At 48.5% G+C, this 144,179-nt stretch overlaps 1 protein-coding gene across 1 annotated transcript; it reads left to right on the top strand.

Annotated features, from left to right (window-relative positions):
* The first annotated feature begins 1,676 nt into the window (after positions 1-1,676).
* Positions 1,677-76,680, top strand: LOC146829350 (uncharacterized). Its single transcript, XM_085606477.1, has 4 exons — positions 1,677-2,287; positions 27,189-27,864; positions 74,131-74,784; positions 75,907-76,680. Exons 1-4 carry the CDS (start codon positions 1,677-1,679, stop codon positions 76,678-76,680), a joined length of 2,715 nt encoding a protein of 904 aa, XP_085462603.1.
* The last annotated feature ends 67,499 nt before the right edge of the window (positions 76,681-144,179 follow it).

Genomic DNA, 144,179 nt, shown 5'->3' on the forward strand with positions numbered 1-144,179 from the left:
CGCCCTGTGCACCGCCCCTGTGCTCCAGGCCCCCGATTACAGTCGGGAATTCGTGGTACAGACCGACGCCTCCGACCACGGCATCGGAGCCGTCCTTTCTCAGTTAAACCCCGAAGGTCATGACCAGCCGGTGGCCTTCATCAGTCGACGTCTCCTGGCCCGAGAACAGCGCTGGAGCACCATCGAGAGGGAGGCCTTCGCAGTGGTGTGGGCCCTCAAAAAGCTCCGGCCCTATCTCTTCGGTACCCATTTCCGGGTACAAACCGACCATCGACCCCTGCAGTGGCTGATGCAGATGCGGGGGGAGAACCCAAAACTCTTGCGCTGGTCCATTTCCCTGCAGGGAATGGACTTCACTGTGGAGCACCGACCAGGCCAAGACCACGCCAACGCGGATGGCCTGTCCCGCTTTTTCCGCCTCGACGAAGAGAGTCCCCAAGGAGATGGGTGACTCTCCCCGCCTTCAGCTGGGGGGGACGCATGTTGGACAGGCCACACGAAGGGCTTGCTCCCTCCCCGCACGACAGGGCCCGAGCTCCGGCCCACCAGGCATAACCCACGAAAAGCACCTGTACCCCGTCTCACGACGGATCTTCTGCCCTCGGACCTCTACTCATCACGGGGCCCAGCCCCACCGGCTCCCCCGGCCGGTTCAAGCCGCCATCTTGGGCCCTGCACCACGAGGCCGCGTGGCCTAGCCCCGACCCTAACCCCGGGCCTGGCCGGCCCCGACATCCCGGCACCACCATCCACCCGGGAGGTGAGCGGACCACTTGGCAGGTCAATGGGAGGACGAAGTGGCAAGAGCTCTTCCCCCGCCAGGTGCCGATCGCCTCCAGCTCCCCCAGGCGCTGGCTCCACCCCCTGCTGGGTGTCTGGACACCTTCATCCCGGGCCCTCCGACCTCCAAGTGCGAGGGTCCGGACATCAAAGGGCGGCTGCCCTATAACTGGGGCAACTCCGGAGCAGGAAGGCAGTTGTATCCTGGAGTCGAGAGACACCGAGAGAACTCAGCCTTGACGGACTACTGGCGCTGCCGTAGCCCGCTCTTGTGAACCATCGTCCTGCCTGCTGGCGCTGCCGCGGCCTTCTACAACATCCATCCTCGTCGGGACCTGCTGGCGCTGCCGCGGCCCGTTGTAACGACCATCCTCACCGGGACCTGCTGGCGCTGCCGCGGACCGTACCTCGACCATCTCCACTGGGACCTGCTGGTGCTGCCGCGGACCGTACCTCGACCATCTCCACTGGGACCTGCTGGCGCTGCCGCGGACCGTGTACCGACCATCTCCACCGGGACCTGCTGGCGCTGCCGCGGCCCGTACCAACTAAGCTCGAGGATTGTGAGCTAATCATCATCTCATCCAAACTACCTGACTGGTAGACAGACTGTCCCGCTACCCCTTTCCCTGCTTTGAGAGACTTGAATCGAGGGGACCCCTGAGTCCAGACCTCCTTGTACCATTCAACCGTACCCTAAGAAGTGCTTATAAAGAACCCTGAACCTTATCCATGTGTGGTATCTGTCTGTGGGGGGGAAGTTACTTGTCTGTACGATCGCTGGAGACGGCTCTCCCTGGAGACCTCTCCTCCTGACCCCGGCCGACCCTCCCGGTCCGTCTACCCTTTCTAACACTCCCCTAGACCAGGCCCTTTTAAAACTAACAAAGGCAAAGATGGATGCTGAAGAGGTTATTGCAAATAAGGCAGCTAAGATATATCTTACTAATAGAGAAAGGGCCCACGAATTTAGCGAAGCAGTTGGGAGAACATTAGCTATTCGCACAAGACAAAGGATCGCTTCAGGTGAGGTTAGAGAAATTATAGATTCAGAAGGTAATTTGTGCACGAGTCAAGATGAAATAAGAGAGGTATTTAGGAAATTCTATGCCTCCCTCTATGACGAGCAACATGGGTATGACCTGGATCAGATGGGGAAATATATGGAAGATATCCAAGTGGTGCGAATAGAAGAGGAAGTAGTAGAGGGGTTGGAAGATCCATTGGACCTACAAGAGATAAAAAACGCTATAGCGAATCTCCCTTCGGGTAAAGCATCAGGTCCTGATCAAATTCCAATCGAATTTTATAAGATATTCTGGGATGCTCTTTCACAAGACTTCGTTATAATGATACAATCTGGGGTCTCTGTACCAGAGTCATGGGGTGGTGCTGAAATAGTGGTAATTTTGAAGAAAGGAAAACCTCCCACCATGCCAACATCATATAGGCCAATCACGCTCATGAATACCAACGCAAAAATTTTCTCTAAAATATTAGCTACAAGGTTTGCACAAATAATTGATTCCCTTGTGAGTACTAATCAACATGGATTTATCCCAGGGAGGGGTACGACTCACCATACTCGTAAGGTTATTACACTTTTTGACGCCACGGAGGTTTCAGGAGACCCGATGGCCGTAATGTTATTAGATGCAGAAAAAGCATTTGATCGGGTCTCCTGGAATTATTTGTGGTATATCCTGAGAAGAGTAGGGCTCAAAGATGGTTATATTAAGGCAATTCAAGTGCTATACAGAGCCCCAAGTGCTGTGATCCGGATTAACTCAGGTTTAACTAAGTCTTTTCAAATTAAGAGAGGTACCAGGCAGGGCTGCCCTTGCTCTCCACTTTTATTTGCGATGTATATTGACCCCCTGGTCCGAAGACTAGAGAGCTGTGATATGATTCGCCCAGTATGCACGCCCATGGGATATAGTAAGGTCCTTGCATATGCGGATGACGTGGCAGTGATCACATCTAATCCCATAGAAGCTATAGCGCAGGTTGAAATTGAGGCCATCAGATTTGGACAAATATCGGGTTACAAAATGAATGCCAATAAGACTCAGATAATTAAGAACAAGTACGTAGACTGCCCTGATCATCGGGTGGTGCAGGATGCGGTGTATTTGGGGGTAACTATTTCTTCTGATTTAGATACATTGGTAGAGAAAAATACAACTCCAGTTTTTCTTAAGGCAAAAAGGGATCTAGATAGGTTTGAGAATCTTCATCTTTCCCTTGTGGGGCGCACTAATATTATAAAGATGTTGATTTTACCGAAGTTTTTATATCTTTTTAGGGCAATACCATTATTATTTGAAACAAAATGGTTTAAGGAATGTGAACATATGATCAATAGATTTATCTGGGCAAAGGGAAAAACAAGGAGAGCCCTTAGGTTTATGGCACTGCCTCGTGATAGGGGAGGTTGGTCTCTTCCGGATCTAAAACTATATTATTGGGCAGCGGCCCTACAAAATATGCTGGGTCTGATAGGAGGGGCAGAGGTCGAAGGACAAGATAAGGCGGGTACATTGGCAATTTATGGCTTAGTCATGGGGGTAGAAGCTGAGAATATATTTTTAAAACAAACCGATTTTTGTTACTTTAAAAGGACACGATTTAAGACGATTCTAGCAGCTTATAATATATGGAAAGCATTCTCAAAAAGTTTTGGCTTAGGCAAATATAATGCATACACTAGAATGAGTATGAACTCTACTTTCCCAGTAGATATTTTTTCAGGTTGGGTTTTTGGAGAATGGGGAAGAAAGGGGATAAGGATGCTGGGAGACATCAGGACCACACAAGGGGTCCTCCAATTTTCGGAGATACAGTCAAACTATGGAATTGAGACGAGACATTTTTTTAAGTTTCTGCAAATAAGAAGCTATGTTGAAACAAAGCGGGGGGGCCCAGCTGGGTTTTCTAGGATTCCAATTATGGATTTAGTACAAGCAGGGTCAGACTGCACGATTCGGAGGTTTTACTCAGAATTGATAAAGGCTAAACAAGACGATAAAGATAGAATGGCGCAGAAATGGGGGAGGAAGCTGGATATAATAGAAGAGTGTTTTCATGTGTCTTTAGAGTTGGGACAGAGTATTTTATGTTCGGCACCCCTACAGGCGCAACATTATAAAACTATTTATCATCTTTATTACACTCCGGCGAGAATTGCTCAGTGGGGAGGAATCTCGGGAATTAGATGCCCGAGATGTGGAAGCTTAGAGGCTGATTTGACTCACATGCTTGTAACATGTACCCATTTGCAATCCATCCAAAAGAATATCGAGGAATTTCTATCTAGAGTTTTAGCTGTAGAAATAATTTTATCTCCATCGATAATTCTCCTTGGGGTTAATCATAATGATATACACATGAAGGGGGGATACTTTTTATTTGTTGCAATGGCAGTATTAAGACTATGCATAACTTCAGCCTGGCTAGATCCTATATCCCATCGTATCATCAATGGTTTGCTCGATTATTGGCAATATAGAATCTAGAGAATGCTATATATGCTAGAAAAGGGAAAAGAGGGAGAATATTAGGAAGAAAAATTTGGGACTCATTAAAGAAATGGAAAGAGGATCCTACCTGACTCCCTACTGAAGTTTTCAAGTAGTGAGAGTATTTTATAAAGATATTATGTATTGCAATAATATTCTTTTCCTGTGTATTGTTTTGTTTTGTATATTATTTCATTTCAAATGTGTTGTGCCCTGTGTATAACTTCATAAAACTTATAAATAAAATTAAAAAAAAAAAAAAAAAAAAGACACTCAACATGCAGTGACCCAGTCAGGTTTTGCTGTGTTTAATGTTTGTGATTTGCAGCATGTGTCAAAAATGGAAATACATGGCTCATGTTCATCCATTTTTGCCACCAGTGTGTGGTCGAGATGCTATGTAGTTTGGTCTGTGTGTGCTGACATCTGTGTGGACATTCTTGCTTGCCATGAGGGTGTCTCCTCAGTGCAGGTGCTCCTTATTCAGACACATTGCAGGCCCATTAGCTAATGCATTGTCCTGTGTTTGGACATGTGTGCCACTCCACATGACAGGCAGTGGGTCAGATGTGTTGCCAACTGTGTCATCATGGTACGGATGGCCATGTGACAGGTGGCATGATTCAAGTGTTCAGTCAATAAGTATAGTACCTTGGCACTGACTACATTTGTCAGCATGTCTGCCTTTTTAATATGCTTCTTTTTGCTAGTTGGTTGTGAGGGACAATATTGTGCCTGCATGACAGATGTCTCCCAGGGAAGTGCAAAAGAAAGTACTTTTACACTTTCCGTGGACACACAGGCACATTTCACTGGAAGGCACAGTTTGATTACCAGTTGTCTTCTGAATATACATATCCATGTTCACACAGTGTGTTTGCATGTGTGTAAGTCCTTGGTTGTTGCTGATACGAACTTACGAGTGTCAAGTCATCCAGACCACCGTGGTGCCATGGATATGTACTTACTTCTACATCATTTATTATTTACAGTGGCTTTTTAGAAATCGGCAGCCAGCTCATACAATTACTGTGTAAAAGTATTTTTGTGTGCACATCATTGTGTGACTTCGGTCATGCAGGCAGATGTGTCTTCTGTTCACAAAGTGGCCCATTCACACATTCTAAACATGTACATTGTGTAAAGTGTTGTGAGTCCCAAGGGTTTGCAATGTTTTTGGCTATGGTTTCCTAAGTACTCGCAGGTCTCAGAGTGTGGGGACACCTTCAATATTGAGGTGTGTTATTTGGCCTTGGGTGCACAAATACTGTTTTGTTCACAGTGAACAAGAGGTGGCATGGATTAATATTCTTGCTGTGCTCAACTGTCCCCAGACACTAGCTTCTCAGTATAATTCGATATCAAGTTATTTGCTGTTGTGTCATGATCTCCATTGTTTCCAAGTGTCATGGTGGGTCAACCAACTGGGGAGTGCAGGGTTACATATGTGCGGACTATTATAGATGTTACTCATGATGCATTTCCTGATATGCACTGTGACATTTTAATTGTGACTCATGTGTCTGTTGTATACAGGTGACTGATTATGTTCTGTCTCTTCACCTTGCCCACAGCATCATTGGAGGACACCGAGGGAGACACCTGCACGGATGTGGAGGAGGGATCCAGCACCGCTGCCACCACTGCTGCGGAGTCTGTGGGAGCAAGTGGCATGGAGGGCGAGGGGAGTCAGGCGGAGGACCTGTCTAGTGACTACACTGACTACGACGCAGACGGGTCCGATGCTGAACTCCTCGAGGGGGCGGAGGCTGCTACAATACCTGGCAGCAGCACTACATCTGTCACCGCCCCCTCCATTCCCATCACCGCCCTCCCAGTTGCTCCGGTCCCTTCTGTCCGTGCTAGGCAACACCGTGTCTCCTTCGTGCCAGGCACCGCACCCCCTGCCCCTGTCCCCCCTACTGCCCTCACTGCAGAGTCTGTGGACATTCTGCGACAGTTGCAGGTTGGACAGACATTGCTGCTGAATGTCCTCCATGGCCAGAGCCGAATGATGACGCAGATGGTGTCGTACATGGAGGGCATGTCATCAGCGATGTCTGACCAACGGATGTTGCTGAGGTCCATGGACTCTTCACTGACGGCAGCAGTGAGTCTCCTGCAGCGCTTCCTCCTCCCCCTACCCCTGCACCATCCACACTTCCCACTCCCATACCTGTCCCAAGCACACACAGACATTCACAAGCACGCACCCCACCAGACACAGCCAGCACACCACCACGTAAGAGCAAGCACACTCCTCCTGGCACGCACACTCAGGGGGATGAGGGCACACCTACTGGGTCTGTGTCACGATTACTCACCGGACCTCTGCCCCCTTGACATCCCTCAAGGAAGACACAGCCCGTTGGGATCGGGCCGCGAACCAGTTCCGCGAGATGCGGGGCAAATGGGGGACTACCGAAATCGCCACGGAACTACAGCTCCCATCAGCCGGTGTGTCGGCGAATCGCGCGCACAGGAAGTGACGCGGCGCAAGAGCCGGGAAGCCATTTAGCCCGGAGAGCGAGGAGATACGCTCGCAGATTATCCTGGAGCCTGACCTTGACCTCGTCGCAGTGAAGAATCCTGTCGTGGTGTTTCCCGGGTGCGGTAAGGGTGTCAGTGACACCGCCAAGAGTCCTTTTGTGCACACGTTCTTGCATTCTTCAACCTGGTAACTGCTAATCCATCTGCTTATTCGTGAGACCAGTTTGGGAAATACGTATCCTCCCTGCTAGAGTGCGTGGAGCGCACGGAAACGATTGACATTACCAGGTGGTTTGACTATAATACCACACTGTGGATTTCATTGTCCAACCTTGTTCTGCCTTATCAGATGTCAAAGCTCAACGCCTACTGTTATACGTGATGCCTACCATGTACCGATGATATGTGTGTGTGTTTGTTTCGTCTTCTAGCTGGGTGTTTATAGAGTGGCCGCTAGGCTGCAGCATAAGACCTTCTTTCCCCAGTGATGCCTACCAGCACACCCTTTCTGGTTGGTACATGTGTTGCGTCCTATAAAAAGGTATATTCAACTGCTGTGTGAACTGGGGGGTTTATGTGTTGTTTGTTTATCAACAGTCATGCCATTTGAGTAGCGTATACAGAACTGAGGCATCCCTGAGCACCCTACATCTAGCTGGCCTTGAAGAGGCTTTGACAAACCTTACTCGCCCTTCTTCTGGCAAAGCTAGATTTGGTTCTTTTCCTTTACAGGTAGACCTAATCGTTTATGAGAGACAAGTGGGTGATATGATTGTTTAAGGTATATGCGATAGTGCTAACAAACCCTGTGTTTCATTTACAGATCTCCCTCCCCGCTGTTCCCTTCCTTTCCTTCCCCCCGATTAACCCCCTTAAGCTTCCGTGCCTTTACGGCAACTCGGAATTAAGGTTGTCAATAGGGGGGCCCCCATTGAGCAACAAACCGATCCTGAGAGGCCTTCGCGGGACCTGACAGTCTGGGGCACACAGGCATACACGCAGCCACAGTCCGAGGCCGCATGGCGCACTAACCAGTCCCTCCAAAGGCACTCCCCTCGGCTCCCCTACCACACCTCCAGAGAAAGAGGCCTACTTGGCTGTGCTGGGCCTCAGCCCCTCTGTCTCTCCAGCCCGCAAACGGGAACAGCACTCCACGGGTAGGGGAGTTGAGCCCCCCACCCTGTCCCCCCCCAGTAGCGCTGCACCCCATCACTCCGACCCACCCCTCCTTTGGGGCTGTGTTGTCTTCGGGTGAAGGGGAGACGCTTGACGACCTGGCAGCAGTGTGCAGCGCCGCGCTGACCTCAACCTTTGGTGCTGCCCCACCCCCTGTGGTGGAGGCGTCCGTCCCTGCACCCACCACACCTACCCTTCCACCTCCTGTCCCTGCGGTGCCTGGTCCTTCCCCACATGAAGCCCACCCCCAGTCGAGGAACCTGTGGGTTCTAATGTGCAGGCAAGGTAGGGGAGACGCGTGGCCATGTGTCCCCCCCAAGGACTTCATATCTGGAATGGCCATGTGCCTTTGTTAATAGTGTTGTTAACTACTTTTTATTTCATTGCTGAATAAAGCATTTTATTTTCCGTTTGAACACATTTGCCTTTCAGGTATTGATGTGGGTGCTGATGGTCCCGGAGTTGGGGTGGTGGTAATGTGTTATGTGTCAGGATAAAGTTGTCGTCTGATGCTAATGGGGTGGACCATGGTATCTGCCTGCCATCACAATGTCTCTGCAATATATATTTGGTCGTGTTTGCTATTTGTGTTTGGAGACATTGTCCCAAGGACTGTTCCTTCCTCTGTGGCACCTGACATCTACCCTGCAGGGAGTAGCACTTTTGTAGTGCTGACCTGTGTCTAAATTTCCTTTGTTGGTGACGGATCCCTTCAACTGTGGCCATGCCTGCTCAGCAATGTCTCCGGCTGCATCCTCTGTGCCATCCTTGCTAGTCACTGTACTTGTGTATTGAGTATGTTGTCATGCCTTAATGGTGACAATCAGCATTTTCAACACTATGCATGTGTGTTATCCCAGCCTAGCACACATTTGGTTCTTGTTCTGCAGGGTATTTGAGCACCTGCCTGACAATTGTAGGCATTGTATCTGTGGAAAGTCCACCCTATTCCTTCCATGAGAGGCAACATCTTGGTGGCTGTCCCAGCACCTGTACATTCCTATCAGTCCTGGGATGTGCGTGACAGTGTGTGTTCCCTTTGGCTCTCTTAGTGTAGTGGGCATTGACATGAGTATACAGTCTTGTGGCATGATCTCTGTGTGTGTATTGTGCTGCATCCGCCAGGGGTGGGTATGCATGTGTCATTTGTCCTCACACCCACATGTGTGGTGTCATGCAGTGGGGGATGGACATCCATCCTCATGGTAGTAGGACACTGCTGTCAGTGATGTGTTGTTATGAAACTATCAACATAGTTGAACATTGGGGATGCGTACATACACCCATGGAGTTGTGCTCATCTGATCATGATGTACACACACCCATGACTCTGTCCACTGCTGGGAGTGATATGCACCCACCCTTCATATGTCTGTCCACTGCTTGGAGTCGTCTGCATCCACTCCTCATATGTCTGTCCACTGCTGGGAGTCCCCTGCACCCACCTCTCATATATCTGGGCACTGCTGGGAGTCCTCTGCACCCAGCCCTCATGTCTCTGTCCACTGCTGGGAGTCCTCTGCACCCACCCCTCATATGTCTGTCCACTGCTGGGAGTCCCCTGCACCCACACTTCATATGTCTGTCCACTGCCGGGAGTCCTCTGCACCCACCCCTCATATGTCTGTCCACTGCTGGGAGTCCCCTGCACCCACCCCTCATATATCTGGGCACTGCTGGGAGTCCTCTGCACCCACCCCTCATGTCTCTGTCCACTGCTGGGAGTCCTCTGCATCCACCCCTCACATGTCTCTGTCCACTGCTGGGAGTGATATGCACCCACCCCTCATATGTCTGTCCACTGCTGGGAGTCCCCAGCACCAACACTTCATATGTCTGTCCACTGCTGGGAGTCCTCTTCACCCACCCCTCATATGTCTGTCCACTGCTGGGAGTCCCCTGCACCGACCCCTCATATATCTGGGCACTGCTGGGAGTCCTCTGCACCCACCCCTCATGTCTCTGTCCACTGCTGGGAGTCCACTGCACCCACCCCTCACATGTCTCTGTCCATTGCTGGGAGTGATATGCACCCACCCCTCATATGTCTGTCCACTGCTGGGAGTCCCCTGCACCCACACTTCATATGTCTGTCCACTGCTGGGAGTCCTCTGCACCCACCCCTCATATGTCTGTCCATTGCTGGGAGTCCCCTGCACCCATCTCTCATATATCTGGGCACTGCTGGGAGTCCTCTGCACCCACCCCTCATGTCTCTGTCCACTGCTGGGAGTCCCCTGCACCCACCCCTCATATATCTGTCCACTGCTGGGAGTCCTCTGCACCCACCCCTCACATGTCTCTGTCCACTGCTGGGAGTGATATGCACCCACCCCTCATATGTCTGTCCACTGCTGGTAGTGATATGCACCCACCCTTCATATGTCTGTCCACTGCTGGGAGTCCCCTGCACCTACCCCTCATATATCTGTCCACTGCTGGGAGTCCTCTGCACCCACCCCTCACATGTCTCTGTCCACTGCTGGGAGTGATATGCACCCACCCCTCATATGTCTGTCCACTGCTGGTAGTGATATGCACCTACCCTTCATATGTCTGTCCACTGCTGGGAGTCCTCTGCACCCACCCCTCATATGTCTGTCCACTGCTGGGAGTCCCCTGCACCCACCCCTCATATGTCTGTCCATTGCTGGGAGTCCCCTGCACCCACCTCTCATATATCTGGGCACTGCTGGGAGTCCTCTGCACCCACCCCTCATGTCTCTGTCCACTGCTGGGAGTCCCCTGCACCCACCCCTCATATATCTGTCCACTGCTGGGAGTCCTCTGCACCCACCCCTCGCATGTCTCTGTCCACTGCTGGGAGTGATATGCACCCACCCCTCATATGTCTGTCCACTGCTGGTAGTGATATGCACCCACCCTTCATATGTCTGTCCACTGCTGGGAGTCCTCTGCACCTACCCCTCATATGTCTGTCCACTGCTGGGAGTCCCCTGCACCCACCCCTCATATATCTGTCCACTGCTGGGAGTCCACTGCACCCACCCCTCACATGTCTCTGTCCACTGCTGGGAGTGATATGCATCCACCCCTCATATGTCTGTCCACTGCTGGTAGTGAAATGCACCCACACTTCATATGTCTGTCCACTGCTGGGAGTCCTCTGCACCCACCCCTCATATGTCTGTCCACTGCTGGGAGTCCTCTGCCCCCACCCCTCATGTCTCTGTCCACTGCTGGGAGTCCTCTGCACCCACCCCTCACATGTCTCTGTCCACTGCTCGGAGTGATATGCACCCACCCCTCACATGTCTATGTCTACTGCCGGGACTCCTTGGCAGACAGCCACCCACCCACCCGCACCCTTGGTGCTGTACACTGCTGTCCTGGTCATGTACACACCCCAATATGCTGGTTATATGCTGCACCAGGCCGTAAGCCAACATTTGTGGCGTGTGTACGCCTTGTATCACTAATGTACTGGTGCCCTAGAGGTACGGGTGATGCGGTCCGTACCCACGCCCTCAGAGCGTGGGTACGGCCCGTACCACCATTGGAGTGGTGATGTAGGGGTACGCGCCATACCCACGCCCTCAGAGCGTGGGTACGGCCCGTACCACCATTGGAGAGGTGAAGTAGGTGTACGCTTGGTACAGGCCGTACCCACGCCCTCAGAGCGTGGGTATGGGTCATGCCACCATTGTAGTGGTGATGTAGGGGGACGCGCCGTACCCATGCCCTCAGAGCGTGGGTACGGCCCGTACCACCATTGGAGTGGTGAAGTAGGTGTACGTGTGGTACAGGCCGTACCCACGCTCTGAGGGCGTGGGTACGGCGCGTCCCCCTACATCACCACTACAATGGTGGTACGACCCGTACCCATGCTCTGAGGGCGTGGGTACGGCCCGTACCAAGCGTACACCTACTTTACCTCTCCAATGGTGGTACGGGCCGTACCCACGCTCTGAGGGCATGGGTACGGCACGTACCCCTACATCACCACTACAATGGTGGTACGGGCCGTACCCACGCTCTGAGGGCGTGGGTACCGCGCGTACCACGCATACCCCTACATCGCCACTCCAATGGTGGTACGGGCCGTACCCATGCTCTGAGGGCGTGGGTACGGCACGTACCACGCGTACCCCTACATCACCACTCTAATGGTGGTCCGGGTCGTACCCACACTCTGAGGGCGTGGTTACGGGCCGTACCACCATTGTAGTGGTGATGGGTATGCAGGGATTGGTGGACACGCCCCCGAAGTGACCAGACCCTGGAGGTAATGTTAGGACAGTATATGGTATTTAAAAAATTTGGTGGAGGTTATGTTTCCTGCCCCTCGCCCCCCCTTTGCCCCCCTGGGTGTTGTGCTGACCTTCTGCGGCATCTGCGTCGGTTTCTGTGCACAAGGTCGTAGGCTAGGAGGGCCGGGATGACACGTAGAATGGGGTCCATGGCTGTCCGTCGCGTCCCGCAGCTCCTTCTTCGCTTCGTCCTCACTTTCCCGGGAGTTTTTAGCTGCCGTAAAAATGATCCGTGCGGAGTGACGTAGGCACGAATCGTACTTGCTGGTCCGTAGAACGCTGCCTGACTCCGTCCGGACGTCACGTACGCGATGTCCCGGATCGGAATTGTGGGTATTTTTTAGCCGGTCGGTGTTTTGTACGACTCGTACGGAAATGGTATTTCTGTATGAATCGTACTTGCGGGTTTGTAAGGTTGTTTTCCCGGGTACGAGTCGGACGGAGAATTCGCTCCCTACGACCATTCGTACCCGGGTTTTACAGGATCGGAATCGGCACCTTATTGTTCAATTGAACAAATATAAGGAATAAATGTAATTTAAAAAAAAATTAAACATAGATATATAAAATGTAATATATATATTTACTTTAAAAGATAATAAACTAATAATCTAAATGTATTTTAAAATGTTATAAATATATACAAAATTACAAAGAAATGTATATATATATATATATATATTCACTGAAAAAACCAAAGGTTTCAGGGGCGTTATAGTTAGGAATTGGCATTTAAAAAACCTTCGAAATTCACTGAAAAAACCTTAGGTTTCAGGGGTGTTATAGTTAGCTGGACATTTCCCTCGTACAAAACCCTAGAAATTCCCCTGTTAGAGTTAGTTTAGCTAACTATAACTTGCGCCCCCGCAATGCACTGCTGATGACGTCACATATTACATCACTGATGACATGGTCAGTGACATCACTGATGACAACTCAAATGACATCACTAATAACATCACTGATGACGTCATCCAGTGACTGTGTGTTTCTGTAAAGTTTAAATATGTTTTATATATTTATAGTGAAAGGCCTGTGGAAGAATGAGTGGGTGTACAAGTGTGTGAATGGATGATTTTCTAGGTGCGTAACTGACTCTATAAGTGAGTCATTAAATGTATCTTACTGCAAACTAGTGACTAAACTGTGTGAAGGTCTGTATGTGTGTGTCTGTTGGTGTATAAGTGGCTGCATGGTTTTGTGAATAGCTATATGAGTGTCTATATGGGTTATTGATTGGTTGTCTGAGTATCTGTATGGGTGCCTGAGTGTTTGTGTGGGTAGGGTGTGTGTGACTCTGTGCATAGATGTGTGACTGGGTGATTCTATGGGTGCCTGGTTTTAAGAGTGCATCTGTGATGAACTGTGTGATTGAGTGAGTGTATGTATGGGTGTGTTAGGGATTGAATGTATATCTCAGTTGTACATGTGTCAGTAAATACATATGTGAAAGGCAGTACATATGTGTGTAAGAGTATATAAGTGGGTATATGTGAGAGTATGTGATTGTGAGAGTGGCTGTATGGATGAGTGTGTGCTTGTATCAATGATTGTATAAGAGCGTAAGAATGTGGTACTATTTTTATGAGTAAGTGAACTTGAGTGTGTATAACTGCATAGGTGAGTAAATGGGAGTGTGATTAATTATTTGCATGACTGACTAGGTGTTAGAGTACCTCTATGGATAATTGGTGGTGTGTGAGTGTCTATGTAGGTGTATAAATGCATATGATAGTCTTGTACGGAGTGACTGTAAGTATGAGTGACTGTACAGGTGAGTGAGTGGAGGTGTATGTAGACCTAAGAGTTAATGAGTGGGTATGTAGTTATTGGTATTGGAGTATCTATGGTTTTCAGAATGGACGTCTGAAATTTTGAGTTGGTGTATCAACGGTTAAATTAGGGTGTGAGAAGATGCAGTAATTTATCACATGAATGATGTCATCAGTGATGTCATTTGAGATGTCATCAGTGATGTCATCAGTGATGTCACTGACCATGTCATGAGTGATGTAATATGTGACGTCATCAGCAGTGCATTGCGGGGGCGCAAGTTATAGTTAGCTGAACTAACTATAACAGGGGAATTTCTAGGGTTTTGTACGAGGGAAATGTCCAGCTAACTATAACACCCCTGAAACCTATGGTTTTTTCAGTGAATTTCTAAGGTTTTTTAAATGCCAATTCCTAACTATAACGTGCATGAAACCTATGGTTTTTTCAGTGAATTTCAAAGGTTTTTTAAATGCTAATTCCTATCTATAACTTATCTCTGAAGATATCATTTTTAATGATTTTGATTGGATTTGTATATTTTTCAAATTCAGTGTGTCAATTTCATTAATTAAGTTTTTTTTTAAATACTTTTTTATGAGCATTTTTTCTTTTAAAAATTAAAAAATATTATTTGAACTTAATGGGTTTTTCAAACATATTTTTTCAACTATATGTTCAAAACTTTATTTTATATGTTTTTTTTAAATATTTTTGGATCCGCGCACCCTAAGCGCACCGTTCTCGATCCCTACACGATAGCATCCGCGCATGGTATGCGTTGGGTACGTGTTTAGTGCGCGATTGCAATGCGACCGGTACGCGACTACCAGCCTATACGCGACACATTCAATGTATGTAACGCGACGTTTACGCGCTTTCGCGATGTGTCATCTGCGTCTATGACACGGTAGGTGCGCGGACCGCGCGAAATTTTTAACATTTAAAAAAACATATAAATATGTATTTCATGTGAATATTAATTGAAGACAAACTCTAAACTAGTCTTAAAACTAATATATTTTCACATCTAATCCTATAATTTTTTTCATTCAATTTCGCGGATGCGCGCTGGTTGCATGCTGTGTAAGCGCAGGGTGCGCGGATCCCATGTGACCTGCAAAAAAAGAGATTTGATTGGTTCATTACACTTCCTCTTCTAACTATTGAAAGACCCCACCCATTTCAATCATTCTTCTTTGACCTTCTTTAGAGCACCATCTTTTTGGAGAGAAGAAGATTTTTTATACTAAGTTTACACTTAGCTCTAACTTTTTTCAACCAAAAATGGCTTCAGGGCATCACCTGCATCTCCTCATACTTCTGAGGATGAATTTTTGGAGGAGGCACCACCCAAAGAGCGTTTTTCTTCAGTGGTGTGGACATTTTTTACTTTTTCCGAGGGGCAGAATAAGACCAATGCCACCTTGGTCACGTGCAAGATTTGCAAAAGAGTCCTGTCGCTAGGGGATCCTAACAAGAAATACTCGTGTGGCACGGCAAGTATGATGAAGCACATGAGGACCCTTCATCCAAACAATCTTGCACGAGAAGAGTGCCGACGGATGAGAAACACTCCTGCGCCATCCACCTCATCGCAGCCGAGCACATCAAGAGTGCATCCATCAGCCCAAACCTTGGACATCCGTCCTCAATTTCAATTTTTAAAGTGCTCTGCACTAAGTGCAATAAGACTTTGTGCTATGGTGAGCAGTCGATCGATCTGATCTGCCGCCGGCAAGAAAGTCACATTTGCTAGTTTATTTTTTATTTTTATTGTTCCCTGAAGTTAATTGTTTGGTTTCTCCTGTTTAGTTTTTGGGGTTTTTTTTGCAGAAAAACCAAAAAATTTTAAAAATTGTTCAGAAAACCCCCCAAAAATTATAAAAGAAGAAAGAAGAAAAAAAAAATTCTTGTAAGAACTAACTTTCCTGGTTTAAAAGAAGAGCTAAACTTCTTTGTTAGTGTTAGTTTAGAAGAATGTATGTGTAGTACGTAATTGACTGAATGAATGCATTAGTAGCGTATGGTGAATGTATAAGTGCAGAACTATGAGGAAGTGCTGCAGCATCACACAGTAACCTCTTTAACTGCAGTGTGCTGTAGTACTTCCGAAGCACAGGGATGCAACATATGTACATAAATATGTTGCAAATCTATGCTTCTGTCTGCACGGCTGCTTAAACTGCAGCCATGTGGTGAAAAAGGCACCCTTGCACCATAGTGCAAGGATATCTGTGTCATGTGCTGTTTGTTTTTCTACAGGAAGACACACCTTCCTGCACAAAAACAATGAGAAAATGCATTTTTCTCCTTCAATGTATGCTGAACATTTCAGCATGCATTGAAGATATAAAAATGTGGAGAAATTAAAACAATTCTCCTTGTTGTGCTTTCCTACACCAATTTTAGAATGGTGCACCATTCACACACAGATCGAGATTTATGATTTCTGATAAATCTAGACATGTGTCTTGTTCTATGAGTATTAACTGCAATCATGCACAACAACACTTATAGAACACCCTTTCAACACAAAGTGGTCTGCATGATGAGGTTGTATTTACATGGAGTATAAAAAGTGCACAGAGTGCCTTTTCCTCTCTTTGTAAATATGAAAGAGTATCTTACAAAATAACTATGTTACAAAAAGTGACATATTTCCATTTTTAAAATTCCTTGCGAATGATAAAAGGTAAGCACAGAGTTTTGTCTGCAAAGATGTTCAAAGAAGAATGATTGAAATAATTGCGGTCCTTCAATAGCTAAAATAGGAAATATTATGAGCCCCTCAAATCTCATTTTTTTCCAGATCATATGATATCTGATTATGGTCAGATTTCAAAACTACAAAGGTATAAAAAGAGTGTATTTAGAAACATGTTTCAACTTTGTAGCTTCTTGCAGACCTCCTCATTCTGCATATTGAGACTTAGTTAAACTTACCTTCACAGTAATAGGAATAAAAAATGGTACACATTTTTTTCACATTTTCATTCCAATCTAAATTCATAAAAATTGCTTATTTTAAAATATGGATCTGTGAAAGAAAAGGAAAAAAAATTATAACATGTAATAATACATTTTTTACAACACAGCATAATTTCCACAAAGTAATTTTTTTGCCTTTTTTGCTGTTCTCAGAATATATTAAATTTCACTAAAAATAGTGATTTCAATCGTACTCATCACTTAACAGCGGGCAAAAAAAAAACAATCTCAAAGATTGTTAAAAAAACAACAACATGCTATTCTCAAAAAAAAACAAGATACAAATCACAGATATATAAAATGCATACAGCTAACAAAATTTTATAAGTTTAACTTACAAAAACTGTAAATGTTGTTGCTTTAAAATATTCACCAAATCTAAGGATGAATTTTTGAAAGGATGCACCACGCCCACAACGTTTTCCTTCAGTGATGTGGAAATTTTCTACTTTTCTCGAGGGGCAAACAAAGACCAATGCCACCTTCGTCACGCACAAGATTTGCAAAAGAGTTCTGTTACGAGGGGATCCTAACAAAAAATACACGTGCGGCACAGCAAGTATGATGAAACACCTAAGGACCCTTCATCCAAACAATCTTGCACGAGAAGAGTGCAAACAGATGAGAAACACTCCTGTTCTGTATCTGTAAAAAAGAATCACAAATAAATGTATATTAATAACTTTAAAATTTATACTATTCCATTACTGTACAAACACATTTTATATAAAAACTGACTAAGAAACTATAGCCCTGAACCACAAGTGTGACGATGGTTAAAACACTACACGCATAGTGCATACTACTTTGAAGCAGTTCATGCCCTAAAGCCTACATCACTAAAAGACTACATGCTAACTGACTAAATGATTACAGTACTATAAGGAGACACACTGGGTGAGTGACAGGGTGTTTGCTAGAAGTGTATGAATACTAACTAGGGAATTGAAGGTGTGAAGTCAACTGTGTAGGTGATTAGAGGACTGCATCCATACTGCATAGGCATTTAAAGCAGTCCATGTGCTAAGGCCTGGCTCACTGCATGACTACTTGGGTACTGACTGAATGATTAGAGTACAGCAAGGAGAGTGCCTAGGTGAATTTATAAGTGGTAGGCTTTTCGCACAGGGAATGGATTAGTACTTGGTGCTGAATTGGTCACTAGAGGAGTGCAAAGGGAGTGACAGGATGTTTGCTGGACTGTATGGATACTGACTAGGGAATTGAAAGTGTGAAAGACAAGTGTCTAGGTGGTTAGAAGACTGCATACATAGTGGATAGGGGTTTGAACCAGTCCATGTGCTAAGGCCTGGCTCAGTGCATGAATACTTAGGCACTGACTGAATGATTAGAGTACTCCAAAGATAGTATCTTGGTGAATTTATAAGTGTTTGGGTTTTGGCACAGTGAATGGATTAGTACATGATGCTGAATGGGTCACTAGAGGTCTGCAAAGGGAGCTACAGGGTGTTTCCTGGAAGTGTATGGATACTGACTAGCGAATTGAAAATGTGAAAGACAAGTGTATAGATTGTTAGAAGACTGCATGCATACTGCATAGACATTTGAAACAATCTATGTGGTAATGTATGGTTAACAACATGAGTACTTGGAAACTGACTAAATCATCAGACTACTGCTCGGTTAGTGCCTGGGTAAAACTTTTAAATTTTCAGTTCTGGCACAGTGAAGAGAATAGTACATGGTACTGCACTTTAGTGTCAAACCCTGACTTATTTTATCAATGCATAAGCAAATAATAGCTTCTAAAGCTACTGAAACTTGACAACATGACCGATTTTAAAACAGTTATCTGTCATCAAATATACTATGTTACCAAATGCTTTTCTCACAATCCTTACCCAAATGTACACAGACTCACAGTGTGATTTTAGACAAGCAACACTATCCCTAGCAGTTTACCAAAACTCATTCACTAGTCTAGAAGAGGTGATGATACTGCACACAATCTACATATTTAAGTACAGCACATTAGTGTCAAAGCATGACTCATTTAATCAACGCATAAGCAAAGACTGGCTTCTAATGCTACTAAAACTTGACAACATGACAGGTTTTAAAAGAGTTATCTGCTAAAAAATACATAATGTTACCAAATGCTTCTCTCACAGTGGTTCCCAAATGCACACAGACTCACAGTGTGATTCTAGACAACAACTACTATACCTAGGACTTTACCAAAAATCATTCACTATTGTGGAACTGATAAGGGAACTGCACACAATCTACATATTTCAGGACTGCACTTTTCTGTCAAAGCCTGACTCATTTAATAAAAGCATAATCAAAAACTGGCTTCTAATTCTAATGAAACTTGACAACATGACAGGTTTTAAAAAAGTTATCTGTCAGAAAATACAAGATGTTACCAAACGCTTCTCTTACAGTGGCTCCCAAATACACACTAACTCACAGTGTGATTCTAGACAAGTACCACTATCCCTAGGAGTTTACCAAAACTCATTCACTACAGTGCAAGTGGTAAGGGAACTGCACACAATCTACATATTTCAGGACTGCACTTTTGTGTCAAAGCCTGACTCATTTAATCAAAGCATAAGCAAAAACTGCCTTCTAATACTACTAAAACTTGACAACAGGACAGGTTTTAAAACAGTTATCTGTCAGCAAATACACGATATTACCACATACTTCTCTCACAGTGGTTCCCAAATGCACACAGACTCACAGTGTGATTCTAGACAAGCAACACTATCCCTAGCAGCTTACCAAAACTCATTCACTACTGTGCAAGGGGTAAGGAGACTACACACAATCTACATATTAAAGTGCAGCACATTAGTCTCAAAGCATGACTTATTTTATCAATGCATAAGCAAACACTGGCTTCTAATGCTACTAAAACTTGACAACATGACAGGTTTTAAAACAGTTATCTGTCAGCAAATACGCGATGTTACCAAATGCTTCTCTCACAGTGGTTCCCAAATGCACACATACTCACTGTGTGATTGTAGACAAACAACACTATCCCTTGCACTATACCAAAACACATTTCTTCAGCTAGAAGAAGTACTACATTTTAGTATAGAAACATAACATAACTCATTTCACAAATTCATAAACAATGACTGGTTTCTAATTCTACCAAAATATAAAAACAGCACAGTTATCTGTCTGCAAACACATGAAAAACACAAATGATTATCACAGAATGGTTTCTACATGCACAAACACTGTCAATAAGATTGTAGAGAAAAAAAGTACTCCCTACACTTTAGCAGGAGAAATACATTAGTCTGATTAAAATCACAATAGTCTACATACATCCCCTCACAATTAAATAACTCACCTTTCAAGTTGTTATGTAGATTAAGAAGTATATCAGTCACTCACCATATTTTCTTTTACAGAATCTCTGCACTGTGCACCTCTCAGCAAAAACAAAGAATGGAAAAGTTTCCCTTTCATTTTCCAAACATATACATGTAAACATCAAATGACAATCCTTCACACATAAACTCAAAAGCAAACACACATTTCTATTGATTAAACGTTTCAACCCTTTCCAACTGAGATACATTTCAACCCTTCCCCCAATCTGCCTTCTACCTGTTACCAAAGAAACAGCTCATGGAACACTGCACTGAGCACACAGGTCACAAGTGCAGCACACAATGTTGCTAAACAAGACAGGGAGTGTGCTTGACTTTTCAACATATCAGCTTATCATATATAATGTTCCTTACAATCTGTTTTTGTCAACCAATAGTAGTCATACAACCAATGATTTCTTGTCTTTTTTCCCCAAAATATTCCGTGGATCCGCGCACCCAACGCGAGAGAATCCATGCACCCAACGCGATAGGATGCGCGCACCATGCGCGCATTCCGCCTTTTTTTTTTTTTTTAAAGGGGACGCCAGGGGGTCCTTCTAGGACCCCCTAAGTACCTCTAGAGGGTCAGAGTATTTCCACTCTGCCCCCTTTATATGTTTTACACACTTATTCCCCTTGCTTCTTCAGCCTCGCTTCTACCGAGGCAGAAAATGGCTGCCAACAGTTCCTGGTTTCGAATGTAGACAGACACTCAACAGCCAATTAGCATTCAGCGCGCGATCGGGAGGGTGCGCGCTCGGTTCGGGGAGGGTGCGCACATGGTGCGGGTAGGGTCCACAGATCCTCCCCGGCCATAGATATTTATGTACTTTTAACTCTAATTTTCTCAGGAACTACTCAACGGATTCACACCATTTATGCAAAAGGCACGAGTCTGAACTGAGGACTACCTCTTTGCCAAATTTGGTGTCATTCCGTTCAGCGGTTCGGGCTGTAGCTGCGACAACAGATCCTATGGGAAATTGCATGGGGAAAACGCGTTTTGGGACCCCCCTTTTTTCTCGGCCCCCGCTTGATGAATCACCACAAAACTTTCAGGGTAGGAGCGGAGCGGAGCTGGCCAAAAGTTTGGAAAATTTCGCGAGGATTAGTCAACCAGTGCCAGACTTATTGGGAATAGAATGTTGCAGATTTCCTATGGAAAATAGGTCCTAACTATAACTACCTACTGGCGACCGCCAGTAGGTAATATATATACATAAAATCTAATAAAAAAATATATTCTAAATTAAAACATTAAAATATTAAGGGGCCGATTCCGATCCTGGAGAAACCGGGTACGAATCGTCGGATGGAGCGTTTTCTCCGTCCGACTCGTACCCGGTAAAAACACCTTACAAACATGCAAGTACGATTCGTACGGAAACACCATTTCCGTACGAATCGTACAAAACACCGACCGACACAAAAATACATCCGAATGTGATCCGGGACAGCGCATACGCGATATGCGGACGGAGTTAGGCAGCCTTTTACGTACCAGCAAGTACGATTCGTACCGACAGCACTCCGGACTGCAATATTTTTACGGCACCCAAAAAGTGCCGGAAAAGCCAAGTACGCCGCGAAGCGTGAGGAAAAGGGGGCCCGGTACGTGCCGAACACCCCCCCCAGCCCCCCGTATGTACGCACCGGACCCCCAGCCCCCCGCGGATGTACGCGCCGGACCCCAGCCGCCCCGCGGATGTACGTGCCGGACCACCACCCCCGAATGTACGCGCCGGACCCCCAGCCCCCCGCGGATGTACACGCCGGACCCCCACCCCCGTATGTACGGTGCGGACCCCCATCCCCGTATGTACGGTGTGGACCCCCAGCCCCCCCGCGGATGTACGGTGCGGACCCCCACCCCCGTATGTACGGTGCGGATCCCCACCCCGTATGTATGGTGCGGACCCCCGCCCCCGTATGTACGGTGCGGACCCCCACCACTGTATGTACGGTGCGGAGCCCCACCCCCATATGTACGGTGCGGACCCCCACCCGGAAGAAATTAGAGAGGCGGTGGACCAGGGAGGGAAAGCAGCGCTGATCCTGCTTGACCTGTCGGCAGCGTTCGACACCGTCCACCACTCTATTCTTCTGAATCGCCTAAAAACGTGCGGAATAGTCGGAAAAGCATGGGACCTCATTAGATCTTTTCTCACAGATAGAGAACAAGTGGTTACCCTGGGGGAGTTCCATTCTAGACCTTTTGCCACACCTTGTGGCGTCCCTCAGGGGTCTTCACTTAGCCCCACGCTCTTTAATATTTACGTGAGTGCTCTGGCCCCGGTGATCAGTGCGTTTGGATTTGGAATTACTTCCTATGCAGATGACACCCAAATTGTGGTTTCTCTGACACCTGAGGGCGAGCTAGACACGGTGAAGCGCTTACAGGACTGTATGCTAGCAGTGGGGAGCTGGATGGCGAAGAATTGTCTCAAACTAAATTCAGATAAAACTGAGGTTATTCTGTTCGGAAATGTTACCAACTTCTGGACCCCTTCCTGCTGGCCGGACTCACTTGGCACGCTTCCACTCCCGGTCGTCAAAGCAAAAAACCTTGGCATAATCCTGGACGACAAACTGACCTTTGACTCTCATATTAAAGAGGTGACGTCCAAAACCATGTATACCATTAGGATGCTGAGGAAAGTGCTACCCCTACTTCCATCGGACAGTAGACACACAGTGGTCAGGGGGCTGGTACTGGCCAGACTGGATTACTGTAACGGTCTGTATTTAAATGCGCAAAGTAGAGCATTGAACAAGCTTCAAATTTTACAGAATGCTGCTGTCCGCCTCCTCACGGGCGCTTCTCGGTTCGCCTCGGCGTCCGCAGGAAGAAAAAGTCTGCACTGGTTACCAGTCAATAGCCGCATCCAGTTCAAGGCCTTGACCCTGACCTTTAAGGCTCTGCATGGCTTAGGCCCAGATTTCCTGAAGAATAGAATACACTGGTATATGCCAGGCAGAAACCTACGCTCCAAAGAAGCAAATTTGGCAAAGGTTCCGCGAATTAAGAAAGCTCGTTGGGGAGGCAGAAGTTTTGTCTACGGGGCCGCCAAGGCATGGAACGAACTTCCTCTGTACCTTAGGTCGGCAACGGATCTGCTGTCTTTCAGAAGGGAACTTAAGACGTGGCTGTTCCGTAATGAATAACTCTGATTTCCTCCACCATCTGCCTTTGACTCAGCCTTCCTAGGATCTGCTAGACAGCGCCAGGACGCCTCCGGGTAATTGTCGCGCTATATAAAAACCAATAACATAACATAACATAACCCCCGTATGTATGGTGCGGACCCCCACCCCCGTATGTATGGCGTGGACCCCCACCCCCGTATGTACGGTGCAGACCCCCACCCTCGTATGTACGGTGCGGACCCCCATTCGGGGGTGGGGGTCCGCACCGTACATACGGGGGTGGGGGTCCGTGCCGTACATATGGAGGTGGGGGTCCAGCGCGTCCATCCGCGGGGGAGCTGGGTGTCCGGCGCATACATCCGGGGGTGCTGGGGGGGTGTTCGGCACATATTTGGGCACATGTTTGGACGTCTACATGGTTGCTTTAGAGGTTCGCTCCGTACGGTGTTTTTACCATACAGTTGTGCATTCGGACGGACGGGACTGATCGTACTTGCACGTTCAGACTTCGGTTTCCCGATTCGTAGGTAAAACTGTCTGGGGACGTGTCGGACACTTTTACCGACCCGGGGACGTGTCGGGGAATTTTCCCAATGCGATTCGTATGGAGTTGTTTACATACGAATCGTACTTGCCAGTTTGTACGGGACTTGTACGATTCGTACGTAAAAAAATCCGGATACGATTCATACGGGGAATATTTTACAGGGATCAGAATCGGCCCCTTAATAGTTTTTAGACTTACATTTTGCACTCTATTGAGTGCAACAGTAGGGAAAGTATTTGATAATGTAGGGGTAAAAATTACTATTCCCTCTCCAGTAAGTGCAACAGTAGGGAAAGTGTTGGATAGTTGATGGGTAAAAATCACTATTCCCACTGCAGTGAGTGTAACAGTAGGGAAAGTGGTGGGCTAGCAGAGAGGTAAAATTTACTATTCCCACTCCAGTGAGTGCAACAGTAGGGAAAGTGTTGGATAGCGGAGAGGTAAAAATTACTATTAGCACTCCAGTGAGTGCAACAATAGGGAAAGTGTTGGATAACGGAGGGGTAAAAATTACTATTCCCACTCCAATGAGTACAACAGTAGGGAAAGTGTTGGATAGCGGACAGGAAAAAATTACTATTCCCACTCCAGTGAGTGCAACAGTAGGGAAAGTGTTGGATAGTAGATGGGTAAAAATCACTATTCCCACTCCAGTGAGTGCAACACTAGGGAAAGTGGTGGGCTAGCGGAGAGGTAAAAATTACTATTCCCACTCCAGTGAGTGCAGCAGTAGGAAAAGTGTTGGATAGTGGAGGGGTATAATTTAATATTTCCACTCCAGTGAGTGCAACAGTAGGGAAAACATTGGATAGCGGAGGGGTGAAAATTACTATTCCCACTCCAATGAGTGTAACAGTAGGGAACACTTTGGATAGCGGAGGTGTACAAATTAATATTCCCACTTTAGTGAGTGCAACAATAGGGAAAATGTTGGATAGCGGAGAGGTAAAAATTACTATTCCCACTCCAGTGAGTGCAACAGTAGGGAAAGTGTTGGATAGCAGAGAGGAAAACATTTCTATTCCCACTCCAGTGAGTGCAACAGTAGGAAAAGTGTTGGATAGTGGAGGGGTAAAACTTAATATTTCCACTCCAGTGAGTGCAACAGTAGGGAAAACATTGGATAGAGGAGGGGTGAAAATTACTATTCCCACTCCAGTGAGTGTAACAGTAGGGAACACTTTGGATAGCGGATGGGTACAAATTAATATTCCCACTTTAGTGAGTGCAACAATAGGGAAAATGTTGGATAGCGGAGAGGTAAAAATTAATATTCCCCCTCCAGTGAGTGTAACAGTAGGGAAAGTGTTGGCTAGCGGAGGGGTAAAAAATACTATTCACACTCCAGTGAGTGCAACAATAGGGAAAGTGTTGGGTAGCAGAGGGGTAAAAATTATTATTACCACTGAAGTTAATTCAAAATTAAAAACAAAAAAAATATCAACTACAACACAAAAGATGGTAAAAAGCTAAAAAAGAAATCATATATAACAATATAAAAAATGACAAAAGATAGAACCAACACCACACAATTCACATCTACATTTAAAAAAAGTACCTCCATAATTAACATAATTAATTATCAATTAAATCAATATTATTAATTACAAAACAAATTAAAATAGATAAAAATAAATTTATTCACCAAACATTAACCCTATAAAACCAAAATCCACACACGAAATAAAAATAAAAAATGACAATAAATATTTATCAATGAATGAATTAATATTAATGATCAACCAATTATTAATTAATTAAACCAAAATTACTTGCCACTCTCTACCCCAATAAACACCACAACACACACCAAAGAATCAATACACAATTTCCAAAACTAATTTTACATTAAATAAATTTATATCAATTAACAACAACAACTTAATTTAAAATAATGTAATTGTAATTAATTAATTAGCATAATTAACAAATACTCATTAATTAATTATAAATAATTTACTTCCCACCCTATTCCCCTATAATCCCCACCACCCATTCCTAAAAAAATGACACAATTAACATCATTAATTAATTAATTAATTATGTTAAAAAATGAACAGCCAATTAATAATTAATTATTAATAAAATAATTCCCACAATTAACACTATAAAATCTAAATTAAATAAATACTAATAAATAAAAAATGTTTTTATTTATTGTAATAAAATTACTTCCCACCCTATTCCTCTATAAACCCACAACCCGCTACAGAACTAAAAAACGCAAAATATAATTAATTAAAAATAACTACTAAACATTTAAAACACCTATTACAAAATAAAAGCAATACTTATACTGAAAAATAGATCACATACTTTTAAAATACATACGAAAATGAATAACATTAATTAGAAAATCGATATTTTAAAGAACTATATTTTAGAAAACGATATTAATGACTTCAATATTTTCAAAAATGATATTTCTAACCTTAAAGTTGATATTCTTGACCACGATATTCTTGCTGTCGATATTGCTGTATCTATAACAAATCAAGAAAGAAGGAATTGCGATCCATTCAGCTTCCTTATTTATATACCAAAAAATCACATGGGGAATGGATTACTTGTCCTGTGTAACCAGGGTTTTTTTATAATTCGTGTAGTATACTGATAAAAAACCCTCATTCATGTACAGAGGTAGGGGTGGCGGTATATCTTGGTACTCCGCCTTTCTCTTAGGAACGTGACAGCATCATCATAGGGTTAGTTTTCATGCTTCCTCCACCCGGAGGTGTACCCCTAAAAGTGGAAGAAAATGGGATAATTAAAAAACTCGTATAGCCAGATTAGAGAATTTAATAGGTCTGGATTCGAGATTGTTTAAAAATAGTTCCGTGCGTAGAGAGACTGCTTATGAATCTTCCGCACTTAATATGTCCGTAAAAAGGTCGACATGTTTCAGCCCTTGTGTTTGCCCGTTAGGGTCAGGTGGGCTTTCTTCAGGACCTAGATCGAAAAAATTTGAAAAAAATCAAAAATATTCAGAAGAAAACATGTTACTCGTCGGGCTAGACATGGAAAGCCTTTACACAAGCCTCCCCCAACAGAAGACCTTAGACACCCTGGAGGCTCTACTTTTCACCAAACAATGGGACTTCAAAACCCTAAGACTTTTTGTCTTGGAATGTTGTAGGCTAGCCTTAACGGAAAATTACTTCGAGTACAACAACACCATGTATCAGAAATGCCACGGGACTTCCATGGGCAGCACCTTTGCCCAAAGTGTGGAAGGATTGTGGTTGTACTTCAGCGATTTTGAGGAGACCCATATACAGAACATCTCAAACCTGTACCAACAGAGGATTCTGCTCTGGAAATGCTACATCGACGACATCATCTTAATCTGGGAAGGTGATATAGAAAGCTTTAAAGAATTCCACAGGTGGGTCAACATAAGAGATGAATGGCTCAAATTCACCTATACAGTGGACAATAAAAGACTGGACTTCCTAGACATAACCATCTATGCCGAGAACGACAAATTACAAACTAAAACCTTTTTCAAACCTACATCAAAAAACAGTCTACTCTCTTACAAGAACTTTCACCCGCGACCTCTTAGGGAGAACCTACCCTATAGCCAATTTCTACGCCTCAGGCACAACTGTAGCAAAACAAAGGACTACAAGAGCCAAGCAGAAGATCTGTGCAACAAATTGAGGAACCATGATTACCCGGAAAGAACCATTAACAAATGTCAAAAGAGAGCCAAGAACCAACCAAGAGAAAGCTTATTAGACATAACACCTAGAACACATGAAAAAGACCTTGTGACCTGCGTGACCACCTATAACACAGCCTCTAACAATGTAAAGAAAATAATAAACAAAAATTGGAGAATCATCAACTCTGGTTCTTTAAGTTGGCCCAAACCGAGATTCTCAAATAAAAGAACAAGAAATCTCAAAGACATCCTGGTACACACCATACAACCGCCAGACACACAAGGAGAAATGATTCCACGATTATGGGATAACCCTGCTGTGTTGGGACACTATCCTTGTGGTTTCTGCTCTGTCTGCAAATTGACTACAGCAACCAAAACCATACAACTGCTCCCATACTTCAAATGGACGATTAGATATCATACGAATTGCAACACAAAACATGCAATTTACATGATCACTTGTCCCTGTTCCCTATGTTATATTGGTGAAACAGAGGATATGCGAGCATAAGAGCAATATCAAATGCAAAAGAAACACAACAAAAATTAGTAACCACTTCATAGAAATGAAACACACAGTGAATGACTTGAGATGGGTGATTTTGGAGACACTCACAATAAAGAATCACAACGCAGAAAAAGTACTGCTTGAAAAAGAGCAGAGATGGGTCCACCGCCTCCGTACCAATGACCAAGGGCTCAATGATAATATTCCGTGGTTGAGCTTAAACCACTAAAAACCGCTATCCTGATGAACACCTGATAAAGTATATCAGAGCAAGTCAAATACAATATAACGCGTGGACAATGACCTTCCTTTTGTGCAAAACACCTCAGTCACAATTTGATTGTTCCACCAGCAAACATTTTCTATGCAATAATGAATCCAGAGATTCAAACCCAACAACATCCAAATTTTGACAACCCAACACCAACGCGCAAATAGACATATTTTAGGTTTCACAATGCGATAAGAAACAAAAATAGTTGATGAATACACCCTCTAGAGCTCTATCTCCTGAGCAACCAGCAACTTAATCACTGATTATGTGTCCACCACAAAAACACTTTTTATGTAATGAGGTGCCCAAGGGATCCATGCCTAATAACATCAGTTTTTTAACAAACCATGACATAAAGCGTATTTTTTTCTGATTTTATAATACGACAAAGAAAATAAAAAGATGGTGAATACCTCTTCCAAAAATAAGTTGCAGTGAAATGTACCACTCAAAGGTGCCGATCACGATCCTGCAAAAACCGGGTACGAACCGTCGGACAGAGCACAATCTCCGCCCGACGCGTACCCGGTCGTCAATTTTCACAAACAAGGAATTACGATTCGCACGGGTACACCATTACCGTACGAATCGTAAAAAAGCCCGACCGAACAAAAAAACACCTACCAATGCGATCCGGGAAAGCGCCGACCTGACGTCGGGACGCTCGCAGCCAGCCATTCACGACCCAGGAATCACGATTCGCACCGACGTCACCCCGCACGGTGAATATTTTGCGGCAGCCAAAAACTGCCGGGAAATCAGGACGACGCGAACAAGGACCACCAGTACGCGACGGACAGACGACGACGCGAACAAGGAGGACCAGTACGTGACGGACACACAGGACGACGCCACCAAGGAGGACCCGTACGCGACAGGACGACGCGATCAAGGAGGACCCGTACGCGACAGGACGACGCGAGCAAGGAGTACCAGTACGCGACGGACAGACATGGACCCGAACCTACGAGTCATCCCTGCCCTCATAGCAGTCCACCTCCTCTACAGGTTACGACGCAGACGCCGCAGAAGGTCAGAATAACTAAGGGAGGGGGGAAAGTGGGGTGGGGTGGGGGTGGCAGGACCAGGCCAGGCCACAAAACAACCACATAAGTCACACACCACACATGGCCTGGACATACCTGACTCCCATGCCCTGGTCACCACGAGGGGGTGGGGGCGTGTCCTGATAAGCCAGCGACCGCCACAACGGAAGTCCGTCACCACGCGAACCGGCAACACAACCAGACAGGTACGTCCCGTACCCACGCCTGAAGAGCGTGGGTACGAGTCGGACCACGCCCACACACGTCACCCCAACAATGGCGGGACGGATCGCACCCACGTGGCAAAGGCCTGGGTACGGGCCGCACAAACATCACATAGCGTGGGGACGGATATGTACGGACCCTACCCCCACCCGCGTATGCATGGAGCGTACCCCCCAGCCCAACAGTGTAATTACGACTCGAACCCTCACCCGCGTATGCAAGGAGCGTACCCCCCAGCCCAACAGTGTAAGTACGACTCGAACCCTCACCCGCGTATGCAAGGAGCGTACCCCCCAGCCCAACAGTGTAAGTACGACCCGTACCCCCACCCGCGTATGCATGGAGCGTACCCCCCAGCCCAACAGTGTAAGTACGACCCGTACCCCCACCCGCGTATGCATGGAGCGTACCCCCCATGCCAACAGTGCAAGTACGACTCGAACCCTCACCCGCGTATGCAAGGAGCGTACCCCCCAGCCCAACAGTGTAAGTACGACCCGTACCCCCACCCGCGTATGCATGGAGCGTACCCCCCAGCCCAACAGTGTAAGTACGACTCGAACCCCCACCCGCGCATGCATGGAGCGTACCCCCCAGCCCAACAGTGTAAGTACGACCCGTACCCCCACCCGCGTATGCATGGAGCGTACCCCCCAGCCCAACAGTGTAAGTACGACCCGTACCCCCACCCGCGAATGCAAGGAGCGTACCCCCCAGCCCAACAGTGTAAGTACGACCCGTACCCCCACCCGCGGACGTACGGAGCGTACCCCCACCCCAACAGTGTAAGTTCGACCCGTACCCTCACCCGCGTATGCATGGAGCGTACCCCCACCACACCAGTGCAAGTAGACTCGTACCCTCACCTCGAATGCATTGAGCGTACCCCCACCGTGTATGTGCCAAGCGTACATATCCTGAAATCGGAGGTGTGTGTGCAGAGTCCACCCAGCAGTGCCCTGAGACAGGAGGGGTGGGTGTGGAGTCCTCCCAGCAGTGCCCTGAGACAGGAGGGGTGGGTGCCCATCACTCCCAGCAGTGCCCTGAGACAGGAGGGGTGTGTGCAGAGTCCTCCCAGCAGTGCCCTGAGACAGGAGGGGTGGGTGTGGAGTCCTCCCAGCAGTGCCCTGAGACAGGAGGGGTGGGTGTGGAGTCCTCCCAGCAGTGCCCTGAGACAGGAGGGGTGTGTGCAGAGTCCTCCCAGCAGTGCCCTGAGACAGGAGGGGTGGGTGCCTATCACTCCCAGCAGTGCCCTGAGACAGGAGGGGTGGGTGCCCATCACTCCCAGCAGTGCCCTGAGACAGGAGGGGTGTGTGCAGAGTCCTCCCAGCAGTGCCCTGAGACAGGAGGGGTGGGTGTGGAGTCCTCCCAGCAGTGCCCTGAGACAGGAGGGGTGGGTGCAGAGTCCTCCCAGCAGTGCCCTGAGACAGGAGGGGTGTGTGCAGAGTCCTCCCAGCAGAGCCCTGAGACAGGAGGGGTGGGTGTGGAGTCCTCCCAGCAGTGCCCTGAGACAGGAGGGGTGGGTGTGGAGTCCTCCCAGCAGTGCCCTGAGACAGGAGGGGTGTGTGCAGAGTCCTCCCAGCAGTGCCCTGAGACAGGAGGGGTGTGTGCAGAGTCCTCCCAGCAGCGCCCTGAGACAGGAGGGGTGGGTGTGGAGTCCTCCCAGCAGTGCCCTGAGACAGGAGGGGTGGGTGTGGAGTCCTCCCAGCTGTGCCCTGAGACAGGAGGGGTATGTGCAGAGTCCTCCCAGCAGTGCCCTGAGACAGGAGGGGTGGGTGTGGAGTCCTCCCAGCAGTGCCCTGAGACAGGAGGGGTGGGTGTGGAGTCCTCCCAGCAGTGCCCTGAGACAGGAGGGGTGGGTGCCCATCACTCCCAGCAGTGCCCTGAGACAGGAGGGGTGTGTGCAGAGTCCTCCCAGCAGTGCCCTGAGACAGGAGGGGTGGGTGTGGAGTCCTCCCAGCAGTGCCCTGAGACAGGAGGGGTGGGTGCCCATCACTCCCAGCAGTGCCCTGAGACAGGAGGGGTGTGTGCAGAGTCCTCCCAGCAGTGCCCTGAGACAGGAGGGGTGGGTGCCTATCACTCCCAGCAGTGCCCTGAGACAGGAGGGGTGGGTGTGGAGTCCTCCCACCAGTGCCCTGAGACAGGAGGGGTGGGTGTGGAGTCCTCCCAGCAGTGCCCTGAGACAGGAGGGGTGTGTGCAGAGTCCTCCCAGCAGTGCCCTGAGACAGGAGGGGTGGGTGCCTATCACTCCCAGCAGTGCCCTGAGACAGGAGGGGTGGGTGTGGAGTCCTCCCACCAGTGCCCTGAGACAGGAGGGGTGGGTGTGGAGTCCTCCCAGCAGTGCCCTGAGACAGGAGGGGTGTGTGCAGAGTCCTCCCAGCAGTGCCCTGAGACAGGAGGGGTGGGTGTGGAGTCCTCCCAGCAGTGCCCTGAGACAGGAGGGGTGGGTGTGGAGTCCTCCCAGCGGTGCCCTGAGACAGGAGGGGTGTGTGCAGAGTCCTCCCAGCAGTGCCCTGAGACAGGAGGGGTGGGTGTGGAGTCCTCCCAGCAGTGCCCTGAGACAGGAGGGGTGGGTGTGGAGTCCTCCCAGCAGTGCCCTGAGACAGGAGGGGTGGGTGCCCATCACTCCCAGCAGTGCCCTGAGACAGGAGGGGTGGGTGCCTATCACTCCCAGCAGTGCCCTGAGACAGGAGGGGTGGGTGTGGAGTCCTCCCACCAGTGCCCCGAGACAGGAGGGGTGGGTGTGGAGTCCTCCCAGCAGTGCCCTGAGACAGGAGGGGTGTGTGCAGAGTCCTCCCAGCAGTGCCCTGAGACAGGAGGGGTGGGTGCCTATCACTCCCAGCAGTGCCCTGAGACAGGAGGGGTGGGTGTGGAGTCCTCCCAGCAGTGCCCTGAGACAGGAGGGGTGTGTGCAGAGTCCTCCCAGCAGTGCCCTGAGACAGGAGGGGTGGGTGCCTATCACTCCCAGCAGTGCCCTGAGACAGGAGGGGTGGGTGTGGAGTCCTCCCAGCAGTGCCCTGAGACAGGAGGGGTGGGTGTGGAGTCCTCCCAGCAGTGCCCTGAGACAGGAGGGGTGGGTGCCTATCACTCCCAGCAGTGCCCTGAGACAGGAGGGGTGGGTGTGGAGTCCTCCCAGCTGTGCCCTGAGACAGGAGGGGTGTGTGCAGAGTCCTCCCAGCAGTGCCCTGAGACAGGAGGGGTGGGTGTGGAGTCCTCCCAGCAGTGCCCTGAGACAGGAGGGGTGGGTGTGGAGTCCTCCCAGCAGTGCCCTGAGACAGGAGGGGTGGGTGCCCATCACTCCCAGCAGTGCCCTGAGACAGGAGGGGTGTGTGCAGAGTCCTCCCAGCAGTGCCCTGAGACAGGAGGGGTGGGTGTGGAGTCCTCCCAGCAGTGCCCTGAGACAGGAGGGGTGGGTGCCCATCACTCCCAGCAGTGCCCTGAGACAGGAGGGGTGTGTGCAGAGTCCTCCCAGCAGTGCCCTGAGACAGGAGGGGTGGGTGCCTATCACTCCCAGCAGTGCCCTGAGACAGGAGGGGTGGGTGTGGAGTCCTCCCACCAGTGCCCTGAGACAGGAGGGGTGGGTGTGGAGTCCTCCCAGCAGTGCCCTGAGACAGGAGGGGTGTGTGCAGAGTCCTCCCAGCAGTGCCCTGAGACAGGAGGGGTGGGTGCCTATCACTCCCAGCAGTGCCCTGAGACAGGAGGGGTGGGTGTGGAGTCCTCCCACCAGTGCCCTGAGACAGGAGGGGTGGGTGTGGAGTCCTCCCAGCAGTGCCCTGAGACAGGAGGGGTGTGTGCAGAGTCCTCCCAGCAGTGCCCTGAGACAGGAGGGGTGGGTGTGGAGTCCTCCCAGCAGTGCCCTGAGACAGGAGGGGTGGGTGTGGAGTCCTCCCAGCTGTGCCCTGAGACAGGAGGGGTGTGTGCAGAGTCCTCCCAGCAGTGCCCTGAGACAGGAGGGGTGGGTGTGGAGTCCTCCCAGCAGTGCCCTGAGACAGGAGGGGTGGGTGTGGAGTCCTCCCAGCAGTGCCCTGAGACAGGAGGGGTGGGTGCCCATCACTCCCAGCAGTGCCCTGAGACAGGAGGGGTGGGTGCCTATCACTCCCAGCAGTGCCCTGAGACAGGAGGGGTGGGTGTGGAGTCCTCCCACCAGTGCCCTGAGACAGGAGGGGTGGGTGTGGAGTCCTCCCAGCAGTGCCCTGAGACAGGAGGGGTGTGTGCAGAGTCCTCCCAGCAGTGCCCTGAGACAGGAGGGGTGGGTGCCTATCACTCCCAGCAGTGCCCTGAGACAGGAGGGGTGGGTGCCCATCACTCCCAGCAGTGCCCTGAGACAGGAGGGGTGGGTGCCTATCACTCCCAGCAGTGCCCTGAGACAGGAGGGGTGGGTGTGGAGTCCTCCCACCAGTGCCCCGAGACAGGAGGGGTGGGTGTGGAGTCCTCCCAGCAGTGCCCTGAGACAGGAGGGGTGTGTGCAGAGTCCTCCCAGCAGTGCCCTGAGACAGGAGGGGTGGGTGCCTATCACTCCCAGCAGTGCCCTGAGACAGGAGGGGTGGGTGTGGAGTCCTCCCAGCAGTGCCCTGAGACAGGAGGGGTGTGTGCAGAGTCCTCCCAGCAGTGCCCTGAGACAGGAGGGGTGGGTGCCTATCACTCCCAGCAGTGCCCTGAGACAGGAGGGGTGGGTGTGGAGTCCTCCCAGCAGTGCCCTGAGACAGGAGGGGTGGGTGTGGAGTCCTCCCAGCAGTGCCCTGAGACAGGAGGGGTGGGTGCCTATCACTCCCAGCAGTGCCCTGAGACAGGAGGGGTGGGTGTGGAGTCCTCCCAGCTGTGCCCTGAGACAGGAGGGGTGTGTGCAGAGTCCTCCCAGCAGTGCCCTGAGACAGGAGGGGTGGGTGTGGAGTCCTCCCAGCAGTGCCCTGAGACAGGAGGGGTGGGTGTGGAGTCCTCCCAGCAGTGCCCTGAGACAGGAGGGGTGGGTGCCCATCACTCCCAGCAGTGCCCTGAGACAGGAGGGGTGTGTGCAGAGTCCTCCCAGCAGTGCCCTGAGACAGGAGGGGTGGGTGTGGAGTCCTCCCAGCAGTGCCCTGAGACAGGAGGGGTGGGTGCCCATCACTCCCAGCAGTGCCCTGAGACAGGAGGGGTGTGTGCAGAGTCCTCCCAGCAGTGCCCTGAGACAGGAGGGGTGGGTGCCTATCACTCCCAGCAGTGCCCTGAGACAGGAGGGGTGGGTGTGGAGTCCTCCCACCAGTGCCCTGAGACAGGAGGGGTGGGTGTGGAGTCCTCCCAGCAGTGCCCTGAGACAGGAGGGGTGTGTGCAGAGTCCTCCCAGCAGTGCCCTGAGACAGGAGGGGTGGGTGCCTATCACTCCCAGCAGTGCCCTGAGACAGGAGGGGTGGGTGTGGAGTCCTCCCACCAGTGCCCTGAGACAGGAGGGGTGGGTGTGGAGTCCTCCCAGCAGTGCCCTGAGACAGGAGGGGTGTGTGCAGAGTCCTCCCAGCAGTGCCCTGAGACAGGAGGGGTGGGTGTGGAGTCCTCCCAGCAGTGCCCTGAGACAGGAGGGGTGGGTGTGGAGTCCTCCCAGCTGTGCCCTGAGACAGGAGGGGTGTGTGCAGAGTCCTCCCAGCAGTGCCCTGAGACAGGAGGGGTGGGTGTGGAGTCCTCCCAGCAGTGCCCTGAGACAGGAGGGGTGGGTGTGGAGTCCTCCCAGCAGTGCCCTGAGACAGGAGGGGTGGGTGCCCATCACTCCCAGCAGTGCCCTGAGACAGGAGGGGTGGGTGCCTATCACTCCCAGCAGTGCCCTGAGACAGGAGGGGTGGGTGTGGAGTCCTCCCACCAGTGCCCTGAGACAGGAGGGGTGGGTGTGGAGTCCTCCCAGCAGTGCCCTGAGACAGGAGGGGTGTGTGCAGAGTCCTCCCAGCAGTGCCCTGAGACAGGAGGGGTGGGTGCCTATCACTCCCAGCAGTGCCCTGAGACAGGAGGGGTGGGTGTGGAGTCCTCCCACCAGTGCCCTGAGACAGGAGGGGTGGGTGTGGAGTCCTCCCAGCAGTGCCCTGAGACAGGAGGGGTGTGTGCAGAGTCCTCCCAGCAGTGCCCTGAGACAGGAGGGGTGGGTGCCTATCACTCCCAGCAGTGCCCTGAGACAGGAGGGGTGGGTGTGGAGTCCTCCCACCAGTGCCCTGAGACAGGAGGGGTGGGTGTGGAGTCCTCCCAGCAGTGCCCTGAGACAGGAGGGATGTGTGCAGAGTCCTCCCAGCAGTGCCCTGAGACAGGAGGGGTGGGTGTGGAGTCCTCCCAGCAGTGCCCTGAGACAGGAGGGGTGGGTGTGGAGTCCTCCCCGCTGTGCCCTGAGACAGGAGGGGTGTGTGCAGAGTCCTCCCAGCAGTGCCCTGAGACAGGAGGGGTGGGTGTGGAGTCCTCCCAGCAGTGCCCTGAGACAGGAGGGGTGGGTGTGGAGTCCTCCCAGCAGTGCCCTGAGACAGGAGGGGTGGGTGCCCATCACTCCCAGCAGTGCCCTGAGACAGGAGGGGTGTGTGCAGAGTCCTCCCAGCAGTGCCCTGAGACAGGAGGGGTGGGTGTGGAGTCCTCCCAGCAGTGCCCTGAGACAGGAGGGGTGGGTGCCCATCACTCCCAGCAGTGCCCTGAGACAGGAGGGGTGTGTGCAGAGTCCTCCCAGCAGTGCCCTGAGACAGGAGGGGTGGGTGCCTATCACTCCCAGCAGTGCCCTGAGACAGGAGGGGTGGGTGTGGAGTCCTCCCACCAGTGTCCTGAGACAGGAGGGGTGGGTGTGGAGTCCTCCCAGCAGTGCCCTGAGACAGGAGGGGTGTGTGCAGAGTCCTCCCAGCAGTGCCCTGAGACAGGAGGGGTGGGTGCCCATCACTCCCAGCAGTGCCCTGAGACAGGAGGGGTGTGTGCAGAGTCCTCCCAGCAGTGCCCTGAGACAGGAGGGGTGGGTGCCTATCACTCCCAGCAGTGCCCTGAGACAGGAGGGGTGGGTGTGGAGTCCTCCCACCAGTGCCCTGAGACAGGAGGGGTGAGTGTGGAGTCCTCCCAGCAGTGCCCTGAGACAGGAGGGGTGTGTGCAGAGTCCTCCCAGCAGTGCCCTGAGACAGGAGGGGTGGGTGCCTATCACTCCAAGCAGTGCCCTGAGACAGGAGGGGTGGGTGTGGAGTCCTCCCACCAGTGCCCTGACACAGGAGGGGTGGGTGTGGAGTCCTCCCAGCAGTGCCCTGAGACAGGAGGGGTGTGTGCAGAGTCCTCCCAGCAGTGCCCTGAGACAGGAGGGGTGGGTGCCTATCACTCCCAGCAGTGCCCTGAGACAGGAGAGGTGGGTGTGGAGTCCTCCCACCAGTGCCCTGAGACAGGAGGGGTGTAACACATGTGTGTGAGGCCAGAATTATCCACATGCATACTGGCTACAAGGGAACATGTCCCCATGAACTCATGTCAACAGACTCCACACACAAGTACAGTGATCACCAAGGATGCCACGATTGTTGCAGGTGGAGACATGGCCCTGCATGCATGGCCAAAGTAGAAGGGCTCCGTCACACACACAGCTCATGTAGACACAGCTCTGCGCTAAACATTGGGAACACCCTGCAGGGAAGAAAGCTGGGTACACAGAGGAAGGAATACACCCTGGGACAAGTGCACCATGCAGTAACTGCTTACATGAACAAAGAAAGTTAGCCAACACCTTGTGATGGCACACAGATCACAGGGTCCCACCAATGAGCAGTACACTACTACATATCCCACACACCCAAACCCTTACACACCACCAAAAACCATGTAGCAGCCCCACCAACACCAATACCAGCATAGCAGTAGTGTGATAATGAAAACAAAATTAAGCTTTAATCAGCATGAGCACAATGTCCGTGGATCGCAGGCAGTTCAATCTTCCCAAAGCCCATAGGGCAGTCAATGATTCTCAGCTGGATGGGGGACACAGTGGGATGCGTGTCCCCTACCTTGCCTGCACAGTCAAATGGCATCGTCTTCCACACTGGTGAGGGCATCAGGGGGGGGGGAAGCAACAGGCACCGCAGGGACATCAGGGCAAAGGGGCGGCGTTGTGGGTGCAGGGATGGAGGACTCCACCACAGGGGGTGGGTCAGTGCCAAAGGCGGAGGCCAGGATGGCACTACACACCTTTGCAAGGTCCTCCAGGGAGTCCCCTGCACCCGAAGGGACCTCATGCCCCAAGGAGGGGGGGGTCAGAGGGATGGGTCGCAGCGCCACCGGGGGAGGGTGGAGACAGGGGGGGAGACTCAACCACCCTGACCGGGGACCTCCTTGACCGCTTGCGTGGTGGTGTAACTGTGGGGCTCAGGGACAGAGCGGCCATGAAGGAGTCCTTGGGGGAGATGTGGCCAGGAGAGCTGAGGGGAGGGGATTTGGAGGGAGTGGACTGGGTGGAATGCGGACTCCCACCTTGGCTGCGTGTCACACGTTTTCCCCCCGACCCAGTGGGTGTGCCTACCTCACCCTGTGTGTGCGTGTCAGGAGGAGTGCGGTGGACCTTCCCTGCTGGTGTGGTGCCCGTGTCCGTTGATGTGGGTGCATGCCGATGTCTGGGTGTACGTGGGACAGGCATGGGAGTGGGAAGTGTGGATGGGGCAGGGGTAGGTGGGGGGAGGTCGCGCTGCAGGAGACCCACTGCTGCAGTCAGTGTGGAGTCGATGGACCTCAGCAAGTTGCGTTGGTCAGCCTGCGATGAATGAATGCCCTCCAAGAAAGCCTCGATGTTGGTGAGGGTTTTGCCGTGGGCATGGAGGACATTAAGGATCGCAGCCTGACCAACCTGCAGTTGCCGCTGGATGTCCACAGACTCTGCATTGGCAGCAGCAGTGGAGACAGGGGCAGGGGGTGCGGTGCCTGGCAGGAAGGAGACATGCTGTGACCGGGCACGCTGGGAAGGGACACGAGCAAGTGGGAGGCGGCTGATGGAAACTGAGGGGGCGGGGCGAGGTGTTGTTCCGCTGTCAGCTGCTGGTGCAGCCTCCGCCCACTCGGAGACATCCTCCTCGGACCTGTCAGCTTCGTAGTCTGATGTGCCAGTCGACAGGTCCTCGGCCACACTCTCCTCCGCCTCTGTCCCACTCGATGTGCCAGACCCGATGTCACGGCTGGCACTGGTGCTCGGTCCCTCCGCCTGGTCTGTGTCCATGTCTCCCTCTGTGTGCCCCGACGATGCTGTGGGCAGGGTGGAGAGACAGAAATTAATCAGACACCTGTACACATCTGTCACATGAGTCCAATCTACATAGGTAACATTGCATAGCCTGAAAAGGAAGATCCCTAACATCTACTGAACAAGGTACCGATGTAGGGCATGAAACACACAGTTGGTTGAGCCACCATGCCACTGAAATACCATGGAGAGCATGAGACAATAGCTAAACACAGGAAACGGAGTCTGACATAGCACCCAGGCCCTGGGGACAATCCAGCACTGCATCTGCACCACACAGCGTTGGCGAAAATACCGATGACCAGGGACCATATCCATGAACTTGAGACAGATGCTGCATAGGTAATGCTGAAAACATGCCCAACATGACTCGGTCACTGCACATTGCGTGTGTGTCCAGACACATCACACACTGCCCAGACCCAGCAAGTAGAAATCAGGATTTGACACATAGGCATTGCCCGCCCCAACAAGACCCTACACGAGGCAAATTGTTGGGACACAGGTGGCACCAACATCTCATAGTCTGGGTGATACACACAGGGGCAGGCAAAAAGCAAGAGTGTACGCCAAACAGCCAAGGTGCGCCTGTACAAATAATGAGGTACCAGTGCCCATCCTCAGATGAGTATAACAAGACACACAGGCACTGGCAACTGTGAGTATGAAGAAGGACAATCAGGTCAGGCTGCACAGTGGACACCTGTACAAAATAGCACGTCTATATACATGGTGACAGGGGACAATGGCACAGAGCACAACCTACGCTGTAGACACTGAGATTGGCCACGTTAATGATGACACATACACCACTGAGGAAAAGGAGCCCCAGGGGACAGTAGTGGGCACGCAACTACATGCTACTGAATGGTAATGACTGCAACACACGTCACCATCCCTGCACTATGTGTATCGCACACTCATGCACATCATGTCACAGGCCACTACATAGGACATGCGCGCTGTAAGGCATGACACATGAGAGACCAACTCCCATGTCTGGAGTCAGCATCAGTGCCAACTGACATGGAACCCACATGCAGTGAACTTGACAGTGCACAGGCAAGGTCCCACAACCTGTTACACACCACCCCCACACATGATGCTACAGTCATTGCTCTCGTGGACAAAGCGCCAGCCTACATTACCTTGTGAAGGAGTGACTACACACAGACCAGGGAACACATTGCAAGGAGGGGAAGGGTGGCAGGGGCACAGCGCTATACTGGGGCAAACAGGATCTGCACAGCACCTTTAAACCCTGCCAGTGAATTCATGCTACTGTGCCCTTACAAATGCCGGTGACACACAACAAACACACATGTACCTACCCCCTTCCAGCTGCTGCATCGCCTGTAAGCGCCTCTCCAGGTCTGGAAAGACCACCGGCAGCACACGCCTGTGGAGGTGGCTCAGACGGCGGCGGCCGCGGTTCTTGTGGCTCTCAGGTGAGTCCCCCAGCAGGAGCCGTGCAATCCTCCGCGTCCAGCACCGGATATCCTGCCAGCGTTTCCTCACCTGGGGCAGGCTCCGCCTCCGACCATCCACACCCCTCACGGCACTGACGGCGGTCAGCCAGATCTGCTCCTTGGCAGTGGCGCCTACCTGTGAGGAGGAACAAGTGACACCACATCAATACACCAGTCACATGTCACAGAGAGACATATGGGTACAAATTAGCTGGTTACAACAAGGCATGTCATGCAGCCAACGCATTGCACCTTTGTCATAGGGACATCATCCCCTGGTGAGGGAAAAAGCATTACGTGCCACAGTGGGTACACAGGTGGAATGATGGCAATGTCACAATCAATGATCAAGGCTCACACTGTGCATCACACCCACCCCTCCTGTCTCAGGGCACTGCGGTGAGTGATAGGCCCCCACCCCTCCTGTCTCAGGGCACTGCTGGGAGACATCTGGCACACCCCCCCTGGCACCCCCCCGACAGTACATGGCATGTGTGTTACACCTGGACGCAATGGCAGAAGTCACAGTCACAACATAGGGACAGTCTGTGGCAGTGGCCTATGCACTCACCTGATACCCTGGTCGCCCATACAGCATGGAGTACTGTGGGAGGATCACATCCAGCAGAGCCATGTTCTCCTCCAGGGTGAATGGCTGTGTCCTCTCCACAGCCCTTGACATGGTTCCAGGGAATCAGTAGCAGCAGCTGGGTCGACGAATGCAAAGATGTGCAGGCAAGTGCTCCCTCATGGGACCTGGCTGCCTTATATGTGCCCTTCTGCCCAGTCTCATGCACAGGAGTACAGAGTGATTGGTCACTCACATTTGCATCCTATGTTTCCACCAATCCCTTCAAACCTAGCAGTCTGTGGGTTCTCTATCGGTTTCATTCTCCTGCATGATGTCAGCCCCACAAACACATTGCAACAAAGTAGAAGAATTCCAACTGACTTCTGCTGTGCACCTTCCAGAACAATTTCGAAATTTGAACTTGGTCTCCATGACAACCAGCATGCATGTAGGCCTTAATACTTGTCCCATATGTAATTTTGAGCATCACACACAGGTACGGTGCGTTTCGGGGCCCTAGGGCACCCCAAATGCATGGCAACGGCCCGTACATGCATGCCTACGTTCACTATCACTATGGGTCTGCACGCGTATGCGTACCCGTAGTGTTACGGACCGTACACACGCATGTACGCTCTCTATCACTATGGGTCTGCACGCGTATGCGTACTCGTAGTGATAGTGAGCGTACATGCGAGTGTACGGTCCGTACCACTACGAGTACGCATATGCGTGCAGACCCATAGTGATAGTGAGCGTACATGCGAGTGTACGGTCCGTACCACTACGAGTACGCATACGCGTGCAGACCCATAGTGATAGTGAGCGTACATGCGAGTGTACGGTCCGTACCACTACGAGTACGCATACGCGTGCAGACCCATAGTGATAGTGAGCGTACATGCGAGTGTACGGTCCGTACCACTACGAGTACGCATACGCGTGCAGACCCATAGTGATAGTGAGCGTACATGCGAGTGTACGGTCCGTACCACTACGGGTACGCATACGCGTGCAGACCCATAGTGATAGTGAGCGTACATGCGTGTGTACGGCCCTATCACTATGGGTCTGCACGCGTATGCGTACCCGTAGTGTTACGGACCGTACACACGCATGTACGCTCTCTATCACTATGGGTCTGCACGCGTATGCGTACTCGTAGTGATAGTGAGCGTACATGCGAGTGTACGGTCCGTACCACTACGAGTACGTATACGCGTGCAGACCCATAGTGATAGTGAGCGTACATGCGAGTGTACGGTCCGTACCACTACGAGTACGCATACGCGTGCAGACCCATAGTGATAGTGAGCGTACATGCGAGTGTACGGTCCGTACCACTACGAGTACGCATACGCGTGCAGACCCATAGTGATAGTGAGCGTACATGCGAGTGTACGGTCCGTACCACTACGGGTACGCATACGCGTGCAGACCCATAGTGATAGTGAGCGTACATGCGTGTGTACGGCCCTATCACTATGGGTCTGCACGCGTATGCGTACCCGTAGTGGTACGGACCGTACACTCGCATGTACGCTCACTATCACTATGGGTCTGCACGCGTATGCGTACTCGTAGTGCTACGGACCGTACAAATGCCTGTACGCTCGCCATCACGATGGGTACACATACGGCAGCACTCCCACAGTGATTTGGGAACATGCACAGGCCCTCTCAGCAGCAGTACGGCAGTTTTTACACATCACTGTGGTGATAGGCGACACACAGGTAGGAATAGGGCGGACATACTTGTCCATGGATGGACATACTTGTCCAGGAATGGACATCAAGGCATCGTCTGTGCATTACTACATGTGTGGGGCACAGGTGTCACAGGCTGTGATGTGGAACATGCCTCCTGAGTGGAGAAGGCACCAGATGTATGATGAGATGTGTACATGTGTACTGTGTGAGGGTGCAATGTGTGCCAGGCATGCCCTTGACTCCTTTGACATGTGTGCATGTGGGACTGCGCACTTGGGGTGAGCGTCACTGGCATGGCACGGACACCAACACACGGAAGTGTCCCATGATGCCCGGTACAGGGGTCATGACACATGACTTGTCACTACCCACAGTGCACAATGTGACTATGTCATATATGTGTCCGGGATTTACATCAGGTTGATGTTGTAGCACCCTCAAAAGCTGCAGCCGTTGCAGCAACCAACATGTGGCTGTGTGTAGATTGTCATTGCACACTGTTCCGCACACCATGGCACATGTGTTATCGGATGTGAGGTGCACATGTATGCATGGGACACGGAGTAGCGTGACAAGGCCATGTCAGCATCCTCACAAGGAATGTGTGGTGAGTCATGACATGTGCACCTTCATGGCAAGGTGTGTGGGCTGGACTAGTGTAATGTCATGTGACCTGTGGCTCCAGTGTTCCGCTACCAGTCTCTGCAATCGGCATCCTACTTCTGCTGATGTGTGGGCGTATGTCACTCCTGTCTTGCGTCGGGCTGTGCACTTGCACTGGGACACAGCTATTAACATGGCGTGGCATGGGGAGGTTCTCAATCACCGTGTGTAGCTGGGTCTTGGAAGGAGTGTCACCTTGCATCCATACGTGTCCTGGGCATGTAGCACATGCCTGACTCCCTATGTAGCATGTGTGTATTGCCAGATTTACATGTGCTCAGTAGACATGAGTTGTTCTCGTAGTGCACTCACTCTTCCTTGTCACTTCCAAATTACTGCAGAGCGCCTCCTCTTGCCCGAAGAATTCCAGACTTGGCTACCATGCAGGAGAATGACAGGATCCGGCTCTACCGCTTCACCCAACCGTTGATTCTGGAGCTGACGGCGAGACTGGCACCACACCTGCAACCGCAGCACAGGTATCCTACGGCACTGACACCCCAGCTGAAGGTAATGGCTGCCCTACATTTTCTTGCCACGGGTACCTTCCAAAATACCATAGCTCATGTTGGTGGCATGTCCCAGAGCATGTTCAGCGGTGTGCTGCATGATTTCTTGGAGGCCATGTTGATTCACCTGGATGACTTCATCAAGTTCCCAACCCCTGAACAGATGACTGAGGTCAAGCGTGGATTCTATGCCCTGGGAGGGATGCCCCATGTCATTGGGTCCATAGATGGGACACATGTAGGTTTGGTACCACCACACGCACGGGAGGTGGCGTACCGCAATCGGAAGCACTACCACTCCATCAATGCCCTTGTGGTGTGTCTGTCCATTATGGTGATTTCACATGTCTGTGCTCGTTTCCCAGGATCAGCACACGATGCCTACATCATGAGGCGTAGCGGGATGCCTGATATGATGATGCAGCTGCGCAACGAATGGGCATGTGTTGTTGGTGGGTACAGTCTGTCTGTCCTGTATTCTGTATAGCCGACCAGCACGACCGCTTCACCAGTTCTAACGATGTCCATGTGCTTCCCATGTAGGGGACGCTGGCTATCCCAACATGCCTTGGCTGCTGACACCTCTCCGCAACCCCATCACGCCGGCCCAGCTCCGCTATAACACCGCCCATGGCCGGACAAGGCGAGTGATAGAGAGGACGTTTGGCATGCTGAAGAGCCGATTCCGGTGCCTCCACAAGACTGGCGGTGCACTCCCTTATGCCCCGGCGAAGGTCTGCAAGATCTTCATGGTCTGCTGCATGCTGCACAACATGGCAGTTGAAAGAGCTGTGCCACTCATCCTGAATCAACATGACGAGGACCATCCACCCGTGGAGGACGAAGGGCTTGGCAATGGGGCTAGTGATGTGGAGGATGTGGAGCCGCAAGAGGACATCCGGACTCGGCTCATACGCGACTTCTTTGCTTAGTGGTGAGTACCAGGGTCTGAGTGTGCACGCATTGGTCCCCGTGTGGCATGCGTTGTGATGTGTGTCTCCACCTGCATGTATGGCACGTGGGTCAGAGGTGTGTGTGGGTGTGTCACTGGAGTGATGGTGGCAGTGATGGTAGTATTTCCCCAGTCATAATTGTGACCTAGCATGTTGTCATCCATACATGTGTCGAGTAAATGCACATGCAAGTGGCTGTGCTTTTTGTGGCTGACTTCTTGTGTGTCTCTCTTCCCCAGGTACCTGCGCATGCCGTTTGCTGGTTGCATTGTTGTGGCACTGCTATTCCTCATGGACATGACATCATGGGCTGACTCAGCGTTACAGGCACGGACTCGTTTGGAAGTCTCCATGGGGTAAGGGATGCATCTGGGGTGTATTGGGTGTGGCAGTTGTTCACGATGTGTGCACACTGCCCCGGTCGGGGTTTGGTTCCTCTGCAGACATGTGGCATCCCCATGGGACACGACATGCAGCTGGGTACACCTGAATAGATGGGCTGCCTGGTTGTCAGTCATCAGTGATGGGATAGTGGATTGTGATGATGGCATCAATGTGTGTGACACTGCCCTCGGACACATACGGTTAACATTGTCTTTACATGGCGTGGGACTTCCACATCAGCGGATCTATGGTGTATGGCAGGCTCTCCGTGAGCAGCTGTGGGTGTTTAGCTGTTAGCCGACGCTTGTGTGCCAGTTCCATGGCTATCACGCATTTGTGCTGCAGAAGGGGGGTGCCAGTGTTGGACCCACATGTTACTCCACATGATGTGTTCATGTGTACTTCAAGTTGCCTCTGCAATCCCAAAAACATGACTAATAAAGGTGTCCCTATGCCTCCAAGGTGCCTCTTCTCAGTCAATGCTGGTGTGTTGGCACGGTGCATCCTGCATGTCTGGCATGGTATTCCCTGATTGTGGCTATGTGTCAATGTGTCGAGTGGCAAGATGCAAGCTGTGTGTGTGTGCTGAGACTGTGTATTGGGCATGATGTCCATGACTGTGTGGGTATTGTGACATGTGCCATCCCCATGCATCCAACGTTGTCCATGACCCCATTCTCTGCATCCACCGGACTCAAGCTTGCAGGACATGGTTCTGCCACCTGTCTACACATACCTGGGTGCCCCCCAGGACACTGGCCAGGATCCCTGACCTCTGCGCATGACTGTTGCTGTACTCAATGTGTCTGTCAGCACGGTTGTTCGGCCACCCCCTCAGCTGGTTCTGACCATCACGGGTGTGTATGGTGCTCCATGTCTGTCTTGCCTAATAAACTGTGACCCATGTGTCCTGTGCCAGACTCAGGCCCCAGGGTGTGGATGGTTGAAGTGAACAGATGACTCAGGCATGTTTAGACTGTACAAGACACATGTTAGGTAATAATGCTACCAGCAGGCATCTACTCTAAATAGTGTGATTTATTATTGGGGGGGGGGTACAAAGTGAGGGGCTTTCCGGGATTAGGGAATCCAAAGTTCAGTAGGGGAGTTGGTGTCCTTGCCATTGGAAATCCTCAGAGTCCATGCCACAGTCTTTGTCAACATTGGTCAGCCAGTGACCAGCAGGGCCATGTGGCAGAGAATGTCTCTTGATGCTGTGATGCTGTTGCTCCAGTGGGCCAGGTGCCAGGCCAGGTGTCCTGGGAGATGGTGATGTAGCAGCCACCCTCACGGTCCTTTCCGTGGATGACCCGGCTTCCTGCGGGGAACCTCAGCAGCAGGCCGTGACGACGTCTGGGATGCTCCGTCGGATGTTTCCTCCTCCTCCTCCTGATCCCTCCCTGTGGGTGGTGATGTTCTCCGCCTTCTGGCACAGGGAGGGTCGGCCATGGTGTCGGCCATCCGACGGAGTGTAGCGTGAATCCCCTGGGACGCCGTCACTTGCTCAGCCTGTCTGTGCTCCATCCTCCGTTGGTGTACCTGTAGACAGGCTATTAGCTCCGCATGTTGCTGGGCCTGCTGGACCTTGATCCCCTCGAGGACGGACACAACCTGGGCCATGCCCGTGGTGTCCTGCCGGTATGAGTCCAGGATGTTACGGACATGGGAAAATACCGGATCCCCAGCCAACTGGTCAGGCTCGCGCCTCCGCCGTCCTCCACTCCCACCACCCCTGCCCACTTGCGTCTGGCCTGCACTTGTGGGCACATCGGGTCTCCGGGACCCCTGAGGGGTGGCATTGGCGTTGTCGCCTGCCTCCTCCTGGGTGCCCGGGACACCGTGTCCCTCCTGGCGAGCCTGGCTGCATTGTGGTGTTGGGGCAGGGATCCTGGGTGTCTCCTGGGATGTGGCAGGAGTGGGGGTGGTGGTTGGCACGGTTGTACCTGACGCAGGTGCTGCAGGTGGTTGGACACCAGAGGGGCCAGGTCGGTCGGGGTCGTCCGCAGAGTGGTGAGAGTGGTCGCTGCCGGTGGGATCGGTCTCCTGCAGATCCGGGTCCTGTGAGTGTTCCCCCCCAGTGTTGGGGGGTGCAGCACGACGTTGACCTGTGTGTGAGAGAGAAAATGTTAATTTTGGTCCATGCAACATCCATGTTTCATCCGTTTCAAAGTTGGCACATTTCCTCTTGGAATTAGGATCTGTCTTGCATTCCACTCACAGTGCACTTGTGCATGGGTGTGTCCCTTGGGCACCAATTTGGCCCCTTTAACTATGTGTGGCACAGTCTTACTTGCTGCGTCAAGTGTGACTGCAGTCAGCAGTGGAGTGTGCAGGTGTGGCGAGCCATGCATTTGCGCCTTCCTTGTAGCACTGTACATGTGCACATGGAGTGGATCCACACACTTATATGATGCAGGTGGCTGTCCTTGTGCTCGTGTACAGGTTGGGACATGGCCCTGCGTTTTGCCATGATGAAGAGGGGGGGTTCTGGCACTGGCCACCCTTGTCTACATGCACGCAGTCCACCTGCTGACGAGCAGACATTCCCACACACCAAAGGACTGATTTGCTCTCCCTGTGTCTCCCTCCTTCTCTGTCCCCCTCTCCCTCCCTCTCTGTCCCCCTCTCCCTCCCTCTCTGTCCCCCTCTCCCTCCCTCTCTGTCCCCCTCTCCCTCCCTCTCTGTCCCCCTCTCCCTCCCTCCGTGTGTCAGCCTCCTCCCTCTGTCCGTCTCCCTCCCTCTCTGTCCCCCTCTCCCTCCCTCTCTGTCCCCCTCTCCCTCCCTCTCTGTCCCCCTCTCCCTCCATCTCTGTCCCCCTCTCCCTCCCTCTGTCCCCCTCTCCCTCCCTCTCTGTCCCCCTCTCCCTCCCTCCGTGTGTCACCCTCTGTCACCTTGGCCCAGCTTCCTGGGCACACACTGTTGGCAGATCTTTGAGTGGCCCTTGGCCTGTTGATGTGAGTTTGTTTCTGATCTCCAGGCACCCATTTTGTCTGCTGTGTGTCTGTGCGCTGCTGCTGTGGTGGTGTGTGCTGCCACTCTTTCACAATGTTGGCTGTTCATTAGCTGCTGTCATGTGCAAAACAGTGCCTTCACCCCCATGTGTTGATGCAAGGCGTCCGCCATTTGCTGGCAAGTCATTCCTGTGTTGGGACACAGTGTTTGTCTGGCTGTGACCTAGGCCATATGGGCAGAGGGCATTGTTGTCTGCTTTGGAGTCGCACTATGTGATTTTTTGTGCCCAGCCTCCCGCCATCCGGGTTACCGTGTCATGTGTTGTTGTCTTCTGTGGCCTGTGACTTGACATTGTCCAGCTGGGTGCATGGGGCATGGTGGCAGCAGTGGCATGTGCCTGCTCATGGAGTGTGGTTGAGTCATGCGATGGCTTGTGGTGGTTGCGTGCCTGTTAGTAATTTTGGTTGTGGTTGCAGTTCCCCCCATGTGAGGTGTGTTGTTTGTGTACTCACCCGGGTCTCGGAGTCCTTCTACTCCTTCAACTGCCTCCACCGGCAGTATGGCCATCACCCTCTCCTCCCAGGGATGGTACTGTACGGGTCTGCGGGAGGGCCCTCCTCCGGTGGCGTTGGCCTGGTCGTGTTCCTCCTGCCTCTTGGCTCTGACCCTCCTCCGCAGATCGTACCACCTGTTCTGGCAATCCTGCTTGGTCCTCCTGGTGTCCGCAACGGCATTCACAGCATCGACGATGGTCTGCCACATGGCTGTTTTGGCTGCCTGGCTGGTGCTTCTGACCAATGTTCCAAAGATCTGTGGCTCAACTCTGAGGATTTGATCAACAAGGACCTCCAACTCTCGGTGACTGAACTTTGGATTCTTGGTAGTGGGCATGGTGAGGGGTGTGGGTGGGGATGGTGTGGGTGGGGGGGGTGTGTGGATGTTGGGGGGGGGGTGTGGATGGTTGTGTGTGTGTGTGTGAATGTGATGAGAGGGTGTTTGTGAGGGTGGTCGTGTGAAGGTGTGCAAGTGTAAGGTGTGGTGTAGCTTGTAGTCTGGTTCTGTGGTGTCTGGCAGCAGTGAGTCTGTTGCAAAGGCTCATGGTTTGTGTGTGTGGGCCCTTTTTATTGGTCCATGGGTGGGTGTGGCAGTGTTTGAATTTTGGGTGGGTGTGTTATAAGGAGTGGTGGTGTATTGGGCCTCTGTTTGTTTTTGACAGTTGCAGGTCAGTGATTGTGTTATTTTAGTGGTTGTTGGCCATGTTTAGTGGCTGTGTGCCTTTCGAATGGTGTATTCTTGTGTTGTTTTGTTTTGTCCTTGTTGTGTACGTGCGTTTTGAGCGTGTGTACGGTGTGTACATGGGCCATTTGGTTGTACGATTATGTCCTTGTGTGTGGCTTTGTGCGACTCGTACATGCGGTTGTGATGTTGGGGCATGGGGTGCGCTCCGTACTTAGGAGGTTGTGTTGGGGGTGCGCCAGGAACTACTGGGGTGTACATGGACGGTGGTACGACACGTACAGGGGTGGGGGGTGTACATTGACGTTGGTACGACACGTACTGGGGTGTAGGTACACGGGGGTATGACACGTACTGGGGTGGGGGTGGGGCTCGAACGTACTGGGGTGTAGGTTCACGGTGGTACGACACGTACTGGGGTGGGGGTACGACTGGAACGTACTGGGGTGTACATAGACGGTGGTACGACACGTACAGGGGTGGGGGGGTGTGCATTGACGGTGGTACCACACGTACAGGGGTCGGGGGGTGTACATTGACGGTGGTACGACACGTACAGGGGTGGGGGGGTGTACATTGACGGTGGTACGACACGTACAGGGGTGGGGGGGTGTACATTGACGGTGGTACGACACGTACAGGGGTGGGGGGGGTGTACATTGACGGTGGTACGACACGTACTGGGGTGGGGGTACGACTGGAACGTACTGGGGTGTAGGTACACGGTGGTACGACACGTACTGTGGTGGGGGTACGACTGGAACGTACTGGGGTGTGGGTAGACGGGGCTATGACACGTACTGGGGTGGGGGTGTGGCTCGAACGTACTGGGGTGTAGGTACACGGGGGGTACGACACGTACTGGGGTGGGGGTACGACTGGAACGTACTGGGGTGTGGGTAGACGGGGCTATGACACGTACTGGGGTGGGGGTGTGGCTCGAACGTACTGGGGTGTAGGTACACGGGGGGTACGACACGTACTGGGGTGGGGGTACGACTGGAACGTACTGGGGTGTAGGTAGACGGGGCTATGACACGTACTGGGGTGGGGGTGGGGCTCGAACGTACTGGGGTGTAGGTACACGGGGGTACGACACGTACTGGGGTGGGGGTGCGACTGGAACGTACTGGGGTGTACATAGACGGTGGTACGACACGTACAGGGGTGGGGGGGTGTACATTGACGGTGGTACGACACGTACAGGGGTGGGGGGGTGTACATTGACGGTGGTACGACACGTACTGGGGTGGGGGTACGACTGGAACGTACTGGGGTGTAGGTACACGGTGGTACGACACGTACTGTGGTGGGGGTACGACTGGAACGTACTGGGGTGTGGGTAGACGGGGCTATGACACGTACTGGGGTGGGGGTACGACTGGAACGTACTGGGGTGTAGGTACACGGTGGTACGACACGTACTGTGGTGGGGGTACGACTGGAACGTACTGGGGTGTGGGTAGACGGGGCTATGACACGTACTGGGGTGGGGGTGTGGCTCGAACGTACTGGGGTGTAGGTACACGGGGGGTACGACACGTACTGGGGTGGGGGTACGACTGGAACGTACTGGGGTGTAGGTAGACGGGGCTATGACACGTACTGGGGTGGGGGTGGGGCTCGAACGTACTGGGGTGTAGGTACACGGGGGGTACGACACGTACTGGGGTGGGGGTGCGACTGGAACGTACTGGGGTGTACATAGACGGTGGTACGACACGTACAGGGGTGGGGGGGTGTACATTGACGGTGGTACGACACGTACAGGGGTGGGGGGGTGTACATTGACGGTGGTACGACACGTACTGGGGTGGGGGTACGACTGGAACGTACTGGGGTGTAGGTACACGGTGGTACGACACGTACTGTGGTGGGGGTACGACTGGAACGTACTGGGGTGTGGGTAGACGGGGCTATGACACGTACTGGGGTGGGGGTGTGGCTCGAACGTACTGGGGTGTAGGTACACGGGGGTACGACACGTACTGGGGTGGGGGTACGACTGGAACGTACTGGGGTGTGGGTAGACGGGGCTATGACACGTACTGGGGTGGGGGTGTGGCTCGAACGTACTGGGGTGTAGGTACACGGGGGTACGACACGTACTGGGGTGGGAGTACGACTGGAACGTACTGGGGTGTAGGTAGACGGGGCTATGACACGTACTGGGGTGGGGGTGGGGCTCGAACGTACTGGGGTGTAGGTACACGGGGGGTACGACATGTACTGGGGTGGGGGTGCGACTGGAACGTACTGGGGTGTACATAGACGGTGGTACGACACGTACAGGGGTGGGGGGGTGTACATTGACGGTGGTACGACACGTACAGGGGTGGGGGGGTGTACATTGACGGTGGTACGACACGTACTGGGGTGGGGGTACGACTGGAACGTACTGGGGTGTACCTAGACGGGTGGGGGTATACATATACGGGGGGTACGTGTCAGACGTACGGGGGCTGGGGGGAGTGTTGGGCGCGTATGCGGGCACATGTCTCCATGGTTGCTATAGGTGTTCGGTGCGGACGGTGTTTTTTCCATACGGTTGTACGCTCGGACGCACGGGATGGATCCTGATTCCTCGGTCGGACTTGGATTTTCACGTTTGTAAGGTAAATCGTCCGAGGACGTGTCGGACACATTTTCCGACCCGAGGACGTGTGGGGAATGATTCCCAGTGCGGTTCGTATGGACTTTTTACCATGCGAATCGTGATTGCCAGTTCGTACGGCACTTGTACGATTCGTACGGTAAAAAGACCCGATACGAGTCGCACGGGGGAATTTTTTGCCGGATCGTGATCGGCACCAAAGTCTTTCCTCTAGCCCTAGCGCACATTAAAATGACACCAGAATGAAGGGAAACGTAACCAGGGCACCAGAGGAAGAGTCAGCACAAGTCGTGCTGCACCAGCACAACAGGTAGAAGCCGACCACCACAAGATCCACGATCGTCAAAACCGTAACGTATTCCTAAACAATGTGTTACTTGTGATATTTTTCTGTTATCCAGAAGGTAACAAACCCACTGGCCCACCGTTGATGCCCATTATAAAAGGACATAAGGTAAATTGATACAGGTATGAGCGAGGGGTTGACCTAAGCGCAAAATGGAGAAAAGCATTTGAGTAGAGGGATCGCACCCATTTAAGAACTTCGGCCCTACAGCCTACACACACACGAGCGTAATATCAGTTAGCACCACTAAAATAATAATATGTAACGTCTATATCGTAACGCTTAATTTCCCCCCTATGAACACTCTCATGCAACTAACTTCAGGCATGTAACATTTACCAACATATAACGCAATAATTAAGCGCAACAACATTATTTTTTAGCTTTACAATAACAAATACATTACGGTCATCGTCTAGAATCTACAGTTACACGAATTTAGCCATTCTTAACGTACAGACGCTAACTTATAGGTGAATACGAGAACGCATTGCTCCCACATGAGGGTACATGAGGACACATGAATACAACACTGTATTACACTCCAACTAAACTTAAACCTGATACAAAAGTAGAAAGTAAAAGGATAGAGTTCCTTGTCCTAACGGTCTGCTAAACGAATTTGCCTTGTTCTAAAGAATTGCCATTTTATAGTTTCTTGCACTGTCTCAGCACAAAGACAGCATTACCATTTGGAGGATATAGACTTGACATTCTCCCTCTATGTTTGTTTGTCTTGTTTCCTCCTTTTCACAGGTACTATCTGACCTCAGCAGAATCAGGTTAATACACCTGTTTTCACGAAAACCCTGACAATGCAAGGTTTAAATTCACAGAGACATACACAGTCCACTACTCTATTTTTTCACTATTTTTTCACTCTAGGTCCTGAAGAAAGCCCACCTGACCCTAACGGGCAAACACAAGGGATGAAACATGTCGACCTTTTTATGGACATATTAAGTGCGGGAGATTTATAACCAGTCTCCCTACGCACTGAACTATTTTTAAACAATCTCGAATCCAGACCTATTAAAATCTCTAATCTGGCTATATGAGTTTTTTTAATTATCCCATTTTCTTCCACTTTTAAGTCACTGTACATAACCCCTCTATCACTGATCACTACTGCTCTAACCAGGGGTACACCTCCGGGTGGAGGAAGCATGAAAACTAACCCTATGATGATGCTGTCACGTTCCTAAGATATACCGCCACCCCTACCTCTGTACATGAATGAGGGTATTTTTTCAGTATACTATACGAAATATAAAAAAAACCCTGGTTAAACAGGACAAGTGATCCGTTCCCCATGTGATTTTTTTGATATTGCTGTATCACCATATTTCCAACTTGATATTTGTGTATGTCGACATTTAAAACTCAATATTTTTTCACTACACCGCAGATCATATTGTAATTGTTGCGGTCACTCACCTGAATGAGCAGTGTTGGAAGGCGGACCCCGAGGAGTCGGTGAGACCACCAAGGGGGGGGCCCTCTCACTGCACGAAGTAGCCGAGCGCTGCCGAGAAGTCTCCTGAGAGATCCTTCTCCTATCCCGTACTAGCACAGTAACACCACCACACCGGACTCAAGGAGGTTGTCTCAAGACAAGCAATTCTTTATCATCAATAAAAGGTTACGAGTTCAATATTTACACGAAGGGATCGAGGGATCCACCAAAAGTCTCAATGTCTCTTTGGAAGGGTAGGGGTAGCGGGACAGTCTTTGGCAGGAATGTGGTACGAGGGTACCTGGGGCCCAGTTCTTATCCTCACGCTGGAGGACCTCCGATCTCGGAGGGGTCGAGCCGCGACGGCGTCAGCAGGGCTCTGGCGTACAGTTCGTGGAGAGCCGCGATTCAATCAGCAGGGCTCTCAAGATGGTTTCTGCTCAGCTCGAGCCGCGACGTCGTCAGCAGGGCTCCGAGGAAGGTTTCAGCGAGGTTGGGCCGCGACAGCGTCTGCAGGGCTCCGATGTTCCAGGTGGTTCAGAAAGGGTTCACAAGAGGGAGCCGCGACGCAGTCAGCAGGGCTCGTGATGGTTCCGGCAAGAGTTCGTCTCCGTAGGGTCAGCCGCGATTCGATCAGCAGGGCTCTCGACTCCGGGATACAACTGCCGAGCTGTGGTGGGGTCGCCCCAGATATAGGTCTGGAGCCCTTTGATGTCCGGACCTATGCGCCCGAGGGGGCGGAGTGGCCGGGTGGAGGTGGCCAGACGCCCAGCAGGAGAGGCGCCAGGCCCATGGGGGTTTGCAGGGTGATCACACCTCGAGAGGGGAGGACAGTTGGGGGTCCCATCGATACTGTCCTCCGCCGGGGCGATGAATGGTTCCTGCGGCACCCCCTCGCCAGTTCGTGGTGCCTCGATGTCGGGGCTTCGCTGGGGTCGAGGCCGGGTTGAGCGGGGTCGTGCCGGCTGGGGCACGGTGTGACGTGGATGCCAACAAGATGGCGGAGCCACGAGGAGTATGCGACCACGGGCAGCTCCGGGTGAAGGGCCTTGGTGCAGTCCAGACGGGTGGCCCGTGACGGCCGGGGCGGGGAACGGCCACAATCCAGGGGGTTAAGGACCACGCCACGAGGCCAGGTCCAACAGGCGTCCCCCCCAGCCGAAGGCATGGAGAGTCACCCATCTCCTTGGGGATTCTCCTCGTCAAGGCGGAAGAAGCGGGACAGGCCGTCGGCGTTGGCGTGGTCATTGCCGGGCCGGTGTTCGACGTCAAAGTCCATCCCTTGTAGCGAGATGGACCATCGCAGCAGCTTGGGGTTTTCGCCCCGCATTCGCATTAACCATTGCAAGGGCCGGTGGTCGGTCTGGACCCGGAAGTGGGCGCCAAAGAGGTAGGGCCGGAGCTTCTTGAGGGCCCACACCACAGCGAAGGCCTCGCGCTCAATAGTGCTCCAGCGTTGCTCCCGGGGCAGTAGTCGCCGGCTGATGAAGGCCACTGGTCTGTCGAGCCCCCTTTCGTCAGTTTGGGAGAGGACGGCCCCGATCCCATACTCGGAGGTGTCCGTCTCTGTACCACAAACTCCTTCTGGTAGTCCGGGGCTTGCAGCACCGGAGCAGTACACATGGCCGTTTTGAGGGTGTCGAAGGCTGTTTGGCAGCGGGGTGTCCAGTGTACCTTCTTGGGCTGTTTTTTGGACGTTAACTCTGTGAGGGGGCCAACAATGCTCCCATAGTCCCGGATAAACCGCCGGTAGTATCCGGTGAGGCCCAGGAAGGCCCGGACAGCGGTCTGGGTAGTGGCGGGTTCCCAGGTCTGGATGGCATCTATCTTCGCTTGGAGGGGGGCCACCTGCCCGCTCCCCACTTGATGGCCCAGGTAGGTCACGGATCCGTGGCCGATTTGGCATTTGCTGGCCTTGATTGTGAGCCCGGCCCGCTGGAGGGCGGCCAGGACGGCCTCCAGGTGGAGGAGGTGCTCGGCCCAGTGGTTGCTGTACACGGCAATGTCATCTAAGTAGGCCGCGCTGAAGGCCTCAAGCCCGGCCAAAACCTTGTTCACCAGTCTTTGGAAGGTGGCCGGGGCGTTCTTCATTCCGAAGGGCATCACCCGAAAGTGGTAATGCCCATCCGGAGTCGAAAAGGCGGATCTTTCTTGGGCGCCGGGGGTGAGCTGGATTTGCCAGTACCCGGCGGTGAGGTCCAGCGTGCTCAAGTAGCGAGCGGCCCCTAGGTGGTCGATCAGTTCGTCGGCCCGGGGTATCGGGTGTGCGTCCGTCTTGGTTACTACATTCAGGGCTCGGTAGTCCACGCAGAATCGCAACTCCGGGGGGTGACCGGGAGCTGCGGCCTTGGGCACCAGGACGACAGGGCTGGCCCACGGGCTGTCGGAAGGCTCGATGACCCCCAGGGCCAGCATCTTCGCTACTTCGGCCTGGATGCAGGCCCGCACTCGGTCAGGCACCCGGTAGGCTCTGTGTCGTATGGGGGGGTTCTCCCCGGTGTCGACGTCGTGGACGCACCAGTGGGTCACCCCCGGGGTGAGAGAGAAGAGGGCTGCGTAGTCCCGCAGTAATCGCTGGCAGTCGTTGCGCTGCTCCGGGGTCAGGGACGAGGCGAGTTGGACCCCTTCGATCGATCCATCGTGAATGTCGGATTGCAAGAGGTCGGGCAAGGGCTCGGAGTCGTCCTCGCCCCCCTCGTCGGTCGCCAGCAGCAGGCTCAGTTCGGTCCGGGCGAAGTGGGGTTTTAGCCTGTTCGCATGTAGGACCCGGAGGGGGTTCCGGGGGGACTCCAGATCGACCAGGTAGGTGACGGGACTTTTCTTCTCCACCACCTTGAAGGGCCCGGTCCACTTGTCCTGGAGGGCGCCGGGTTCGACCGGGGCCATGACCCATACTTTCTGACCTGGCTCGAATTCTACCGTAGAAGTGTTGCGATCGTACCACCGCTTCATGTCCTCCTGGCTGGCCTCGAGGTTGGCTTCGGCTATGGCTCGGAACTTGCGGGTCTGGTTTCGGAGGGTCAGGAGGTATCGGTAGACGTCAGGAGGGGCGCCTCGGGGCTTCATCTCCCAGCCCTCCTTGACCAGGCTGAGTGGTCCGCGGACCGGGTGTCCATACAATAGTTCAAACGGGCTGAACCCCAGGGACTTCTGCGGGACCTCCCGATAGGCAAACAGGAGGCAGGGCAGCAGGACATCCCATTTCCGCCTGAGGGGTTCTTCCAGGCCCTGGATCATCCCTTTCAATGTTCGGTTGAACCGCTCAACCAGTCCGTTCCCCTGAGGGTGATATGGGGTCGTGAACTTGTATGTGACCCCGCATTGTTGCCACAGGGACCGCATGTACCTGGAGATAAAGTTTGTGCCACGGTCGCTCACCACTTCGCTGGGGAATCCCACTCGGGAGAAGATCCCCATCAAGGCCCGGCCTACCACAGGGGCCGTTATAGTTCTGAGCGGGACCGCCTCCGGGTACCTGGTGGCGTGGTCCACGAGGACCAGGATGAAGCGGTGGCCCAGGGCGGTTTGGGGGTCCAGGGGTCCCACAATGTCGATTCCGACTCGTTCAAACGGGGTGCTGACGGCGGGAAAGGGCTGGAGGGGGGCCTTGACCCGACCCCCCGTCTTTCCGCTGGCTTGGCAGGTCTGGCAGGACCGGCAGTGGTTGTCCACATCTCTCCGCATCCGGGGCCAGTAGAAGTGGGTCACCAGACGACTGTACGTTTTGTCTTGCCCCAAGTGTCCGGCGAGGGGCACATCATGGGCCAGGTTGAGAAGGAACTCCCGGAAGCGGAGGGGGACCACCAACACGCGGCCGGCCCCGAGTTCTGCCACTTTCTGTTCACTGTACAACAGGCCCTCGGCCCAGTAGATCCAGTGGGTGCCGGTCTGGTCACCGTTGGCTTGCGCGGTCGCCTGCTGTCGGACCCCGTCGAGAGAGGGACAGGACTGTTGCTCTTGCTGGAACTGCTCTCGGGTGGGGCCCCCTTCATGTTGCCATTGCGTCAGCTCTGGTAGGGCGCTCGGAGAAGCCATCTCTTCGGGGGAGGATTCGCTGGGCCCGGGGTCGGTGTCCGCCTCCTCCTCGCTGCTGGCGGGAGGGGGTGTGAGCCCCTCGGGTCGGGCAGTCCCGGAGGTCGAGGATGAGCGGGGGGCCTGGGCGGTCATGGACCGGGTGATGGCGCAGGCCCAATCAGCCAGTCCCAACATTCGGAGGTGCTCTCGTCGTTCTACTTGAGCCCAGGGGGAACTCTCCAAGTCGTTCCCCAGGAGGCAGTCGACCGGGGCGTCGTCGCGCACTGTCACCTTCAGCAGGCCCGTCACCCCTCCCCACTCGAAGGGGACCAGGGCCATCTGGCATAGGCTTTCACTGTTGTCGGCCGTCCGCACAGGGCACAGCACATTCGGTAGAATCTGTTCAGGGGTCACCAGGTGGCAGCGGACAGCGGTGATACTGGCGCCGGTGTCGCGAAGGGCTTCGGCCCGTTGTCCGTTGACCGTGACCTGCTGCCGGTACTTCTGGGTGTTGGTTGGGATGGGGGTGCAGGGTACCATCTCTCGGCTACCCAGGCAGACCAGGGACATGGCTGCCGGCTCCCACTCAGTGTTTTCTCGGTCGAGGGCCTCTTCTTCCTCCTCTCCCCCCAAGGCGGCGGCTGTCAGCTGCCGGGGCGGGGGCCCGCCGGCCCCGTTTCTTCGGTTCAGGGGGCAGGCCGGGTCGCTGGCAAAGTGTCCGGTTTGTTGGCAGCCATAGCAGGTCACTGGTGGCCGTGGTCCGGGTCGGGCCGGGCCCACCCTTCGCGCTAGGCTCGGGGAGAGATGTGGCGGCGGTGGCCCTCGAGGGGGGCTCCTGGGGGCCCCAGCGGGAGGGTCTCGGTTCCTGTTCGGCCCTCCCCCCCCACCGCGCTGGCGTGGGGGTCTGTTGGGGTTCCTCTGGTACTCCCCCATTGAGCTCCGGGGGACCCGGGAGTTGACCCATCGATCGGCCACGACGGCAAGTTTTCGCGGGTCGGTCATTTTGCTGTCGACGAGGTGCTGTCTCAGTTCCACGAAGCAATTGTTGGAAAGATGTTCCCAGACGATGAGGTCGACCAGTTGCCCGTAGGTGGTTACTTTGCTGCCTTTGATCCACCCTTCTAGGGCCCGACTGAAAAAGTCCACATATTCCACCCATGTGGTACCCGGGATTTTCTTGCAGTCTCGGAACCGCTGGCGGTACATCTCCGCTGTTAGCCCGTAGCGGGTGAGCAGGGCCTCCTTCATGTGATCGTAGGAGGTCATCACCTCCTCCGGTAGCTGGAGCAGCGTGTCCCGCCCTTCACTCAGGAATCGCCCCCACAGGCCTGCGCCCCAGTCTTTTCGGGGCACTCGATGGGAGGTCATGGCCACATCGTAGGCCTTGAACCATTGTTGGATATCGTCATTCTTGTAATACTCCTTGACGACCTCCTTCGGGATATGCACCTTGGCCTCGGGGGGCGGTAGAGTGTCTCTAGTACTGGGGGTGTTGGTCCCTCCGTTCTTGGCCTTGATCTCGAGCTCCTTGAGACTGCGCTCGTGCTCAAGAGTTAGTTTCTTTTCCTCCAACTCCCGGTGTCGTCTCTTCTCTTCTATTTCTTCTTGAAGGCGTAGCTGCTCGAGGGCCAGTTTCTTTTCTGCCAGCTGGAGTTCGCCGTCCAGTCGCAGTCGGGCGAGCTCTAGTTCGTGGCTCCGGACCTTTTCCCGCTCTCGTATTTCTTCCTCGGAGAGGCCGGTTTCTAGGCTCTTTCTTCCTCCGGTTGCCGGGGTCAGTGCGGTTGCTGTGGTCTCCGTCAGGGGCAAGGGCCCTTCTTCCTGGGAGGGGCCTGCCCCAGCCTCCAACCATGCCCTCAGAGCTTTCTGCATCTCTTCCTTGGTACCGAGGCTGGTGGTTGCAATGCTTTTGTCTCTGCAGAACTGTTTTAATTCTTTGTGCGTATATTCTTCCAGCCGTTCGGGCTGGAACTCCATTGTCGCGTTGTTTTCCTGGCTGCTCATGATGCTATTCGTTTGGATGGGTAGCTAGTGGGTACTGGCTGGTACGTACTGCGTTCGGCTCGGATCCCGTCGCTGGCCACCAAATGTTGGAAGGCGGACCCCGAGGAGTCGGTGAGACCACCAAGGGGGGGGGCCCTCTCACTGCACGAAGTAGCCGAGCGCTGCCGAGAAGTCTCCTGAGAGATCCTTCTCCTATCCCGTACTAGCACAGTAACACCACCACACCGGACTCAAGGAGGTTGTCTCAAGACAAGCAATTCTTTATCATCAATAAAAGGTTACGAGTTCAATATTTACACGAAGGGATCGAGGGATCCACCAAAAGTCTCAATGTCTCTTTGGAAGGGTAGGGGTAGCGGGACAGTCTTTGGCAGGAATGTGGTACGAGGGTACCTGGGGCCCAGTTCTTATCCTCACGCTGGAGGACCTCCGATCTCGGAGGGGTCGAGCCGCGACGGCGTCAGCAGGGCTCTGGCGTACAGTTCGTGGAGAGCCGCGATTCAATCAGCAGGGCTCTCAAGATGGTTTCTGCTCAGCTCGAGCCGCGACGTCGTCAGCAGGGCTCCGAGGAAGGTTTCAGCGAGGTTGGGCCGCGACAGCGTCTGCAGGGCTCCGATGTTCCAGGTGGTTCAGAAAGGGTTCACAAGAGGGAGCCGCGACGCAGTCAGCAGGGCTCGTGATGGTTCCGGCAAGAGTTCGTCTCCGTAGGGTCAGCCGCGATTCGATCAGCAGGGCTCTCGACTCCGGGATACAACTGCCGAGCTGTGGTGGGGTCGCCCCAGATATAGGTCTGGAGCCCTTTGATGTCCGGACCTATGCGCCCGAGGGGGCGGAGTGGCCGGGTGGAGGTGGCCAGACGCCCAGCAGGAGAGGCGCCAGGCCCATGGGGGTTTGCAGGGTGATCACACCTCGAGAGGGGAGGACAGTTGGGGGTCCCATCGATACTGTCCTCCGCCGGGGCGATGAATGGTTCCTGCGGCACCCCCTGGCCAGTTCGTGGTGCCTCGATGTCGGGGCTTCGCTGGGGTCGAGGCCGGGTTGAGCGGGGTCGCGCCGGCTGGGGCACGGTGTGACGTGGATGCCAACAAGATGGCGGAGCCACGAGGAGTATGCGACCACGGGCAGCTCCGGGTGAAGGGCCTTGGTGCAGTCCAGACGGGTGGCCCGTGACGGCCGGGGCGGGGAACGGCCACAATCCAGGGGGTTAAGGACCACGCCACGAGGCCAGGTCCAACAAGCAGGATGTCAGCAGGGGCGATGAATTACCCCTTCACTCTCTAGAACACCTCTTGAAACTACTGACAAAAACAGCAGTCTTGGTAGAGGTTCAAAAAGGAAAGGGGAATGGGACGAGAAATAAAAAGGAACACAACACAACTGCATTTAACCGAAGTCCTCGTTAGTCCAGGAATTCTCTGCTTTATTGACCACAAAGTGTTGGAGCCAGCTTGGAGATACGTTGAAGTTGCTGAGGAATCTGGAAGAAAAAAGCCAAGCGAATTACTCAGGTGAACCGGCTTTTTCTACATGCCGACTCCGAAGACTTTTGCTGGGTCACGTTGCCACACACGTGTTTCCAGGACACTGCTGATCCATGTGCTCAGTACAACCACATGTGACAGGGGAAGTGTTCAGAACGTGCGGTTGCCATGGAAACAGTGTCAACAACAATGCCGGTGAATAGGAAGTCAATGTGTTGATTTTCAAGAAGCATTGCTACCAACAATGCTTGTGTCAATAAGTCTTGACACATGAAAAGAAAAAATCAGACTTTTGGTCACAACATAAACAAAACACATATATCATATAGGCATGCACTTAGGCATTAATTTCTTTGCTTTACATTAGCATTGATCATGAACACATCTTAATAAATTTGACAACTATGACTCAGAGGCTGCACCGTACTGTTTCTGATGGCACATACACTGCTATATGACTGATGCAGAATCCCTGCGGATGATGACAAATTAAGCAGTGTATGGTCTGTACGTAAGGGTTCTTAAAAGTAATCAGGCATTCCTAGTGCTGGGGCATGACAGAGACTATCTCTCAGCTCTAGGAAAGCTTTCAAGCAATAGTTGTTCCACAGTAGCGGATCAGACACATCTTTGTATGTCAGCCTCATTAAAGGTTTCGTTATTAGGGAAAGGTTTGGTAATCAGTGTTTACAGTAGCCAGCACTGTGTTTTTGGTAGATTCATCTCAAGGATAGTCTCCATCCTTTCTTGTGACACCTTTCTCGTTTACTTCTAAATTATATGCCCGAAATACTGAACTTCTTTCTGACAGTATTGCAGTTTGCCCGGAGACACCTAATGCAGGTATTCGGCTAGGTGATTCAACAAAGCAATTGTGTCCTATCTGCAAGCTTCTTGTGTATCCGATGCCAGTAGCAGGTCATCAAAATACTTATCTGTAAGGCTTTTTCAGTGACTCAAGATTCTTTCTCAAAATCTGATTGAAAATTGATGGGCTTTCTGTATACCCTTGTGGAACTAGGCACAATGCCAAAACTCAATCTCAGAACTCAAATGAGATCAAGAACTGGCTGTCCTCATGCAATGGAATAGATAAGAAAGCCTAGCAGAGATCCACAATGGCAAACCATTCTGCAGTGCACAGAATTTGGAAAAGTATGGTAGCTGGACATAGGACAATATGGAAAAACAATGCTGTGAACCTTTCGAAGATCTTACACAATCCGGTATTTACCAATGGAGCTTCTGCCAACCCATAATAGGAGAGTTGCAAGGAATTCCAATAATTTCTTTTAAAATCCCTTTCCTCAGCATGTCTTCAATTACAGGCGTTATTCCTGCAACTGTTCTCCGAGGTCAAATTGTATGCTAGTGTTCTCGAACAGACAACATTAGGTTTTGCTGTGATTTGGACTGGTTCTATATCTTTAATTAGTCCAATCTCTTTCCCTGTAAAACCCATACTTATGGGTTCATGGTCTCTTTTAAATCACGAGGTAAGTCATCTACTATTCTCATTGGATGCAATCCTACAGCTGTTTCTAGCAGGCCATTTCCAATTCAACATCTTCATCATATGTTTGGAATTCAACATCCTCCAGTGTACAATAAATGGTGCAATTTAACTCCCTCCCAAACAGATTTGCAGGACACAGGCATATTTTTACAGGGACCTTTTCTGTTTATTAGTAACTCCTACAACTTGGATCTTCTTTCCTGAGAGTGGTAGGTCTGGGATTTTCACTGTTCCAACAGTGGAATAGTGAGCTACAGTATCGAACAGTATCGAACCTTTCAACAAGCCTATTCACTGTGGATGGTAGAGTGTAGTAAACGTGTAAGTTACTCCACACTCTTTCCAAGTGGCAGTAATGGTACTAGACATGAAGCTTGTTCCTCTGTCTGTTAAGACCTCCTTAGGGTAAGCCCTCACCACTACAGGAGCTGTAGTGGTTCTAAGGGGAATGACCTCTGGGTATCTAGTGGCATGGTCCACCACCACTAGTATATAACTATGCCCATATGCAGTTGGAGGGTTCAAGGGACCAACAATTTCAATCCCTACCCTTTCAAATGGAACCCGAACCACTGGGAGTGGGATTAAGAGGCCTTTGTTGTGCCACCTGATTTAGCACTGGCTTGGCAAGATGCACAGGAGCGACAGATCACCTATGAAAGTGAGGGACAAGCCTGTCCCAAGTCTTGCTCTGCCCTATGTGTTTAGCCAGAGGAATATCATGTGCTAGGGAGAGTAGGAAACCTCTGAACCTCTGGGGTATTACCGACCTTCTGGTGGCACCAGGCTTGAGGTCTCTACTCTCAGAATACAAGAATCCATCTTTCCAATAAATCCTATGGGACCCACTAATATTCCCTACTTACTCAGCAGCAGCTTGCTGTCTGAGGAGTTCAAAAGAGGGGCAGGACTGCTGCTCCAAACTCACATCTGCTCTGGAAGGGCCCCCTGCCCCCAAGAACTCTGCCTGGTCAGACCCAAGTTCCGATGGGACAGGTACTTCACTGGAGCTGATATCATCTCCCTCAGGAGGATAGTCTTCACTGAGAGTTTGGGAGGAGGGCAATTCCTTACCCTTCCTGCTCCTTCTCTTGGGAAGCACCTGGTCCATTTTTCCAGGATCCAGTTCTTTGTCAGTAGTGAGCTGTTTGGCCTGAGCCCTGGTGACAGCAAACCCACTCTGGGATAGATGCCCATCATCTCTGCATGAGTCCTGAACTCCACTTATGACCAGGCTGGGTGTTTCTAGATCATTGCCCAACAACCTTCTTAGGTCCAGCTACCCCTCCCCAGCTACGATTCACAACTGCCATGGAATGGTCAGTCCTGACAGTGCTAGCGTTGGTTACTTGGTACAATTGTCCAAGTAGGATCTCTACTCAGGAGGCACAAGTTTCCCTGTCACCATAGTGACACTGGCCCCTGTGTCCTTTAACCCATTCCTTCATTTCCATTGATTAAAGGCTGTTGTCTGTACTTGCCCAAGTTAGTGACACTGACTAGTAAGTTAGCAAGATCCATGCCACCGTCACAGACTAAAACACTCTGAGCTGGTGTTCTGACTAAGTCAGAACACATCTCAGTACCCGAGGTTAACCCCACTAATCCCTTGTTTGCTGTACTATCACTTTTACCTGTGCTAGGGGGAGCAGGTGCCTTAGGGGCAGTGGTAGTAGGAGCAGTTTCCTTTGCCTATGGACAATCAGCATTTTTTGTCAAGTGTGTCTTCACCTTAGCGAAGTAACACCAAGGTTTCTTGTTGCCCTTTTTGGAATTTTTAAGGTTCAGGAGACTCTCCACAAGCAGGAGAGTCAAATTTGGTGAGAGGACAGGGCAGACCTCGAGCAATGTGAAGAACCACCACCTGTTAAGACCCAATCTGGGATGTACCTAAGTGCTTACCATAACAATTTAGGGGAGAAAGCAGAGAGACTGGGGTCCTGATTAGCAGGAGTACAGTCGGACTAGTCAGAAACAGCATTACATAAGGCAAAAAGTGGGGGTTTTCCTGTTTCTTTAGCCATTTGCTCTGGAATGTCTCAAATTTACTCCATTTATGAATGCATTTATCTTGTTGAGTAATGTGTAATTGCATTCCTATAGAAAGCATTGTTTTAATTACTTCATCATTTAACTGTACCCTAAAACATGTTTGTAATAGGTCACTCTTTGAAAGCGCAACCTCATATTTCTATGCCAAATCAGTTAATTTGTCATGTGTGACTGCTGCACGACTTACAATTTCTTTAGTCAGATTTATTCATTCTTTCTCATGGTACTGATTCACTTATCCAATCTCTAAACACCCTCTGATGATTTGTTCAAGTTCAAGTTCAATTTTTAACTGGGGAACATTTAGCAGTCTCTCACAGGTTCTGGGGTAGCTTGACGTTCTTCACCCCCTGTCTTTTTATTCTCTGTGGGTTCTTCAAACCATGGTAGAAAAATTCCATCTTCAAATAAATTAATCTCTCTGTGTGCTACTTTTGTAGTAAAGATAATCCTTCTCCTTTCTCTCAATTATTGAACTGATGCAGTGGTGTACAGGCAACGATTTGTGACTTCAAAGATGTTGAGATACGCCCTGTTGCAGACACTCCTCAAACTGCTACTTCAACCTCAAAATCTAGGACGACATTTATTTGTGCAGTTGTTCAAATCTCTAAAGTTTGAGCAGCTATTACTCTAGTTACTGGGCCTGGTATTGCCACAATCAAAGCAGTAAAATCGGGAGGTATTAATGTGGGAACAGTTTGAAATTGTGCAGGCACAATATTAGATATGGCAGGTTTCACAGCAGGCTGTGTCACCGGCAATGGTCTCTCAATTTGAATCACATTCGCATAAACACGTTTTTTAGCCACCATAACCTCAGAAGTCAAAGCACTTTTAGTAACTGTAGCAGGGGCCACATATGGTAGTGGACGTGCAGCCAATAATGAATCCAAAATATCATCCCCTGAATCACTATCAGTATCAGATTTCTTTGCAGCTCCCTCACTATCTTTTCCATGTGTCTAATTCTTTTTGGTCTTTTCTGTGGTTATAGCGGGGTACATTCTAGCTCCCTCGACTATACATTTTCTCCTTCTTTGCTGTCCTTCGTCCCACTGAGGATCTGCGTAATTTTGCACAAGTTGTTTAGTTCTGTTCTGCTATTTCTCTCTCCTTACCATGTTCTGTTTTTTCTCAAAGGTTTAATGATTCATATAGTGTGGGTCTACGAGGTGGTTTCATCTCATATAGCTTTTCCTTCAAGCGTTCAATTATCCTTAACTTGAAAGTCCCATGTGACCCTTATATTCAGTGATCTTCCACCTAAACCCTAAATCCATCAACATGCAGTGTCCTGGTGTACCCCTGGGTGGTGCCTCTTCACCCTACCATAATGGAATCCTGACAGCTCCTTTAACAAGACTCTTAAAAGTTTTAAAGCGTTTCCTTTTTGTAATAATTCAACAAAAAAGTGTTCAGCGATTCAATGTAACACAATGTTTTGTTTCTGATTCTTAATTCCGTATATGTCAAACTTTTTTCTCTCATTTTATTATAGCTTTTATATTGGAAGAATCGTTAACCAATCTCAATATGGAACTTGCCCAAAAATTGACCTATGCCAGCCCAGCACTCTGTGGTGCCATCAACCAATAGCAGCGCAACAGTACACTAACCAACCATTCTCACAGTATGCTAACTCAAACAAGCATACGCAAAATTACAACAAATACTTTGTCTGCTTTTGTAAAGAAAACCAAAACAGTTCAACAATTGGAATATTAAAGATTTGACGCCTTTGACATTTTCATACAAAAAGAGTTTCACACACACAAATGAAATCTAGACCAGCGAGATATTTCCTCAATTGATGTAACTTTACCTGCTGCACAATAGATTTCACTAACATCAATCAACATTAGCACATTCATACAATTTATTAGAGTCCCTATCTCAATTGTGCAGGCGACACAATCTGCACCCAAAATCTTTATCAGACAAGAAAAACCACAAATCAACTTTTAACTATCCCAGGATCTTAAGCTACGTCTAGCTCGATAACCTCTTCAAATTCTTTACAATAAACAAATAAGCATTACCAATTTGACAGTCTTCACCACGCGAACAAATTCAACAACAACAGCAACTGCGAAGCATAACCCTAATGATACTCACACCTTCAATAAATACTGCACCCGCCTTCAACCGCATCTCGTCAACCTTCAGAATTTGGGGCCTGAGCTATTACACTTAGGCATTACTCTAACTTGGGGTAATTACTTACGGCCCCACTTCTCATAACGTAAACTGTCCCTCTGCTGCCACGTTTGCTGGAGCGGGGATTTGATTCAATTAAAATCTTGGTTTGTGATCATCAGGGCTAACTTGGGCCAATGGATTTTTTCTGTTGTTTTCGAGACGATCAAGAGCTATACATGACATTAAATATGACAGTTTTTAACTATCTCACTCAATAAAGAGAGTTTGTTATGAGGTAAAGGGTTTTATTATTCAATTTTAGTAATTTATATGTATTCAAAGTCACAAGCTAATTCTTATTATTCTCAACCATCAAATATTAACAGAACTTGATAATCAATATTAGTCAATGTTGGACTTGGCCCTGTTTGGCTAACGTTCCATAAACTTTTTGCCTTCCTCCTAGACCTTTTTCTGACATTGGGTTGCCGACTTAGATGCTTTGAGATCTTTGCCACTGCTGATCAGTGTCAAAGTGCAAGTGCTCCCTGTATAAAGTGTTATGGTAATTGGTTTTCCATAATTAGAATGTGTGTCTTAACAGTAAAGTCTGTAGTAGAGTGCACTATGTGTGCCAGGGCTGGTAATGCAAATGCTACAAGTGGGCCTGCAGCACTAACTGTGCCACCCACACAAGTAGCCCTAACAAGATATCTCAGGCCTGCCACTGCAGTGCCTGCGCACAGTTTGTTAACTGCCTTGCTGTCCTGACAAGTGCACCCACTTGCCAGACCTTACCCTTCCCTTTTTATGTACATCAGACACCCCTATAGTAGGCCCACGGTACCCCCCTGGGCAGGGTGCTGTGTATGTGAAAGGTAGGACATGTGCTGAGGTGTGTACCATGTCCTGACAGTGAAATACTGCCAAATTCGCTTTTCACTGTTGCAAGGCCATCTTGTCCATAGAACAGAATGGGGAATGCTGTGTCACATGTTTCCAGCATATCTTCCCATAGGCAATAGATGGAGAGTTGGAGTTTAGTTTGCCTGAACTCGGAATTTAATTACCTATCTTTTTGTGAAGATGGTTTTTGAATCCTGTGTTTAGAAACCACGCTTTTAGAAGTGGCTGGTTTCTTGTCCTAACCATCCTGCATGCCTCTACCTGATTGTGTATTGACTGTCTGGGTTTGGATGTGACAGGGTCTGGGAAGTGTTCTGACACCAGGGAGGAGGAGGTGAGATTGCAACAGGCTGGCCTGTATTTGGTGTGTTGGGAGGAGTAGCCCCTTTGATGCAAAGAGGGCTGTGCTGCTGCCACAAAAGAATGGCTCCACCTCCAGCGGAGTATCTGAGGCCCAGACCCTGACTATTGTGGTAAATATTTAAATTACCTGTACTATTTTTTATGCGGTAAAGTCTAGTAAGAATAACTCAGTCAAAATAAGAGGCAGAATCCGTGGTATTAGAGGTTCTGAAAAGGGCTTTATTCCTTACAAAGGAATTATAGTTCGAACTAGGCAACCATATTCCATCACCACGAAGGTTCAGGAAGGGATCAGCAATACATTATTGACAAGTAACAATATTTATATGGAAAGCATTGCATTAGGACAGATGCAGGAGGCGTAACAGCTGATAATACAGATAAGAATACACATACGTAATGAAAATAGGCGTAAATACAGGCGTATACTAGAAACGTCATTAAAAATGATGTCACAAGTGGGTGGATCCATAAGAGAATCCTGTAGTGTCAGCAGAAATATTTGACAGAGATGCGCGCGCAGCCGCATGACGTGTGATTGACGTGCAACTAGAGGGCGAAGGGAGCTTGACATTTGGCCCTACATGTGGAGACAGAAGTCTGGGGTGTCAGGACAACCTAGTCCTAAATCATATCTAATATCTTGTGTTTAAGGAACTATATTATCTGGAAGGAAGGGTCTTCTCGGACAGATCCTATTCTATACTGACTGTTAGTGCGTGTACAAGCGTCTATGTGTCTACATGTGATGCGAGGGGGCAGGAATCTTTCATAGTAACAGGGGCTATGAATTACTTGCAAAAAGACAGCGAGGCCGAGCCTTTTGCTTGGTAGCTGGAGGGATGTTTACCTAAACTACTAGACAGGAATGCATTGGAAGAGGAGCGGAGCAGATAACTTGAAGGCTGAATACAGTTTTTGGCAGGCAACAGGCCGCGTCAGGCACCGTTAGCCGCGCAGGGAGTAAGACAAAGTTCATGGACACGGATACAGGTCCAAGCTGGAGCATTTCAGAGGCAGAAACAGAAAAAGGCTTGATGGCAGAATTCAGGGCCTACTCGCCTTAACTACAAAACTAGAAAAGTGAACCACATAAAGTCGGTGGCCTTTCATACTTAGGAATGGAATATTTGACCCATTCATGGCGGATCTGAAAGAGGGCATGTTGACGTTGGACGCACATGTATTTGCGTCTTCATAGCTGGAACTGGAGGGAACATACATGTACTTATAGCATGTACATGGAGCCGTTGGGGTCTAAGATAGGGGACACAATTGACCATAACAATTTATATTTCCACACTATCAAAGAAAGAAGGTATGCACTGGCAGAAGGACACCCAGGTCTAGTTTGGACCGGGCTCAGAGCCCCCCTGAAAACAAAGACATCAAAGGCATTTAGGGGTATAAATGTGAGAGCTGAAACCCCTGAACTCAAGACTAAACTCAAGCCTGAAAAAGGATTGAAACTACTTTGTGACAAAGAGGAACTCTGCCAAAGAAGAACAGCTGAAGAGACTGAAGAGAGGGACTGCCCTTGCTGTGTGTTCAGGGTCTGGCCTGCAGTTTACTGATTTGAATGAGAGGACAAGGGACTTTGCTGTGTGCTGTGTCCCCCTGCTTGAAAGGACTTTGCTGTGTGCTGTGTCCTGAAGTAACTTGTCTCCAAGGGCCCGAGAGGAGCTGGCTCCCTGTTGTGGAAACTCAGGAACATAAAAGTTTCCAAGTGTGTCTCAGCGATGCTGTGTGCGTGTGGTTTTTGAAGCCTGAGACCTTCATGAAAACTGCCCTGTGACCGTGTGGCCCAGAGCAGTCTTGCGCTCTGCTTCAATCGACAGAGTGACCAGAAGGGCTGTGATCATTATCGCCATCGGCCCAGACCATCGTCCCAAGGGGGAGCCATGAGAAATCACCGCTGCCGGCCCGAGTCTGCCTTTGCAAGGAGAGACCTGGGAACCTTCACCATCGTGGGTCCGAGGTCCTCTGCCCAAGATCAACGGAGTCGTGCCGGGAGCCGATCAGCTGCGAGGCCGTCGCCTGGTAGCCCGACTCTCACTGCGAGGAGCAGCCGCCGTCAACCCAAAGCCACACAGCGTGACACCCAAGCCCCGAGGAGAGAGAGACTGCACCCCCCCCAGGTAACTCTCAGCGAGTGTTCGTGTGTCGCTGCCTGGAGCGGAGTGCATGCTACGAGAGACCGCTCTCGGCCTTTCCCATCTTTTCAGCACGAGCCTCCACTCAAGTCAGTATCGTGGCCCATACTCACCGAGGAGTGGCAGTACCAGGATTGTGGAGCTGCTCTTTGTTTCCTTCATAACAGTATTGGGTGCATATATTGGCCGCTGCTGACTGTGAGTCAGCTAAGAGTGGCATAGAGACCTTCACTAGCACCGCGATCGGTGGCAAACTGCATTATCACTTGCTTTTACAATCTGCATTAGTACTTGCATTACGAACTGCAATATTACTTGCTTTACGAACCGCATTAGTACCTGCGTTAAGGACTGTCAAATTTCTACATTACGAACTGCATTATGAACTGCATAGCATTGCATTAGGACTGCATAAGACCATCGTGAACTGCTCATTAATACCGCAAGAACCTACAAGTGATTGGTGGTCTAATAACCGACCCAGTGAAATATTACGAATACGCATATGCAGGATATTTTTATCGTTTGGATTCATCATATTTCTTCTTGATAAAGATACCGCTATTTTCCTAAATCAGTGTGGTGCCCATTTGTGGTGTTAACACTGTGTTACTGGGAGTGTGGTTGCAAATACTTCACACATTGACCTGGAGGTAAGCCGGGCTGCTCGTGCCAATGCTACCGTAGGGTGACCAGGGGTTATCTAAGAGGGTGTCCCTCCTTTCCCTGACTAAAAGCAAGGGTCCCTATTTGGACTAAGGTACCTACCTCAGCCAACTAGAGATGCCCAGTTCTATCAGTCAATGAATATATCATAATAAAATGTATTAAGCGCTTCAGCATTAAAAGTCAGCTCAATAAATCAACAATGAATCGGAGTAGAACTTCTCATAAAGAAAGGTTGAAGAAACTCAATAGAGTCTCAGAGCAGCGTGGCATGGGAAGAAAGTGGGGGGTTGTGGAAATCTTTGAATGTGTATGCTAGGGTCCTACTCTAGGAACATGCACTGTTAGAGACTGACAAAATATTAAGTTCCAATCTTCGAGCAACTTCTTTCTTTTGTTGACCAATCAGCTCTAAATGCACCCATGGGAATACAATCACTCACCATCTTCTCACCAGAACACAATATTCTTCGGACAGCAATTTCAAAGACTGCATCTAAGTTTTATCATTTCTTAAGTCTCCCATGACTCATCCTCCCTTCAAGTTTAAATTTCCATGTGTGCAACTTTGTTCCTAACCTTCTAAATAATACGTTTATTCATTAGCTAATAATGGTCTTTTTGTAGATTGAAACATCTGTATAAACGAAAAAAATACATTTTGCACAGCAAATATGCATTGGAAAAAATTAGTCGAAAGGGTCTAGATTAAATTAAAGGCTTATTTCGCAGTTTCATAGCTCTCTTAACTTTAATATGGCAGCGTCTCAGTATTTTAGTCCCAGCACATTTAAATATGATTGCCTCATGAAATTTTGCGTATTAATTCTCATTAGTTTTGCACATTCATTAACATTATTTATCATTTTTTTTAGATGCTTCCGCAGTATCCAACAGGATTACAATTAGGTTACCACGGAAGGCAGAAAACATGCGAGGCTAAATGGGCACGGTGCTTCAGGATGGCGCTCCTAAACACGACAAAAGGCAGGAGCAGGATCCATAAATGAGTCAACTAGTCACTAAATGTGACAAAGAAACTCTGGCATAGGTGAAGAGAACCCAGTTTATTGTACACTAGAACAGCCAAACACCTACACCTACTTGTCATCCAGCATCGGCCCAAGCTTCTATTTAGAATGTTCATGTACTTTTCAGTTGGGACTCACCACAGCAGGGTAGAATTAGGGGAGTCAGGGCTGACCCAAAATTGGTGACCAAGAAATAATGGCTTTAGGTTTAGATTATGCCAACAACAACATTATAGTATATAACAAAATAACATGTTGAAACACTATTGTTGGGCAAATGTTTTTCAGACCAAGTCTGGCGCCTGGTGGATAGTCAACGTGAGGAATATACAGAAAGCCACAGTATCTTCCTATATAGATATATTGTGATTAATGGTAAGTAGATTTTCTCTCTCAAGGAAGTTGTACAACAGGAGTACTCTTTTAATAACTCTTATACACCTTTGTGAATGGGCTAGTAATTTCCAACTTCCTATTAGGAAAAGTAGAAAGGGAGCACAGTCCTTTCTATTTGTACATATTCTATAAGAGAATGTTCTTTGAATACATTGTTGTTTTAGTTTCAATCTTGATGTTTTGTGGGCAATTCACAAAGGTGTGTAAGAGTATGTGAAAGAGTATTATAGAAGTAGTAGGTTACATACTCCAGTATGCCATTGTGGATATGCCCCAATGTGCTTAGTATAGATTTTCATCCAGATAATACAGACAGGTAAGAGAATTTTTTTTTTTAGATACACTCACATAACAAACTACACCTGCAATCAGATTTCAGTTGCCTAACCAGGTATTCGAATACACCTGCATACACCAGCCAATTGACACACTAGCACTCCAACATTCTATGCATTACCCCACACAATGGCACACATTTGATTGACTTTTTTAAAAATTTGAATTATAGGTTAAAGGGTATTCACACACTCTTGAATGATAAAATCACAACCAACTGTTATGAATATGGCCCACCTGATCTACTGATAAAACTGATCCCCAAAACGTTCTCGATGTTTTAATTTAGTTGAATCTTGAAGTAAAACAAACCATTAAATGCAAAACGTTTCCCAAGAAATTTGTCACAAGCTCAAAGCAAACTACCGATGGTCCAATATTAGAATTTCCATATATTGCCTAGTGTTATTTGAGCCAAACGAGAGATGTGGCGTAGTTGTTTATAAACAGGATAATGGAACATTGTGTATGAAATGACATTACAGTTAAAATAGGTAGTAATTTAATAATTCCATGAGATGACGATTTTAGTTGATGCCAGCCTATCAGAGCACATTGTGATGTCATTCAACAGTGTCAGAGCTGCCTTCTCATTTCTCCTTAGCTGTTCATTGTCTTTCTAGTGGCAAGGGGTTTTCCATCATGTTTGCATAACATTACTTGGACAACCACATTATGCAATCTCCACACAGTATTTTATAAAGTGAGAGCACAGACCCCAAACCAGTTTCACTCAAGAAATAACCCACTCACGGAGTAATCCGAATAGAATGCTAACAGCACAAGCCTAAATGGGATGCAGTCTGGGTCAAATACCATTATGTTCCGTAACTTATTACTGCAGTTTGGCATATGTGGACTATTGGCTGAAAACTGACAATCTGGATATATGATATTGTCCACAGTTAGCTAACAATCCTAAATATATTCAAGTCTGAATAAACACAGAAATATTGGTGGAAGCCACATGTGACTGCTCCCAAGCGAATTATATCTATTATCATTATGTTACATTTCTAGTATAACCTTCTTTACACTTTTCTTGATAAAATAGTGTCAAATGGCAATATAAGGTATTTTACCCAAAGTATTAGACTATTGAAACCAAAATATAAGAGATTACTTCTTTCTTCAGTAACTTCCTTAGCTTGAGCATCCATATGTCAACGAGTAAGAAACTAGGCCCTATTGTGATGTCACAACCATGCAACACTACAGACTATGATGCTCTGGAACTCCTTATGGAAGTTCAGAGCAGGTTCAGTATTTGACTCTGCTAACAGCATCAGGAAGCATGGAGACCAACTTGGGCTTGTAATAATGGCTACCGGTGAAAACAGTAGTCACTGTGACAATGAAAGTTTCAAAATGGACTCTCCGAATGAAGAAACTCCATGTGTTGCTGATCAGCTCAGAATGGTTAATTCTACAGATATGTCAATAAATTCAATACTTTCTTCTGTATCTCCAGGATGTGACCAAACAGCTGCTGGGGATTCTGATTTGCGATCTGTCATTGAAGAAACAGCTTTCCAGGCTCTGACAGACGGGCCATTGGTGAAAAGATCACGTTACACTTGCTGTGATGATGGAGTGTTGGAAGACAATGACTTTTTGGCTCTGACATTTCCAAAGAAACTATGGAAAATTGTTGGAAGTGAGCAGTTTAAATCTATTTGGTGGGATGAAGATGGAAACTGCGTTGTCATCGACGAGGAACTCTTTAAAAGAGAGGTGCTAGAAAGAAGGGGTCCTTTTAGAATATTCGAGACCGACTGCATGAAGAGTTTCATTCGTCAGCTTAATCTGTATGGTTTTAGTAAAATGCGCCAGGACTTTCAAAGGTCAGCTTCCCTTGCAGAATTTTTAGCAGAAGAAAAAGCTGTAACAGCATTAACAAAGGTAATCACCATCGTTTAATAGAAACTGACAAGGTGGGTTTATAAATATGACAAAAGACTGTTCCAGTTTTGAAATGCATGCATGTTAGAATGTTCTCTGCAGCAGGATTCCTACTCATGTATCTACTTAGTAGAATATACACTTTATCCTGCCCTTGCTTAAAATGCATGCCACAGTAAGTCACCAGCACTTCCCTGGTGAAGATTAGAATGTAGAATAAATAGATATAGAATGGAAAAGATATTACAAAACACATTTCCAGTAGCCCATAACATTCCCACATAATAATCTACCAGAAATGTTAAAAGATCAGTTGGATCGCCTGATAATATACTATTTATATGAAATCATCCTTAGAGGTGAGCAAACAGGTCATTTGATTATCAAATGGTATCAAAATTATTGATGATATATGGTTTGTGTACGAAATTAATTCCCTGAACTGCAGAAATACACTTTTTCATGAGCAACATGGTCGTCCATTTCAAATGCTCACATATCCACTGCTTTGAAATAGATAAACCGGCATTTAATATTTGTAAATTATAACATTCAAAATTGAAATATATATATTTGCTGTGCTGAGTTTCTATTTGTAATTTCTGGAAAATGAAAACCAGTGTGAACATTTGGGAGAACAAGACATGCCTAAATATTATCTTTTCTAACCCCTTTTGTGATTCCTGGTACCCATCGTGTTTAAAATCAATTCTGTCCGGCTTGCCGGCAAGGCGAACCCTGTGCACATTCATATCACCCAGTGCTTAAATTTACTTTGAATATCCTGACCTTTGATTGCCCATTGGAGCGTCATCGCTGCCATGTCACAAGTCTATCATTTAATATCATGACTGATTTGAATCTTCAGAAAGGCCAAATCTAGCAACCATGATAACCCTCACTGAAATGGGAAATGCATTGAATTCAATTGAAATTGCATTTATTTAGCACTTACTACCCCTGACAAGGTGCTGAAATGTGCAATGTGTATTGCAAACAAAACGCCATTATCTATTCAGAGATATTACCATTAGGTTGTAATTCTGTAGAAATTGCATTTGATGTGTTTTCCCAGTACCCCAGATTTAGTCATACTTTCATGTTTTTATGTTCTGTGTTTAGTTGCAGTTCTACCACAACCCTAATTTTAGAAGAGATTATCCACAGCTATTGGGACAGATGAAGAGAAGAGTTGGCATAAAAAATTCTGTTCCAGTCGCCTGCTCCTTAGATCCGGATTTCAACAAAAACAGCCCAAAGAGTATAGACATGCCAGATGCTCAGAAATGTGTTCTTGCTTCTGATTCTAGCCTGCAGCACAGTGATCTGCCTTCTGTCACTTCCAAGGAGAACATTCAAAAATCCACACCTGAAAAGCGGACAACCATTGCAAGACAAACGGGTTCAACCAGTAGGATGAGGAGTGGTTTCCAAGCTGCACCCCACACCTTATTGAGACCACCGGAACATGGCCCCGTTGATCCAAGTGCTAGGCTACATCAGTTGGCCCCTTTCCACCCAAGCCAGCATAGCTGCCACAATCGAGTTAATGCCCACGGAATAGACACCACAACCACGTCTGCCACCTCTCTATATCATGTATTACCCCCAGTTACAAATACCCCTTTTGGCCATGTGATGGGACTTCCAGGTTTTCAACCTATGTACCCGGACCTATCAGCGATGCAGGCTCATTTGGCCAGTTTGCTTCCGTTTTGCAACCCATGGTTTTCAATGCCTATGATTGCAGCGGCATCTGCAATTTCAATGTCAAGGTCCTCTCATCATCGAACTCCATCTTACCACCACTGTCCCAACTGTACCTGCCCCGTAACTGCGGCCCCTTCTGCAAAATCAGGGACCAAGCCTACAGAATACACAGGATACCACAGATGAAGTGAATGACTTACAATGTAGTTTATTTACAAACCCTCTCATTACGTCTACAAAATTATCAGAAAAAATAAACCTCATTCACTTTTCAGTTTCTTAGTTATTTGTAAATGCACTAATTCCAGACTATTCTCAATATATATGCGATTATAGTATGAAGGTTTTTTTAATGCTATGTATCATAATATCGCTAACTATAGTGATGCTGCAATATTTGTGACAGGTGAAATGATGTTGTTGAGTAAACTGAATCGTAGTCAAACATTTCCTTTTCACTGTACATTCGTATTTACCATGGACACACTTCTACAGTGAAATGTTATGATTAGGGTTAAAAGTCAGTTTTGATACATTCCAAATAACCAACAGCTTATTTCTGTACTTACCTTTTTGTATCGAGCCTAATTCATAAAGCTTTTTAGGTGACAAGTTGTGTCATGAATTTCCAGGAGTAAGGAGTAAATGACTCCTAAAGCTAGAGTAAGACGCAACTAATCAAAGATAATGCTTCATGAATCACACCTGCATAGTTAGGAGTAATTCACATCCAAGTTAGGAGTTAGACACAACTACTTAAATAGTATGCTTATAAAAACAAACCAGTCTCTTTAATATCCAACAACAGGGCTAAAGCAGAATGTACAATCAAATACTGCAAAAGTTTAGTTATTATTACCCGAGCAGTTAGCCACTCAATGACATTTACTCAGACCACTGTAACTTATGTAAAAATATTCTTACAACTAAAACTGGTAATATTATGTAAAATGCGTGTGATTTGAGTTTTTGCAGGGCTCCAAACTGGCAAGGCCTAAATGCACCTGCTAATAAAACCATATCAGGACAAAGCTGCCATGTGTGATACACAGCAGTGTGTCTGCTTGAAGAGCCAGCTTCCAGAAGTCCTCTAAACATGATATTTAAGGATGGCAGCCCGTGTCCTTAATAAAACAGAAGAAAACGAAATGAATACTCATTTTACTGACAGGCTACATGAAAAAGGAATGCTGTTAATTTGCTTTGCTAAACATGGAATTATGGTGAAATATTTCATCCTGTAGTTACGAAATGTGTTTCCTGTTTTTGTCCTCTGACGCTGACATGAGCAATTATAGATGTCCATGAAATAAAATGCAGACTCTCAAGCCTGAATTGATTTGCAAAGACATTACTAAGTTTTATCAATAAAACAATTCTCATTTGGTGAAACGAAATACTTTTGGCCTGTCACAAGATCAACATATACATGAATTGCAAGTGAGAGATTATTCCGAGGCAATGACACACATTTAAATGCAGGAAGTTGGCATTACAAAAAATTTGAACTATAGGTTAAAGCGAATTTACACACTCTTGAATGATAAAATTACAACCCCCTCTAATGAATATTGGTCCCCCTGATCTAGGAATTAAAGTGATCCCCTATATTTTCTCAAAGTATTAATTTAGTCGAACCTTGACATTAAACCAATCATGAAGTGCAAAATGTTTCTCAAGAAACTTTTTCAAAATTTGGAGAACTATTGGGGGCATATTATCAAGAACGGCGTTACAATTATCGCTGCTTTAGCGGCAGGAAACCGCCGCTAAAGCGGCAATAATGAGATTGATAATATGCCCTTGAGAATTCCAATAGAAGCCCATGTTCACACCAGAACATGGACTTCTATTGGAATTCTCAAGGGCATATTATCAAGCCCATTATCGCCGCTTTAGCGGCAGTTTCCTGCCGCTAAAGCGACGATAATTTTAACGCCGTTCTTGATAATATGCCCCTTGCTGTTCTAGCATTGCACATTTACAACTTGGGGGCATATTATCAAGCCAGGCGATAAAATTATCACCGCTTTAGCAGGCAGAAAACTGCCGCCAAAACAGCGATAATGGGCTTGATAATATGCTCTATGGAATTCCAATTGAAGCCCATGTTAGATGTGAAGGACATCTAACGTGGGCTTCAATTGGAATTCCATAGAGCATATTATCAAGCCCATTATCGCCGGTTTAGCGGCAGTTTTCTGCTTGCTAAAGCGGTGATAATTTTTTCGCCTGGCTTGATAATATGCCCCATAATCTGTTAAAAAACAGTGAAAAATTACGCAACCTTCCTTACACTTCATTGACTCGTTAGAGCAAATATAACCAAGCATAGTAAAGAAAATGCCAGACTAAATCTTACGTCTCAAATTGAGGCTCGAAATCCAAAACCTCCATCTGCTAAAGTCTGCTGAGATGAGGTCCATATCACATGGTTAAGGGATCTGACTTTGGCATGTTTGGAGAAATAACTTGAGATATAAAAAGATGGATACTGAACTGCAGACTAAAATTGACCAGAATTTTATTTTAAAATAATACAATGTTGTACGAACACACACATGCAAATCACACACTTGAAACAGTTGCCAGTTTGTCGAATGAGCATAAGGGCACATACGATTTTTTCCTTCATTGAGTAATACAATAAGCTGATCATGAATAGATGGCAAAAGCATGACAGGATTTTCACCTATATTGGTAATTTGTAATATGTCTAGGGATGAGATATTGCTTTTAACAGGTTTCAGAATTACATAACTAATCCAGCGTGTACCAGTACACATATTCATTCAATTTTTTGATTACAATCGCTTAACACTGTACATTACATGTCTTGAAATTCATCCATTCATTATTCAATCACTCGTAAGTCTTTAATGAAATAAAGTAATTATTTATTGGATATGGAATCATTAAGAAACTCGTCTCAACCAACATGTGTTTCACCTCTTCGGTGTACGATTCTGAGGCTGTTTCAAGGCTTCATTAGGTTCAGAGATCTGTAATGTGTTTCTGTGAGCTCGGGAATGTAAATGAAGGTTCAGCTTTCGATTAGCTACTCACTGGTCAACAGACCATAGTTGTGACTGGCCTGAGCAGACTGCAGAGACTATATTCCACTCTCAAATTCAGGATCCAATTAGATATTGTTGAATCAAACCGAGACCTGATCTGGCTAATATTGAGGGGTGTGCCTCCCCCCCTCCATTTTTGACCTTGAAAAGCTATTCGGAAGCTGAACCTTGATGTACATTCCATACACACACAGAAACAAAGTATGGTTCACTGGACCTAATAAAACCTTGAAAAAGCCTCATGTTTGCGCTCCAAAAGAGGTGAATCTCATGTTGGCTGTGCCCATTTTCAAGATGATTCTATGTGTTCCAAATAATTACTTTAATTGAAGACTTACAAATGATTGTCTAATATATGGCTACATTTCAAGACATGTAACATAGGGTGTTTAGCATTCATAATCAAAAAGTATTTGCGTAACTGTGGAGCAGTAGGCCTACACTCCTCTCAAAAGCGTTTTGTTAACCCCCATACTAACAAATAATTCATCACAAGATGGACAACAGTGTACATTTACCACAGGGCCCTCACACATTAGACATATTTATACCATCTCCAAGGATTTAGGCTTATATCTTGGCATTTATCTAACATGTATAATAAACAATGTGTTAAGGTAACACAAATGGCATCATGAATTTCTAAGGTTCATATAATACTGCACTGAGGATGCTTATAAAGTATTATACTTCTGTGAATCAGTGGTTGTTGAAATATTTGTTATTAGGTGAATAATGTGTTCTCTTTAAACATGTACTGTTGATAAATGTGTTTCTTACCTATAGTTTGTTGTGTACAGTAACCATAAATCATTTGTTATTTAAATCTATCTTCCAGTTGGGTAATTTAAAATTGTGTGTGAAGTCTTATGCAGGAATAACCTGATACAACACTTAACAATGATGACGGACTTTAAAGAAAGCTGCATTGGTAGAAGTAGATAAAGTACAGCAAGATTCCAACCTGGAATGAACAACCGGTAGCCAATGATTGACATTGGTCAGTTGAAGAGAGAAAGGAGTTATGGAATGAGTGTGCTCTGAGGAGAGTTGAATTTTTATTTCTCCTGAATACTTTGACTATCATTATTCACACTACATATTAAGGGCCTGATTCTCAAAGTATTTTGCTTCTTTGCCCTGCACGAAATGGCTTTTTGCAATTTTAAATTCGATTTGTGGAATTTTACCTTTGTAAGTCGTTAATTATGCATGAGAAAATGTTACCGTATGGCAAAATTGCCACATTTGTAGTTTAGGGATTGGTGAGGAAAAATGGGCATTCCTGGATGGGGACACCTGCACTCTGCTGAATTCGGTAAACACTACCAATACAAAGGTTTATAGTTATTTACTTAGCACGTTTAGTTAGACTCTCACCATGAAATACATGAAATTGCCTCATTTCAAAGCCAAAGCAGGAGTAAGGGCATTTTGTATGGGTGAAAATTAGGAAGGAACACCCCAATATTGAATGAAGGTGTAGGTTAAGAGGTCTGTTATAGAAAATCAAAATGTTATTATGGATGTAAATGATATTTGTGCAAAAACACACATGCAAATCTCCAGCACTGCATTTCTACATGCAAGAATTGTTCACATCTTACAGTCATAACAGATTTTTTAGGGTGTTCTTTTGGGTTTTATTTAATTAAAATTGGAATGTGCTCCAACGTAAGAATTAGTCGTTGGACTTCAGAGACTGTTCACCCTGTTAAATGCCAAACAGACTTCAGATCAAACATAAAGGATCATTCAGTTGTAAGATGCAATTACCATATCATGTAAAATATGCATAACTTACCAGAAAGGTACAGATATAAGCGGTCTTTAAAAGATGACAGTTTCTTTAACCCTGCATGATAAATTATACCACACAGACTGCATCTAAGCATAAAGAGTGTTCAGACTTTGTTTGTAAAGTTTCTTCAACAAGAGCTGCCTTTCAATGTGAGTGATGTATAGGAATGTTTGTAAGCAAATCAGTTGCATTTCAGAATTTTTCGATTCGATTTCGAAATATGTTTCCATAAAAACCATAACATGTTGATATGAATAAAGATATGGGGCTCAATCTAGCAATAAGTAAAATTGCTGTCAGTTGCCAGTTAAATAACATCGCCTTGCTGTGTAATTCAAATGTACCTCTAGGTATTTAAAGATTTGGAGCAAAAGTGTGATATGTTGTGATGTTCATTATTCAAATGTATTGGTCTTTGTAAGGATTTTTCATAGGTTGTATAACACTTATGATTTGTCTTTTGCTGTTTACTTCTTTTTCTTTATACGTTGCACATTTGTATTTAATATGTTCATGAACACTGGTGAAGGCTTCATCTAAAGAACAGTGTTCAACTGTTGTCATTTGATTAGTATGTGGTGTTCCTTTGCTTGAGCTGAAGTCTGTTCGAGTACAGCTGTGCTGGTGGAAGGACGCACTTGAGCTTGTTGTACCTTTTATTCTAATAAACCAGTTTGCCTTTATTTACCTAGAGTCAGAGATTTCTTAAAACTAGTGACAGAGGGGTGGGATCATCCTGTGGTGAGTCTTTCGCTGATCTGCTTTCATGTTCGCCCACGGAAGCCTGAGTCAGAAGTCCTCACAGTTGAACAAGATTGCAGGCATCTTGTTGGAGATCAGTAGGCACTTTGCAGACCTTCCTCAATTCTGTGAGTGATCCTCTTGCTTTATAGTGTCCGATTGGAGACCTTCTTGCTTCCCAAGAAGGAGCGCATTTTGCATGGTTCTTTTGCACACTCTACTGCCTGTAGTCGCCCATAGTTGCTACAAGATATCAAGTTCTGGTATGTATACACTGACTTAGGTCTCTTCACCATACCAGATGGCCCTGTTTCTTTTTCTAAGAAGCAGTATTAGCTCTCTTCATGTTATTTGAGTCCATCTATTTCGTGCAGTGTGGGCAAGTATAATGGGCAAGAAGAAACAGCATTGGTGCTTTTCAGGTTGACTCAACATCAATGTTGTTCCCTTCAAAGAGCTGATTTGAAAGTGCCCTGTGTGTGCTGAAGGTCATATAAAGAGTAGTTCCGATCCCAAGAACTAGAGGCTTATGGTAGTGCCTGTGGTCATGTGACCAAGATGTCAAATGCTGATCACCTCAGAGGTTTTTTTTATATTAGGAGATTTGTGATTCAGTGCTAAATTCTAACTTCTGCTGTTGCACAATCTCTTGTTCTTTGTGTTGTTTGTGTGTGGTACAATTTAGATTTTATTTTATTTCCAAGTACTGTAGCATTGTATTACTGTTGTTGAACACAAAGTAAGTTTGAGAATACAGAATGCTAATTTAGCTTGTGACTTTTTGCCAAACCTGGGGAGACTTACTGTGTCTCAAAAACATAGTTGCACACATTTAAGCACTATTTAGTTGCTGTTGATGGTGAAAGCTTTCCAGATAAAAATTAGCATCATTATACAATTGTAAAGATGAAAAGGCCCCAAAAAGTATTTGACCACCATCTTGATGTTGTTCCAGTGGCTTGTGATTTTGGAAGGTGTAATGAGTATATAGAGGTGGTAAATCACTTGGGGAAACCTTTTTCTGAAGAGTTGATCGTGGTTTTAGAATGCCAAAGATTTTTTACTTGTAAACCATTACTACACACATCTTTAGGTGAGAATGTGGCTGTCCTGAGAGTGTTGGCAGCTGTTTTATTTTAGTTGATCAGACAAGGTTAAAAGTTGTTGGTTTTATGAAAAACAAATACAAGAAAGTATCTTATGCCAATCCAATCCAACAAACTGTTTTTCGGTCATTGTTGACCATAAAAGTGCATACACAAACATTAAGAGGCATAAAACCATGCACTGTAAAACATCACCATAAATAGCTATACCAATTAATAAATGAACATTATTAAAGTGCATTGCAGGGTTCACAGAGTGGCAAACTCGAACAGTTCAAATCAACAGCCCACCCTCATCCAGCTGCCATCTATGTTTTCCCATATGTAGAAGCCACATGGGTCATACACAACTGTACATGCAATTTGTCAAATAAAAACTCATTTCATCAGTATACTTGATGTTAAAACTTTAAAAGGAATAAAAAAGATTTGAATAAAACAGTTAATAAAATACAGACACTAAATACTTTAAATCCGCAGCAACGAGTTTAGGACCATCCTGCACATGCGCCACACTGAGGAGAGAAATCTAGATACAGCAAAAACAATGGGTGTAAAAGTATCGTACTTCAGAACTCTAAATTCCTCCTTACAGTGGACAAACCCTAAATTCTTGCGCAGTTGGATAAGCCAGCACTTTCTCGCTGATTTATAGCCAGGGCAAAAGAAAAAGACGTGGAGCTCTGACTCTTTCTCACAGTTGCAGGAAGGGCACCCTTGAGATGTCGTTTTTGACCATTTGTTAGAGAAAGCAAAAAGCGGCAAAGTTCTAAATCTAAACTGAATATACAGTTTCTTTGACAGGGTTGGTTGGATGTCATCCAGAAAAGACTCTAATGTATACTCATCTTTGAGTTTCAAGAATTCAACTGTCAGATGTCCTAATGCCTAAGTCCTTGGATATCTGCAAGTTTGTGCATCCTATAAGATCTTACCAAATCTGAACGAGAAATTACAGGGCATGTTTCCTCTGGGTTGCTCCATAAACTTGGTTTTCCCAGCCTGCAACATTCATCCTTTAGGTGCGCAAACCATGGTATTTAACCTACACCCGGAAAACTCAATAACTTTTTTAATTCTGACCAAAAAACGGCCAGCTAAGGGGGTCACCCACAGTCTGCTCCAAAAAGTTAGGTGTCTAAGATGACTCTCATCCCCAATTGGTCTGATTCCTAGGTCCAGCCGTAGGGCCGTAAGCAGGGTACTGGGGGAACACCAAGTAACTGCCTCATAAAATTGTTCTCTATTTTACTCATACTACCAGAACAACAATGACCCCATAATTCAGCCCCATACATTGTTGCACCCCTTGCATGCACTTTGTAAATCTCTGTTATTGGCCCAGCTAGCTTGTTAGGCCGCATTTCTATACAATTTTGCAATTCCCCCCACAGTCTGGGTCAATTTGAGACTTGCTTTGGCCATCTGCGGCCCAAAGTCTAGATTTTCTGCCAAGGTGACACCTAGGTAATCAAATATCGTCACCTTTTCAAGCATAGCTCCATTTAGACTAGGGTTAGGTTATGATGTATTGGCTGGGTTGAAAACCATATATTTAGTCTTCTGTGTGTTGATCTCCAGCCCCCTGTGTTTGCAGAAGGTATCAAAACTATCAAGGACCCTCTGAACACCCATAGGTGACTTTGACAGTAAGAGGGTGTCATCTGCAAACATCATTGCTGGTACCTTTCCACGTGCTATCTTCGGGGCATCGTTATCCTTTACTCAGTGAGTTGGGCGACCAATGCATTAACAAAGAGACAAACTAGGGTAAGTGCGAGCACGTAACCCTGCCTTACTCCTCTGTTAACTGGAAGTCAAGAGGTTAGGTTGCCACATTTCCCATACCTCACTTGGGCGAAGTTACCTTCTTGCAGTCTCATAAGCAGGCTCAGGAAGTAGATGGGGATCCCCAGATCCCTCAGTACACCCCGAAATTTAGCTCTGGGCACCAAATCAAAGGCCGTCTCCAGACCCACAAATATTAAATAGCGACTGCCACCCTCCATTTTCGCCGTTTTACAGTATAAAAGTTGGAATCAATATATTTGGTCGACGGAGGAAATGTTTTATCTGAATCTGGCTTGATATGGGCTCAGGATTTCATGCTCTTCCATCGACACCTGTAGGCGATCAAGTAGTACCCGTGCAAACAGTTTCTGGGTAACAGTGATCAAAGTAATCACCCTATAGTTTGTGGGTGAAAGGGGATAACCGTTTAAAAAAATGGGGACAATTTCTGCCCCAGCCCAGGTTTCAGGGATCGCCATACCTTTTATTATAGCGTTAAATAGAACCCATTAGTAGGGTCCCCAGATTTTTGGTTCTGCCAGAAAGAGATCCCCTGGTAACCTATCCAATCCCGGTGCTTCGCTGAAGGGAAGCTTGCTTATTGCATTTAGGACTTCAGTCTAATTAATCGCAGGGGCCTCTTCATGAATAGTTCCCAAAGAAGTTATGGAAGTTCCCTCAATTGTGACAATTGCCACCTTAATGGTATATAAAGCCTGGAAATGAATCTTCCATACATCTGCAGCTATGTTTGGCTCTAATCCTGGCTTCCCTTCACTGCTACCTGTGCTGACTATGGACTAAAATGCCTTCATTTCTTCGTTTGATAGGGCGTTTTTTAAAGCATCCCATCTAACCAGTTGCCAAGGTTCTTTTGCTTGTTGGAAGCTTTCTCTATACAACACTCGCATTAGTTTAGTTAGGGTTCTATCCTTGGCTTTAATGGCCTCTATCAGGCTTCGCTTAGCCTTTCGACAGAGATCATTAAACCAGGATCGTGTGGCCCCTTTTTTCACCCTAGTCTTTTGATAAAATATATCAACCAGTTTGGAAGTTAAAACTGCATGCAAATCTGCAACTAGTAAGATACCCTCTGCTGAGACAGCCTCTCCCACTTCTAATAGGGACAGGATAATTGCGGTGTATAATGTGTCCAGATTTTCTGGTGATAGCTGAATTGTCCCCCACCTTATTTTTCTTCTATTGTTAGAGAGTGTTAATCTATTGTCTAGGGGGTATAGCTGCTCCTGGCATTTCCAAAATCTGGCATCTCCAATTCCATGGTCAGAGCGTTGTGATCAATGTCATGTCGCAGCAGGACAGCGAAATCAACAACTCTTTGCCATAGCCGGGTCTCCACTAGGATATAATCCAGCAAGGTGGATTGACCTATTCTATTGAATGTTAGCCTCCCAGTTGTTTGCGATTTAGTGCGCCCGTTACACGCTCTCAGGGAGTGGGTTAGTGTGACCTCTTTGATCTGGAGTGCCAGCAGGGACAATGCCTTAATCAGTGGAATTTGAGGGTCTGCAATTAGTCATTGCAGATCCTCTTCACTGGAAGTTGTGTCATTGGGCTCAACTAGGGGCTCAAACTGGCAATTTAAATCTCCTTATAATTAGCCACACACTTGTGGGAACAGTAGGAAAAAAAAAGATTCAATTGGTCAAAGGTCGGGGATTCATTGCTCAGGCTTACAGGTCGAGAATAAACATTAATAAAAGGTATCTTGAGTTTTGAGGGAAAAGTAAGTACTACACACTGGATGTTATTAGGTGAAGGGTTCATCTGTTCAACTTTACAACGCAGATGAGAACCGAGCGAGATGCATAGGCCCCCAGACGGTTTACCCCTTCCTCCGAGATGGCAGGGACAATTAAAAGAAGCAAACCCCATCCTTAGAGGGTCTTCCCGTGCCCAGGTTTCCTGAAACATGCATACGTCATATTGGTCCAGAAAAAGCCCCCAATCGGGGCAGGACAGTTTGTTTCTTTAGACCAGCAACATTCCAGGATAAGACCCTCAACTTACTAACTAAGCTACGCTTGTCAAGGGTACCCTCAAAAGTATAGATAGCGGGGAGTTGGATATCCCTCGTTTGGACCGAGTGATAGTTGCGTGATACTCTCTTGAGTGCACTTTCCCTCAGTGTGCTGTTGCTTAGAGGAGCGGGGATTACGGCAGCTGGTGTTACAGGCGACTCTTCCCGTAGCCCTATTACACTGTTGATCGTCTTTTGTGTTACTATTTCCAGCTCCTTTGATCTTGCCCTTACCCCTAGACGAGTTGCCTGGCTAGGCTGGCTGCAACTACACTCCTCTAGTTTTCTTGCAGGGCTTGGACTCTAAGTCCATGGGCTGGTCCTGATATCATTGTATGTCAATCAACCTCTACCAGAGGCCCACATCTATTTGCTACTGGTATATTAAATAGCAAGGGTCTGGGAGGTGGGTGCCAGTGGCCCACAGTTTGAAGTTCCAGCGGCCACCTACCTAGATCTGGGGTATTATGCGGCCTAGTTGTCATGTAGTAGTGGGAATAAAAGTAGTCCAGTGCGAGGGCCCTAATCCCTGTGGGTGTGTCCTGGGGACTGTATTTTCGATTTAAAATACTACAAACGGTCTGGGGATTTTTTAAAATAATAACTACACAGTCCCTTTATTTTGTCTTTTGACTGCTTTCCACCCAACCAACTCTATGGACCATTAAGATTTCCCCTGCCCTGTCATAGGGGAACTGTCTGTACCTTGCCAGCCAGAACAAACATTTATTTCTAAGGTATGGTTGTGTCTCCCTCTGACCATTTTTTATTTCTGGTACCCCTGTAATTATAATTACATATGTAGATGAAGCTGGAGGTAAGTTCATAGTGGGCAGGTTCATTACCTCGGGCCTATTACCTGAACCCTCCTCTCACCCCAGGCCTTCTCTGCTTTCCATAAACCCTAGTGGAGTGGGGTTGTTTTTATTTGTACCCTGTTTCGAAAGTACTGTGTCATAGTTAAGACTCCTAGGTCCAGTAGAGGTGATGTGGTCTTGGGCCTACCTTGCACATCGCCTTTCCATGGTAGTCAGGGTAGTTTTGCCTAGCTGATGACTATGGTCATTAGCCCGACTGGAACGCAGTGGCATGGAGGGATCTTCATTCCTTAGCACCCCAGGCCTATCTGAAGATGTCATACTTGGAGCATATACCTGGCAGCTAAAATCAGTCCCCCTCAATAAGGCTTGTGTGGTACTTGCACTAGTGTGTTTTTGCCTTCTATCCTCCATTGTTACCTATTTGTCCTTCGATCAACAAGGGGGGCAAGTTCTTTCTTCACAATAGTTCTAAATTGGCTCTGTAAGTCCATTATCAAATGTATCACCCAAGATGGATAAGCCTTTTCTGCTCGAGGGTTCGCAGCACTTCTTGCAGTTTCATCTGAAATATCCAAATCCTCCACGCTACTTGTCGGCCCCACATTTGTTTTCTTTCTTTTGGCTCCCATCCCATTTACTTGCTTGCAATTCCCATTGTTTGGCATACTGATAATGATACCACCCTTTCGAGTTACTGTTTTTTGTACAACTTCCTCCATTGTTACCTATTTGTCCTTCGATCAACAAGGGGGGCAAGTTCTTTCTTCACAATAGTTCTAAATTGGCTCTGTAAGTCCATTATCTAATGTATCACCCAAGATGGATAAGCCTTTTCTGCTCGAGGGTTCGCAGCACTTCTTGCAGTTTCATCAGAATTATCTAAATCCTCCACGCTACTTGTCGGCCCCACATTAGTTTTCTTTCTTTTGGCTCCCATCCCATTTACTTGCTTGCAATTCCCATTGTTTGGCATACTGATAGTGATACCACCCTTTCGAGTTACTGTTTTTTGTACAACTTCTTGATGTGGGGATCTCAGAGACTCAGTTGCCTTGGGTGCGGGAGCTGGGGTAACAACTTGGGAAGTAGATAGATCTAGCACCGGGCAACAGAGATCTGAAGTTAATGAGAAGAGCCTTCCAGTGAGCTGTATTTCTGTGGTTACCACACCTGTGGCCCTCTGCAACATCCTATCGATTGAAGTTGGTGGCAGTGAGGAGGAAGGAGTTACTTGGGGTCAGATTTTTTTGGTGGGGCAGGCGCGCTTTCCCATTATTGAATCTAAGCGGTACAGCAGTGTAGCCACCCTACAAGGATCAGCAAACTAACACCCAAAGTCAATTTAGTCAAAGTGTGAGCTGTGCAGGCAAGAGACCCTAATACACATAGGAACACAGTTAACGAGCGAAAAGGAAAAGAGTTTTTAGTCTATGAGCTCACGATTCTAGCCGGGAGTCCAAAGCCTCTAATTTGAACACTGCCCTTCTCAGACCTTTCTACACGAGGGCAAGTAATTATAAGTTAGTCAGCCAACAGACAACAAGTTTATCAAAGGTGTCTCAATTTCTCCTTGGCCCCCTCCAGGGGGAGTGATTAACAAAAATATTCCCTTGGATCGTGTAAGGGCTACTCCTCAACAGAGGCTCCTGCCAGTGACCCACCTTAATCCCTGCAGCTGTTTGACCAGTTAACCCCAAATAGCTACATACAAATTAGCCAAGTACTTTTTTTGGTTGCAAATCCAGGGGTAATAGCCATATGGTGACTCCAAAGGAAGTTACCAAAGTAGAGAGGGAGGCAGAAGGAGCGGCTAGGTTTATCCTCCTATCAGTTACGTAGTAAGACAAAAATCGAGTATTTCGAAGAAAACCTGTCCTTAGGGATTTAGATAGGATGCAACAAGAATTCATTGTAATCACTTATCTAGAAAAAATACTTTTTTTCTACAGACCCCTCACACACCAGGGTTGCCCCTAGGTGGCATGCTTCATAATTGGAGTTCATCTCAATCCTCTATGATTGAGGCGTGCTGTGACTTGCAAAATACGTAGGAGCACTTTTTGTAGACTATGGTGCCAATCACGATCCGGTAAAAAATTCCCCCGTGCGACTCGTATCGGGTCTTTTTACCGTACGAATCGTACAAGTGCCGTACGAACTGGCAATCACGATTCGCATGGTAAAAAGTCCATACGAACCGCACTGGGAATCATTCCCCACACGTCCTCGGGTCGGAAAATGTGTCCGACACGTCCTCGGACGATTTACCTTACAAACGTGAAAATCCAAGTCCGACCGAGGAATCACGATCCATCCCGTGCGTCCGAGGTTACAACCGTATGGAAAAAACACCGTCCGCACCGAACTCCTACAGCAACCATGGAGACATGTGCCCGCATACGCGCCCAACACTCCCCCCAGCCCCCGTACGTCCGACACGTACCCCCCGTATATGTATACCCCCACCCGTCTAGGTACACCCCAGTACGTTCCAGTCGAACCCCCACCCCAGTACGTGTCATAGCCCCGTCTACCTACACCCCAGTACGTTCCAGTCGTACCCCCACCCCAGTACTTGTCGTACCCCCGTGTACCTACACCCCAGTACGTTCGAGCCACACCCCCACCCCAGTACGTGTCATAGGCCCGTCTACCCACACCCCAGTACGTTCCAGTCGTACCCCCACCCCAGTACGTGTCGCACCCCCGTGTACCTACACCCCAGTACGTTCGAGCCCCACCCCCACCCCAGTACGTGTCATAGCCCCGTCTACCCACACCCCAGTACGTTCCAGTCGTACCCCCACCCCAGTACGTGTCGTACCACCGTCAATGTACACCCCCCCACCCCTGTACGTGTCGTACCACCGTCTATGTACACCCCAGTACGTTCCAGTCGTACCCCCACCCCAGTACGTGTCGTACCACCGTGAACCTACACCCCAGTACGTTCCAGTCGTACCACCACCCCAGTACGTGTCGTACCCCCCGTGTACCTACACCCCAGTATGTTCGAGCCACACCCCCACCCCAGTACGTGTCGTACCACCGTCAATGTACACCCCCCCACCCCTGTACGTGTCGTACCACCGTCAATGTACACCCCCCACCCCTGTACGTGTCGTACCACCGTCAATGTACACCCCCCCACCCCTGTACGTGTCGTACCACCGTCAATGTACACCCCCCACCCCTGTACGTGTCGTACCACCGTCAATGTACACCCCCCACCCCTGTACGTGTCGTACCACCGTCCATGTACACCCCAGTACGTTCCAGTCGTACCCCCACCCCAGTACGTGTCGTACCACCGTCAATGTACACCCCCCCACCCCAGTACGTGTCGTACCACCGTCCATGTACACCCCAGTACGTTCCAGTCGTACCCCCACCCCAGTACGTGTCGTACCACCGTCTATGTACACCCGAGTACGTTCGAGCCCCACCCCCACCCCAGTACGTGTCATACCCCCCGTGTACCTACACCCCAGTACGTTCGAGCCACACCCCCACCCCAGTACGTGTCGTACCACCGTCAATGTACACCCCCCCACCCCTGTACGTGTCGTACCACCGTCAATGTACACCCCCCACCCCTGTACGTGTCGTACCACCGTCAATGTACACCCCCCCACCCCTGTACGTGTCGTACCACCGTCAATGTACACCCCCCACCCCTGTACGTGTCGTACCACCGTCTATGTACACCCCAGTACGTTCCAGTCGTACCCCCACCCCAGTACGTGTCGTACCACCGTGAACCTACACCCCAGTACGTTCCAGTCGTACCCCCACCCCAGTACGTGTCGTACCCCCCGTGTACCTACACCCCAGTACGTTCGAGCCACACCCCCACCCCAGTACGTGTCATACCCCCCGTGTACCTACACCCCAGTACGTTCGAGCCACACCCCCACCCCAGTACGTGTCGTACCACCGTCAATGTACACCCCCCCACCCCTGTACGTGTCGTACCACCGTCAATGTACACCCCCCACCCCTGTACGTGTCGTACCACCGTCAATGTACACCCCCCCACCCCTGTACGTGTCATACCACCGTCAATGTACACCCCCCACCCCTGTACGTGTCGTACCACCGTCTATGTACACCCCAGTACGTTCCAGTCGTACCCCCACCCCAGTACGTGTCGTACCACCGTGAACCTACACCCCAGTACGTTCCAGTCGTACCCCCACCCCAGTACGTGTCGTACCCCCCGTGTACCTACACCCCAGTACGTTCGAGCCACACCCCCACCCCAGTACGTGTCATACCCCCCGTGTACCTACACCCCAGTACGTTCCAGTCGTACCCCCACCCCAGTACGTGTCGTACCACCGTCAATGTACACCCCCCCACCCCAGTACGTGTCGTACCACCGTCAATGTACACCCCCCACCCCTGTACGTGTCGTACCACCGTCCATGTACACCCCAGTACGTTCCAGTCGTACCCCCACCCCAGTACGTGTCGTACCACCGTCAATGTACACCCCCCCACCCCAGTACGTGTCGTACCACCGTCAATGTACACCCCCCACCCCTGTACGTGTCGTACCACCGTCCATGTACACCCCAGTACGTTCCAGTCGTACCCCCACCCCAGTACGTGTCGTACCACCGTCAATGTACACCCCCCCACCCCAGTACGTGTCGTACCACCGTCAATGTACACCCCCCACCCCTGTACGTGTCGTACCACCGTCTATGTACACCCCAGTACGTTCCAGTCGTACCCCCACCCCAGTACGTGTCGTACCACCGTGAACCTACACCCCAGTACGTTCGAGTCGAACCCCCACCCCAGTACGTGTCATACCCCCCGTGTACCTACACCCCAGTACGTTCCTGGCGCACCCCCAACACAACCTCCTAAGTACGGAGCGCACCCCATGCCCCAACATCACAACCGCATGTACGAGTCGTACAAAGCCACACACAAGGACATAATCGTACAACCAAATGGCCCATGTACACACCGTGCACATGCTCAAAACGCACGTACACAACAAGGACAAAACAAAACAACACCAGAATACACCATTCGAAAGGCACACAGCCACTAAACATGGCCAACAACCACTAAAAGAACACAATCACTGACCTGCAACTGTCAAAAACAAACAGAGGCCCAATACACCACCACTCCTTATAACACACCCACCCAAAATTCAAACACTGCCACACCCACCCATGGACCAATGAAAAGGGCCCACACACACAAACCATGAGCCTTTGCAACAGACTCACTGCTGCCAGACACCACAGAACCAGACTACAAGCAACACCACATCTTACACTTGCACACCTTCACACGACCACCCTCACAAACACCCTCTCATCACATTCACACACACACACAACCATCCACACCCCCCCCCCAACATCCACACACCCCCCACACCCACACCATCCCCACCCACATCCCTCACCATGCCCACTACCAAGAATCCAAAGTTCAGTCACCGAGAGTTGGAGGTCCTTGTTGATCAAATCCTCAGAGTCGAGCCACAGATCTTTGGAACATTGGTCAGAAGCACCAGCCAGGCAGCCAAAACAGCCATGTGGCAGACCATCGTCGATGCTGTGAATGCTGTTGCGGACACCAGGAGGACCAAGCAGGATTGCCAGAACAGGTGGTACGATCTGCGGAGGAGGGTCAGAGCCAAGAGGCAGGAGGAACACGACCAGGCCAACGCCACCGGAGGAGGGCCCTCCCGCAGAGCCGTACAGTACCATCCCTGGGAGGAGAGGGTGATGGCCATACTGCCGGTGGAGGCAGTTGAAGGAGTAGAAGGACTCCGAGACCCGGGTGAGTACACAAACAACGCACCTCACATGGGGGGAACTGCAACTACAACCAAAATGAATAACAGGCACGCAACCACCACAAGCCATCGCATGACTCAACCACACTCCATGAGCAGGCACATGCCACTGCTGCCACCATGCCCCATGCACCCAGCTGGACAATGTCAAGTCACAGGCCACAGAAGACAACAACACATGACACGGTAACCCGGATGGCGGGAGGCTGGGCACCAAGAATCACATAGTGCGACTCCAAAGCAGACAACAATGCCCTCTGCCCATATGGCCTAGGTCACAGCCAGACAAACACTGTGTCCCAACACAGGAATGACTTGCCAGCAAATGGCGGACGCCTTGCATCAACACATGGGGGTGAAGGCACTGTTTTGCACATGACAGCAGCTAATGAACAGCCAACATTGTGAAAGAGTGGCAGCACACACCACCACAGCAGCAGCGCACAGACACACAGCAGACAAAATGGGTGCCTGGAGATCAGAAACAAACTCACATCAACAGGCCAAGGGCCACTCAAAGATCTGCTAACAGTGTGTGCCCAGGAAGCTGGGCCAAGGTGACAGAGGGTGACACACGGAGGGAGGGAGAGGGGGACACAGAGGGAGGGAGAGGGGGACACAGAGGGAGGGAGAGGGGGACTGAGAGGGAGGGAGACGGACAGAGGGAGGAGGCTGACACACAGAGGGAGGGAGAGGGGGACAGAGAGGGAGGGAGAGGGGGACAGAGAGGGAGGGAGACACAGGAAGATGGACAGAGGGAGGAGGCTGACACACAGAGGGAGGGAGAGGGGGACAGAGAGGGAGGGAGAGGGGGACAGAGAAGGAGGGAGACACAGGGAGAGCAAATCAGTCCTTTGGTGTGTGGGAATGTCTGCTCGTCAGCAGGTGGACTGCGTGCATGTAGACAAGGGTGGCCAGTGCCAGAACCCCCCCTCTTCATCATGGCAAAACGCAGGGCCATGTCACAACCTGTACACGAGCACAAGGACAGCCACCTGCATCATATAAGTGTGTGGATCCACTCCATGTGCACATGTACAGTGCTACAAGGAAGGCGCAAATGCATGGCTCGCCACACATGCACACTCCACTGCTGACTGCAGTCACACTTGACGCAGCAAGTAAGACTGTGCCACACATAGTTAAAGGGGCCAAATTGGTGGCCAAGGGACACACCCATGCACAAGTGCACTGTGAGTGGAATGCAAGACAGATCCTAATTCCAAGAGGAAATGTGCCAACTTTGTAACGGATGAAACATGGATGTTGCATGGATCAAAATTAACATTTTCTCTCTCACACACATGTCAACGTCGTGCTGCACCCCCCAACACTGGGGGGGAACACTCACAGGACCCGGATCTGCAGGAGACCGATCCCACCGGCAGCGACCACTCTCACCACTCTGCGGACAACCCCGACCGACCTGGCCCCTCTGGTGTCCAACCACCTGCAGCACCTGCGTCAGGTACAACCGTGCCAACCACCACCCCCACTCCTGCCACATCCCAGGAGACACCCAGGATCCCTGCCCCAACACCACAATGCAGCCAGGCTCGCCAGGAGGGACACGGTGTCCCGGGCACCCAGGAGGAGGCAGGCGACAACGCCAATGCCACCCCTCAGGGGTCCCGGAGACCCGATGTTCCCACAAGTGCAGGCCAGACGCAAGTGGGCAGGGGTGGTGGGAGTGGAGGACGGCGGAGGCGCGAGCCTGACCAGTTGGCTGGGGATCCGGTATTTTCCCATGTCCGTAACATCCTGGACTCATACCGGCAGGACACCACGGGCATGGCCCAGGTTGTGTCCGTCCTCGAGGGGATCAAGGTCCAGCAGGCCCAGCAACATGCGGAGCTAATAGCCTGTCTACAGCTACACCAACGGAGGATGGAGGACAGACAGGCTGAGCAAGTGACGGCGTCCCAGGGGATTCACGCTGAACTCCGTCGGATGGCCGACACCATGGCCGACCCTCCCTGTGCCAGAAGGCGGAGAACATCACCACCCACAGGGAGGGATCATGAGGAGGAGGAGGAAACATCCGACGGAGCATCCCAGACGTCGTCACGGCCTGCTGCTGAGGTTCCCCGCAGGAAGCCGGGTCGTCCACGGAAAGGACCGTGAGGGTGGCTGCTACATCACCATCTCCCAGGACACCTGGCCTGGCACCTGGCCCACTGGAGCAACAGCATCACAGCATCAAGAGACATTCTCTGCCACATGGCCCTGCTGGTCACTGGCTGACCAATGTTGACAAAGACTGTGGCATGGACTCTGAGGATTTCCAATGGCAAGGACACCAACTCCCCTACTGAACTTTGGATTCCCTAATCCCGGAAAGCCCCTCACTTTGTCCCCCCCCCCCAATAATAAATCACACTATTAAGAGTAGATGCCTGCTGGTAGCATTATTACCTAACGTGTCTTGTACAGTCTAAACATGCCTGAGTCATCTGTTCACTTCAACCATCCACACCCTGGGGCCTGAGTCTGGCACAGGACACATGGGTCACAGTTTATTAGGCAAGACAGACATGGAGCACCATACACACCCGTGATGGTCAGAACCAGCTGAGGGGGTGGCCGAACAACCGTGCTGACAGACACATTGAGTACAGCAACAGTCATGCGCAGAGGTCAGGGATCCTGGCCCGTGTCCTGGGGGGCACCCAGGTATGTGTAGACAGGTGGCAGAACCATGTCCTGCAAGCTTGAGTCCGGTGGATGCAGAGAATGGGGTCATGGACAACGTTGGATGCATGGGGATGGCACATGTCACAATACCCACACAGTCATGGACATCATGCCCAATACACAGTCTCAGCACACACACACAGCTTGCATCTTGCCACTCGACACATTGACACATAGCCACAATCAGGGAATACCATGCCAGACATGCAGGATGCACCGTGCCAACACACCAGCACTGACTGAGAAGAGGCACCTTGGAGGCATAGGGACACCTTTATTAGTCATGTTTTTGGTATTGCAGAGGCAACTTGAAGTACACATGAACACATCATGTGGAGTAACATGTGGCTCCAACACTGGCACCCCCCTTCTGCAGCACAAATGCGTGATAGCCAGGGAACTGGCACACAAGCGTCGGCTAACAGCTAAACACCCACAGCTGCTCACGGAGAGCCTGCCATACACCATACATCCGCTGATGTGGAAGTCCCACGCCATGTCAAGACAATGTTAACCGTATGTGTCCGAGGGCAGTGTCACACACATTGATGCCATCATCACAATCCACTATCCCATCACTGATGACTGAAAACCAGGCAGCCCATCTATTCAGGTGTACCCAGCTGCATGTCGTGTCCCATGGGGATGCCACATGTCAGCAGAGGAACCAAACCCCGACCGGGGCAGTGTGCACACATCGTGAACAACTGCCACACCCAATACACCCCAGATGCATCCCTTACCCCATGGAGACTTCCAAACGTGTCCGTGCCTGTAACGCTGAGTCAGCCCACGATGTCATGTCCATGAGGAATAGCAGTGCCACAACAATGCAACCAGCAAACGGCATGCGCAGGTACCTGGGGAAGAGAGACACACAAGAAGTCAGCCACAAAAAGCACAGCCACTTGCGTGTGCAGTTAATCGACACATGTATGGATGACAACATGCTAGGTCACAATTATGACTGGGGAAATACTACCATCACTGCCACCATCACTCCAGTGACACACCCACACACACCTCTGACCCACGTGCCATACATGCAGGTGGAGACACACATCACAATGCATGCCACACGGGGACCAATGCGTGCACACTCAGACCCTGGTACTCACCACTAAGCAAAGAAGTCGCGTATGAGCCGAGTCCGGATGTCCTCTTGCGGCTCCACATCCTCCACATCACTAGCCCCATTGCCAAGCCCTTCGTCCTCCACGGGTGGATGGTCCTCGTCATGTTGATTCAGGATGAGTGGCACAGCTCTTTCAACTGCCATGTTGTGCAGCATGCAGCAGACCATGAAGATCTTGCAGACCTTCGCCGGGGCATAAGGGAGTGCACCGCCGGTCTTGTGGAGGCACAGGAATCGGCTCTTCAGCATGCCAAACGTCCTCTCTATCACTCGCCTTGTCCGGCCATGGGCGGTGTTATAGCGGAGCTGGGCCGGCGTGATGGGGTTGCGGAGAGGTGTCAGCAGCCAAGGCATGTTGGGATAGCCAGCGTCCCCTACATGGGAAGCACATGGACATCGTTAGAACTGGTGTAGCGGTCGTGCTGGTCGGCTATACAGAATACAGGACAGACAGACTGTACCCACCAACAACACATGCCCGTTCGTTGCGCAGCTGCATCATCATATCAGGCATCCCGCTACGCCTCATGATGTAGGCATCGTGTGCTGATCCTGGGAAACGAGCACAGACATGTGAAATCACCATATTGGACAGACACACCACAAGGGCATTGATGGAGTGGTAGTGCTTCCGATTGCGGTACGCCACCTCCCGTGCGTGTGGTGGTACCAAACCTACACGTGTCCCATCTATGGACCCAATGACATGGGGCATCCCTCCCAGGGCATAGAATCCACGCTTGACCTCAGTCATCTGTTCAGGGGTTGGGAACTTGATGAAGTCATCCAGGTGAATCAACATGGCCTCCAAGAAATCATGCAGCACACCGCTGAACATGCTCTGGGACATGCCACCAACATGAGCTATGGTATTTTGGAAGGTACCCGTGGCCAGAAAATGTAGGGCAGCCATTACCTTCAGCTGGGGTGTCAGTGCCGTCGGATACCTGTGCTGCGGTTGCAGGTGTGGTGCCAGTCTCGCCGTCAGCTCCAGAATCAACGGTTGGGTGAAGCGGTAGAGCCGGATCCTGTCATTCTCCTGCATGGTAGCCAAGTCTGGACAGTGACAAGGAAGAGTGAGTGCACTACGAGAACAACTCATGTCTACTGAGCACATGTAAATCTGGCAATACACACATGCCACATAGGGAGTCAGGCATGTGCTACATGCCCAGGACACGTATGGATGCAAGGTGACACTACTTCCAAGACCCAGCTATACACGGTGATTGAGAACCTCCCCATGCCACGCCATGGAAATAGCTGTGTCCCAGTGCAAGTGCACTGCCCGACGCAAGACAGGAGTGACATACACCCACACATCAGCAGAAGTGTGATGCCGATTGCAGAGACTGGTAGCGGAACACTGGAGCCACAGGTCACATGACATTACACTAGTCCAGCCCACACACCTTGCCATGAAGGTGCACATGTCATGACTCACCACACATTCCTTGTGAGTTTGCTGACATGGCCTTGTCACGCTACTCCGTGTCCCATGCATACATGTGCACCTCACATCCGATAACACATGTGGCATGGTGTTGGGAACAGTGTGCAATGACAATCTACACACAGCCACATGTTGGTTGCTGCAACGGCTGCAGCTTTTGAGGGTGCTACAACATCAACCTGATGTAAATCCCGGACACATATATGACATAGTCACATTGTGCACTGTGGGTAGTGACAAGTCATGTGTCATGACCCCTGTACCGGGCATCATGGGACACTTCCGTGTGTTGGTGTCCGTGCCATGCCAGTGACGCTCACCCCAAGTGCGCAGTCCCACATGCACACATGTCAAAGGAGTCAAGGGCATGCCTGGCACACATTGCACCCTCACACAGTACACATGTACACATCTCATCATACATCTGGTGCCTTCTCCACTCAGGAGGCATGTTCCACATCACAGCCTGTGACACCTGTGCCCCACACATGTAGTAATGCACAGACGATGCCTTGATGTCCATTCCTGGACAAGTATGTCCATCCATGGACAAGTATGTCCGCCCTATTCCTACATGTGTGTCGCCTATCACCACAGTGATGTGTAAAAACCGCCGTACTGCTGCTGAGAGGGCCTGTGCATGTTCCCAAATCACTGTGGGAGTGCTGCCGTATGTGTACCCATCGTGATGGCGAGCGTACAGGCATTTGTACGGTCCGTACCACTACGGGTACGCATACGCGTGCAGACCCATAGTGATAGTGAGCGTAGATGCGTGTGTACGGCCCTATCACTATGGGTCTGCACGCGTATGCGTACCCGTAGTGGTACGGACCGTACACTCGCATGTACGCTCACTATCACTAGGAGTACGCATACGCGTGCAGACCCATAGTGATATAGAGCGTACATGCGTGTGTACGGTCCGTAACACTATGGGTACGCATACGCGTGCAGACCCATAGTGATAGTGAGCGTACATGCGTGTGTACGGTCCGTACCACTACGGGTACGCATACGCGTGCAGACCCATAGTGATAGTGAGCGTAGATGCGTGTGTACGGCCCTATCACTATGGGTCTGCACGCGTATGCGTACCCGTAGTGTTACGGACCGTACACACGCATGTACGCTCACTATCACTATGGGTCTGCACGCGTATGCGTACCCGTAGTGGTACGGACCGTACACACGCATGTACGCTCACTATCACTATGGGTCTGCACACGTATGCGTACCCGTAGTGGTACGGACCGTACACTCGCATGTACGCTCACTATCACTAGGAGTACGCATACGCGTGCAGACCCATAGTGATATAGAGCGTACATGCGTGTGTACGGTCCGTAACACTACGGGTACGCATACGCGTGCAGACCCATAGTGATATAGAGCGTACATGCGTGTGTACGGTCCGTAACACTACGGGTACGCATACGCGTGCAGACCCATAGTGATGGAGAGCGTAGGCATGCATGTACGGGCCGTTGCCATGCATTTGGGGTGCCCTAGGGCCCCGAAACGCATCGTACCTGTGTGTGATGCTCCAAATTACATAGGGGACAAGTATTAAGGCCTACATGCATGCTGGTTGTCATGGAGACCAAGTTCAAAATTCGAAATTGTTCTGGAAGGTGCACAGCAGAAGTCAGTTGGAATTCTTCTACTTTGTTGCAATGTGTTTGTGGGGCTGACATCATGCAGGAGAATGAAACCGATAGAGAACCCACAGACTGCTAGGTTTGAAGGGATTGGTGGAAACATAGGATGCAAATGTGAGTGACCAATCACTCTGTACTCCTGTGCATGAGACTGGGCAGAAGGGCACATATAAGGCAGCCAGGTCCCATGAGGGAGCACTTGCCTGCACATCTTTGCATTCGTCGACCCAGCTGCTGCTACTGATTCCCTGGAACCATGTCAAGGGCTGTGGAGAGGACACAGCCATTCACCCTGGAGGAGAACATGGCTCTGCTGGATGTGATCCTCCCACAGTACTCCATGCTGTATGGGCGACCAGGGTATCAGGTGAGTGCATAGGCCACTGCCACAGACTGTCCCTATGTTGTGACTGTGACTTCTGCCATTGCGTCCAGGTGTAACACACATGCCATGTACTGTCGGGGGGGTCCCAGGGGGGGGGTGCCTGATGTCTCCCAGCAGTGCCCTGAGACAGGAGGGGTGGGGGCCTATCACTCCCAGCAGTGCCCTGAGACAGGAGGGGTGGGTGTGATGCACAGTGTGAGCCTTGATCATTGATTGTGACATTGCCATCATTCCACCTGTGTACCCACTGTGGCACGTACTGCTTTTTCCCTCACCAGGGGATGATGTCCCTATGACAAAGGTGCAATGCGTTGGCTGCATGACATGCCTTGTTGTAACCAGCTAATTTGTACCCATATGTCTCTCTGTGACATGTGGCTGGTGTATTGATGTGGTGTCACTTGTTCCTCCTCACAGGTAGGCGCCACTGCCAAGGAGCAGATCTGGCTGACCGCCGTCAGTGCCGTGAGGGGTGTGGATGGTCGGAGGCGGAGCCTGCCCCAGGTGAGGAAACGCTGGCAGGATATCCGGTGCTGGACGCGGAGGATTGCACGGCTCCTGCTGGGGGACTCACCTGAGAGCCACAAGAACCGCGGCCGCCGCCGTCTGAGCCACCTCCACAGGCGTGTGCTGCCGGTGGTCTTTCCAGACCTGGAGAGGCGCTTACAGGCGATGCAGCAGCCGGAAGGGGGTAGGTACATGTGTGTTTGTTGTGTGTCACCGGCATTTGTAAGGGCACAGTAGCATGAATTCACTGGCAGGGTTTAAAGGTGCTGTGCAGATCCTGTTTGCCCCAGTATAGCGCTGTGCCCCTGCCACCCTTCCCCTCCTTGCAATGTGTTCCCTGGTCTGTGTGTAGTCACTCCTTCACAAGGTAATGTAGGCTGGCGCTTTGTCCACGAGAACAATGACTGTAGCATCATGTGTGGGGGTGGTGTGTAACAGGTTGTGGGACCTTGCCTGTGCACTTTCAAGTTCACTGCATGTGGGTTCCATGTCAGTTGGCACTGATGCTGACTCCAGACATGGGAGTTGGTCTCTCATGTGTCATGCCTTACAGCGCGCATGTCGTATGTAGTGGCCTGTGACATGATGTGCATGAGTGTGCGATACACATATTGCAGGGATGGTGACGTGTGTTGCAGTCATTACCATTCAGTAGCATGTAGTTGTGTGCCCACTACTGTCCCCTGGGGCAGCTCTTCCTCAGTGGTGTATGTGTCATCATAAACGTGGCCAATCTCAGTGTCTACAGCGTAGGTTGTGCTCTGTGCCATTGTCCCCTGTCACCATGTATATTGACGTGCTATTTTGTACAGGTGTCCACTGTGCAGCCTGACCTGATTGTCCTTCTTCATACTCACAGTTGCCAGTGCCTGTGTGTCTTGTTATACTCATCTGAGGATGGGCACTGGTACCTCATTATTTGTACAGGCGCACCTTGGCTGTTTGGCGTCCAATCTTGCTTTTTGCCTGCCCCTGTGTGTATCACCCAGACTATGAGATGTTGGTGCCACCTGTGTCTCAACAATTTGCCTCGTGTAGGGTCTTGTTGGGGCGGGCAATGCCTATGTGTCAAATCCTGATTTCCACTTGCCGGGTCTGGGCAGTGTGTGATGTGTCTGGACACACACGCAATGTGCAGTGACCGAGTCATGTTGGGCATGTTTTCAGCATTACCTATGCAGCATGTGTCTCAAGTTCATGGATATGGTCCCTGGTCATCGGTATTTTCGCCAACGCTGTGTGGTGCAGATGCAGTGCTGGATTGTCCCCAGGGCCTGGGTGCTATGTCAGACTCCGTTTCCTGTCTTTAGCTATTGTCTCATGCTCTCCATGGTATTTCAGTGGCATGGTGGCTCAACCAACTGTGTGTTTCATGCCCTACATCGGTACCCTGTTCAGTAGATGTTAGGGATCTTCCTTTTCAGGCTATGCAATGTTACCTATGTAGATTGGACTCATGTGACAGATGTGTACAGGTGTCTGATTAATTTCTGTCTCTCCACCCTGCCCACAGCATCGTCGGGGGACACAGAGGGAGACATGGACACAGACCAGGCGGAGGGACCGAGCACCAGTGCCAGCCGTGACATCGGGTCTGGCACATCGAGTGGGACAGAGGCGGAGGAGAGTGTGGCCGAGGACCTGTCGACTGGCACATCAGACTACGAAGCTGACAGGTCCGAGGAGGATGTCTCCGAGTGGGCGGAGGCTGCACCAGCAGCTGACAGCGGAACAACACCTCGCACCGCCCCCTCAGTTTCCATCAGCCGCCTCCCACTTGCTCGTGTCCCTTCCCAGCGTGCCCGGTCACAGCATGTCTCCTTCCTGCCAGGCACCGCACCCCCTGCCCCTGTCTCCACTGCTGCCGCCAATGCAGAGTCTGTGGACATCCAGCGGCAACTGCAGGTTGGTCAGGCTGCGATCCTTAATGTCCTCCATGCCCACGGCAAAACCCTCACCAACATCGAGGCTTTCTTGGCGGGCATTCATTCATCGCAGGCTGACCAACGCAACTTGCTGAGGTCCATAGACTCCACACTGACTGCAGCAGTGGGTCTCCTGCAGCGCGACCTCCCCCCACCTACCCCTGCCCCATCCACACTTCCCACTCCCATGCCTGTCCCACGTACACCCAGACGTCGGCATGCACCCACATCAACGGACACGGGCACCACACCAGCAGGGAAGGTCCACCGCACTCCTCCTGACACGCACACACAGGGTGAGGTAGGCACACCCACTGGGTCGGGGGGCAAACGTGTGACACACAGCCATAGTGGGAGTCCGCATTCCACCCAGTCCACTCCCTCCAAATCCCCTCCCCTCAGCTCTCCTGGCCACATCTCCCCCAAGGACTCCTTCATGGCCGCTCTGTCCCTGAGCCCCACGGTTACACCACCACGCAAGCGGTCAAGGAGGTCCCCGGTCAGGGTGGTTGAGTCTCCCCCCCTGTCTCCACCCTCCCCCAGTGGCGCTGCGACCCATCCCTCTGACCCCCCCCCTCCTTGGGGCCTGAGGTCCCTTCGGGTGCAGGGGACTCCCTGGAGGACCTTGCAAAGGTGTGTAGTGCCATCCTGGCCTCCGCCTTTGGCCCTGCCCCACCCCCTGTGGTGGAGTCCTCCATCCCTGCACCCACAACGCCGCCCCTTTGCCCTGATGTCCCTGCGGCGCCTGTTGCTTCCCCCCCCCCTGATGCCCTCACCAGTGTGGAAGACGATGCCATTTGACTGTGCAGGCAAGGTAGGGGACACGCATCCCACTGTGTCCCCCATCCAGCTGAGAATCATTGACTGCCCTATGGGCTTTGTGAAGATTGAACTGCCTGCGATCCACGGACATTGTGCTCATGCTGAATAAAGCTTAATTTTTTTTTCATTATCACACTACTGCTATGCTGGTATTGGTGTTGGTGGGGCTGCTACATGGTTTTGGGTGGTGTGTAAGGGTTTGGGTGTGTGGGATGTGTAGTAGTGTACTGCTCATTGGTGGGACCCTGGGATCTGTGTGCCATCACAAGGTGTTGGCTAACTTTCTTTGTTCATGTAAGCAGTTACTGCATGGTGCACTTGTCCCAGGGTGTATTCCTTCCTCTGTGTACCCAGCTTTCTTCCCTGCAGGGTGTTCCCAATGTTTAGCGCAGAGCTGTGTCTACATGAGCTGTGTGTGTGACGGAGCCCTTCTACTTTGGCCATGCATGCAGGGCCATGTGTCCACCTGCAACAATCGTGGCATCCTTGGTGATCACTGTACTTGTGTGTGGAGTCTGTTGACATGAGTTCATGGGGACATGTTCCCTTGTAGCCAGTATGCATGTGGATAATTCTGGCCTCACACACATGTGTTACACCCCTCCTGTCTCAGGGCACTGCTGGGAGGACTCCACACCCACCCCTCCTGTCTCAGGGCACTGCTGGGAGGACTCTGCACACACCCCTCCTGTCTCAGGGCACTGCTGGGAGGACTCTGCACCCACCCCTCCTGTCTCAGGGCACTGCTGGGAGTGATAGGCACCCACCCCTCCTGTCTCAGGGCACTGCTGGGAGGACTCCACACCCACCCCTCCTGTCTCAGGGCACTGCTGGGAGGACTCTGCACACACCCCTCCTGTCTCAGGGCACTGCTGGGAGGACTCTGCACACACCCCTCCTGTCTCAGGGCACTGCTGGGAGTGATAGGCACCCACCCCTCCTGTCTCAGGGCACTGCTGGGAGGACTCCACACCCACCCCTCCTGTCTCAGGGCACTGCTGGGAGGACTCTGCACACACCCCTCCTGTCTCAGGGCACTGCTGGGAGGACTCTGCACACACCCCTCCTGTCTCAGGGCACTGCTGGGAGTGATAGGCACCCACCCCTCCTGTCTCAGGGCACTGCTGGGAGGACTCCACACCCACCCCTCCTGTCTCAGGGCACTGCTGGGAGGACTCTGCACCCACCCCTCCTGTCTCAGGGCACTGCTGGGAGGACTCTGCACACACCCCTCCTGTCTCAGGGCACTGCTGGGAGTGATAGGCACCCACCCCTCCTGTCTCAGGGCACTGCTGAGAGGACTCTGCACCCACCCCTCCTGTCTCAGGGCACTGCTGGGAGGACTCTGCACACACCCCTCCTGTCTCAGGGCACTGCTGGGAGGACTCTGCACCCACCCCTCCTGTCTCAGGGCACTGCTGGGAGTGATAGGCACCCACCCCTCCTGTCTCAGGGCACTGCTGGGAGGACTCCACACCCACCCCTCCTGTCTCAGGGCACTGCTGGGAGGACTCTGCACACACCCCTCCTGTCTCAGGGCACTGCTGGGAGGACTCTGCACACACCCCTCCTGTCTCAGGGCACTGCTGGGAGTGATAGGCACCCACCCCTCCTGTCTCAGGGCACTGCTGGGAGGACTCCACACCCACCCCTCCTGTCTCAGGGCACTGCTGGGAGTGATAGGCACCCACCCCTCCTGTCTCAGGGCACTGCTGGGAGGACTCTGCACACACCCCTCCTGTCTCAGGGCACTGCTGGGTGGACTCTGCACACACACCTCCGATTTCAGGATATGTACGCTTGGAACATACACGGTGGGGGTACGCTCAATGCATTCGAGGTGAGGGTACGAGTCTACTTACACTGGTGTGGTGGGGGTACGCTCCATGCATACGCGGGTGGGGGTACGGGTCGTACTTACACTGTTGGGCTGGGGGGTACGCTCCATGCATACGCGGGTGGGGGTACGGGTCGTACTTACACTGTTGGGCTGGGGGGTACGCTCCTTGCATACGCGGGTGAGGGTTCTAGTCGTACTTACACTGTTGGCATGGGGGGTACGCTCCATGCATACGCGGGTGGGGGTACGGGTCGTACTTACACTGTTGGCCTGGGGGTACGCTCCTTGCATACGCGGGTGAGGGTTCGAGTCGTATTTACACTGTTGGGCTGGGGGGTACGCTCCTTGCATACGCGGGTGAGGGTTCGAGTCGTACTTACACTGTTGGCATGGGGGGTACGCTCCATGCATACGTGGGTGGGGGTACGGGTCGTACTTACACTGTTGGGCTGGGGGGTACGCTCCTTGCATACGCGGGTGAGGGTTCGAGTCGTACTTACACTGTTGGCATGGGGGGTACGCTCCATGCATACGCGGGTGGGGGTACGGGTCGTACTTACACTGTTGGGCTGGGGGGTACGCTCCATGCATACGCGGGTGGGGGTACGGGTCGTACTTACACTGTTGGGCTGGGGGGTACGCTCCTTGCATACGCGGGTGAGGGTTCGAGTCGTACTTACACTGTTGGGCTGGGGGGTACGCTCCTTGCATACGCGGGTGAGGGTTCGAGTCGTACTTACACTGTTGGCATGGGGGGTACGCTCCATGCATACGCGGGTGGGGGTACGGGTCGTACTTACACTGTTGGGCTGGGGGTACGCTCCTTGCATACGCGGGTGAGGGTTTGAGTCGTACTTACACTGTTGGCATGGGGGGTACGCTCCATGCATACGCGGGTGGGGGTACGGGTCGTACTTACACTGTTGGGCTGGGGGGTACGCTCCATGCATACGCGGGTGGGGGTACGGGTCGTACTTACACTGTTGGGCTGGGGGGTACGCTCCTTGCATACGCGGGTGAGGGTTCGAGTCGTACTTACACTGTTGGCATGGGGGGTACGCTCCATGCATACGCGGGTGGGGGTACGGGTCGTACTTACACTGTTGGGCTGGGGGGTACGCTCCTTGCATACGGGGTGGGGGTAGGGTCCGTACATATCCGTCCCCACGCTCTGTGATGTTTGTGCGGCCCGTACCCAGGCCTTTGCCACGTGGGTGCGATCCGTCCCGCCATTGTTGGGGTGACGTGTGTGGGCGTGGTCCGACTCGTACCCACGCTCTTCAGGCGTGGGTACGGGACGTACCTGTCTGGTTGTGTTGCCGGTTCGCGTGGTGACGGACTTCCGTTGTGGCGGTCGCTGGCTTATCAGGACACGCCCCCACCCCCTAGTGGTGACCAGGGCATGGGAGTCAGGTATGTCCAGGCCATGTGTGGTGTGTGACTTATGTGGTTGTTTTGTGGCCTGCCCTGGTCGTGCCACCCCCACCCCACTTTCCCCCCTCCCTTAGTTATTCTGACCTTCTGCGGCGTCTGCGTCGTAACCTGTAGAGGAGGTGTACTGCTATGAGGGCAGGGATGACTCGTAGGTTCGGGTCCATGTCTGTCCGTCGCGTACTGGTACTCCTTGCTCGCGTCGTCCTGTCGCGTACGGGTCCTCCTTGATCGCGTCGTCCTGTCGCGTACGGGTCCTCCTTGGTGGCGTCGTCCTGTGTGTCCGTCACGTACTGGTCCTCCTTGTTCGCGTCGTCGTCTGTCCGTCGCGTACTGGTGGTCCTTGTTCGCGTCGTCCTGATTTCCCGGCAGTTTTTGGCTGCCGCAAAATATTCACCGTGCGGGGTGACGTCGGTGCGAATCGTGATTCCTGGGTCGTGAATGGCTGGCTGCGAGCGTCCCGACGTCAGGTCGGCGCTTTCCCGGATCGCATTGGTAGGTGTTTTTTGGTTCGGTCGGGCTTTTTTACGATTCGTACGGTGATGGTGTACCCGTGCGAATCGTAATTCCTTGTTTGTGAAAATTGACGACCGGGTACGCGTCGGGCGGAGATTGTGCTCCGTCCGACGGTTCGTACCCGGTTTTTACCGGATCGTGATCGGCACCTGAGTGTAGTGCAGTGATGTGGAGTGGGTGGGAAAGAACATTTTAAAATACCTAACGAGCTGGCCACCCTTTTATTCCCTCCACTAGTTGTTGTGGTTGAATATCAGGGGTTGTTACTGAGAAAAAACATGACTTTAATGAGTCTGGTTGTCTCAGTAATGTGTTTCTGTCAACATGTTTCGAGTTGTTCACCTATTAGCTCTTCATCAGGACTCCATGGGGACCAGCCCTGTGTGTACCACTCCAAGTGAATCCTATAATAAGGAGGCAAAATATGCACACTTAATGAGCATGCACTGTATACATATGGTTCTAGTAAATAATCTGTATAGTTCTAGTAAATAATCCGTATTTCTGACAATGCTATATTATTGCATCATGGGCAAAGCCAAGGGTAGAGGGGCTTGTAGTCAAACATTCGTCAAAGGCGCATCTGGTTCTCTCCCTGGAGACCGCAAACTCAACTCCAAAGGAAGGCAAAGGATAACATTTTGAAACCAACAAGGTCCTACTCGCAGGTCACCATCGGAGAGTCGAAGCCAAGGGGGGGTGGCCCTGCCCTGCCTCTTCCTGGCAATGACGGGCAAGGGCGGGCCTGTCCTTGGCCCGGGCTTGGCCCGGATGCGTCCCTCGCAGCCAGGGTTGAGGCAGCGCTTTTGAGAGTGAGGGAAGCTCCTCCCCCTCACCTGCAGCAGCGGTAAAAACTTGCGTTGCACTCTGGGACTTGCACTCCCACCAGGGTGATTAGCGGGCCAGCAGCATTAGGGAGGCAGAAGATGGCAGGAGATACACCCTGGGACTGGAGTCTCACCAGGGTGTTGCTGCTATGTGATGGATGCCCCCAGCAATGGTCCAACTGTGCCCATGCAAAATCAGCACCCCGCCATCTTATGGAACAAAAAGCCTAAACTTACAGAGATGCTAACAATTTAGCATAAGGATTGCGTGGACAATCATTGTTTACAAAGAATTGAGCAGTGGTAGTGAACCAGAGCATGTGGGGGGCAGTGGTATTGGCATGTGCACAACTTTGGCGGCAAAAGGGGACCCCAAAATCAAGGCACCCCTAAATTTATCTCAATCAAACCTCTTACAATTACTGACTCAGAGATGCTCAAGAGGCAATGTGTCCCCGTGCCAAATAAAAATACAATTCATAAAAATTATTGAATTGAATGGGCAAAATTAATGACCGAGTACTAAATCAATGAAAGTTAAAGGGTTTTATAACCAAATTAAAAAAAAAAGTGGTACAGAATTAATGCCATACAGGATCTCAACAGCAGAGTTACACAGAGCATATAAAAACCAGAAAATATTCTCAAACTCAGTGGGCAGCAAAATCAAATAAGAATATGACAGCATCCCTGGTAGAATGGGAAAGCCTTCTGGCTCACCCACAAATTTGAGGGGTTTTATACACAATTCTTGCATAGAAAATAAGTACTTATGCAGTTTCATTGTGGTGTGAGTGAATGTATCTTTTTTTCTGCAGATCAGAGCTCACGAAAAATAAACACACCACACTACCATAACACCTAAGCAATAAACCACTGCTTAAAATATTAGTGAGCACATTTTATGCCAATGTCATCTGGAGATGTTAAAAAACAAGATACATTTACAGTGCCACACTATGCTAATGAATAAGCCTTAGTGAAGAAACAGAAGAACTCACAACATGTTTACAATTACAAACAAGCTGGAGTGAGTTCACCATGAGAAAAGTAAAATCAACAGTAGAAGTATCGTAAAACCTTGCCACTTGACTGTGTACTAGGGAGCTTGTGGGGAGAGGATAGGTGCGGGTGTAGAATCATAATTGAGTGACAGAACTGACTTTCATTTTTGTCAAAATCGAATATTACACAGAAATGTGGCCTGCCTGAAACACATCACAGAAGAATGATTCCAAAAGCAATTGTATTAAATATGTCTGTAGTTGTTAAATCATGTGTGAAAAATGCACATTGCTAATAATACACATGAAATTATCTATGAAATGTATTTACAAATCCCCCTCTGCCTATTTTATAATCACTAAGAACAACTAAAACCATTATTAATCAGGAAATTATATCATAATCTGCATCACTTTTCTGCTTCTTTCTAGTACTCTCATCAATCCTTTTCAGTTAGTTGTATAAATGATCTTTAACGTTCTCATTCACAATTTCTTCTTCTCCACTTTTCCTTTTTATATACAGAATTTATAAGAAGACAGACAGAAATGTGAATAAAAGGAACAGGACCATTGCAGAAATCATTATAATAATTACAGGTGTTGAGATTAGTCTCAAAATCCCCCCTCCCAGATTATCAAACCATTCACCAACCTTGCTAAAACCCGTCCCTATCTCGCTAACCCATGAAACTACAATCTCTTATAACCCATACTCTTCTAAAGCTTGAAGATCATGAGTGATATTAGTTATGTTATGAATATAGGCATTAATCATCCTGCTTTTATTAGGTATGAACGTGCAGCATCTCTTAAACTTCAGTACCTCTCAAACAAATCCTTCCTATGCAAGGATAGCTAGCACTAAATGGTTTTGCATTACCATTGCTCTATTAGCGTTACATTCAGAATTTTGAGTTAGAGCTCCAGCTGTACCTGACGAAACAGGTCCACAAGTATAGACAGGCGTCTAATTTTCACATCATTCAAGTCACACCTAAAGTGGAAATATTAGTACCTTATACATCTAATACTATCTGTCAAAATACACGTTTCACTCTCCTCAAGCCAACAGCATCATCCATTTCACTCATATGATAGATTCTAGGAAACAACAAAACAAGATGACACGATCCAACCCAATTATGCGGCAAACCTGAAATAAGCAGTCTTACCACACAGAATAAATCCCTCTCAAAATTGATTCCTCACCAATCAGAAAATCCCCATTTACCGAAATAACTTCTTTCACACTTATTTTTCCCCATAAATTATGATGCACCATACACCATCAACAATCTAAATTCTTCTGCTTTCATTTGTTCTCTTATCTTTCTCTCATCTCTCACAATCCTTACTCTTCTCTCATAATATTCATTAATAAATTCATGCTCTTCTTCACTGACACCACATACACACCTCAGATTAGTACTTTTAATTCCATGCTTTGTGTTCGAGACATTTACCATATTTTAAAACTTTGTTAGCACATTCTTCTTCCATGATAGGCAGTTCCTCCGGTTACAGATTGAAATCTGACAATTAAGAAGACAAGAAATCAGTTTTTGTAAATATACTAACATAAAGAGTACAAAACAAGCTAAGAAATTGGAAGCTGTGTGTGTGTTGGTCCTACAGCTGCAGTAGAATGAAGACAAATGCGGACGTAGCACTTTTTAAGTCATAATATTGGTATATTAACTCAACATTTTAGCATGCATATTATTTTCAAATCCATTAATTAGACTTTTTCTGTGTGTCCGCATGGTATGTTTCACTTCATTATGTACTGTAGTTAATTCAGCCCCAAGGGACATGTATTCCAGCGGCTATAGTAAGAACATATCAAATAGCTGAAACTAATAATTTCATGGTTAAGGCGATCATACTAATAATATTACAGCATGTGCTGAATTCCATCTTCTGTTGAGACTACAAAAAAATCTATTGTGATGCTCCAAAATTTAAAGTTAACAAAAACTAACAAACATATTCTGTAAAACAATAATTAGATTTTCTTCTTGTGTTTATTTCTTTAAAACAATAATCAAAACAAAAACTTCAAAAATTTATTTTTCCAAAAGTTTATTTCAGTTCATGCTCTCAAAAGATTATCTTTCTCTTCTTAGAATTGTCTGTGATTTCGATACATTCTTTGTCTTGAACAAGCTTTTAAACTTTCAAGGTGGTTCTTCTTTTTCTGAGTCACTTTCAGGTTCACTTTCATGGATGTTTTGTCAACAATTTATTGGACTGTAGAACTCTGGGTCTGACTCTTCTTCTTCACTCAGATAGTGTTGCTAGATATACTCATTAAAGTTATACAGGGGAACAACCTTTACAACGCAACTTTTACAACGCACTACCTTTACAACGCATTTTTTACAACGCATAATCCATTACAACGCATGACATTACAACGCATGACACTACAACGCATTTTTAAAAACTACCTTTACAACGCATTCCATTACAACGCATACTACCATTACAACGCATACCATTACAACGCATAATATTACACTACACTATCCAACACTTACCCTACTGTTGCACCCCCTGGAGTTAGAATAGTAATTTTTACCCCTATACTATCCAACACTTACCCTACTGTTGCACCCCCTGGAGTTAGAATAGTAATTTTTACCCCTATTCTATCCAACACTTACCCTACTGTTGCACCCCCTGGAGTTAGAATAGTAATTTTTACCCCTATACTATCCAACACTTACCCTACTGTTGCACCCCCTGGAGTTAGAATAGTAATTTTTACCCCTATACTATCCAACACTTACCCTACTGTTGCACCCCCTGGAGTTAGAATAGTAATTTTTACCCCTATACTATCCAACACTTACCCTACTGTTGCACCCCCTGGAGTTAGAATAGTAATTTTTACCCCTATACTATCCAACACTTACCCTACTGATGCACCCCCTGGAGTTAGAATAGTAATTTTTACCCCTATACTATCCAACACTTACCCCACTGTTGCACCCCCTGGAGTTAGAATAGTAATTTTTACCCCTATACTATCCAACACTTACCCTACTGTTGCACCCCCTGGAGTTAGAATAGTAATTTTTACCCCTATACTATCCAACACTTACCCTACTGTTGCACCCCCTGGAGTTAGAAAAGTAACTTTTACCCCTATACTATCTAATACTTACCTTAAATGCAATTTAATATTATGCGTTGTAATGGTATGCGTTGTAAAGGTAGTATGCGTTGTAATGGAAATGCGTTGTAAAGGTAGTTTTTAAAAATGCGTTGTAGTGTCATGCGTTGTAATGTCATGCGTTGTAATGGATTATGCGTTGTAAAAAATGCGTTGTAAGTGCATGCGTTGTAAAAGTGTGCGTTGTAACGTCATACATCCAGTTATACATACTTCCTATTTGAAGTTATTTCTCTTGTTGGTCTTTTAGGAACTCTTTCACTGTTTCTGAATCTATTACTTTAGGCTCTTCATTGATAGACTTTAGACTCTCGTTGCTAATTTTTTCTTTTGCAGGTTATTTTCAATTACTTATTTTCTTCAGCAATTTCTTCTCTAGTAACCTCTGCTGAATCTTCTACACCCACCAATAGACTTGAACTCTGATCAGCTTCAATAGCATGATTTACTTTGAACTGCTTTCTTTCTCTGGTGGTTCTTGTGACTCGGACTTGCAAGTGGACTCTCTTGTTGTTTGGATCAAAGACTACTTCTTCTTGCTGCCACGTTTACAGTTCACATTGACATCGCAACAGCTCTTCACTTCGATTTCCACCTTGACACTGGATAGCACCATTGCCAATATGACTCATTACAGTACCCGTCCTTTTGCACTGGTTATTCTTCTAACAGACTAAACATAATTAGCATGAATTCACAGCAACATTTCTAAAATGTGTTTTTTCCAAATATTATCTGAAATTCTTGAGCATGTTATTCCTCCCTCAGTAAGACTATCTGTGAAAGTAATGTGCCATAGGATACAACATTGAATCTAGCAAATACATATTAATGTTCAGGGTTAACATATAAATCCTTGTGATTTTTCTTGTAATCTAGTTTTCCTATTTATGTGTTTCATCTTCTGTAGCTATCTCCTGAAGGCCTCTTGGTTTACTCAAAGAAGCCTGCATTGAACGTAACAAGAATCAATTGATATTTTATATAATTTGCATTGAATTTATCCATGATGCATTGTGTTCTGTTTCTTGGATAGCGGTTTAATTTGCAAATGGACAGTATGTAGCCTCCTAATCAGCATACATGTTTCCATGAGTGACCATATCTTTTCCAGCCTTATGGACAGTAGCACACTTGACTACAGAAATCTACTTTAGCTGCTGTACTGCATTCAACTAATCATGGGCCTCATTTACAAGGCCTTAGGGGCACCATTGCTTTGCCGGAGAGTCACTTTTTTGCTGCTTTGATGGCACAATGTGCTGCAGCATATTTGCAAGGCCATGTAAAGCCCCTTTATGTGGCTTTTCATGGCCTTGTAAATATGTGCCCCTTTAACGCAGAACACTGCGTGAAAGGGGCGTTCCATGTGTGTTGCTGTGGGTGTTCCTATGAAAAAACCATAGCATCTGAAGCATTCCCAGATTTACGAGGAATTGAAAACCTGGGAATGCGTCAGAATCCTACAACTCCCCAGGGGAGGTGTGGGAGTGGTGCAATGAGGATAAATACCATTAATTATTGTTTTTGTGCAGGAAGGTTTTCCTTCCTGCACAAAAACAATCATCTCGCAATTCAGCAACCCTTGCAACATGACACAAGGGGGTCTGCGTTGGTGCACAGCTGCTGTTTGTGTGCTGTCACTGGGGAGAAGGACAATAATTTGCTGATCTTGTAGATACAGCGCATTCATCCCCTTTTCTTTTGACCCACAGCAGTGCAGCAGGCCTTCCGTGCATCAAAGGTTTGTGAATGAGGCACCATGTTTGCAGAAAATATTTATGATAGGAGCTACAGAAGATGTCATAAAACCCCTTTGTGACCACAATTGACATAAATCATTGACCACACCAAAACCACACTGGCTGTCTGTATAAACCAGCACATTCAAATTGTATGAAAAGCAACAAGCTCATGTCAAAGCAACTAACTCCACCATCTGCGCTGTACTTATATTCAGCAGATAGGATACTTAAAAATTTGCAATTCAGCAACCCTTGCAACATGATGCAAGGGGGTCTGTGTTGGTGCACAGCTGCTGTTTGTGTGCTGTCACTGGGGAGAAGGACAAGAATTCGCCCTATCTTGTAGATACAGCGCATTCATCCCCTTTTCTTTTGACCCACAGCAGCGCAGCAGGCCTTCCGTGCATCAAAGGTTTGTACATGAGGCCCCATGTTTGCAGAAAATATTTATGATAGGAGCTCCAGAAGATGTCATAAAACTCCTTTGTGACCACAATTGACTTAAATCATTGACCACACCAAAACCGAACTGGCTGTCTGTATAAACCAGCACATTCAAATTGTATGAAAAGCAACAAGCTCATGTCAAAGCAACTAACTCCACCATCTGCGCTGTACTTATATTCAGCAGATAGGATGCTTCAAAATTTCAGAAATGGAACATACTGTATAGACAGCCTTCAGTGTTCCATACTGGTCTACTAAACAAAAATCATCACCATGCAAGGTCTCATCAGCCATTTCAAGAGGAATCTCCGTAATATCTGATCTTAGTTTAGTACATAATTCTATAACTTTGATACAATCATGCTCAGTGTTGGACCTGGTCCTTTCTGCAAGGTTGTCCCCAAACGTTTTACCTTTGTCCGCCTTCTGACCTTTTTGTTGACTTTAGGATTCTGGGCACTTTAACACTGTTAATCAGTGCTAAAGTGAATGTGCTCTCTCCTCTAAACAAGGTATGATTGGTTTACACCTGTTTGGCCCATTTGACTTACTTGCAAGTCCTTGTAGAGTGGTATCCCATATACCCAGGGCATGTCATTTAAATGCTACTAGTGGGCCTGCTGCACTTCTTGTGCCACCCACAAAAGTAACCTTTCAAACCTGTCTCAGGCATACCACCGCAGGGCCTGTGTGGGCCATTTTGACATGGTATTTAAAAGTACTTGCCAAGCCTTAAACTCCCTTTTTATTACACATAGGTCACCCCCTAAGGTAAGCCGTAGGTAGCCCTATGGGCAGGGTGCTGTTTAAGTAAAAGGTAGGTCATATGCTTTTATGTGTGGCATGTCCTGGTAGTGACAAACAGCCTATTTCGTTTTTCAGTGCTGTGAGGCCTAGTCTTCTCAGGATAGCATCGGGAATTCCCTTATATGCTTTTAAGTTGTAATTCCTGACCAGAAAGGAGTGACATTGCCATGTTTGGTATATTTAAATAGAGGCGAAAAATCCTACTTGCTTGTGTAGTTGGATTTTAAATGCCCCTGACGAAGGGTGGTATTTCACCCGAAATGCATTGGGAGAGTTGTTATCCACCTCAGAATGCATCATTGAACATATGAACTAACCAGGGAGGTAGGTGGAGCTTTCATCTGTGACTAAAAACAAGTTGAAGACGTTCATCTCAATGAAAACAACTTTCTTTTGTTTTTGTAAACATTGCAAATGCTTTTCTGTGTATTTGATTTTTTTGGCTAATGATTGTGCCATTTGTAACTTTGAGATATTGGTTAACTTCGTAAGCACCAATTTGGAGTGCATTAGGTAGTGCGTTCTCTGTCTAAGACTTACAGTCCTAGAATTATTTTTCTACTTTGAAAAGGTGGTATGGTGAAACCACCTCAGAGGGCGCACACCAACATTGAGTAGTTTTGGTTTCTACAGTAGATTGGTTCTAAGCTTGTTTCCGGTCCAGGAAAGGCTTGGCTTGGCAGTTTGGGCTGGACTGTTCCCATGAGGCACAGGGTCAGACTGATTTGCATATGGCCATGTCTGAACTGGGGTGGCAGAGTGGGCTAAAGAACGGTGATGGATCAAACCCAGATCTGTTGACTGGGTGTGAGTGTTTGATTGGTTCTGATGCTCCGTCCATCACCACCCCCTTTTGTACCGCTTTGTTCGCCATAAGTTGGCAGGGTATGCTCAGACGTGAGTCCCTTGCTCACTTTGCCACTGGATTCAAGCAAGCCTGGCTGAAGATTGCTGAAATGCCAGAAACCGGTCCTAGGAAGCTTGTTTCCGGTCCAGAAAAGGCATGGCTTGGCAGTTCGGGCTGGACTGTTCCCATGAGGCACAGAGTCAGACTGATTTGCATATGGCCATGTCTGAACTGGGGTGGCAGAGTGGGCTAAAGAACGGTGATGGATCAAACCCAGATCTGTTGACTGGGTGTGAGTGTTTGCTTGGTTTTGATGCTCCGTCATCTGTTTATTTTACATTGCAGTAATGTCAACTATATACCATGTGTCAAAATACATGCACATCATTTTTATACACCATTACCCACGTAGATGTGAGCACCCTTTCTATTAACCCGGACGTTTGGTGTAGTCGTATTTCTATGTTTACGTGCACTCGTACACGTTATAAAGACGTTTCACGTAATTGAAATGGGACGCGATGTTGTGTTCATTTTACAGCGTGGTTGCGGCACTAACGCACTGAGGCTTCGTATAACACTCGGGACAATGCTTATTTTCCAGTTCTGTAAGCCACATTTACCTTTTTACGGTGGGAAGGCTTCATGCTACATGGCAGTGGTTATATGGACGTTTTGTCTTACAGCACGCGATGCAAGTCAGTTTGAATAAATCATTGCACAGTTCATGGTTTGGCCGACAGACATTATTTGAGGCTTGAACTGTATGGGTTTTCGGTAAGCGTTTAGTATATTTAAGTTTCTAGGACAGTATTTATAAGGATTCAGCGGGTTTGTGAGTTTACTTGTTTTTGTTTATACATCTTACAGTCGATGACTGGGAAAGGATACACCCATTTCCTAATTAGCCTCCTGGCACATGAAGTTTCCTGTACTTTGAAGTTCCTTGATTCAGAGGCAAGTTCTGTGTTTTATCACGGTATTTTAATTTTATGTGCCCTCAAGGAACATTTTAAGTGTTCATGCACATGTTCGTTTTCTAACATGCAGGTTCTTTTGGGTTTATTTGTTACCCCGGTCACTTGGACAGCATTGCCTCAGGAACTGGTATAATAATAAGGGAATTTTATAGAGCGCGTGGTTACGCTCAGAGCGTGTCCCCGCGCTAGAACAGAAGAACTCCCATAGGTATCAGGTTGATTGTGGATTTTGTTTGCATCCAGGTGGAGGTATAATTTTCGACTTTTCATGGAACATTTCATTTGCGTTGGGTTCATATGGCTCTTTAGTAGTTTGTCGGGCTTGACTCCGTATTGGTGATTAGGCATATAGTTTCACGGGTGGCTCCTGTTCCAATAGCCATATCTATGTCAATCTCTTTCCTTGATCACACTACTTTACTACTATGCAATCATGACACGGTTCTAATGCACAATTGGTTTCTCATACAAAACTAGCCTTGTGTTTCACAAGTTGTAATTACTAAACCCTCCCAGAGTTTTAAGGCTTGCACATGTAATATTGCTATTGTAACAGTCAACAACGTTGTTTCATTACATGTTTGTTCAATTGTAGATTTCCCCTGACGAAAGGTGGTATTTCACCCGAAATGCATTGGGAGAGTTGTTATCCACGTCAGAATGCAACATTGAACATATGAACTAACGAGGGAGTTAGTTGGAGTTTTCATCTGTGAATAAAAACAAGTTGAAGATGTTCATCTCAATGAAAAGAACTTTCTTTTGTTTTTCAAACATTGCAAATGCTTTTCTGTGTATTTGATTATTTTGGCTAATGATTGTGCCATTTGTAGCTTTGAGATATTGGTTAACTTTCTAAGCACCAATTTGGAGTGCATTAGGTAGTGCGTTCTCTGTCTAAGACTTACAGTCCTAGATTTATTTTTTCTACTTTCACAAAGGGGGCATTTCTCTGTGCTTACAACTCTTTGCGCTTTGCAGCCTGACTACAACATGTGTGGGTTGGGTGGCAGCTACACTTGGTGTATACTTTCCAGACAGAAATAACACAGGGAGGGCTGGATGTGACAGGGGATACATCTGCAATCATCTTCATACTGATAGTCGGCTGGGCTGGGGGAGGGAGAGGTGGTGCACACTTTACATTGTAATGGTTGTGTCGTGCCCTCACACAAGGGGCTGATTTACCCTCCATTGATCATTTGGAGCCAGGGCTGGTTTGAAAGGGATTGGTGCGCTCTTGTAAGGGTTCCTTTGAAGTCACCACTTCAATGGAGACATTTTGGAACATAAGTACTAGGACTCTGACCCCATGTTTTTAGACACTTCGTGGGGCTTGTAACCAGACTGCACATTGCCAGAGGGCTTCGGTGCTGCCAGGAGGAACCACCATTTGAACCACTCGGTTTGCTGTGCTGTCCTGTTCCCTGCTGGGCTGTTGGAGGTCTGCCACTCTGCACAGTAACTCTATGTGCTGGTCTGCCTGCATGCTGCTTCTGTGTGACCGCAGTGCCCCCCAAGGGCTTGTTTGCTTGCCCCCCTGGCCTTTCAAGGTCTCAAGGCCAGCAAAGACTTTGTTGCCACCTTTCTCCAACACTTCTACCGGGACAGCCCGTTGTGTGAGGGCTAACATGTCACCTGCGCTCCCTTCTGCACCTAGGTCAACCTTCATCTGTTTCAGGACAGAGTCCTGACTATGGGAGTGCCTTATTGATAGAGAAGTTATTGGTAATTTTACTAATAGGCATGTGGCGAGCTCTCCATTTCCCCAGTGAGAACAGTGCTGATTTCCCTGCTGCCATTACCTGGGAAATGAGCATGTCCTTGTAGCCGGTGGTGCTGATCAGATCATCTCCTAATGACGCTGAGCCCCACCTACCCTTCCTCAGGGAGACCGCCACAGTGCCACAAGAGGGATGACTCAGCGCGGACCCCGGAGGAGGACTTCTGCCTCAGGAGACCCAACACCAGTGACTCACCCCACAGGATCAGAGGAAGCCTCAAGGTCCCACTCTCGTGCCAGAAGGGCACCATCCTCCGCCAGCATCCAAACCCTCCGTAATCCAGAGCTTGGCTAATTGGGGAGAAATGTACTGAGCAGGTTACAACTGCGCCACTTGCATGCGAGTAGCTGGATCCATGAGCAGTGGCGAGGGCCTGAACATGGCTTCCCCGCATAACCATTGACTTTTTGTGCCTCCCAAAGGTACTGTTGGGGCCTCAGAAGAGATACGACTGTCCTGCTGGCACCCCGGCTTTTACAATGGGGCTGTGCTGCAAACACTGCACTGCACGCTTGTAGGGAGCTGTCTTTGGTGTCCTGAAGGTGGGGGGCAAGCAAGATCTCCCTACTATAACCTACATTGTGAGTGCTCCCCCCCATTGGGCCGTACCTAGGGGGCACTTGAACCGCTGTAGTCTTTCGTGGTGAGACCTCGAAGGAGGCCCCCAGCTTTGCTGCATTTTAGGAACTGGCCAGAATTATCGCAAAATAGATAGACGGTGCACAGGAACTCCTGTGATCTACAATTGCCATATAAAGTTTAGGAGGAATGCAGGTGTACTGCACCGAACGTGGTTTTAGTAATATTGTGTGATTTATGTGCTGTTCCTACACATAGGTGTCTGTCTCTAAAAGAGATACCGTGTTGCTTTGGAAGGTATCTGTCACATGCACGTAAAGTAATGTTTATTTAATATTTACTCATTGCATCTAAGGGGAAATACTATTCCTGCATCACTTGCAAAGAATTTACTGATGCGCTTTTTGGTTGCATTACATGCCCTAAGTATTTACTGATATATGTTGTTTTTGCCATGCATTGTCCAGGATAATGATTACTATCTGAGTAATGTTATTGGATGCACAGTATTTACGACTCATGTAATTTTGGTTTTGTTTTATGTACAATTTACTATATATATTTTGATATAGTCCTGTCTGGAGTCTCTTTTGTGTTGTATTCATTGTGTTTCTGTGTGAATGTGTTGGCAAACCTTTTACACATTGCCTCTGATGATAAGATTGCCTGCTCTGTGACAAGCTATCAGAGGGTGAGCACAGGTTATCTTTGGTGTGTAAGTGACTTGCCCTGACTGGAGTGGTGGAATCTGCCTGGTTTAGGTGCATACTGTAGCCAACCACAAACCCTATTTCTAGCACTCAGATTCATGTTTATCATCATCATCCCCTGTCCCCACAACCTTTGGTTATTGAGATGTTCTCAGCTGCCAGAATGACCTGTATATATTTGGTGAAGTATGATTGGTACCTATACATGTTAGTAAAATCTAAACAGAGTGCCGGACATATACAACTAAATCATGTTCCATAACAATCCCTTCACTTTGTTAATTTACAATGCAAACAGCTGCAACCGATTTTATAGAACCAGGTTGTCGTACAGCTATTGGATCCAACACAGCTGAAAGGTAGGCCACAGGCGTCATGTTTCTGAGTATCGATAGGGCACACCCACCTTTTTAATGGCAATATAGAAAGAAAGACAGTCAAATTGTAGTCAGGCATTAAAAGGGTCAATGTATTACACATTACGTTGAGAAACTTTAAAAGTTGACAAAGTTGAATTTATAGAAGAAAGTGAGTGTGAAAAAAGTTATGTTGAGTACAATAGAACACCCACAATCGGGTGAGTCCCCCTGGGCACAATCCGAACCCTGTGAGAGGTTTTGTTCGTAAATTCGTACAAAATAAAGAGAGTAATCCAAAATTAGTTGATGAATGTTTCATGTATTTTTTCTTTCAAAATTAAATAAATATTGAATTTCAATCCATAATTTCAAGTTGACAAACAATCGTCCATAATGCATTTTTAAATCATGGTTAACCTCCTCTGTTTTATGCATCCCAATGCATTTCGGGTGCTTAGCCCTTCATCAGGGGTAAAATCTATAACATGAAAACATTTAAATACAATGAGGAAACCATCCTCTTTGTAGTCAGCAAAAATAAACACAAACAATAAAAACAAAGGTATCCTATGATGTAATCTGGTTAAACAAAAGTGTTTCATAGTAATCACAGTCATCCATGTAACAAACTCTCCAAGTTATGCTAAGTAACCGTAACATTGAGGTTGAAGTGCATCAGTGGTGGAATCATTATCACAGAAAGACCATTGAAAAACCCGTTAAAAAAATGACAGAAGCGAAGTTAGGCCATGACGTACAATGAATCCAATTCGTTAATAGCTATGAAAAAAAAACTATGATGGCGTGCTGTGTATCGAACTCTCAAGTAAATGTGTGTGTATTTGGAAGCATGCAGCTAAAGTTTTGAAGTAAAACGAAAGCTAACCGTGACTGCCCATGCCACTAGTGGTGCTCCAAAACCTAATCCGCGAAAATCAAAAAGAAAAAAGAACCAGACTTAAAGTTGCCCGTAAAAGGGTATGAAAATATCAGGCGTGTCAAAGCTCACAAAGAGGGCATACCCGGCCTTCGGCATATACAATAACTTCATACTCAATCGTACGCCATAAATCGTATCTATCAGCATGCGCATTAGACTCACAAATGTGACATGCTCTTACTATCAATTAAAGTAAACGCAGTGCAGCGAAGCTCATAACATCGACATCATCTCGTCTCATGCCGGCGTTTGGCATATCACATGTCTTCATCCTCACTCATACAATTGTGTCCCTTAGCATGAGCGTTAGATTGACAAATGTGACATGCTCTTAGTGCCAATTAAATTGAACGCGGTAGAATGAAGCTCATGAAATCAACATCATCTCAAGGGTAAACGAAATAGGACTAAAACAAAGTGCTTGTGTTTAGGTGTCTCCAGTGGCGGCCACATTGAAATGTGAGATGAAAATATGTGAATATAAACGCGACTAAAACAAGAAGGGTGCATGCACGTTAGCTATGTCAAACAATGACTAGATGTTCAAGTGTAGGGTAACAACGCAACAGATACATGAATAAAAAATAACATTTTCTATCAGACCTGGTATGTATGTAATAGGGTAAATGGATAAGAATCGAAATAAACGAAAAAATGAAAATTATTGCAATAATGCAAAGAAGATCAATGTTATACAAATCGCATCAATGAGTGTTGTAACATATTATGCATTCAGTCAATCAATCAACGGAAATGCGAATTACAGGTGACACTGGAATTCCATCCTGTCATTCGTCCCATGCAGTTTAAGAGCATCAAGGTGTTTGATCCAGAAATTCTCCCTTTGTAGTAGATAGTTATGATTGTCTCTGCCCTCCATCTTCTCAATTAATTCTAGAGCAAGGAATTTCAGTTGGCTGATATTATGATTCTGTTCTAAGAAATGACAAATGACAACAGAGTTCATATTTTTAGTTTTAATGTTACTTTTGTGTTCATTGATCCTGGTTTGAACTTTTGTCTCAGTTTTACCGACATATACATTGCCACATGGGCACTTCAGTAAGTAAATAACATTCATGGTATCACAAGTAGCTGTGACCTTCAAACCGATTTTTGTACCCTTTCAGGGGTGTGTGATGGTAGGGACTTGAACTACATTGTAACAAACAACAATGTCTGAAGGGTATTATTCACAGGTCAAGTATATGTGGCACAATTAATTGTGACGGATTAAATCCAAAGGGGGAGAAAACCAGGGAAACATTTTCATGTAAATGTAAAGTATATTTCAATTGACAAGCATGTTGGACATATTAAACTTCATATGTACAAGCACATGGGTCAGTAGCACTGCGTTACATTAAATGACCTGTAACCAACAAAATACTGTGCACAAGTGCTCGTGAAGTATAGTGACTGCGCAAGTGACACGTGACATGGTGTATACAGCGAGGGCGGTGTGCACAACAAGAGACAAGTGAGATTTTAAAACAAAGGTTTACATATTTAGGATACCCCGACAATTAATGGTACATGAATACAAATTTCTAGATGAGTAGGGTATCCGTGAATAGGGACGCCAAGAGTTCTGCTGTGGAAGTCAACAGCGTTCCGGCCTGCAGAAGTGTTAGGCCATCATCAGGACCAGGTTACGTATTTATTTTAAATTGCGTTGCTGGGGATAAAAGGATACATATATTTTCGTATATGTGCGTTCAATAGGTGGACCAAGAAGGACAGATAGATCAAAGAAGTGACAGTTGAGGGAGGAGATTGGAGCCCAAATTAGGTCAGGGGGGGAGAGGGGAACGGTGCAGAAAAATACAGCATGACTAGGCTCATGGAAGAAGAAAAGTGGGTAAGCGATCAGAAAACTGTTCCGGAAGTAGACTTACTTGGGATAAACAGTGAGGGCTGTGTCCAAGAGGGTTGCAAGGAAGTCACAGCAGAAACCTATGCTCAAAAAGATGCAAATTATGTGGCGTGTGGGGGTGGGCAAGGAGAGGTCTCTAGGTATGGCTGAGAAAGGCGCACTTACTTGGAAATCACAGACACGGAGTCCAGAGATTACTTTTGAAGGGCTGCTGTGTGTACAATCTGTGGAATGAAGAACATGGTACTCAGTGATAATAGCCCTTTCGCACGGACCGGGGCGATGCCTGATTGCTGAGCGCTTGCTGGTGAGGGCGGTGCAAGCCGTAGGCAGGGGGCTAATGAATTGTCTTGCCTAATCTGGAGCGCAACACAGGGAGGTGTGGTGGAAGGGGAACGCAGTCAAGGGACTGACGGGAGAAAAAGAGACGGGGCAAGGAAGCGATGGTGAATGAGAACGCGCAAAGGGAATCAGCGCGTAGAGGTGCGTTGTGAAATCTCACATGAGGGGTATGCGGTAGTCCGGAGAGAAAAGGGGAAGTGGTGCAGGAAGATACTGTAACTGTAGAAACCAAGATGGGATAGAGAATGAGGCTACTGTGTCCGGAAGCCGTGGAGCGCCTAATGAGGGGGCATCAGGGTTCCGGGTGAACAAGCTCTGCGAGTTTTCAGGTGACAGCTAAGTTTAGCTTGATCCAAAACCATCTTTGGATAGCCACATTCTGCGAATCTTTGTAACATGTTCTCCATGATTTCAGTAGATGTAACAGGGTTAGAAACTATTGTCTTGACACTAAGTAATTGCAAGTATAGTAAATGGCGTTTTAATGATTGTTGGTGGAAGCTGTTGTAATGGAGTGTGCTGTGTTTATCCACCTGTTTCCTAAAGATGTTTGTTTCTAGCCCATGTTGGGTTTTTCTGATTTCAACTACCAAAAAAGTGATACGATGTTCATGTCTTTCATGAGTAAATTGAATCCTTTTGTAGAAGTTATTCAACTCGCTTAAGTCATTAGACAATTCTGAGTGTGAGCCTTTCCACAAGATATCGTGAATGTATCTTAGGAATAATTTGATGTGTTTTTTCCAGAGGGATGTGGATAAGATATTTTCCTCCTCAAACTTACTCATAAAAAGATTCTCGGAGGCTGGTGCTGCCAGTTGCTCATTGATGTGCTAGTCAGTTGAAGGAACCATTGATCCTTCCATTTGAAATAGCTTTGTTATAGGGTAAAGGGCAAGAGCTTCATGAGAAAAAGTTGTAGGTCCAAGTCCAAATCCGTTTGAAGTAGTGTGTGTTCAATAGCTTTGATTCCCAGTTGATGGGGAATCGATGTGTACAAAGACTTGACGTCTACTGTGCATAATAGAATGGATTCATCCTCTGTAAATGAAACTTGATTGATCTTGGTTAAAAACTCTGTTGTATCCCTTATGTACGTACTCATTTTCACCACACTTGGTTGAAGATATCGATCAAGAAATTTTCCTGTAGGTTCATGCATACTGCCTCTCGTTGACACAATTGGTCGGAACGGTGGGTTATGCAAATCTTTGTGTATTTTTGGTAGCATGTACATTGATGGACTTTTTGGATTATTGTGTATAATAAATCTCCTGACTTTTTCATTGATCACACCATTCTCTACAGCCTTATTCACAATGTCTTTCAACAAGTTCAAAAACTGCTCATTGGGATTCGTGTCAAGTTTGGCATATGTGCATTCATCTGCGATATGTGCTTCGACTTCTGTTTCATAATGAATCGTATTCATGAAGACAAGCGCGCCTCCTTTATCAGCTTTTTGACACATGATATTGGGATTGCTTGCCTTTTTGTCAGTGTTCCAAATTCCTTATTGGTTAATCTTTTTTTTACACGTTTTCAAAAAGTTCAATTTAATTATATCTTGTTTGACTAAGTTTTCAAAAATATCCAAGCTTTTGTGACTTACAGGTGCCATGTAAGAGCTCTTAGATTTTAAGCCTCATATCAAATCTTCCTCAGTACCTTGGCGTTCTTCAAGAACATTTTCAAAAAAGTGTCTTAGCTGGAAATTGCGCATAAGTTTGAAAAGACTTATCTCAAGTTCAAGGCAGTTAGTGCGCTCGTGGGGATGAAAGAGGTACCTTTCTGTAGTGTAATTAATTCAATATCATTAAAGTGATAATCTGAAATGTTTATCAGTAAATTATTCTCCATCCTGTCTTCTTCCCCTTGTCCTTCTTTCCTGTGGTGGAAGTCCTTCGTGTTTGTTGATGCTCTTTCACTCTTTCTTTTCCTTTGTTCCCTCCTGGGTTGTCTCCTTGGCCGGATTCTAAAAAGAGAGACACCAGATGTTTGAGGTAATTCAAGAGATGTTTGTACAGGTATTTAAGGTCTTCTTCGTGATTGGTTAGAAATAACACTTTCTGAGGACGAGGTTTGAGTGTTCTGTGAATACGGTTTATTCTGTCTTCTTCTGGCATAGACCTCCGTCCAACTGTACACCTCTCCTAGTTTATAATCCACAGTATCTCTTTGGAACTTTTGAATCTTCCACTCATTAATCTCCTGAGAGTGTTTCACCAATTAAACATTGATGTCTTCTAATACTTTAGACCATTCATCTATGGACATCGTATTAGTGAGCTCGGATTTTATGCTGGATATTTCTTTCGATAGCTCTTCCAAAATGTTGGATAACGCCTCAATGATCAAAAGGATCAGGCCAAGAGAACATTTGTTTAATATTGCATACCATTGATCTTTCAATTTTTGGACGTTCTCACATAGAGGTGGTTTTAAGGGGATACTCAAGCCTCTTGGTATGCGTTGTACACAATGATATTTTATCAAAGTACTGGCAGGCAGCCGGAGATTGATTTCCCGTTTTGATAGGTATAATAGTTGTTTAATGTTTTGTTCTTTTTTAGGGCTTGTGGGTAATTGGTCGGTTGTTAATGGATATTTTCTGATTGGTGAGGTACTGATTTTCGGAGGGATTTATTATGTGTGTGGTAAATCTGCTTATGTCCTTTTTGCTGTGTGTGGTTATGCATGATATCTTGCTTTGGTGTTTTCTAGAATCAAATGAGTGAAATGGATGATGACGTTGATTTGAGGAGAGTGAACTGTGGATTTGGACAGGTAGTATAAAATATATTAGGTACTAGTATGCCCCCTATAGGTGTGGCTATGAATTATGTGAAAGTTAGATACCTTTCTAACCTTGAGGGCCTTCTTGCTTGCTGCTTGCTGAAGGCCTCTGATAATTTTTTGTTAAATGATACTGGGTGCTTTATGTCAATATGGGTCAACCTTATTAAAGGTTTTGCAATCAAGGAAAAGTTTGGAATCCACTACTGACAGTAACCAACAATTCCTAGGACCATCCTCACCTCTCTCTGGGTGGTAGGAGAATTTATTTTCAGATCTGCAGAAACACATTCTATTGAGACATTCCTTGTTCCTTTTTCAATATGATGGCCAAGATATATCACTGCTTTACAACATTGCATCTTTGGTGGGAGAAGCCTTATGATGACTGTCAGCTAATTGATTTAGCATAGCAACTGTATCAAGTTTACAGTCTCCTTTTGTTTTGGATGTGACCAGTAGGTTATCACTGGAGTGCACAGAGACCAAGATCTTTCTTCAGAATTAGACAAGAAATTGAGGGTTTTCAGTATACCCTTATCGGATTCTACACCAAATGAGAACTTTATTTTGAAATTGAAACGCAAAAAGGTATTGTCTCTCTTTTGTGGAAAGGAATGGTTAAGAATGCTTGGCATAAGTCAATGACTATATGCCGTTCTGCATCAGATGGAATTTGAAGCAGAATTACTGCTGGATTTGGTACCACCGGACAATAGTGGACAACTGTTTATTTATTTTTCATAAATCCTTGATTTACCACTCGGTTTCTTTATCCCCATCATGGGAGAGTTGCAAGTGAAAGGTTTCATATCTTCTTCTGCTTCTCTTGAAGGCTATACTGTTTAGCTCTAGGGGAAACAGCATTAATGTAATCTTTACTTGTATGGCAATTTTTTGACAGACCTATCGCTTTATCAGCGAATGCCCAGACACCTTATTTCACAGCATGCCTTACATATACAGATTCAAATCCTTTTTTGACAATACTGGAACAATTAAAATTGGGAATCTTGTGTTTTGGTTTTAAATACTGAGTCTTCTTCTTGAGTTTCAGTTGTAACATCATCTGGTGTGCTGTAAATCATACAGGCCAGTTTGCACAACACACTTCTGCCTAATAAACTCACAGGACTTGATTCATAAGCTGATGATTATTTTCCATTGGTCATATTTTAACTGGGGCATCTGCTTTAACCTGATTAAAAGTGTTTCTGCTCTGATTCCTACAACATGGATTTCTCTTCACCAGAAGGGTAAGTTTGGGACTGCCACAGAACAAACTGTAGATCAGATAGTTCCTGTATCTATTATAAAAGAAACAGGGAGACCATTGACTTCACTGTCAATGTATAGGCCACATTGCTGTACCTACAGGACTGTTCCAAGTAGGCAATCCTCCACCCCCTCGGGCACCATCATTGCGAATTCTTTTCTGGAGAAAAAAACTAAATCATTTGGTGCCTTGGACTATATGGTGTCTTATTTTTAATATTTTTTTAAATTATGTATAATATCCATAAATGCTCCACTTGATTTGTATAGAAAAATTACTTTTGTACTCCACTCTGAAAATTTTATTAACTTTTAACGTTGAGAAGGTATAAATCTGTACTGTTGAATTGTCATTTTTAACTGTCATTTTAACTGGTCATTACTGTTTAAAGACCAAGGTCTAAATAAACAAAGTATTTATCGTATCGTAATATTTTATTACAACACTGGGGCTGGGGGCATACTCATGCAGAATGATTTCTTATCATCCATACCCTACACAGAAGTTAGTTGAACTGGGATCATTCACTGTATTGTGCATCGTGCGAACAAATTCATTCGGAATTTGGTCTGGATATTGTCAACAATTTGACATGTTTCCAGAGCCTGTTGTTACCACAGAAATTGCCAACAGTGTTCTTTGTCAAGACATCAATATTTGCATTCATTCCAGAATTATTCACCATTCCTCTTCCACAAGTCTTGCATCTGCATTGCTTCATTTCCCATTCTCACACCTTGCATTGAGGGCATTCCATTAATGTCTGCATTTCCAGATTAAACATATTCCAAATCTGAGTTCATCAACACATTATAGGCACTCTTCTCAAACTGATTTGTCTGGACACCAATCAGCTTCTCCATGATTTTCTTCTGCTTTGCATCAAACCAATCACTACTGTATTTAGCAAACTTCAACATTGTATCTATACTGTTTTTCTGCCAGCACATTTTACTTTGCTGTATGTGATTACTAAGCTCTTGAAATAAACCCATGATAAAAGCAATGATGAAGCCAATAGCACAATCTTTCTCGGGCTCTTCAACTCCGCTATGCTTCTTAAAAATAGACATAAGCCTCTCAAAAGAAGCATGCACTGGCTCTTTCTGCTCTTGTGGAATTCTCAAAATGTTTGCCCAATGAGTTTCCCTCTCAGACACCTTCTTCACAAATATTCAAAGGTTTGCTTATTCACTACCTCAGCATTATTCGGTGGAACACAACCTGGTTCTTTAGTCGGCCAAGGAAAAGCAAGCTTAACTCAGATCACAAGTCACTAGGAACCATAATCTCAAACAGTGAATACAAATCAGTCCACAGCATCTTTGAAATGGTAGTCAACCTATGAATGTCCTTGTGCCACTTCTTTGGTTATTTTTGCAATGTTGGAAACATGTTTGTAAAAGCATAAAGATCTGCTCTTGACCAGGGCACATGCACATAATTCTCTCTGTGTGCCTCCCTTAATGGACATTCTGTCATTGTCCTTATTTCTGAATCACTACTGGACCCCGAGCCTTCTTCACTGTAGATTTCTTTTTTCTTGCTGTCCCTATTCTTCCACCTTTCTTTGTATTTGTTTAAGTCATTCCACTCTCTCGCTTTGTCAATTACATCTTTATTGTGCACTCTTAACGTCATCAGACCCAATTCCTTTCTTTCATCATGGGTTAAATCAATTTTGTAATTTCTTCTCACATTTTTCATTTTGTTGATTTCGAACGCACACTCAACAGCCAATTCTTCTAGTTTAGCATGTGCTTCAATCGCACACGTAGCTGCTTTGTTAATCAGATATCACATTTAATCGACATTGAATGACAGCAGTCTATTCAGATTAATTGTCCTTTGTAACAATTCCCAGAATTCAAATTTAAAAGACCAACATTAATAGTTCTCTCTGAAGAAACCTCTTTGACAACCACTTTAGTGATAGGTTGATCAATTGGAATCTGAGTAACAGCTGGGGTATCCCTGCTAGTACTCGATAATGTTGTCATTGCAGTCTCAGGAGAGGCACTAGTTGCTGTGACCACAGCCAAAAAAGCAGTTGGTCCCGGTGTCTAAACCACTACACTTTTTTCTGTTGCACCCATATCTAGTGTATCAATAGGGTCAGGACCATGTCCTTGTCTCTGTAATTCATCGGTATATGGAGAAGGTCTGGAATTCAAGAGATAATTTCAAAAGTTACTCTCCTCATCTGAATCTTGATTCTGTTTTTCTTTCATTTACTCATATGTTTTCTTTTTATCTGTTGTCTCTTTATCTATTTGAGGAAAGACGCTCCCTCCTTCCATCATATCCTCCCTCCAGTATCTTTCCTGTCAGGTTCACTTACTCTTAAGCCATTGTGTGAAGGAACCATTCACTTGCTTTGTCCTTTTCTTTCTCTCCTTCTCTGTGGCCATTTTATTCCATTTGTTCGATGCCTCAAACTGCATAGGTGTAGGTAAAAGTTTTCTGTCATTGGTAGTTTGTCTCAGGAAATCTAACCTTCTAATGTTAAATGTACCTTCTAAAGGAAACTGCAAGTCTTTATCAGAAGCAGTATATTTATGTCATTCAGAAATACAGGTAGCCTGAGGAACCCTAAAGTCCGACATCATGCGTATACCGGCCTCAATAGAAGGTATACCAGAAAGTTGAGGCTTTTTCAACACAGAACCCATTATTTTTATCAGACTAAATGAACTAGCAAACAACAACCAATCCCAGCCTGGCTCTGTCAAAGGCCAACGTATCACATCACAGTTCTGTCAGCAACTAACCACAGTAAGATATTGGGCCTCATTTACAAGGCCATTGATCTGTTGATGTGTCAATTTCTTTGATGCACCGGCGGTGCTGTGTGCCTGCCCATATTTACAAGGCCATGTAAAGTCACCCTGTGTGACTTTTCTTAGCATTGTAAATATGAGCCCCTTTCACATATTACTCTGCATGAAAGGGGCGTTGAATGGGTGTGGCTGTGGTTGTTCCCACACAATATCCATGGATCTTGACACATTCCCAGATTATGTTTTGTAAAGCTGGGAATGTGTCAGAATCCTATGCCTCCCCAGGGGACGCATAGGAGTGGCGCAACGAGGAGAAATACTTTTATTTCGCCTTGTTTTTTCTCTTTCTATGTGTTCTGCATTCTACAGCATGCTTAGAAAGGGGAAAAAGTTTTGTGCAGTAAGGTGTCCTTCCTGTACAAAAACAATTATTCCCACAATGCAGGCACCATTGCAACATGACGCAAGGGTAAATCGGCTGGTGCATGGCAGCCAATAGTGCACCAGCGCAGGGGAATGCACAAGGGTGCGTCAGATTGTTGGTAACACGCATCTCTGTGCTTTTAAAATGATGCAGCTTGGCACAGCAAAATGGCTTGCGGTGCCATGCTGCATTATTTGTGTGTAAATTAGGCCATTTATTTTGACATCTCACCAGTCCAAGGATGGCTCACCGGCTGACTAACCAATCACAACCTAGCTTATCCATGAATAAGGAAAACAATTGCAAAGCCTTTTCTCAATGAACTTATACTAAATAAACTAAATAAACCTTATCTGCTCACCCTAATGAAAAGGGTAATAAGCAAATTAAAGTAAGCAGAATCTCACAGATGATAGAGACAAGAGCAGCACCTTTTCGGCACTAATTCAACTCAATTCACAATTGGCAGACTCCGGTCCAGCAGAAATCCACCCTGACTAATGGACTTTCTTCCATGCACAAAGGAGTAAAGGGCACCAAACTAAATAAGAAACATCCTCCTGGAAAGTAAACTCATTCATTCTAAAAACCCTATCTGTGTGCATGTGGCGTCTCACAAAATACACTACCTTGTACGGACAGTTAAATCACAATACATCTTATATTTGAATGAATCTGATAACCAAACCAACCAATATTAAAACAAAACCTTTTCATAGTACAGCAGAACAACAGTGATCGAACCACCAATTGAACCTGAACCCAAAATCAGCTTTGCATAGCCAAACACTTCACACATAGCTTAGCAATCGTTCTCACATACGGAACCTCAGCAACACACGGTAAACACACTAGATTGGGAGATTAAGGGGGAGGGGGGGGGCAAGCCGACACCAGACCACTTTATTGTGTGTGAAAAAGGCCGCTTTATTGAAACAGGTGCATATCACAATTTTAACTCCTTGGCCACTGCCTTACAAAACTAACACCTCGCTATACAATAATTTCCTGACCTCTTGTTCCTTCCCCCACCCCTACGATCCCAACATCAGTTCCCCCATCCCCCAAAATACAACATAACATTCCATAACCAACAATTAACCCAATCCTACACCATGTAGCCTTTCCCACTCCCAAACTCCCCTGACCGTAACCCCTACCTGCCTTCTGTGCAACTGTAACTATCCAACCTCTAATCTAAACTTATCCAAACTGGTTACCCTCCCCTGTTCCTGGACCCAAACTACCAAACTTATAACAACAAACTCTAGCCAATCCCGGCCAACTGTCAACCACCCCGCCTGCACCTGTTCCAAGCGACAATACATCAAACTGCCCCTATGTACCTGTTCCAACAAATGCTGCCCACCAGACTTCCCAAAATGAATCCAACACCCCTAAAAACTAGCGCCCCTTCAACCCCTAAAAATTAGGGTGGGCGGGAGGGGAAAATCTTTAGCTACTGTCCGCGCTCCCAGCCACCAGGTCCACCAAACCTAAAATGGTGGCTGGGGAGGCGCGTAACTGGCCTATATAGCCCTTGGGCTACTTTCGCCGAAATTGGGCTACATTTGGGCTATCCCCAAACGTAGCCCAAAACTTCCAAAATGGCCGCTACGGCCACTCCGCCCCCTCCCCCTCCCAATCTTCCCGGGGGGCAGACCTCGCTGTGCTCGGCTGCCCCCCAAGCTCCCATTGGGAGATTAAGGGGGGGGGGGCAAGCCGACACCAGACCACTTTATTGTGTGTGAAAAAGGCCGCTTTATTGAAACAGGTGCATATCACAATTTGAACTCCTTGGCCACTGCCTTACAAAACTAACACCTCGCTATACAATAATTTCCTGACCTCTTGTTCCTTCCCCCACCCCTACGATCCCAACATCAGTTCCCCCATCCCCCAAAATACAACATAACATTCCATAACCAACAATTAACCCAATCCTACACCATGTAGCCTTTCACACTCCCAAACTCCCCTGACCGTAACTCCTACCTGCCTTCTGTGCAACTGTAACTATCCAACCTCTAATCTAAACTTATCCAAACTGGTTACCCTTACCTGTTCCTGGACCCAAACTACCAAACTTATAACAACAAACTCTAGCCAATCCCGGCCAACTGTCAACCACCCCACCACCCAGAAACAAGGGGGGGGGAGTGTAGGCGGATACGCCTCTTCCTCCCCTTTTTCTGCCCCCCCCCCACTCCCCACGGGACCGCGTGTGAAACCTAACGCCCGTAAACCCCTAGCAAACGTGCTAGGACCTCCCGCAACTCCAAACGGTACAGGGCCAACCCCCTACGTGACAAGTGTACCCCATCGTCCCTGAACAGCACTTGCGACTCGTAACGGATGTCCCTATGAGCCAACCGTCCTATCCCCACATGACTACAACCCCGCACTATCTCCTTGGTTAGCTTCCTCCTCGCTTTATCCACTGCCCCAGGGTTTATAGCCCCCTTCCAACTCCTCCGGGGGACAAATTCCGATCCGACCATGGAAACGCCGCCCATCTCCCCCTGATCCACATCAGGTCCTTTGTCATAACCCGCATCAGTGCCAAACCTGTCTCCCTGACCATGTCAGTCACCCCCAAATGTAATACCAACACAACCGGGCACCTTCCCGCCCGTAAAATCCCGTTCAACACTGGCACCAATTCCTTCCCGCGCATACCGCCCTTACCCCTCCATGCCACAGAGAATAAATCTTTATGGAACCCCAAGCTGTCCCCAAAGTAACTCTCCCGGGCCTGGCCCCGCGCCCGTCTCACAAAAGAATGCCCCACGATTCAAATGGACATCTCCCTGGTGAGGGGTCCCATAACCGAACCTGAAAAGAAAACAAGAATGAAGACCAGGAAAACACCAAATAAACATTTTTTTTTTCTTCCCCCTGTCTCGCTGCGCACCTACCGCTGATAACAATTCGATGACCACCTGCCCAACTTCCTGATGTCCCTACTCTCCCAAACCCCTGGCCCGTGCCTCTGATGCCGCCCCAATGCGGAAGGAATGCGTGCCAAAACCCTTCTCCTCGATACCCAGTCTCCTCAGCGCTTTACGCAGCACTGCCCGCAGTTGCGAGGCCTTAACGCCCCATCCCTGCCTATGTGGACAGACCAAGTCCCATCAAAGCTACCCATTTCCCCCGGCTTTTTGGTCCGTTTTCGCCTTCCTGAGCCAACTACTAAACACCTCCGCCCCGAAAGAGACCTCCCCACAACAAGTTCCCGACGAAAGCGACCCCCGCCAACTTGCCCACAATCGTCACCTCGGTCAGACCTTTTTTCACCAAGTCCAATATGAAATGCACAACCTCCTTCTTTCTTGCCACCCCGGAAACCCACCCCCTCGCCCCTGAATGGGCAAACTCCTCCCACGCTGCCCCGTATGCCAATCTCGTAGACAGTGCTAATGCGCCTAAAACCAAATGTAGCATCCGGTGTTGCCTACTTCCCGTAGTTGGTTCATCATTCTGGTCGGAGTCCCGTCCGCGTCCTAGGCGAGCCCACGGAATCTCCCCCCATTGTGAACTAGACAAGGCATCCGCAATGTCATCATCCACACCTGGCCCATGCACCACGCGGAACGTCATATCATGACTCAAACGCCCCAGCCCAGAACCATCCACAACTTGAGCTCTGCTCGTCCCATGCCGACTGCCTGTTGACCACCTGCACCACTGCCATGTTGTCACTCCAGAACGTGACCTTCTTGTGAGCTAACAAAGCCCGCCACAGCGTGACAGCCACCACCCAGTGACAGAAATCCAAGAAGGCCATGCTCCTGCCTCCCTCCAACCATTCTGCGGGCCAGGGTCCTGCGCACCACCTCCCCTGCCAGTACGGCCCAAATCCCCTGCTCCATTCTGCCTCTGAGCAAATCTGCACATCCACACCATGTCCGCGTCCCTCATCAAAGGCACCCCGTTAAACTGGTGCCGTAAAAAACGGCCACACTCTCAAGGCTACCCTCACCCCCTCTGCCCCTCCAAAGCTCTCTCCAGTCGCCTACAGAACGTCCGCCCTACTTTGACCACCCTACAGGCAAAATTGATATGTTCCAGCAACCCTTGTATGTCCCTAACCGTCACCTTCTGCCGCGTCAACACACTTGCCCGCAGCTCTAACCTGTTTCGTTTTTTTATTTTTTTTTATTCTTCTTTGGAAGGCGTGCCTCCACCAAAACGGAACCCAGCTTAATGCCTAGAAAAGCCAGTACCATACTGGGCCTTTGTGTTTTCTCCGGTGCCCATGGCACGCCCATCTCCCTCATGATCTCATGGAAACTGTCCAGCGCCTTCTGGCAGTCCGCGGAGTCTGAGGTGCCGACAAAAGGAAGTCATCCAAGTCATGCATCACGCCTTGGTGACCCGTCCGTTCCGTAAACAACCCTTGTAGGAACATGCTGAAACCTTCAAAAAGTGCGCAAGACATGGAGCCGCCCATCGGCGATGCTTTGTCCACATACCAGTGACCGTCGAATTGTATGCCCAACAGATCCAAGTCATCTGGATGAACTGGCAGCAGCCGGAAAGCTGACTTTATGTCGCACTTTGCCATCTGCGCTGTTGCGCCCGCGGTCACCGCCAGTGACATAGCCACGTCAACAGAGGAGTAAGACACAGTGGCCGCACTTTCCTCAATAAAGTCCTTGACCGACCCACCTTTGGGCCAGGACAATTGCTATATCAGCCAACACTGCCCCTGCTCTCTTTTTTTTTTTTTTTTTTGGCACCACTCCCATGGGTGACCCAATCAAATTATGCAACGGCCACTCCTGAAAGGGATCCGCCATGCGGCCCTCCTGTACCTCCTTCTCCAATTTTGCTTGTACCACCTGTGGGCGCTCCCACGCCGATTTCAAAGTGACCGCTCATCTCCGCACCCTTGTACCCTCATACCCCAACCTGAACCCGTCCAGAAACCCCAACCGAAGTCGCTCCGCCGCTGCCCTGTCCGGATACCCCCAACAACTTCTCCCCCTTACCCGGAGTAAGAGCCCTGTGGCCCAGGCCCCTTAGCCCCCCTCCCGCCTGCTGTGCCTGCTGCTGGCCCCCCCAGCCTTAAAGGCTCCGGGCTCCCCCTGCTGACCGCCGTGTGACTGACCCCGAGCCCCCCAACACTCGACCAACGCATGTCGCTTGCCGCAGCCCGAGCCTTCGTGCCGAAAACGGCAATATTCCCGCGTGCATAGTCCTCTGTTATAGTCCCAGCACGCACCCGTCTCTCCCGTCGTTCCCCTGCCTGCTCCACCCACCCCCCCTCGGGTGGGCCCCCCTCGAAAGGGCTCATAAATGAGCGGTAGCCCGCTGGCCGTAAAAATAGTCTTCCCCGACCCCGCGAGCCCCATCGTATGCTGCCACAAATCCATGTCCCGCTCTCCCCACTTCGCTTCCGTATCCCATGCCATGCGCGCCCGGAATTCCTCATCATACTGAGCCCAGGCATATCCCCCCCCCTGTAATTTACGCTTTCCGAATGACGTCCGTGTATTTAAACATGGCCACTGACCTCTCCGGAAACTTCCCACAGTACCCACTGGCATAAATGAGAAAAGCCGCTGTCCAGTTCTCTATCGTCAAAGGTACCTTAGGCCTCTTTGCCAACTCGAATTCCTCCTCCTTGGAGCCCTCCTTTGCCCTGACCTCCCTGTGCGGGAGTTTGAGCATTTCCACATATTCCCCTTTCCAAATCCTCTCTTTTGTTGCCAACATCAACTGCGCCCCCAAGGGCTTCGTTACCCCCATATACGGTAACCGTTTGATCTTCAATTCCATACTTTCCAATTTAGCCAATTTTAACCTCCTCCTCCCCTGTCTTTGCGTCGGCTGCCTCTTCCTTGTCCTCTTTCTTGTCCGTCACACTCTCAGTGGTCTTACCTTCGTCCCCCTCTCCTGTGCCTTCCGCGCCCATTGCCACATCCACTACGTACGCTTCCTTGCGCAACCTCCCCCCGACACCCCCCCTCCTCAACAGCCCCCCCACCCCTCTGTGAACCATCACTGGGCGCCCGAGCAAATGTTTATTACCTGGCGCCAGTGTCTCTGTCTGCCGCTCCTCCCGGCGTCCTGTCCTGGGGGCCGAGCAGTTTTCCCACCTCGATGTCCGACCCGTGGGCCGCGCCTGGCGTCGTGACACCTGCAAGAAACCAGCCACAACATTACTCGGCCCCCCGTCCCCCTTGTCGACCTCACGCGACTCCCCTTCTGCCATGCTCTCTTCCTCATAAACCAATTCCTCCTACCCCGCACCCCCAGCGCTCCCTGCTGGTGGCGCCATCTGCTTTAGTGGTAAACAAACATTCTCCGCTGCGGTGCTCCTCTGCCGATGCCCCCCGGGGCGCTGTGACCCCGTGGGTGTTGGGGCTGGCGAGCCCGTACCGGGTCTACTTATGCCAGCCGCGCCGGGATCCCTCGCCGGTACAGGATACGCCGCCCAAGGCTCCACCCTCCCTTCTCCTTGGTGCCGTCGAGCCGCTCCCAGCCCTACCAAGTCCGGCACCCCGCGACGGTCAAACTGTCGGTCCACCGCCTGAAAAGAAATGGAATGGTCTGGTGTGCTGGGCCTACCGCCTTTCCGACTCCCATCCCATCCTCGCTTACCAGCCCCCAACGTATTTGCTACCCGCGCCCGACCCACCGCGCTCAAATCCACCACCTCCCCCTCGTCTCCGTCCCCGTCCTCCCCGTCGCTCCACTCCCACCTACTTAACCCCCCCACCCCCTGTCCGCTCGCCCCCGCCCCCCCATCGTCCCCCGCCCAACCCTGGACTTCCGCCCCTCCTTCTCCACACCGCTCCCTGCACCGCCCCACCCTGAACCCCCCGTCCCCTCGTCCCCCGGTCTTTCCCCCGCACCCCCTGTCCCGGTCGCCCCCCCAACCCTTGCGTCCGATTCAAGCAGCACCGGGGAGTCCCCCCCTGCTGCACTCCCCTCCTCCCCGCCGTCCGCCTGACCCCCCACTGACGTTGGCGGGAAACCCCGTGCCCGCCGGCTCCCGTTCCAAACTCCCCACGCCGTGCCCCCCCCCTTCCCCGTGCGCCTCCCCCGTCCTCTCTGACTCCGCTCCCCTCCGGGGCCCGTGCCCCTGCTAAGCGAGTGGCCCCGTCTGCAGCGCGCTCCACCGTAGAATCTTGCCGCGTGCCTCTCCCCGCCATCCCCCCCTCTGCGTCCTGCCCCGTCTGCCCTCAGCCCTCCGCACCCTCCCCCAGCCTGTCACAAGCCGGGGCAGTGCTCCTCCGCCCCGCGCTGCCCCGTGAAACCGCCGCCGTAAGCATGCCTTGTGCGGCCGCGCCCCCCTCGTACCCACCCCTCCCCGCCCGATTCAGCCCACCCGGTGCGTCTAGGGCCGCTCCCGTGGAAGCCGAGCGGCCCTGCCAAGACTTTCCTCGCGTTCCCGCCCCCCGCCCTGCTGCCGCTCCCCTGCCTCTGGGTGGCCGTCCCACGATGTAGCTCGTTGTGGGGTGGCACCCGGAGCTCGCCCCCCGCCCAGACGAGGCCCCGCCGTCGCTAACTCCCGCTGTCTCCGCACCCCCCGGGGCTGCGCTCCTCCCAGCCGCGCCGCCCCTCCCACTCACCATGCCGCCTCTCGCTCTCCCGGGGGCGAACATGCCACGACGGTGGCCGCCAACCCCCGCGGAGGAGCGACTCACTGAAACGCACCGCTAACGGTGCCTCAGATACGAGGAGATCCATCCTCCCCGCCTCGCTTAACCGGCGCCACGCCTCCAGCACCCGATAATCCCCTCCTACCATAGTACTCCGTCAAGCCTGTATGATCGCCCACCAATTTACCCCCCAAAATTTTTATTTTTTTTGAAAATCTTTAGCTACTGTCCGCGCTCCCAGCCACTAGGTCCACCAAACCTAAAATGGTGGCTGGGGAGGCGCGTAACTGGCCTATATAGCCCTTGGGCTACTTTCGCCGAAATTGGGCTACATTTGGGCTATCCCCAAACGTAGCCCAAAACTTCCAAAATGGCCGCTACGGCCACTCCCCCCCTCCCCCTCCCAAACTGCCCGGGGGGCAGACCTCGCTGTGCTCGGCTGCCCCCCAAGCTCCCATTCATACTTACACTCCATATCGCTCAGGAACAGTGCTGCAAGTCAGGTTTCCCTGCAAACTCTCGATCCTGGAAACTCCACAGGGAAAATTCCACTATGTAGTAAGACTGGGGAAAACAGGAAACTCCTATAGCAAATGGAGGTGCTCTTTAACCTGCAACTATTGACAGCTACCAAAATGTTGTGGAAGCAAAAGGGTTCCCCAAAATTGAGACACCCCAAAATTTACCTCTATCAAACCTCCTGCAATTATTGGATCGGAGGAGGCATTAATCCGCAATTTCATGAGGCAATGTGTCCCGCCGTCAAGGCACCTTCCGAAGCATCAAAATCAATCAAAATCAGTTCATTAAGGATGATTGAATTGAATTGTCCCAGTCAATAACTGAGTTCCGAATCAATGAATGTGAAACGTTTTTATTACAAAATTCAAATATAAGCAGTACAAAATCAGTTCCATGAAGGCTCTCAAATGCAGTGTCTATAAAAATCGAAAAATATTCCAAGTGTCATTGGCCAGCAAAATCAGAAAAGAATTGGACAGCATCCTGAGAAAATCAAGAAAGTCTTTTGGCTCAACGCCCAAAATCAAGGTTTTTTTTAACACAATTCTTGCAAGAACTTTTGCACCTTGAGCGAATGTATGATTTTTTCAGCAAATCAGAGCACAAAAAAATAGACGTCATATTATCTTAACATCTAAGCACTAACCCACTGCATTAATAATTTTTCAGCACCCTCAATGCTAATGTCATCAGGAGATGTTTGAACAAAACAAGATACATTTATAATGTCACATTATGCAAATTAATAAGCCTTAGTGAAGAAACGGAAGATATGGCAACATGGTTCAAATTACATCCTAGCTAGAGAAAGTTCACCATGAGCAAAACAAAATTAACTATACAAAATATCATAATACATTTCAGTTTTACTGTATATTGTGGAGCCTGCGGGAAGAGTATAGGTGCAGGGGGAAGCATGAGTGAGTGACAAAAATGACTTTCATTTTGGTCACAATGCTGTTTTACACAGAAATGCGTCCTAAGTAAAATACATCATAAAACACATTTCTACGCATGATTCGTCTCAAAAGAAATTGTATTAAACTAGTCTGTAGAAATTAAATTATATTTGAAAATGTATACTAAACATTGTTAATGATACACAAAAATGTAAATCCATGAAATTCTTTTACACAATTTAAGAGGGTTGAAAGAAATAACACTATACTACAAATGTGGTTCTGGGGTGATATTGGTAGTTCAAAAGTGTGCCCGGGCATAGGGACACAGTGTCTTAAATGTAAAAAGCACAATCACTTTGAAAACGTGCGTAGAGGGAACAAGTATAAGGAAGTAATGTACAGAACGACCAATTAATAGGGAGTCCAGAAAATGAAAGATGGATTTATCGAGTAATGGTGCAATAAAAGATGAAGGTGAAAAAACTTTTTCAACTATCAAAATGAGTGGAAAAGAGGTGCAGGTCTCTCTGGATACTGGGTCACCCATCACTCTAATTTCACCCTAATAGTGCAAAGATATTTGTGGGAAATTCTTTTTATACCCTTCCGATAGCTATGATTTGGCTTATGATTGGAAGAGTATCATAGTCATTGCCTATTTTGGATATACCATACAATTTCATTTTTTTTATATTATACTAATGTCTATGTTGTAAGACAAGGTTAAACCATTCTGGGTTGGCATGGCAAAGGAATCCTGGGGCAGTCATTTGCCCTGCAAAAGAAAATCATATTAGTGTGTGTGTGATGTGGTGATTAGAAATGAAGAAGACTTCAGTGCTAAGAACAGCTTGATTGTGTTGTTAGTGATGATTACAAGATTATTTTAAAAGAGATGTCACATCCCGTAGTACACAAAGTAAAGGGTGCACCTGTGCGTTTGAGAGACAAACTTAAGGCATATTTAAAGTGATAAGTTGCTGATAGAGTGATTGAAAATGCAGTGGCCATGCATAAATCAGGTGCTCACTCATCAAATCAGCTCACTTATTCTTGGATATACATTCACCGAACAAAAACATTTTGATTGACTGTCTTCTGCTCTTTAAAATACAGGAACGGTTATCACATTTGAGTGGGGCGACTGTATTTTTGTTACTTACCTAGCATGCTGCCTATGATCAAATAAAAACTGGGTGAAGGCTCAAAATCAATCCGAACTTTTATAACTCCTTTCAGGGCTTTTTGCTACAGAAGTATGGCTTTTGGTCTTGGGTCAGCACAGTCCATTCAGAAGTTGGTGTTTAGGGTGATTGGTCATGAGACAAATGATGCTGTAGGAGGGTCATGCACTTTATTTTAAATAGATTTTTGAGCTAGCAGGAGATGATTGTGAGGAGGGAAAAGGGAGGTTTCCTTCATGGTACTATTGAATATCTGGATCACAAAATGTCAGTAGATGGGATTAAATGAAAGAAACATTGATTGGGTGCAAATCAGATCTTTTTTAGTTTGTGTATTACATGCATTGTTACATTTCGCCTGCACATCGCTTGTGCTGTGCTTGTGAAATCTATTGTACTCAATATAAATATTAAAAGGGGCTTACATCCCGCCCCTAATTTTCATTTGTTTTTGTGCTTGCCACTTTCCCTCCATTTCTATTGGTTGTAGCATGCCATTTTGCTGTTCTTTGTGTGCTTTCTTATCAGTGTCCAAGGGCTGAGGTACTCCTTTTCATACACTTCTGCTTTTGTCAAACGTCTTTATTATTTGTGACCAGGTGTGTCAGCACACTTGCTTGTCCCATGCTCTCCCGACCTCTTCCACAGGTGCAGTAGTTGGGTTTTCTTTTTTAGAAAGGATAGACTGTCGGCCAACTCTTAAGCATTTTTATTTTGTGATTTGCACGTTTATGCATGTTTTACACCTCATGATGATTGGATCATTTGTATACACTGTTTAAATAGTTATTAGGAAACATTCCTCTTGAAAATCCTCACTTCTCCTTGTCCCCCTGCAGCGTTTTTCGTGGATGTTAAAAAACAGGACAGCACAAGAAGTTGAGGTAATTTTGTCTGCAAAACATCCTTATCTTTTGCTTATTTGCTCTTCATTACTTTGTAACTGGTGACTTCAGCACCCAAATAGGCATGGTGAGCAAGGTTTCAAGGACTTCACGATGAGGGAACAGAATCTTTTGTTTCATTTTGTTTGATTAAACTTAAACTGTAGAAGAACAACTTTTACTGGGTAATAAGATGTGTCTTTGTGAAGGAAATACGGTGAGCGGCTGCCATTGTGCAGAATCGTCTTTGGTGTTTGCAGCATGTCCTTGTGTGTTGATTCTCAGCTCTCACTGACCCTGAGCTCAGCCGACACACTTTTGAATCTTAAATGACACTGGAGACAGCTGTCTTTTACAGTACACCAGCTTCTTTTCCACTGCTGTCTTTATGTCAGTATTCCTGCCACGCTCACCTTTCTTGACTATCACAATATACCAGCATGCTTCGTATCATTCCTCCCAAAACGTATGAATGAACAACAGTGTTGTACCTTGACTTTTGACCATAATACATGCTGTTGGTAATAGCTAGCTGCAGCTGATGTTCCCTGTTTTGTTAGAAAAGCCTTAATAGCTTTTACAAATGTTTTACCATGCATATGCATGGCCAGGTTTCAGGCGCCTCAGAAACATCCCAAAAATTCACCAGAAAAAGCATCAAGTAAACAGTATAGGTGACCTCAATGTGAACTTTTCAGAAGACAAACCTCATCAAATTAATCCCCTGCACCTGTTCCTTGCTATAAGCAATTAGAATGTGACCCTTGTGAACATGTTAAAACACCTTCTAGAAGACAGAGTCATCAAATTTATCATCGGCACCTGTTCCTTTCTATAAGCAAATAGAATGCAACCTTTATGAACATTCTAAAGCACCTTCTAGAACGCAGCCTCATCTAGTTAATTATATGCACCTGTTCCTTGTTACAAACAATTAGAATGTGACCTTTATGAACATTCTAAAGCAGTCCAAGTTAAAGACCGTCCATACTCCTCCCATTTGCTTATCCTCTCGCCTGCCACTTACCTGTTTCCCGGCTTCTAGGACGCTGTCTTGCCAGCTCCCTTGATCCTCCGACTTCAACGTCACCTTAAAGAACATCTCGCATTAGTCTCGCACCTGGATGGAAAAAGAACAAGAGGAAAAGGAGAGACGCATTATCAGAGTAGATTTTGCCACCCGCTGAGCTCAGTTGCAACATCTTGTTGATAACAAAGGTAACCAATATTTTTGTTCAACTTGTACATACTGTTGGCAGGGCTCTGCCAGAGACGACTTGTCATCCAAATTAAAGGCCT

Source organism: Triturus cristatus, chromosome 5_2, assembly GCF_964204655.1.
Source record: "Triturus cristatus chromosome 5_2, aTriCri1.1, whole genome shotgun sequence".
NCBI lineage: Eukaryota > Metazoa > Chordata > Amphibia > Caudata > Salamandridae > Triturus > Triturus cristatus.

Coding starts and splice junctions, on each gene's coding strand:
- LOC146829350 (XM_085606477.1), top strand. CDS start 1,677: ATGGATGCTGAAGAGGTTATTGCAAATAAGGCAGCTAAGATATATCTT. Junction 27,865..74,130: donor ATAACACAGCCTCTAACAAT/GTAAAGAAAATA, acceptor TCCTTATGGAAG/TTCAGAGCAGGTTCAGTATT. Junction 74,785..75,906: donor CTGTAACAGCATTAACAAAG/GTAATCACCATC, acceptor TTCTGTGTTTAG/TTGCAGTTCTACCACAACCC.